Source organism: Megalops cyprinoides, chromosome 3 (assembly GCF_013368585.1).
Source record: "Megalops cyprinoides isolate fMegCyp1 chromosome 3, fMegCyp1.pri, whole genome shotgun sequence".
In the NCBI taxonomy this organism is placed as follows: Eukaryota; Metazoa; Chordata; class Actinopteri; order Elopiformes; family Megalopidae; genus Megalops; species Megalops cyprinoides.
In genome coordinates, this window is record NC_050585.1 from 47,675,935 (window position 1) to 47,808,330 (window position 132,396).

The window sequence follows — 132,396 nt, forward strand, 5'->3', positions numbered from 1 at the left end:
CTTACAAATACCCAAACATGAATTTTCTTTAAATGAAGTATAAATAACGTGTGGAGAATTTGTGCAGGAGTTTGACATACAGAGTAAAGGTGAGGCTGTCATTATGCAGTGGAATTAAATGTGTACGGTAGTAAACTTACCTCTCTGCCCAGAGCACTGTCTTCTCTGCAGTTTAGCCTACCAGTGTCCCAGATAGTACCTAAATTATCCACTGGTGGGTGTTGGAGAGCTGCCCTCATAATCAAACACTGTCATAGACTGCCATCTGGTGGCAGTACCTCCCAATTGGAAATCCCAGACCCTGAGTTCATTTCTGCATTGCTTAATCATAATCTTGTCTTTGTCTTAAAACCGATTGGCACATTGATTAGATTATTAAGGGGTAACTTGAGCATCTTAGAAAGTATGTTCTTTCACACTGGATTGATGTTACTACTGATTTCACATTCTCTTAATGGATTTATGATGGAGTCATGCATATTTCTTTAAGGTCTTTCTGCTTGTGAGAAAGAGAGAGAGAGATAGAGAGAGACAGAGAGGGATAATATATTTTAGAGATTTTTTTTTTACCTCAATCAATATATTTAAATAATTTGTTGCCATTTTTGTGTACTGCAAAATGCCAAATATTACTTTCTGCATTAATGCATAAATGTATTTAAAATGTATTTAAAACAAATGTATATATTGTATATGACATATTGTATTTGAAATATATTCCTGGGCTGAACAACATATTTCTCAATATATTATAATATACCTCATTTTCATACAGGCCTATTGCAGCTAGGCTACATCCCAGAGCTAGATGGGTCAGGTGGGGCTTGTTAGCCTGGGAAGGCAGTCCATCTAGGAGAAGGAAAACCTATGCTGCCTTGCGGCTATATCCACTCATAGAAAAGGCTTCAGGAGTAAACCTTGAGGAAGAATCCGGAGTTGGAGTCCCTAAGGCAGTTCGTCGTTGTCTATAACCTCGCTCTGGCAGCTCTTGCGATGGCGGTGGTGCCATCAGCGACGTGGAGCGGGGGGACGTGCTACATAGGCAACAGCCTGTCCTCCTTATCACATTTCATCCGACCACACTACACACCACTCACCGACAAACTTGCACCTACATCCTGGAGAGGACACGTCAGCTTTGCCTATGGCATCCACACAACACGGGGAGTAACAGTTACCGGTTATAAGTCATCCCTCAACTGGCGTAGAGCATGGCACCAGGGGTTGCTCCCGACGGTGGGAGGGATTCTCGAAGCTCATTGGACAGGTACCGCCCGCCTCAAGCTGGGCAGCCCCCAGCCAGTGAGGTGCTGTCCCGCCACGGTCTGCTATCCTCATTGGCTGCCTGGGGATGAGCAATCATCCAAACAGCAGACTGGAACCAACAACCAACGAGCCTGGCAACAAAACTACGAATTCGATGTCGTCCATCAGTTCACCTACCTCGGATCCACCATCACCGACAACCTCTCCCTGGACACAGAAATCGACAAGAGGATCGGGAAGGCAGCTAAAACACTTGTCCGCCTCACCACTCGAGTGTGGAACAACCCCAAGCTGACGGTGAAGACCAAGATGGCAGTGTACAACACCTGTGTCATCAGCACATTGCTGTATGGAAGCGAGTCATGGACTACGTATGCCAGACAGGAGAGAAGACTTAACACCTTCCACCTGACAGGCATCCGTCGTATCCTGGGCATATCCTGGCAAGACGGAGCGTCCAATGCCGAGGTCCTGTCTCGTGCTGACCCTGCCAGCATGTTCACTCTGTTCAGACAATGCAGGTTGCTCTGGCTGGGCCATGTTCACCGTATGGAGGCTGGCCGCATCCCAAAAGACATCCTCTGTGGAGAGCTGGCGTCTGGGAGGAGTACAACTGGTCGCCCCAAACTGTGTTACAACGATGTCTGCAAGAGAGCCATGAAGGCGCTCGACATTGACACTGAGTCCCGGGAGGGCCTTGTAGCCGACCGCACGAAGCGGAGAAGTACCCTTACCCAGCACCTCAAGACAGGGGAAGAGAAACTGGTGAACGCAGCAGCAGACAAGCGGGCATGCCGAAAGGAGCGCAGCAATCCCGACAGACCAGAGACCACACGCAGATGCGACCTTTGCGATAGAGACTGTCATTCCCTCGTTGGTCTCTTCAGCCACAAGAGACGCTGCTCCAGGCGAGCAGTCGGCCAGGACAACTAGGATGCATCACCCATGGTCAACAGACCGATGGTGGCCCGTACTACATCCCAGAGCTGAACCATGAATATGTAAGTTGTAAGACAGTTGTCCAAACTGAAACAACCTTTTCCAGATTGAGAAATGAGTACTCATAATTATTCATGACACTATATTATTATATTATATTATATTATATTATATTATATTATATTATATTATATTATATTATATTATATTATATTATATTATCACTTTCTATCTGTCCTGTGGTAGGCCATTAAATTACAGGTTCACTCATGAGCAGCATCTCCGTTGTCCAGCAGAGGTCACTATTTCCATATTTTCTGCCTACCTGAACCATCCTTTCCAGTCATGGATGTCCAGTCTTAGTCCTGAGAGCATAGTTCAGACTAGCACTTAATCACTTTATCCAAATAATTCCTGCCTTAATTGAACCAATTTAATTACCCTCCCCAGTTGTCTCCTAGTTGTGATATTGTTAGCCATTTAAAGATAGCTGGGGAACCTGCTGGATTGGGGCCCTCCAGGGCCTGGATTACGGTGTCTTCATGAGGGCAGGACCAAGGTTTAATGAGTGTTTAAAAACAGAAAGCACTGCATCACAGAGAACAGAAGAATGGAGAAGTGAAGCACACAGGACACCCACGGAGCAGGTCTTCTTTGTAATCAAATTTATTGATTTCAATATTACAAAACACGCTGCCAGTGCACATTGAAATGAATACAGATTTGAATGAAAAATTCTGCATGGTCACAATAGTTTGTCTGTACCATCGATTCTTATACAAAAAAAACAGGTCATGTGGTTTGAAATACACTCCTGTATTTTTCATGTATACAGACATTTCATACAATTTTCAGCCTTTAATAAAGATTTTTTTTATTCATTTATTCAAAAATTACATGAATGCTAGTCACATTTGTCACATTTCTAGTAAAAATATTACAATTAGTTTTGAATATTATATAAAACTTTTTTTACCAGTATTCAAGATAAACCTAGACATTTTTTAATCTGTTGAACCAATTCTACCCTGAGTGACCATTTGAATTCATTTGAAAAGCAGGTTGAAACACAATGTTAAAAAAGCAATCTGTATTTTAGATCTAAACACTGGAGAATTATTTTGGGTAGCTATGACCTGTTGGTTATAGCTGTACCACCATAAAAAGCCTACCTACATCAACACAGTGACCATGCAACCATGAAATATAGACCATGCACCTGGACTCTTTAAAATGTTGCTTTTGAAATGAAGAACTGACATAGAAGACCATGAGACAAGAACAAAAAAAGCTGATACAAAACACTTTCCTAATTCTATGACCTATCTATTTCCTACCTCACCTTAATTACTAAGACTAAACACCAGAATGTTTTTGTTTGCTTTAAAAAGTCAGCAGGAAAATGCCTATGTACAAATCAAACAGCATAATGGCGATTGAAATATATCAGATGTTTTATTCAGTGCAGAAAGTAGGAAGATCAAGAATACAAATACATTTGAAGCTGTAGTTATGGGCACTCAGTAAAAGAGGAGCTCTTAAAAACACAAACTCATGGGAAAAAAGGTGAGTATTCACAACCACTGTGCCATGAGCTCAGAAAGGATATTTGCCAGTACCTGTCTTTGAATGTGGTATAACAAGTAAAAATCTAACAAAAATGAAGAACTACAGGAAATAAAAATCTGCATGAATATGAGCTCAATCATTAGCGAAGATGTATATACACTGTATTCACAATGAAATATGCCTCCTCTTGGGGGGTAAGTCACACTTATATGTGATCTCTCAGTTAATGTTGAAGGGGGGCTTAATAATATTTTTGACCCTCGTTAAAGAGAAAATACATTACAAGACAAAACATTTTAGTCCATTGTCAGCAAAACTTGTTTTCACATAGTCTTTAGTAGTGACAAAACAAAGAACTTTGGTATCAGTTTCTCAGCCATCAGAAAAATCTAATGTACCACATTGTTACTTGCGCCCGTTCTAAGATGAAGTTAGCGTTAAACGGATTTGCTATTTACTGACTATTCTAAATAATGAAATAGAACAACAAGGCTCTAACTAGATAATCTTTTTTTCAGAAGACATTTGTCCCATCATTGTAAATTAATTTGGTAGATTTTGTATCTATATATACCATATATTCTATCTGTAAACTAAGTTACAATTAATTTGTAATGTGCTACAGAGGAGCAGAAAGGCTTACCAAAGCCATTCATGTAAAATTTAATGCATTGGCAGTTTGAGTTTACGTATATTATGTAATCATAATCAGAGGTCATTCTAGAACCTGAAAGACAATAAGGTGCCAATGGAAATGTGAAAAGAACCTTAGCCCTTGTGCGGTATGGTGGACTTTAGTGTTCCATTGTTTCTTACATAGCAAGTCAGAGGTGTTGCTGTTTTTTCCACAAGCGTGATGGAAATGAGCTAATGTGTGGAAAGGAAATGGGACACTCATCCTTGCGTAAAGCTGACACCAAAAAAAAAAAAAAAAACAGATGACAGGATGAATGGAGTTTTTTATTTACATATTTACCGGACCCTGTTTCTACTTGTGGATGGGATTTCTGCGCTCAGGATGCAAGCTCAGGATAATTGTAGTTGAATTTTGCCCAGAGATCATTACCCTGAACACGCTACTGTCTCATTCACTCACTGTGGGCCTCTCCCCACTCCCTCACACAGCTTTACACCAATATGTGCATTCACATTCTATATTTCATATCCCCCAGGCTGAAACACTTGTGTAAAGTGCATGTGTTGTGTGTGTGTGTGTGTGTGTGTGTGTGTAAACACTTTGTGTGTGTGTGTGTGAACACTTTTCCCTTGGGTTGAGACTGACTTTCTCAAAAAAACCCCAAAAAAAGCAGCTAATTTGCATGTCCAATTCTAATTGCTTGCTAAAAGACAGTAGTGACATAAAGTTAATCTTTCTAAGAACAGCACTAGGTGTTCTTAAAGCTGGTATACTTAAGTTTTCAGATGATTGCGTGCGCAGAGAGCCATCAGTGTACAGTACCTACTGCTGAGAAACCAGGATACCCTCAGAAGGGTATTTGTTCTGCTATACGTCAGCTGTTTGTTTTCCTGTCACAAACAGACATCACCCCGTTACAATATGTGAAGGACAAGCCGTGGCTGACTGAGAACCACTTTTGCAAGGTTGAAAATTGCTGAACGTAGAAGTTACTGGGTTTGTGGGATCTGCCGCAGTTCTTTTGGCTCAATATGCTGGCATTCCAAACAATTTAAAGGCAAGCTTCAAGTTGGGATTTTTTTTTTTTTTCATTAAAAGTGCAGCAAACATTCAGAGCTCAGCAGTTATGGTTGCATATTCTGGGCATTGGAAAGCATCACGTATAAATATTGTGCTGTACCCAAAAGACAGTTTTCTTTCCCTGAATGGAAAATGATTGCCTCTCTCATTTGACATGGGTTTGGGTGAGCAACACTTTCTCACAAATGCAAATTTGGCACAATATGTGTCATTGGAGGATGACATCACATTCTTTCATTTCGGCAATCTGCCGATTGTATGGCTGAAAAAAAAGACACACCTAGTCCCTACCTCCCTTCGTAACTGACCAAGCAGTACAGTGTGTGGAGAGCAACGCTACTCTGTGCAGGTCTTCTGTGTGCAGTTCTCCATACCTTAATGTTCATGCCTTCACCATAATTAAATAAGAAAGGCACCACTAGCTATCAGCTTTACAGTGTAATTAATTCCCGAGACATTCCTGTTTATACTGGAGATTAATGTTTACCATTGAGACAGAACGACCCCCCCCCCCCCACCAATGTTACCATGGCGACAGAGAGAACTAAATGGTGATGTGCTCATGGTTAGAATAGTAATACCATTTTTTCCCCCCTTTTTCTTTCGCTGTGTCGGCATTTTCCCTTTTCTTGTTTCCAGCAAAATGCTTTGCATTCTCCACACACACCTCACATTCAATTGACGAGTATGTTGGGATACAAGCAGGATACAGGCTTTTGTTTAATTGCCATGGCAACTTCAATAATAGCATCAAAGTTGCTTTTTTTTTTAAAGTAAGATGCAGTTATCCAGCTGCCTCCCCTTTTTAAATTCAAATTAATGAAACACCCAAGGTCATATGTCCATTATTGCCAGGAGGTGCTATTAAACTGTCAGTGTCCTGATGAAAGTGTCTGGCTGTTTATATGTTCTTCTACTCAGGGAAATGGTCATACACCCTAAATTCGGAGGGTACAAAGCTGATAATCCAAAGAAACAAGTGATGAATTCCATGATTTTTGGCCAAATATGAGCATTTTTGATGACATGAGCCGGATAAAAATCGAAAAGATGGAAGAATGGATGGATGCCGGTGAGCATGTGACACAACAACACAACACATTCCAAAAAGACAGGTATAGACAGAGCAATGCATTCGGCTTCACATGAATACAGTCCGAGAAAAGTGGAATACAACTCTTTTTAATTGCAAAAGGGATTATATTAATACATAGAAAGAAGCCACTTGTAACAGAGCAAACAGCATTAAGAGGACATCTGAGGTGATTTTCCCTGTCATTCAACCCGAACGGCAATAACAGAAAAGCAGAAACACACACAGATTAACAAAAAAAAAAAAAATCCTGCGTGATTATTTTGCTTCCTAGCGTCCCATTAAAAACAATATCTAAAGAAACAGAATGTGAAAGCTCACACTGCACAAGTTAGTCCAAAAATTCCAGACATACAAACAGCTACGAACTGTTCATAGACAGAGAGGATGGTTCGTGTTTCAGTTTGCTTTATCAAAAAAGATATCCTAAAAAAAAAGGCACCACTGGAGGTGAGTCATTCTCACTTTCCATTTACATGGTGGCGGTAGCTTGACACGAACAACTGGCATTTCCTGTTAATGTTAAGCAGTAGAAAATGTAGGGCAAAAAACATGGTACAACAAGTAAGATAAAAACATTTGAAATTTCCAAAAACTTGACAGAAATACCTTTTTACATGTTTTAAAAAAGCGACCTGCCGCTGGAATACACATTGTGCCGACATAAGAGTGCTCATGGGAAATGGGACAGGGGGGTGTAGTGGAAAGACTTGCACTGTTTGTTGCTTTTATCATTAAAAGGGCAAGAGATGTGTTCCCTAACGCATATCCATTTTGGTTCACATTATTCTTGGGGAAAGCCGACTAACATTTCTAAAAGGACCGGCTCAGTTCCTCCGTTACTCAGCTGTATATTCATAGAATCCTGTAATTAATTCAGCAGTACCATGAGATTTTAACAAAAGTACAACTATTCTTTTTTGACATTATTTCGAAATACAATCCTTAAAGGTTTTGCTCAAAAAAGATGTTGCTTTGCCATGTGTACTATTGCGATGACCTTTTTTAGATTTCCATTTTTTAATATCTGTGATTAGAGAAAATGTGTTGTCATTCCAGGTCTCTGGGGTAATGTATATTACATATGTTTATGTCTCTACTGGAGTGTTTGTTGAAAAAAAAAACCCTGTGGCTAATAACATTGCAAAAGGCTAACAACATTGTACTCTTGTGAACCAAATTAAATAAACTAATTTTGAAAAAACAATACACATACTTCCTTGTGTGTAGACTTCCTTGTGTGGTTGGCAAAAACATTGCAGATTGATGTTTTCCATGCGCCGTGGGCTAAATAGAAACTTTTGGATTGATTTTTGTTTTCTTTTTTTTTGCCTTACTACCATGTCATACAGACAATACACGCATCAAATATGCACCAGTGGTCCCCACAAGCTTGCGGACATCGAATGGGAAATAGCTACAAGAGTGACATGAGGTGTGCATGAGGTGACCTATGCTTTTAAGTCCTGCCTTAAAAACACTTGACTGTTAGTGTTTTATACCAGTTGGGATGTGATGAAAACATACAAGATTGTGTAAGACTGACAATTGTTACTACCAAACTGATACAGGTGTGTAGCCTCTTAGCTCTTATCTTGCCCAACCATTGGTTTTTAGTTTTTACTCTTGAAGTTCTATGAACAGGACTCCTGAACTCCTGAAGTTCTTCCCCACAGGCCTCTATGATAGGGTGAGTTTCAAAGTAATTAGCCACTGCGGCTGTGCTTTGCATTATATATATTATTGAATGTCCCAAGCTGGTGCTGCAGAGTGAGTTCAGCTTCAGTGTGATACCAGCTAGCACCTAATTCTCCCATAATATCTCTAAAATGTTGTAGCAACAAGAGATACCGGGACGGCATGGTGTGAACTTTGTGTGTTAGCTGGAATAATTTAATGACTATGCATTATATACACAAAACAAGCTGAGCCTTCTGAGTGGTGTCAGATTAATTTCATCACTTTTTAATAATTTTAGATAGGGCCATGGGCTGTGGACAGAAATGATAACAATATGAAATTACTAATGCAACAGCTCTTAGTCAAGTCAGACTACTACACCCCTTTAATAATATCCATTTGCTGCTTGGAATTCTACAGCTGAATGTCATGCAAAATCTGAAACAACTAAATCGGAAATAATTTGTGTTTTGCCCAATAAAAGCCTTGTAGAAAGGAATGTGTGATGACTGAATAAATATATCATTTATATGCATCCACACACGCACACACACGCGCACACACACATACATAGACACACACCTTCATCGCCTTGGAAACAGAGTAATCAATCAAAATTTTCACGTGTATGAACGGGCACGTTTTAGTGAGATGCGAATCTCTCTCACTGCCGTTCAGCATACATGCCTGGCGCATATCGCTTTAAATGATCAGAAAGTAAAGGAAAGCGAGAGTGAATTCTCAAGCAGCAAAAGACCCGAGCAGCCAGTGCTTCAGAGAGCAGGGGAGCCTTAGCGTGCGGCACGGGGGACAGAGACACGGAGGGGTCCGCTGGACGCTCGGAGTCAACCGTGGAGATGGCGAGCACCAAAGATACCTCTATGATGGACAGGTCACGCTGACGAGACAGGACGGGCTGGGGGGGGGCGGGGTGCTGGCTGGAGCAGGGAGGGGGGGAGGGGAGGGGCTCTACATGGAGTCCCCGAGGGAGTCTTCATCCTCCAGGGAGAGCGGCAGGTATAGGTCCTGTCCCGAGAGAGAGAGAGAAGGCGGAGTCATCGAGGGCACAGTCTATTTAGGGTGGCAGCGTAGCATAGTGGAAAGGACCTGGACTTGTAACCAAAGGTTGCTTGGTTCGATTCCCTGCTTGGGCACTGCTGCTGTACCCTTGAGAAAGGTACTTATCCCAGAATTGCCACAGTAAATATCCAGCTGTATAAATGGATATCGATCATCATATGTATCTGTATGTCTGTCCCTCTCTCTGTATATGCATCTATATACCTATCTATTTGTTTATCTGACCATTATATAGAGAATAAGAAGATCCACCTACTTTTTTCCAGGTAATGATGTTTTTTAGCCCTTTTCCAGATAAAAACGAAATAGTTCATTTTCAGCAATCATGCACTTCACTGTAGTTCTGCCGTGTATATTTCTGACCTGGTGCTATTTTAAAACAGGAACACACCAGGGACAGGCAAAGCACAGACTCAAAGTCATGCACACATTACTGTCCCTGCATGACATGGTGCACAGACTCAAAGTCATGCACACATTACTGTCCCTGCATGACATGGTGCACAGACTCTCCGCTGTGCATGTTGGGGTCCCTGTTGTGTCCCCTAATCTTTCATGCCCCCCCCCTTCACTGTTTACCAATGATGATGTACTTGAGTCAGTATTTTACTGACCTCTTATAGTACTTCTCCGTAACTACTCCATAGTGGTGCACTTATTTGAAAGTCGCTCTGGGTAATGCAACGTAATGCAATATAATGATGCAGCCTTGTAGTTTGGCTGCTCTCTATTGGTCAGAGCAAATAAAACCTGTCACTTAGTAACCCCTGCTGTAAACCAGTTCCAGAGAGGGCCACGTGCTGACATACATCTCTGTCGCTGTTTTTCAACAAGGGTGCGTTGAAGCAGCGTGTTTATGGATATTGTGCTTTAGTGGGGACACGTGTATGCGTGACACGCGCTGTCCCATTACAATGCATGCACTTAAGTCTGCTGCCTCTGTCCCTGATGTGCAGTAGGCTGTAGAGGAGCCCTTTAATAGTGAACTCATTTTAGGAGAGCATCCAGAAAGGTCACAGCGAGGAGGCTGTTTCTCTTCAGTGTGTAGTCAGATAAGCACAGCGGGAAAAGATATGAGTTTGACACAAACCTTCAAAGCAGAAAAACAGTGGCATTTTCCCTTACCAGAGTCTGAAAATTCAATCTTAAAAGTGTTTTGGTTGATAAAAAGCCATAAATCACTTACTGCACCAGTCCATAGTAAAGACTACCTGCTGTCATACTCAGTGCTGCTGCTGAGCAGTTCTGCTAAGTTCAGTGTCCCCAGGGCACAAAATCACATAAAGCGTGACTGAATTTACTGAATTTACTATGCATGGCAAAATCATTTCAAAAGTGAACCTTCATCAAATCATTTGTCAAAGAAATATGCTTATTCATAACACATTATCAATGCTCTTTATGTAACTTTGTAATGTAAAGTACAAAATAACATAAATCAATCATAAAGTATAAAATAATCATAAAGTATGAAATAACATTGATCAAAGCTAAACAAAGCTACCTCTTTATTTACCGCCGTCTCTTTGTTGGACCAGTCCTACTGTTCATGTAGATTTTACTTAATCAGCGGGTAAAATAAGGACTCCTGTCTTATCTACATTAATGACCCTATGAAACATGAGTGGAATGAATGGGTTTATATGACCTGCAAAACGTGTTCAACTAACCGTCCAAAAAACAATCATTGTTTTATTTGCTACCTTTGGAAAGTCATGAAACAATGGAACTCCTGCAAACACATACAAACAAACCAAGCAATGACTGAAAGTACAGGAATGCTGGCTGACAGTTTCCCCTGACATGCTTGTCTGACACAGACGCACTGCCATGGTAGGTGGCTAATTAGCATCGGGATACATGTGGCACCGCGGCACAGCAGCCATGGTGTCACTGCTGCCTCTTCCTGTCTCAGCTACGACGCTGCTTCCTGAGTGGGAATGGATCTGAGCTCTCAGAAGTACTTGTCTGCGTGTCAGGGGGGAGAGGGGGAGGGCGGGCCGGAGGGCTGGAGGGCCGCAGCGGGTACCTTGTTCTTGCGGAGACTGCCAGGGCTGGTGGGTGTAGAGATGGGGGACTGCTTTGAGATGGGGGTGGAGAGCTGGCTGCTGGATCCCGTCCCGTTGGCTGGCCGGGGGAAAAGAGAGAAAAAGAGACAGAGAGAGAGAGAGAGAGACACGGTTTGGGTTAGGCTGTGTTGACGACCTACTCCACCAGCACCTCTCACCCGGGGAGAAGGCCATTCCAGGGCTTTGCCCCCCATTTGGCGGCCGGTGTGTCTAAGCGCTTGTTCCTCTCTGCTGGAGGGCACTCGGGCGTTACTCCGCGGCACGGGCCGGTTGCTGGGGCGACCGGCGAGACTGTTTACATCAGAGAGTGGTGTGATGTGTGGCGTGGTGGCCGCGACGCAGTTTGTGTAGTAAGTGTTTTAAAGGCGGCTTTTGTCTCGGGAGACAAAGATCTCGCAGCTAAGACTATAAAACAGATGGCAGGTCTTGTTTTCCCCCAGCGTGCTTTGTAAATAAGTATGGTGGAGCAAAAACCTTTAGAGACACTGCCAGCCCTGGTGCAATTAGATTCATCTGTTTTGAAGTCTCCCACATAGTAACATTAAGTCTCAAAGGAATGTCTTTTCTCTTTCTAAAGCTATGTGCAGCCACACCTCATCAGACTACCAAAGGTTAACCTGCAGAAAATCCCTTGTCCAGCAAGACACTTTTTTTCTGAATCACACAATCATGATGGGATATAGTGGGAGTGCATGTTAAACTCTCAATCGATGTGCAAGTATCTATAGTGGATGGTGTTCAGGCATACAGAGGGAAAACTGTGAGAGGCTATACAGTACCATCCTCTGCTTCTATTTTGAGGATAATGACATACGTCAGTTGTATCAGCTTGATGTGTACATGGGATTCATTGAATCTGTAGCTGTATGTGGTCCCACTGGAGCCAGCAGCAGCCCTGGTGTGCAGGCCCTGATCTAAGCCAGTCAGACACTGCCAACTGTTAGCTGTCTGAATTCCCGTCCCGATTACAACTACCCAGTTTAAGCCCTTTACCGAAGCATCTCCTCAAAACAGCAGCTAAAAAGGAGGGGGGTTTCAGGGAGGGACAGTCAATAGAACACACTAAAATAACCCTAAATTAAACCTCTAAACCTCTAAAATAATCTAAACCTAAACTTAACCCTGCATTGATTTTAACAAGGAAAGGCTGAGAGAGAGAGAGAGAGAGAGAGAGAGAGAGAGAAAGAGAGAGGGGGAGGGAAAGTGGGAGGGAAGGAAAAAGAGAGAGAGAAAAAGAGAAAGAAAGAGAAGGGAAGAGGGAATGAATTCATCTGAGATAGACAGAGAGTAATATATTAGATTTATAAAGCAGACCACCAGTGGAACATGTAGGCTCTAAAGAGGTCAGTCAGGCTTTTACAAGAGGCAGACATTTACCACTATTCAAGACTGGTCATGCATTCTGTGCAGGAAACCTATGTTTTACCCTGTGTATTCCAATAGAATCTAGGAGTGTTCCCAAGGGCAACATGTTTCCGCTTCTCACCTACCGTGCCTATATTCAAGTTCAATTTGAAGTGACATTTAGCCATCTTAAAGTGTTATTCTCCTTCTGCTACATTTCACCATTCAATTTTCTTCTTTTGTTAGCTGCACACCTGTTTTACCTTTCTCCTTTACTACATAACAATTTCCTTTGTTCTTCATATTGCTATCTTATTCCCTTTTAATATTAATATACTGTATTATTACTCTATTATCCCTCTTTTGGCAACATATCTACCTGCCATTAATATTATACACAGCAGCATTACCTATGTTGTAATATTGTAGATAATCTAATAGATCTTACATTGAACTTTGTAATTCTGCTGACAAGTACAATTTCACACTTGTGCACAAAGCAATTACCATCACACTGAAAATAATGCTTATGATGTATGATGTCATCGCAGCTGATTACATTGGAATATTATTTTAGGCAGAGATTTCACAATCCCAAAGGCTATGTTAGAAGATCACACCTCAGAGCATTTGCCAGGAATTTATAATAATACTGCACTCAGTTCTGTTGGAGATTATAGGCACAGTTTTCACTTATCTGTCTTCACTCCATTTGGACAAAGGTGTTTCCCACTGTGCTTAAAACCCAATATACATTAGCAGTATACCCAGTATGCAGTCTGCATCCAGATGTGGCAATTTGAATACTAAAGAGTATATATTATACCACTGAGGAGAAGCAGGTTAAATGATTCAAAAGAATAAGTGCTTTTCAACTTTTTATGCCACTTAATTAGATGCATTTTATACTTGCACTTTGTCAAACGGTCTGAATAAGAGCGTCTGCTAAAAGACGAAAATGTAAACGTAATATTATGCATTCATCACTGGCTGACAATAGCCTATTGTTTTGCACTACAATATGTTTCTTCACGGTTTGATTTATCACTAACTTCAAATAGACACCGTCCATGCTGTTGAGGTACTATTGTTTTTGATGGCCCCCATCCTCCCCTGGCTAAAGAGATCTATTAAAAGACATTCCTCCAGATTTAAACAGATATTCTCCTGGCCCTCTCCGGTCAGGGCACTAATTCCCGCCCGCCTGGTTGCCGGCTGGATGGGTAGGGCAGGACCGCATTAGTCACGTCTGATGCTTTCTGTGCCATTTTGTCAAAATCGCTCACCGTCCGCTGCTCGCATCAAGGCTGGCCCTCTCTCAGGCGGACGGCGGGAGACGTGCAGACACCCGGAAGTCCGCCTGGTTAAGAGGAAGTTTAACCTCGCTGACATTTACAGAGGGTCCGTCGGAGGGAGACCATGACCGCCAGCCCATCTGCTGCTCTGAGGAAAACCGCCCTCTTGCTAAATTATTAAACATTTCAGATGGAGGGGTTCAGCACGGACTGCAGGGGCAAACTGCCCCCCTCAATTTCTCTGTGCTTCTGTTTGTGGCCTTGCTGTCATACAATGGCAGGTATACACTGGAAAGATGCTGTAAGGTGTCCCTGACTCCTGGTCCTGACTGCTGTGGTCATATCTGCCTACCTCTGCACAGAGCATGAAGATCCTTCACACTCCATTTTGCAATCGGTTGCCTCCCACGACCCTTTTAACAGGGCATCTGGTGCTCAAGGTGACTTCTCTCTTTCCACCTCACAGCCACCTGAGAGAGAGCGGGGAAGGAGCACCTCCCCCTCCTCTGTACCTCTACAGTGTGGACCCGGTACTGCTGGCCCGATTAAAGCACAGAGGTTACAGTGCCAGCACCATGACACGCCTGATAAAGTTAATGGGAGACATGCATTCAAAGACATTTTAATCTAAAGCCTTATATGCTTAAATGCTTAAAATTTGTTGCCTAGTCAAATATAAACAGTAAAGTTGATGCCTACTTATGAATTTCTTTCCAAAAATTTTTATTTTTAAACAATATTTTTTGGCTACTTTGAAGAATCTAAACTATGAGATATTTTTGATTTCTTCAACACTTTTTTGATCACTGCATAATTCTACTTGTGTCATTTCATAATTGATGTCTTTACTTTTATTGTAAAATGTGTAAAATAGTAGAAATAAAGAATAAAAGTTTTGTCTAAACTTTTGACTGGTGCTGTGTATCATGGATGACCACCTCAGATCCAAAAGAAGATACGCTGGTAGCTGAGACAATGCCACCAAAATCTTTTTTTCCTGTTTCTTTCCAAGGGTGAATCAATAGAAATCTGCTTGGGATCATTTTATAAGGCATAATCTGGGCAGATTATCCTGATCAGGCATTTAGCAAACAAAGACCGGATTGTGTGCCCTACTTTGCTGCATTAGTGGATTTCGGAGGAAGCTGTTATTATCTTTGCGGCAAGTGGAGCATGAGGCAGTCTGTGAGATAATGGAAACCGCATTGTGGTGTCGTTGTGATTCTCACAGACACTGTCTGTCGGATGACAGTAAGGTGACAGGGCGGACAGCCTTTTAAAGGGAAATGTTCTGTGTAGAACAACGGCTGGCAGATTTCAAACTGCGCAAGACGTAGGCAGAGTGTGCATTCGTATTCAATGAAAAAGGAAGGAGACGGGATATGCTCGACTATAAAAGGAACAGTAATCCTTACAGTGGAATCAAATCATAAAGCAATAAAACTAAAATAAAATGTTCACACAAATCACCTTTATCTAAAAATGGTGCACATGCCAAAAGCAAGTAGAAATAAGAAGTGTTTTGCCTGCTTTAAGATTCAGTATAGAAAATATTTGTAATTCAATAAAATACACTATATAGACAAAAGTATTTGGCCACATCTGTTTTTCAGGGTTTGGGCCAGGCCCCTTATCTCCAGTGAAGGGCAATCTTAATGCTTCATCATACCAAGACATTTTGGATAATGCTATGCTTCCAACTTTGTGGCAACAGTTTGGGGAAGGCCCTTTTCTATTTCAACATGACTGTGCCCCAGTGCACAAAGCAAGGACTATAAAGACATGGTCGGTGTGGAAGAACTTGACTGGCTCACACAGAACCCTGACCTCAACCCCATCGAGCACCTTTGGGATGAACTGGAACGAAGATTGCGAGCCAGGCCTTCTCGTCCAACATCAGTGCCTGACCTCATAAATGCTCTACAGAATGAATGGGCACAAATTCCCACAGAAACAAAATCTTGTGGAAAGCCTTCCAAGAAGAGTGGAAGCTGTTATAGCTGCAAAAGGGGGACTAACTCCATATTAAAGTATATGTATTTAAATACAATGTCATTACAGTCCCTGTTGGTGTAATAGCCAGGCGTCCGAATACTATACTGTCCATATAGTGTATGTGTCTCTGCATGCTTGGTTCCATGTGTGGCTGTGTGTGAGGAAGGACTAAATGACATATAATCACACATAATCGCAGTACAATTACAGATTGTAAATATGCGGACCAGACAGTCATCTCACTGCATTCTACATTGAAAATTTTGATGCTGGCACTGTTGAAGCCGTAATAATTCTGACCTGCTTTCTTATTGTCATTATTCTCATTCTTGATGGGGCATGGTCTAAAACATACCTTCCCATAGAAAACATATGAACACCACAGCACCCTAAGCCCCTGTTACCAACAGGAACCTCCTTGACGGAAGGTGGAAGGAAGGCGGGAGCTGAATATCTTGTCGCAATAGACTGTCTGTGGTGTAGCGGTCTTACTGGATTCGGCGGGAGACTTGCTGCGGCGCACTGGTCCTGGGCTCTTGGCAGAGCTCTTCTGGGCACTGCCTTTCGGGTTCCCCTTCATCACCCTGCATTCTGTGGAGCCACACACACACACACACACACACACCAAGAGTGTGAGAGAGATATGGGCTGCTCCTATAGCTCCTTCCACATGAATATGAATGGAAAGATTGGCCAGATAAGACAGCTCACTGATACATTACACTGAGAGAATGGACACACACTTATCTTAAACAACTTGGGTTTTTCCTGGAAGGAGTTATAATCCAACTGTATCTGGCTGTCTGTTTGTTTGCTGAAGGAAACTCATTAAAACATCCACAGTATGAAAATGAATTTTGTATGTATTATATTTCAAATTTATATAAACACTTAGACCCTGGGTTAGGGTTTCGTGGGATCATCGCAGCCACAAAAACCAAGGAGACTTGTATGGCACATGCTATGAGGAATTTCAAGGAATAAATGTTTCAAAGTTCACTATAACAGACACAGCAAGGTCATGAGGGTTGAATTTCCAGTTATTACAGTCTTAAAGAATTACACCTTCAAATATTTAACTTTAACTATGTAACTGCAGACAACTGTTAGTGTTAAGATGAACTCAGAGTTGATCTGACACTGGCAATTTTGTGGCATAATGTGATTGAGCTTGTTTCAGGACGAAAACAGGTTTCCATTTCACGTCGTGCCTTTGTGTTCTGATGTTTTCTTTCAGGACCAGTGTGCACGTGTTCTCGGTTTGACTCTCGGACCTCAGTCAGGAGAAACAGTCCGGCGGGTGCTCGTGGGAGCCCCACGCCAACCCCTCCCGACGCCCTTCGCTTCCTCCACCCCCGCTCCCAGCGCTAATTACACAGCGCCGGCCCCGCACGCTGCGACCTTCACGCAACAGGAAACCAGCGTCAGCCATTCCGCGGGCCGGCTCTCACGTGAACCGCCGGCGGGGGTGTCAAACGCACCCTTCAGGTTGAAAGAGCACGCGGAACCGCGGCTTTCCCTCACGTGTCCCTCGCTCGCAGGGACGTCCCCTCACAGCTTCATTTTGTCCACAGCCCTGGGTGTTTAGCGGGCACCTGCTGTGCCTCGATGCGGCTGTGTGTCCCCCAGGAGGGAGCGTAATGGCACGGTGCTGAAAGAGCCCGCAGATGCTCTTCCCTCTGATGCTGCGTAGGGGGGCACACAGACACTTCAAGCGAAGGCGACGGAATTAAAGAACTGCACGGACCCGTGTTTATTTAATGTAATAGTGAATGCAAATGCAATGGTTATTAAATTTACTTGGTTATTAATCTGGTTACTTAACCCTTGTAACGTGTTAGAAAGCTGCCCACATCTTTTGTGTTAGTGGGTCAAATTTGACCCATGACTTAATTCAACCCAAAATACTCAAAGAACAATGATTATCATCCAGTATTGTTTTTCACCTCATAGCTAACTTGTTATGCATTGATATCCATGTAAACAGTGTTTTAAATGTGTTTTTTTTGGCCCCATGGACCTTTCATCTTACAATGTACCACTTGTTTTCATTTAAAAAAATGTTTAAATTCACTCATTACTTTTAAATTAATGTTATTAGCATTAGCATTGTTAGCATTCTTATTTGCATTATTAGCGTTATCATTACGAGAATTATTATTATTATTGTGACACGCTGATGATCAGGGTTTTGGTTAGGTTAGCCGTGTTTGTTCTTGGGTTTTGGTTTGTGTAATGAGGTTGTTCATTTGCATCCCTGCACGTCTGATGGCCTTTTACAGACTGGTTTCCTTAATCCTGGGCTTCTTTCATTCTGTGCCATGTTCTGTTTGTTTAACCTCTCCTTTCAGTCTATCCCCATCCTTGAATTTAATTCCTTAATTCCGGAATATCTGATTCCTCCTCTCGCTCCCTCGTTGTCTCATTTATCTTGCTTCCTTTGACTATAAAACTGATCTCTTTCAGAACGAGACTGTGCTGTAAATTTTGACTGCTTTGGTTCGTCTCAGGTCATTGCATAAGTTTGTCTGGGAGTTTGGTGAATCACATGAAATGAACACAACATCTTGTATACAGAGATTAAAATATTACTGTCGAGGCATCAAATATAGCTGTTGTCAGCTTCCAATGAAAATAAAAAGGGAAAGATTCAGAATTCTGTTGGATAAACATGATTTAAATATAATATATATGTACTGGAAGACCCTTGACAGCATTCAAAGTATTTATACCCATACTAGTGGACAGCGTATTGTATTACTTACTAGAGGCTTAAGATGAACATACAAGTATATGCACAGCTCTGCTCTGGATACCTCATAATAATGCTATATGGCATGCATATCAAATTGGAGTCTAAACCCAGATTATTTTATCAGGAAAAAAGTAAAGAATATTTGATATGTGAACCCTAGGAGATGCCTGGTCCAAGCATACACTGTGTACAGCAGATGGCCCATGTACAGCAGAAATCAAGGACGTGATAGAAAACAGTGTCACATTCTGTCACAAACTAAGCCATGACAATGTCAGTTCAGTATTTGTTCTTAATATAATACTCAATTTTGACAGTTACCATGCATTGGTTTATGAAATAGAAAGCTCTGACCATGTCTGTACGTTAGGTTTTATCAAATACAATTATTTGACCATGTTAGCGCACGGCTCTTCAATCAAACACAAATCTTTGACCGTGTCAGTGCAAATGGGTTTTGGAAACAAAGGTCTCTCCTCCCCACACAGCAGATTCCTGCAGACAGGATGTCAGTGTTTAGCAGATTCCCACTGACCTTGGTTATTATAACCCCCCTGGGCAGGTTTGGATTTGGTTCCAGAGGGGATGTGTGCTGAAAGACAAGAACCAGATCATTACGGCAGCAGCAGACTGAGATTTCCTTCACACTGACAGTGTCACAGCCACAGAGAGGGCAGGTGCCAGAGCCCAAGGCTGGGACCCTCCATTAGACCGCTTTTCAGACCGCAGGCTAAGCGAGTCACTCCTCAGATCCATTACAGTGCACTCCCCACAGCATTTCACAGGCTGCAGAATTAAAACACAGCCAAAATGAGTCACGCAGAATATCGGAGGGTGTTTTTTTTTTTGTCAGAGAGTGCCATGGAGCCCAGGCAGACGCACTGTCGGCCTGCCGCAGCCTGCGCGTCTAAATGTAGGCCCTGAAACCTGCAGGGAATAGCCGGGCCCTAGAAGTAGGAGCCCACTCTCATTCTTCACACTCAGTAACAATGCAACAGTATCACCTGACCTAAACCTGTCACCATGGAGATTAATGAGAGTTCTCTCCCTCTCTTTCTCTGTGCCCCCCCACGTCCCTCCCCCTGCCTCACGACACATTTACTGATGCAGTTAAAGCAGATCTACCACTTCCTGCTGCTGGAGCCAATCAATAACAACAAACATACATGCACACATGCACGCACGCATGTCCACACACACACACACACACACACACACACACACACACGCACACACAGGCATGATGGTGCTGTTGTGGGTTTGAATCCCCTGTGCTGCCCTTCAGAAATTTAAAATGAATTGCTCCAGTAAGAATCCAGCTGTAATATCTGAATGCACATATATCATGTCGACCTGGATAAAGACTAATGCCGAATAATGTGCTATTATTTGCAAACATTAGAGGAATGCAAAAGCCCTGTGTTCTCCAAGAGAAAGAACAAATTGGACAGGATCTCAGCTTCCTCCCAGTTTAAATGTGAAAGACCTAATGAACTGTGGCTTGAAGGTAGAATCTGTGTGCCTGGTCTTCCCCACCACAGCATTAAATGAGTTAAACCCCCTCAAGGAGCCCGGATGACACTTTATCTGCATAAGTGAAAAGTGAGTTTGAATCTGATATCAGTCATCTGGAACTGTATCAAGCTCTAATTCAGAGCAGGGCAAGAAAAATACAGGTTTGCAGCACAGTAAAGCCATATTTTCTTTTCCTTTGAAAACATAACCATCTGCTGGAATGCTGAGAGCTGCATAAGATAACTCAACAAATCGTTTCTTTACACAACTAATTGCGCCCTCCAGACCACGCCTGCAGTCACTTGAGCGGAGAGTTTATGGGATTGTTTTTTTTTTATTCTTTTTTTTTTTCAATGAAAGGCCCCTCCAGTGTTTTCCTCTCTGAAGCAGAGGATGCCAAAGCTTAGAGCAGACGACTGTCTGCATGTGTGTTGAAATCTGTCTGCTGCAGGTTCATGCGTGGGTCAAGCAGACTGCAGAGACATTCAAAAACGGGCCAAAATCTTTAGCGCCACAGGGTGTACCGTGAAACAAAGCATTAACTCTCCGTCTCCGTTGCATAAGGCAGATGTGCTGCGCTGGCAATATTGCCGCTAGCAAACATCACACAGCAGCAGCCACAACAACACACTCATCATACACACCTACTTTAAAACTCCATAACTATTATTATTATTATTATTATTATATCTAAGAAATACAGAAGATAACCCTCCTAGGAACAGCAAACATTTTGCGGAGGGTGCTCCCCATTATGCGAAAGACAATCTATCCTATAGCACCCAAGGACCATCGTTTGGACCTGGTTGAATAGATGTATTACAAAATGTAAGAAAGAAAATAATAATTATAATACTGACACATCTGTTACTTTAATATATGGTTACACAATGCATGCTTTACAGTAACGTGACAGAAAGCAAAGGCAAAAGGAATGAGCTTTGACAGCCTTAACATGAGTATCATACTGTTACTAAAGCATCTAAACGCATCTTTCAGAGGACAGAAACAAGTAATACTGCCATACCTTGTCATGTGCTGTCATGTGCTGTGCTAAAAAAAACAAACACATATTATATCTGCTGGGCTAGAGTCAACGAGCTGTGAAAAGCATGTGAGCTTCAGTATGACCCAAGCGAAAAAGCCCTCGCAGATAACGAAGATCTGAGCGCAATGCAGACCAAGGTTAGCACAACACCGAAGCCTCCAAAAGATTAGAATCCTTTTCTGTCTTTTTGGAGTCAAGACATTTAGCTTGTGCTGTTTGATGAAACGCTTTATAATTTGTTCAGTGTGCTTTTACTTCACAATGAACCCAACCATCGATAAAACGGTTTTTTACTGCACTATCTGATAATATACAGTCCCAGTGTTTTAAATCCAGCTGCCAAAAGCTCTCAAATTATTTTCCACAAATCAAGTGATGGCTTCCAGGAATCCTTGCATGATTGACTCTAAACTACTTTGTTCTGTACATTTCTTGGCATACATAATTACTGGAAAGAAATTACAGAGAAATGGGTTTTTTTTTTCCAATGGTGTTGAAGCTTGAGAGCACAATATATTCAATTATAACTTCATAAAAGAAACAGCATCTGCATCCAACTGTATGCTGCTGAACTGAATTATCCATATAAAAAATGCTTTGTGGGTGTATTATTATGGTTTATTATTATCATTAATCATTAGCATTAATATCTTATAGAATAAAAACTATTGTGTTACACAATAAAACTACTAAAAAAGCTTGTTTCATGGAGTGACATTTTACTGCAAAATATTTATGTAAAGTACATTTAGTTTGGAATACCAACATCGCTGACCCACGATTAAAACTTAGGACCAATATCCAAACAGGATTAAGTCTTGCAGCTGAAACATTATCAAGTGATGTGAAAAGAGCACGAAAGAGGCTGGTGAAAAAGTCCAGACTGACCTTCACACATTTAAGCAACACAGAGGTTACTTACATCAGGATGCAATCAAAGTCACCAGATCATCATTAGGGAAAGTGCTACACAACAACAATAATGACAATAATACTCTCTTTTCCTAGGTAACCCAGTACCTTCTTACAACAAAATGTCTTCTTTCCTTAGGATAGCTTGCCAATTTTAAATGAGTCCAGGGGATATTCAATTCATTTCTCAATCAAGATGCAGTTTGTTCAGTTATTAAAATTCAACTAATATACCACAACGCCCGGGTCAGGTCTGGCTCATGTCACTTCCATGGCAACATCCTCCTTTTTTTGTTCTCAAATCCACAGCTGGTTGTTTCACTCCTTACATGAGGGATTTTGGTGATTCTACATGCTTTAGAACATGAGAATGGGAGCAGCCTCAAAAGCTCGTCTCCTTATCTCGGCAGACCCACACGACTCGGCACAGGCACCACACAGGGACCAAGGATTTCCATCAAGGAGGTAGATTAAATCACTGTGTGCTGAAGCCTGCCTTGCGACAGCCTAACACTGGCCACCTATCTATCATGGAGCATTCAGCGCAAAATGACACAGACAGATGAGGGGAGACGAAATTAAACCACTACAGTTAGGTATCCTGTATCCATTACGAATACAGCTGGTATGCTGCGGCAAAGACACACACTTGATTCACTAAGTGATACCAGTAACTGTCAGTGATCCTGATTTCATTGTTTAAAACGAGCAAGGTAATATGCAGTCAACTCCAAATGTAACCCATTTTTAAGGTTTACTACCTTTACAGCCTATGAGGCCTGACTATTAAGCAAGCACACCGCTCTGTTTGCTCTTAAAATGGTTGGTTTAGAGGGGTGCAGCGTATGTGCAAATTGCCATGGTAACTCCACTGTGTCTGATGGACCAAAGGAAAATGGGGGAATGAAATAAAATGACTGAGCACATCACATAGCAGGGCGCTTTTAAAGAGAGTGCAGTGGTGCAGCAGTGACTACGTCTGACATTTCATCTGTGCAAAGTCATGTTAATAATTTTGCATCAATGCCATAAGGCTGTTACAGTGCATTCATAAAATGAGCTGAGCGTGCATTTTGCCTTTTAAACCTAAACGGTGGTTTTGAGTGATTGGATCTGCAAACCGTTCTTTGACAATGTACTTTTAAGGTAGTCTTGTTAGCTATGGAAACCCTGTGGTTACAGAGAAGCGTTGTTTATAGTAACAGAGAATGAGCTCTTTATGGGAAGGGGGCCGGTCACTGTTCCAGTAAGAATTTAAATCCACTTTTCATCACTGCAGATGAGACACACTATAACCATGAATCTCCACAGCCCTATCACAGGAGATATCCCACCCATTTTCCCGACACTATTTAGGTTTATAGGCCGGTAATTCCCAAAACTGCGACACAACAACAGCCAGACAGTGAATCTAAAAATATTCATCAAAGGAGGTATGTATTACAGCTGTAAATCATGATAGCAGACACATTGCTGGACCGAGATCAGTAAAGTATAATGTTCAAACAAATGGAAGTAAAAATAGTACTGGCTATGAACAAGGTGAGTCACCAAGGGCTGGTGGTTGGCTGTCACTGGCGCGAGCTGGTGTGTTTGTCAAAGATGTACACAGAGGTTGGACTCACCGTTCTCGTCCAGGGAGAAGTCGTCTTGAGCATAGCGGAATTTCTCTGGGCCGCAGGCGATGAAGACATCATCGTCCCCGAAAAAATCCTGAAGACATGTGACCTGTAGGTCGAAGACAACGGAAGGACTTGTGAGGGCAGTCAAGTCACCCTGAGGAGGCTGGGAAAAGAAATCTTGGAAGCTGTCCTACAAGTGCGTGCTCTACCACCCACATGCCACAGCGATGCTGAACTGCATTGAGCAGTACCAGGATACAGTTCAGATTAGACACTTTTTTGCTTTCCTTTTTGTGCTCTACATGCAAGAAACATTACTGTACATTGCTAAGACATGGCATTGTCACCAACACAAGTTTATCACATTGTTGTAACATGATAGTAACATTATGGATCAGGTTATTACAAACCTGACCAATGCCTGGCATGCACAGTATCCCTCTGTAGCAGAACCAGGGAAACAACACTGGGGGCAGCTATGTTCTCTTACAGGGTTCACAGGGCTCACAGGGTAAAATTACATTCCTGTCCCCGAGTTGGATTGGAATCCATGCTAACCTGAAAGAATGCATGTCCCTTGCAGTTGGTGGTTTTCAGTGTGTTTTGGATTAAGGGCATCAGCGAATATGTTTAAAAATTAGGCTGATAATTATAACAGGTTTGTAATTAATGATCAGAGGGAGAGCCAATATTTGGCTGTACTTCTTGTGTTCAGTGTAATACCCCTTGATTAAACTATGAAAAAGTGCCTGCCCATAAATTCCTTTGAACCTGGCACACTGATTTAGTTTTGAAATGAGAAACGTTGCAGGTCTTTATAATTAACTTGCACATTAAAAAGAGATGAAAATCACAGCCATTATTTCCCAGCTTCGGGAATTGTAGTCAATTCTCATATTTAATTTGGAAGATTTAATCCATTATAAATGGTCTTCTGTATAAATGTGTACTCATTCTGTCCTACAGAGCCAAAGATAAAACACTGTACATTCATACCAGTGGTGAACACCATGAACATTACAGGAAATAGCATCTACAGTATTGCTGTCGCTATGCTAGGCTTGTCCAAAGACTTCTAATGGAAAAATTAGCTTTACTCACATATGGAATGAGTACACGGTATACTTATAATGTTAATGTATTTACTAATAACTTATTACTTTATACTGCAGAAAGGAGGAGTTCATCCAGTCTGACCGAAGAAGGTGTAATCCCATCTCTACCAGTTGTTCCCGGGCCATTAGCGGCTTTGTGGACAGAAATACGTGATCATGCCCCCACTGGAATGAGATTCACTTTATTAGTAATCCCCTTGTTGGCAGCCTTGGCAACAATAAAGAGGAAACATAAAGTTCGAGGTCTCCTGGCTCTCTGGTCTGCCAATACGGACTAAGGAGGTGTACACCCTGGGGTCAATATCAGACACTTGCGAGTTATATTTTTAGGCTTCCAGCCCAGCCTAATACAGGCCCACCCAGCCCAACAGCTGCCATTTTGTAGTGCTCAGGCGAGGAATGACTGCCACAAGAAGAGAGGGGAACCGTCACCACGGCGTCTGCCAGCTGTGCCCGTTCTCTGCCCCCTGGATGCCAGGAGGGTCGGGGGGCGGGGTACAGTTTTGTCAAACTTACACCGACAGAATCAGCCAACGTAATGTCATCATAAACACAGTCTACCTTTTAAGCAGCTGAAAAACATTCCGCTACATGAAACATAACTGCCAGTGCAAAGTACAGAAGTGTGAATGACAATAGGCAAATGGACAGGTATTAAATGTTAAATGTCCATATAAGTGGACATTTAAATACGAATAATGGCTAAGTGGCTATTATTATGCAATGATTCACTGCATCTTAATAGGCACTTCCAGTTCAGAAAAACCTAAAATATCTGCCCCTGTAATTAACAGAGAGGTGTTAAGCGCTGGTACAAAAAGGTTACACTTTAACGGCGCTACTGCCTCTTACATGTGTGACGGACAGCAGGGGCCAAACCCCCCCCCCGGCAGGCCTCCCCTTTGCTGCCCCGCCCCCCAGCAGTGCGGATGGAGATGAGATGTAAATGGTGGTCTCAGGGGGGGAGGCTCCGTGTGTCGGGCTCACTAATAAAAACACCTCATCAAAGATTCACCAAAGTCCCCCTATAGGTTCCGACCTATAAAAGCATTCAGGGCAGGCAGGCCAGGCTGGTGTTTGGGGGGGGGGGGGGGGGTGGGGGGTGCATGATAATGAAGGGGAGCTTTACACACAAGCAGGAGCAGTGTATTTAGCTTATGCCTGCATCAACTCCCTGCGAAATCACTGCATTTTCACACCGCCACACCCTAGCAAGACATCTGATGACAAATACATTCATAGCTAGGAAGTCCCCTTCCTGTCTTCAACTGGTCACAGCTCCCAAGCAGCATCACAGGGGGAAATGTGTGACCACGCCCTGCCCACTGGCACGTGGGTGACTCCATTACCCGTTCCCCTGTTTGCTGACCTAGCACAAAAAGGGGAAACATAAACTCAGTTTTCCTACCTCTCTGGCCTGGTGACATAGCCCTGAAGGTATTTCTCACTAAATTTAAACACAAGCATGCTTACAATCAAAGCACTCTTGCATTTGTCACAAATCATTCATGCTGATAAGACAATCTCAGTTATGAGGGAACGTAAAGACATTTTAAAACAACCACTTTGAATTCCATAAACTGAAAGATGTTTGGCAAGCAGACAAAGGCCTTTTGAAATGTTTCGGCGAGTTAAGGTGTTTAAGAATGGATTCAGAGTTCCAGGGTTACTGCAGCAACGGGATGAAAATACTTTCATCCCCCGCACGCATCCATTTGGATCAATATTTTTGAAGGCCTGTTCTGTTTGCTCCAGTGAGCACCAAAAGGGGGATCAATAAACCTACTACTACTAACAGCTACATGTTGGAAACAAAATTTTGTGTAATATTCTCCCCAGGGTACAGTGTCTTTATATTTCATTAGTTTGTTAGCGCATAGCGCAGCATGACCCACACAATTACACTATGCTAAATGCGTAAACGTGCATACAGTGTTGGTCATTCCTATGTACAGGGGGCCAGCAAAGCAATGATAAGATTTACCAAAATGCACCACATAACACCTTCCACTGTCCTTTTGCCGCAGATGTTAGCAGAACTAAACAAACGGATCTGCCTTGTCCCATTTGTCTGGACATATACTGTCCCATGTGACTAGCTGAAAGGTGTATGTCAGGTCGGGTGGCGACTCTGATTGGAGAACAGTGTCACTTTGACGAGCTCCCACTGCCAGTGAGGGGGTGACTAAATGCATACGGACACAGGACACCCAGGAGCTCTGAGGCTCCGGTAGAGTGGTCGTGCTGAGTTAGCCTCCATGCCGCCCCCCCACCTTCTACTCGACACCCATCAATTGAAAGCTCGTTTCACGTCCTCTCCCATGGTGCTGCGGCCAGGGAGGGGGGGGGGGGGGGGGCACTAACCCTCATCTGTCCGCTCTCATCACCGTTCAGTTAGGGAGCGTCAGCAAACTTCAGCGCAGCACTTACCCGTGTCCCCCCTGGCACAGAGAGAGACCAGGGGAGGTCTGTAAGGCCCATCCTCACAAATAAAAGTGCTGATTACAAAAGGAGATTGATTTACTGGCAGAGGGACGTCAGCCACACTTTGGTTTGATCTGGGGTCCAGCTCCGCTGTCTTTCAGCAGTGACAGGCTCACATCAACCAATCGATGAACCTTGATTTAATTTGATATATTTAGCAAAGCGAATCATAGAGAACAATGATGTCCGAATTTAGTTCATTGATTACACTAGGGGGAAAAAATAAGCTCTGTCAATCTCTATTAATATAACACAACAATTCCCGTACAACAGTCACACAAATGCAGGCATACAGTCTGCAGACAGTTTGTGTTGTGACAGATGCAATGTTTCAAGGGTGAAAACCAGGAGGGAGCTCAGAAGCTCATCAGCTGTGAAACCCTGAGTGCTGTACTGCGTGAGGATGGATAGGGCTATGCGGTGGAACAGGAATCAGAGCAGAGCTGGACCCTCTAGCGCCCCATTCTGGGCACCCCAGGGTAAACTGCACCCCTTTCACCCAGTGCCCCTATGTGGATGATGACCACACCACCCGGGACAGCTGAGCATAGGAGGAGCAGATCTAGCTATGAAATACCACTTGAAAATAGACTAACCAATGCTTAAGGACATGCATATACAATTACAAACATTACATTACATTATATTACATGCATTTAGCGGGCGCTCTTATCCAGAGCAACTTCCAATTACCATACTTCCAGTACAGTGCTTACAACATAAGTGTATCCTTTCAATTTAAATAAGCAACAGTGTCAGACCAGGCTAACGACACTCCCAGAACAAGTGAGTGTGAGCATAACACTATTCGAGCCCTACCACAAGTTCCCTTGCGCAATCTGACGGAAGCCAAGTATACTACGGTACAACAGTCTCGTACCGGGGGCTGTCTCTCCGGGAAATGTTATGGCAAATGACAATGGATGGTAGACACAGGCGATGAGATTCACTTTGACCTGAGTGTGCCTGTGAATATAACTCTCTCCAGGCAGCTGACCTTCAGAAGGTAGGGGACAGGGGGGAGACGGTGTCAGTGGGGCATGTTGAAGATTATGTTGGCTACCAGGACACCCCAAAGAAAGCAGATACACAAATGCTAACCCAATGCTCAGCATTGTGCTATGCAAAGTTTGTGGGGATGGGGGGGGGGGGGGGGGGGGCTGGGAATGGGGTTGTTAAATACATGGTGGCCAGTCATGTTTGCACAGCCTTACATTGATATTGACTTGAAAGGTCATGGCAAGAGCTAGAGGATCAATTACTGCAAGTGGGTCAGGTCACTGCCCTGATAGGAGCAGATCCAGAGCAGTCAACGCTGACACCATCACTGGTGCTAGTGTGGTTTTGAATTTGGTTTAGAAGCCTAAAAGCAGACTGATTCTGTGCAGGGGCACTTAAAGGGTTAATTTCCTGGTCTGCACTGAAGATGATTGAACTCTACACCAAACTGATTGGACCCGCCACAGCTGTGCTGAGTATTTGAAAAAGGGTTAGTCTCCTGGTGTTGGTTCTGTGTAGGTCTGATTAAGCACAAGGCCAATCTCATTGAGACCACCTCCACAAGAGGACCACCCCTGAAAAAAGCACGCTACATCGATCCAACCGAAATGCAAATCCATTCGCCGTGCAACGCAGCCAGAAAAGGGCAATAATTGCTGACTGAATCCATCTTACTGTAGGCCTTTGTCCTTTCCCTGCCATTAGAACACTTCAGCACCGAACAAAGCAGGCTAATGAAAACACCGCGATAATAAACCCATCCAGACGCCTCCTCAAGACCCGCTCGAGCTTCGGGAGAGTGTCGGCCCCCCCTCCCCTCCCTCCCGCCTCGGCTCGGCTCGGCCCGGAGATACGGATCTCATTCAAATTCAGCCCACGTCCGCCTCAGGTTCCAGAGCAGGCAGATTGCTGCTGGAGTTTTTCCCAGATGCATCTCCTGGGAATGAAGCAGACATGAGTGCGCTACCCTGGCTCTCTGTTTGGGGTTGGGCTGGGGGGTTGGCTGGGTGGGTGGGGGTGGGGGGGGGGGGGGGGGGGTGGTGCACTGCGTTAAACTGGATTTCTTGCACGAGTGTCTCTCCGGACAGGTGTGCGCCCTTCTCAAGGTCACCCCCTTTACCAAGCGTCAGAAAACACTTTGGCAGGGAGGGAACGCTGGCAAACAGTTGCATGGCACGCAATCCGAATGATGTCATCCAATCTGTTTTCCCCCCCTCTGAAAGATGCCGCAAATGGCCATGTCTGTGTAATCCCATTACAGGCTAATCCCAACTCATTGTGTTTGTTAATGAGGGCTTTTTTTTTTGCTCTACCTCCCTAAGTTTGTTCACCTTGCTGAAGTACTGCAGGTACAAAGGAGGGGAAGGTGGGGGGGGGGGGGGTTACTGCAGGGTAAGTGGAGAGTGGGGGTGGAGTGGGGTGGGGGGGGGGGGGTAATGAGGTGGTGGTTAGGGACCATGAAAGGGAGGGTGCAAAATTGGGATAGCATAATCAAGCTGTACTGACACAATTACTCCGGGCACGTTAGCTGGATAACAAATCGCTTTTCACCCATCCAAAATGTGTGTAATCCTGACATTAGCCTTCATTATCACCGCGCTGAAAAAAAAGGGGTCTTTTCAACTAATCGCATTGCAGCATGACCAGAGCCAGCCTCCGCTGAGGTCGCGGATCAACAGAGGTCACACAAATGCACTGTATAAAGATGTGCCGCTCCTGTTTCACCACCTCTTAATTTAGTTGGCCACAGTCAAGCAAACAGAATAACCGGAATGGCTCTATCCATTAAAAGCTACAGCCCAATGCACCGTGTGCAAGTTTGATAGGACCAAATACAAATCGTTGTTGAAATTCTGATGCAATTTCCTTTATAAAATAGTGTCATCCCACCATAGAAAATGCATTGTCGAGTGATAATTACCTATGCATTCTGGATACCATTTTAGACACGTCAATGTAGCATAACCACACAGTACCTCAAATACTGCCCTTATACACTGCAGCCAATCCAATAATTTTATAGTGTATATGGCCACAGTTAATGAGGGCTGAAAATTCTGCATCTGTTGTCATGGAGACAGATGAGATACAATATAGATTTGAGACTTTTTTGCTGTTAGTTGTGAGTCCATTCATGTTACTTAAAAAAAAATCACTGTTAGGAGCAGCTTTTCTGAAGATTACATTAAATTCATTTAGCGGACCCTCCCATCTAGACTGACTTACAGCACAATACAACATAAGTGTATTCATTCAAGTTGAATGAGCAACTGTGTCAGAACAGGCTAACAACACTCCCAGACCAGTGAGTGTGAGCATAACACTGTTCAAGCCCCACCACAAGTTACCTTGTGCAACCTGACTAGACAAGGGAAGCCAAATGTGCTATCATACATCAGTAACCAGGCATCTGTTTATAGTTGCATGCAATTAAAATGGGATTTTAGTTAGACTAGTTTAGTTAGACTTCAATTAAGAATGATATTGTGTATCTATACCCACAGAAGGATCAATACTGCATGTAGGGTCTGTTCCTATTATATAGGTGCCATAGTTTGAAATCATGAACCGTGAAGAACGGATCTGACAGATTTGTCCCTCTGGGCTATGAAAAATCAATAGAGTGAATCTACATTACTGATGCCTTAAACACCTGTCAGTCACCTTTAGACAGAGATATTCTGCATTGAATGCCAAGATAAAGACACTTATCGATTAAGAATGATTAATATCATACCTTACATCACAAGATGAAATATACATGAAGATAATTTTTCTCCAATTAACAACATTAGAAGCCTTCGTTGAATAAATCCTTTCTGTATCTGGATCAGAATTTAACATGGTATTTTGTATTCCACTATAAGATATTCTTCATGTTTAACTGTGGGTGTGGTGAATCTGCAAAGACAGCGTCACAAACAGCAGGTGCATAAATGAATGTGGACAATTTTCAGAGAAACACTGGTCAGAGAAATAATTAGTTTCCAGGAGAGCTGGTCTGGTTTGGCCTAAGTGTTCTAATCACTGCGGCGCGAACACCCACACTTTCTGTCACTATGTGAGAAAGGAAGCCTCACTGAGTACAGTCAACTAACAGCATAAATGCACTGGACCTCTTCACAGACAACCGAGCCGCCTGTGGAGAAAGACAATGAGGGCCCCATTAGGGACAGCAAGGCAACACCACAGAGACGCTCAAACAGTCATTGCAGCTTAGCATCAAAGACACTGCTCATTGTGTTGCTGTGATTTTTCAAATAGAATGCTAATTTTATGACCAGAAAAACAACTGGGGTGTCAGACATGGCAGCTTTCAATGCACAAATAATGCCTTGCACTAGGGGGGTTCAATTAACACAATGTTAGCGTGACCTATACAAGGATCTGATGAAGGCTGTGAACTCGAAACTGAAGAAGGTTATGAAACTGAAAAAAGTTATTATCCGACAAAATTAAACCTTTTTCAGTTCAGCTCATCCAGTTTCTGACACGATTGGAGCTTTTATGGAAACACTTTTTCTGAGCCGGCCTTTTGTGAACATTCGTGAGCAAGCCGGCTGCCGATGTTTTCTGAATGTCGGTTTGTTAGCAGAGAGCAGCAGCATGGCTCCGTGGCTGTCTCCAATAATCCTGAAGGGTTTTTTTTTTTTTACCTGACAAGCAGGCGAAATGATTAATCCTTCTTTATTAGCTGTCAGGCAAATTCAGGGATGCAAGGAGAGACTGACACATATGCAAAAATCCCATCCTTATCTGCCCCCACTCTCAGTGGCTCCACACCGTCATTTCCATAAATCCAGAATAGGAAGGAGCCGGCAGAGCCAACGCCCCCTGTTTTCACTTGGCTATAGATTAGCGTTCCCTCCCAACCGGGTTCTTCTGCACTTAAGTCTTCCTAAACACCACACCAAAAGGCACATTAGCATAATTAAACCCCCACGGCTTACGGAGTGTGTGTATTTTTGTGTTTGTGTGTCTGTGTGTCTCCGGGGGGGTGGTTATAGTTTTTTTTGTCGTTTGCCCCATATGACTTCCTTCCTCTTTGTAACTCTTTTTCAGATGCGAGTCCCACATGAGTTGCTATACCTATGGGGAGGGGGCGTAGAGATCTGGAAAACAAATGCTCTAATGGCTAGGGAAGGAATGCCAACAGAAAGAGGGGGAAAGAAAGAGGTGCTGAGAGTGAGAGCTCCGTGTGTCCCACAGAGAACAGTCAGAAACACATCAAAATCAAACCTGCCAGCTTGTCTTCCTCTGGTTTTACACCCACGGGCTTTGAAGTGTGAGGAATAGTGGGACAGAGAGCTCTGTGTGGGACAGCACCATTCAGAAATACATACCTCAAAATAAGCAATCATATGAACGCTTTGTACTTCATATGTCTGCATACTGTATGCATAATTTGGTACATAAATACATGCATGGTAGAAATACGTAGTGTTTTTTTAATAGGTGAGAGCAGAAGGCTTTCTGTGGAATGTCTTTCATGCACATCAAAAAAAAAAACATAAAAGATCAGGACTGCTCAAAGAAATGCTCATGGTGATATAAAGGGCACAATGTCTTGGGAACCATCCTTATCAGAAACGATGCTCACTGAGCTCCTCCTCTGAAAAGGTCAGTTCACCTATTCATGAAGTCACCTAGCAACAGCATCCACACACATTACCATAGGACCAACACACTGTATATAATGTTGCTTGGGCTTTTCTGTGTGCTTCATATTGTACTGGAAGAGCAACTAAAGACCCAATGCTGCTAGTCTGTGCAGGAATTACTGAGTCTGAGCTAAAAAGACAAACATTGTCTCAGAATTTAATTGTTTGTGTCCTGCTGGGAGCCTGTCCCTTCCCCTTGTCCCGCACCCCAGAGACCACCCCCTAATCTCTGCCCCACCAGCTGTCCAGGCCACATGGCCCCCCAGGAACAGCAGCTAAGCACAGAACCTGTCATTATGACTACTGAATTATTTAAAGTCTTATCTTACCACACACTTACACCCCTTTATGACTTACATCCAGAAATAATCAAACCTGACTGATTCAATGGTTGATTTGAGAATGATATCCTAGTAAAATATTGCAGTGACAGTCCACACTTCTGTAGTTGAGACATCACTAAAATGCAATTAAGAAATGGATTCACAAAGAGCAGTGTATTATACAATACGTCACATCCATACAGCTTTATGTTTATGTTCAGAGACAGAAGATAAAGAGAGGGGAGAAGGACACAATGTGATACAGATAGTGGAGGAGACAGATATAGGAAAGAGAGAGAAAGGGTATTCCTTAGGGACTATGGGGCTCCATTATATAGGACCACTCTTGTAAGGAGCTTCCATCTTTAGCACCTGCAAGAAGCTGAAAAGAAGTACAGCTGCTGAAAAGAGTGCTCATTCAACAGAAATCACTATCCAAACTATTGTCCTAAATATCCTGAAGCTGAAACTCAATCTAGCACGTTGCTGAAGGTGTTGACAAGTTTTCAGATCAGCTCAGTACAAAGCATGATGTAAATGTGTCTGTTCTAACAACAGCTGACAAATTTCATTGCAGTGTGGTATTTAATTACTTGTTTTTTAACCAGTATGATGTATTAATTGAAGCAGAATAAACAAAGATATATAATCCAGCTATTTATCAGCTCAGGCCAGTAAAGACAGCAGCTCAATTCAAACTAAAATAAAAGGTGTCTCAGTTTACCTCCTCTCTGTGCCTGAGGCAAGATTTTCCACCAGGAACTGAACCAAAGTAACATTCAGCAAAATAAAGACACGCATAAAGATTCAGACACATCGTAATGTTTATCCTTAAGAATGTTTAACATAAGAATACCTTTTCTAGTGTTACTATGAGAGCAAAAAAAAAAAAAGATTTTGTGTTGGGTAAAAGGCAAATATGATACCAATAAAAAGATTAATAGTCCTTAGATTCAGGCCTTGTCGTTCCTCCAAATATCAACTGAGGGAGCATGCCTCTCTCCCTCCTCCCCCTCTCTCTCTATTTCTTTCAGGCTTCGGGGCACATGGTCCTCTTTTAGGAGTGCACTTATTCAGATATTAATTTGGTCGGAAAATGAATTAACAAAATACAAACCTCGAAGCCATTAGCATCGTTTCTTGTCCCATGCATCTCTGGGTAGCAACAATGTTCAGTATGTCCCTGGGCGGCCATGTTAATTAATCTCTGTGCACTATTAAAGCAGGGCAATTACCAGTCTTTAGAGCAGGGGGGCTCGTGACTGTCTTACTTGGAAGAACGAAGGATCTTACTTACATATCTAAAATCAGGTAGCAAGGACAGGGTAGCCAGACCAGGTGATGAGCTGGATGTCTGAATAATAATGCACTTAGAGATTTAGTTATTATAATAAGAAAGATTAGTGATGCACTGAAGAAGCATTCTTTTTTCTAGTCATGAGATGTGAATGGAATCCACATTTTTCTTTTTTTTTTTCTCTCATTCCTGTCAACATAATGTAAATAAAATATATTTGGATGCAATACAATACACAACTCTAACAGTAGGATCTTTCTGCTTTAACAGATGAACAAAGCTCATTCTACTTTTCCATCTTTATGATTAGGAAATGGCAGGACTCCACAGTGGAAACCAAGACCTGAGAAGCAGCAGTTCTGTGAGCTGCTGATTCAGCACAGCCCAATACACCTCATCAATAGACACTCTAGAGTAAGATAGATTTCCACTGATGCTTCCACTCAGATCTATTGGCCTCTGTGGTCCAGGGGCTTTAGTGAATGCTGTACTGTACTGATTCCAGAACACTCCAGAACTGCCACCTCAGCGAATCAGAGATAGACTGGCAATCTACTGATGATCAAATAAAAGACCTCGGGCCTGCTGAGCTGAACAGCACTGTTAAATCATTCTGGAATCATTCAAAATTGCTCTGCATGGCTAAATCACTGTGTCACAATACAGTTCCGGATTGTGGTGACGGACAGATTTGCAGAATCCCAAATTTGTCCGCTTCCTTAAACAGTGGGTGTGACAGAATGAAACGAAACAACTGTAAGTGAAACAGATCAGTCCCAGAGCACAACTCAAGTGCACGCCGCTGTGTATTTCCACAACATCTGCCCTGCTCAGAGACCTTGAGAGCGGAGCCGGCGGAGAGATTATTTCATCGTCTGTCTGGGGAGCAGCGGAGCAGGAGGGGAAGGAGAAGCCACAGTTACGGCAGGCAGAAGTCTGCTCAGCCCTGCGCTTACGTGGGGGGTAGTAGAGGTGCCGACCCTCGTCCCTGCATGGGTAAATCTGGGGGTATTAAACATTTTGTTTTAAAAAGCATCAAAGCATTAAATAACATCATCTGAAGGCCAACAGCAGCCCATTATACTATAGATGGACAGAATGCAATGTGATATCCGTCAATACCCCGCAGCTAATCCAGAATGCAGCTGCACGACTTGTCTACAATCTCCCTAAACATAGTCAAGTCACACCCTTCCTCACCTCACTTTACCAGTTTCCTATTATCACTTGAATCAAGCTCAAAGCCATGGTGCTGGCATTCAGGACATTGAATGGGACAGCCCCCCTCATATCTACAATTGGTGTTTAAACTGCACGTACTGCCAAGATCACTACCCTCTGCAACCATGGCCAACTGACTGTCCCATCCGGACACGATCCCTGTCTGTACTGGTCCCTCAGTGGTGGAATGAACTCCCCACAGGGGTCAGGAAAGACGAATCACTGGCAATCTTCCGATGCAGACTGAAGACCAACCTATTCAGACTGCATCTCAGTTCCACGTGAATCCTGTTCTTTTGCGTTGGAAGTCACTCTGGATAAGAGCATCTGCTAAATGAATGTAATGCAATTTCCAGTGTAATTTCCAGTGCTTATGCTTATAGCACAGTATAGCTCATTCACATTCTACAATCACGAAACACTTTTAGATGCAGGAATTCCGTTATCTTTTGGGAAAATACAAATCAGCTGAAATGTAAGTAATTTCGTTACTGGTTTGAGAAACCCCTGTTTATGAATAAAGTGAATTATATGTTACCCACAGTCTAGGAATATGAGTATAAGGACAATAGTGTTTCAACTTTACACACATGTCAAAAATGTGTGATTCGCACATACCTATTGAGGTGTACCGAGATAAGAAGACTGTTCCCAGTATAGACATGGATGAATCAATCCACTGCAGTACATTCTGAAAGACTCTGAAAGTGACAGGAACTATTTTCCATCCCATTTCCTGTTATATTTCCTGTCTCTACAGTGCTGAAGAGACCGGCTCCCAGATTCATGGCCAGTTTCCAGCTCCTCTTTAATTATCCAATTAAAGTCTTGTAGTGCAACATTACAGAACCAATGGCCACTAAAACGTTTTCACTCTTCAATAAAAGGAAGAGTACCAACATTTCTCTCTCACACGCACACACACACACACACACACGCATTCTTTACTACGGTGTTTAATGTGAGCACAAAGCTCACTGGCAGTAAAATAGCTTCCCACAATGCCTTCCCACAAAGACAGGCAGTTTCACTGTCATCACAGAGCATCCCTGATCGATATCGCTAGAGGACTGTGCACGTGCATGTAAAATCCCAATCGATGATCAGTAATGACAAGCCCTTTTTGCACATGTCACATTTAACGACATCAGTCAATCAATCACATTTGACTTAATGCTCTTAATAATGGAATTTAGGACATATGGCTCGGCAGAACACGCTGCAGAGAAGCCATGCAAATTATAAGGAGGGCAAAGGTCGCACGGCTGTAGAAGCAGGCCCAGACTGAGGCCTGACTGACGGATGGCCCAAGCATCAGGGCCCCCGCACACACTCTGACCGCTCTCATCAGTTGCATGTGTTGTGGGTCTCGCGTTCTAATGGTGTGAGCTCACACATCCTGTCCCCAGCTCTCTTCCAGAACACTTGTAACATTCCCAACTGCGTTGCCATGACACCATGGTGATACTGTGATGTTCTCACATGTGTTACATAAACACAGTGAGAACAGTGGTGGTGTTGCCCACAGAGAACACTGTCTAATGCGCCGCTACAACAGATATGGTTCCGTCCTGAGTAGCCTTGTGTCTCTGGGAGCCCATAGAGATGACGGTGGGGCAGCTGACAGAAGTGCTGATTTGCCTAGTAGTGGTTCCTAATAACCTGATTCTCATTCAGTGGACTACATGCTAACCAATTCCACTATTTCTGATCTGATTCATCTGATTCATCTGATTCGCTTGCAACTGCATACTCCTTTATTAATCCATTTTCAGCGTCAGAGCCGCGACTGGAAAAATGCACCGAAAGAGAGATTATCTCAAATTACAGCGCATCAGCACTCTGTCTGGCAACCTCGGTTATCCAAATACCCCATTATACAGAGTCAGCTCTGAGGCAGCTAGAAAGTAAAACTCACATTTTCCCCAGTGTTAACTCCCCGGTCAGACATGTCAGCAGGTGATAGAAGCCGATAAACGCCTATAGGAATCATTATTCAACACTTTTTGCACAAAGAACCCCTGCTACTGTTCACGAACAAAGTCAGAACTCCCCCCAAAAAAGCCTCGGAGAGCCCAATCGTGTGGAGGGAGAACAAATATTCTACAGCCACAGCCTGACACTGAGGTAAATACAGTTATGTATGAGAATATTCACCACTTTTCATGAGATTTCTACAGCTGTTTGGTCAGAGGACACATTCACTGTAGAGTGATATACATGTTTTAGCTTTTTATTTCCACATCACGTTTACACTAACACTACTTATTTGATGATTCAAATTCTTTACCACTTTATGCCCTTATCAGTACAGTACAACACAAGCTGTGACTAATTTTTAGTAGCCTGACTGAGGTATAGCAACAGCATCCCTGGATCTTCGGACTCCCCGGACGCCTTCAAGAAAAAACTTAAATCTCATCTGTTCAAGCTGTATCTGCAGCCTACCTTCCTCCCTATCTATGTCTATCTATCCGATCGATTGCTATTTCCATTAAAAAAAAACCTCTACACTAGCCAAGCACTTAACTTTGCATCTTACTGACCTCTTGTAATACCTTCCGATAACTTTCCTAGCACAGTGATGCACTTATTTGTAAGTCATTCTGGGTAACAGTGTCTGCTCAATGAAGTAATGTAATGTAATGTTATGGATCTTGAGCCACCCGCTCTGCTCCAGTGCTGTCCTAGAAGTGACTGGTCCCCAAATGACCCTATCTTGTCTTTCAGTCACCAGTCTCTGTTTATGAGGAGCCGGAAACAGGCTCCAGTGATATTCTATTGCTGCTGCCGCTTGTGCTTTGACTACAGACAGCAGCTGCACCGCGTTACCTTGCCGGGCTTACAGATGATGTGCTGTCACGAAAGAGAGGATTTAATGTGCTTTAAAGACCTCATAATAAGTAATGCGCACATCACTCAGTACGCAGCTTCTTCAGGCGTCATTTGCTTCTTACGTGTTTGAGCATTTGCAAAAATACCTTGACATCAACCCCGTTTCCCACAGACTGGCAGTGTACCACACACTGGATCATGGCACCTGGGGGGAAAAACACGCCATCCCTTTTCAAACGAGGAGGTAGCGAGGAAGTTTTATTTAAGCCACCTTTTGTGCCCGAGATAAAATATGATCAGAAGCTAAGGTTGTGAAGACAACGGGCGTTTGATCCAGCTTGATGTGGTAAGTGGGTTTGCCTCCTCTGTTGAGTGCATCTTAATTGACTCGACTTAAGAAAGACTGCAGTGAATGGAAACTGTTTTGGCGTTAGGGTTACTGAAAAATACACTGAGGTACAAACATAATGGGAACCACAGGAAAGAATTCACATCAGGCATTGTAGCATGTTTACTCTGGGATTAAAGGAAGACATGAAAATGATGGGTTAGAAAAAAAGAGCTTCAGTACTTCATCCAGCTACATCCAGCTCACCATAGATTTGTGTACAGAGAACTGCCAACAGAGGATAATTTCCTACAGTCTTTTTTGTAAGGGATCATGAGGTTATTTGTAAGGCTAGAATCAGTAGCCTACAGGATGTTTGTTCATTAATTGTTGTGTCTTGCAATGTGACTTTAGTGTTGCATGAAATTAGCACTCATGCTGCGGTCTGCAATTATGACATTTGGGAAACTGGAAACTGAATCACCACAAAGCAAAACACTAACATCCCCAACACAAAGACACGCATATGCCTACAGACAAACACACACACATGCACGCAGACATACACACACAAACACACACACACAAACATTTGTGCGCACACTCAAAAAATACTTTGCACACATTCACACATACATATTTGAAATGCACACTCACATGCAGAGAAGTACATATGCACAGCTACACACACACACACACACACACACACAAGCGTGCACACACACACATGCACACACACACACACACGCTCACACACAGGAGTGTAGGAGTGGATATTCTTGTGCTTTCTCTCCTTTCCTCCCATGTCTAAAGGCTTATAAACAGATTGGGGTCTGTGAAGAGGCTGCAGCATTTGTGACAGAATTACCATGATTCCCATTTCCGGCAGCTAAAGGGAGGTAGTTCAGCTGCCAGGAGGCCAGGTAAGGGTCAGCGCTACTGACGCCGAACGCCGACTCCACTCCCAGCCAGCTTCTCCGTGTTGCTATGGTTACGCTCTCTACCCTGGCCTGCTCCCAGAGACAGGAGCGCTCCAATAATTGAGACCTTCAGCAACAGAAAGCTCAATGCGGCATCAGAAAATAAAAGATTTATGAAGTTTATGAAGGCTTGTCTCTATGGAGATCATTATGACATTCTTGCTTACATCCATTTCCGTGAGTCTGAATATGTTTACCTCAAAAGACACATCACAATGAAGCCTTTCATTTCTTGCTGGAAATGTCCAGGAAATCCCTGACAGCATGCAGTTTTGTCCAATTAATGTGCTACTTGTATGCTTAAAGCAAGATGGTAAGTAATTCACCACATATTGCTTACTGGGTCATGTTTCCCAGTTTAAATTAATGTGGCCTGCTTTTTCTGTTTCTTAGTCTCATCTTCCTATTATGTGCAATAGCACTGAGCATATTTGAGGTCAGCAATACACATGAACCTGTACATTTAGATGTTCTATGTATGTACTTAAAATAGACCTTCAACCATTATCATCATCATTACTATTGCCTATGTTCTTTGCTGTGTGTTTGGATGCTGTGCCGAAAGATGGAAGGGACTCTTCCCAGAAGTGAGACCAAGCAGATTAAAGAATTAAAAGATGAGGTCATTCATGCCCTTGTCCTGGTGGAATCAGACCTCTGATCCTGCAGTTTGTATGCAAGATTAAGGCCTTGTCACAAGACAGGGAAATAAAAAAAAACCTTAACTAGGCTTTTAAGGGACACTCAAGCTATTCAGGAATTAGAAATAATAACCTTCCTTCATTTGGTTATGAACTTCTGTAAGGACTAGAAAAATGGCTAGGATTACAGAAAACGTTAGGGAAGTCTTATAAACATGACATGCAATGCAGGAATATCGATTATCTGGGTTATATTTTGCAAATTTTTTTTTAGCACTAGCCAGCTATTGATTATGCAAAAATAGTACATCTTTTTCACAGTAAGTAAGAATGACTGAACTATGAGAATCGAATTATATAAGATATGCACGGCGACTTGTGGAGTCGGTGGGGCCAGCTGGCTCATGATGTGTCTGTGCCCCCAGGGGGGATTGCAGGAGGGGGCTGCCTGTCCGTGATGCGCTCCAAATGGTCTGCGGCTCCACCACTCTGCCATCGCCACGGAAACAGCCAGCCCACATTACTCTGATTGATGGCGCTGGCTGGAGATGGGGATTCTGGTCGCCCCCCCCCCAGCTCTCTGTCACTTGTTGACAGGTCTCTCGCAGGGGTGGGGCCCAGCTGATGGCGTTTGCCGTGTTTGGGCTAGCGCGCGAGCCCCGCAGAATGTGTTCCGCCAGGGTTCGCCCCATCGTTTCATTTCCTGCACCAGCAGGGCGAGCAGCTGAGGAAAGCCGGGGGGGGGGCGGGGGGGGGGGGGGTTGGTGGATCCCTGCCGTCCTTGAAATTGAGGGTGTGTCTTTGTTCTGGTTCCGCCTGGGAAACTGGGATATTGCAGGGGGTGCTCTGTGCGCCAGTATCCCTCAGCACAGAGGACAATGTAAAGAGCCCACTCAGCACACTCGCACAATGCTATTGTCAGGGAAACTGACTCCGTTGCTGCGGACCGCATTGCCATAGCAACTGTCTCCACTGCAGGCCCCTAACTCCAGACTGCAGGTTCTGTGAAGCCCCCGCAGCAGCTAAACCAATGGCCATTTACAGCATGTGAATCATGAGAAAAAAGGACGATTTTACCTCAGACTGAGCATACAATTTCCTCATTCTTGTGCAGTTTTCTTCAATCTGATCCAATTGAAAATCTTTTTGCTGCTAATGTCAACTGCTCTACAACGCACGTCTTAAGTGAACGTGTGTATGAGTATACCCTGAGTGACACGCATATTTAAAATCATGACTCGCGCGCACACACACAGGAACAGAGGCATTATGAAGACTACTCTTCCTTAGGAACCAGGAATTGCCACCTTTTTTCCTCCACTTATTGGCACTCATCAGTACACAGGAGCAGGGACAAAATGGCTGCTGGTGGAAAGCTCTCCTCTCATGAGCAGCCTGTGTGGCCTGGAAGCCGTGAAGGGATTCTCTAATGTTTAGGTGAAGGGAATAAATGCTGCTTGTAATGGTCTGGAGTACAGATCTCACTTTGCTTCCTTTTAAATTGGGTAGGGAGCCCAATCACCCGCCACCGCTCTTCCCCTCCCCTTTTCTGTCTGAGCACACAGGCAGTTGAAAAGAAAATGAGTGTTATTTGCTCACAGTGAAGGACAGACAGGCGCGGCTTCCTTTGCCAAAATTTTTTTGAACTTAGGAACAAAGACATGCACATTCACTGTCAGACAAACTTAGACTAATGCACAACCACTGCAAGGAGTCACCCTGGATAATGAATAATCATAGCAGTAATAACAGCAAGCACACAGGCACACAGACATACTCACAGACACACACAAACATAGTAACACAGAGATACTAAAAGACACACACGCACCACACTTAAACACAGGCGGACACACACTGCCACACACACACACGCACACTCCTCAGGATCCGGTGACTGACAGACCAGTCCACTCCAGCTGGGCTCTCTTTGTGCTGTGGATGCGGTCGCCTAGCAACCAGTCACACCAGCTGTCAGGGAGGAATGGGGAGATGAGGAGCAGTGCAGAATTAGGGAGGGGAGGGTACTGCATCAAGGCTCACTCTACCATATCACCACGTTCACGCCTACAAATGGCTCCAGACAAAGACGCCAATTGGTAGCGCTGAGATAATATATAGTTAACGTTGCATAAATCCCTGTTTTATTGTATAGCTGTGAGATAGACCATCCGTGTCTGTGCCAGGCTATAAATTTTATGCTAGGAGACATTGCCTTGAGGGGTTCTAACAATTATTGGGGGAAGGAATGCTGAATGTTAAACAACGTCTATCTAATCAGAGTAAAATCATGCCAAAAGTGGCCCTCATTGCCTTTATAGACTCCTAAAACTCCTAAACCTAAGCCTTTGCCTTAGAACCCATCTGTAACTCTTACTACCGAGCTGTGGTGACATATGTGGCACATATGGGATATGCGACTCAATGCTAACAGAGCCAATGGCAGATCAAAAGGCAATATGTGAGATTGTCAGAGATGACTTCTATCTATACCACAAATTAATGTACAACAATGAAAGATATCAAGAGGCATACAGACGAGGCAGCAATTGTTATTTGCTTGAAAAGAAAAAAAACATCCCCTGTTCTTTGGAAGAATGAAATTGGAGATTTGCCAGCTTAACTAGTCTAATAATGAAGCATTGCTTCTGGCCCCACCTTGTTTCTTTTTTTAAATACGCTGCTGCCGTTTGAAGTGGTTGGGAGACAAAGTGATAGCTCGTGCCCAGATTGAACACAGACACAGACTGAGGTCATGCCACGGTCAGCGTCTTGCTGGTACCCTCACAAAATTGGACCGGATCAACGCCATGCTGCATGTCTGACCAGGGGGTCAAATGGAAATCTGTCTGACTGGTGGAGAGGAGGAGCAATGACACATCCGGGGGGGGAGAGGGCACTTAGCTAAAGTCATTCGTACTCCCCATGCCTGATTTTGGACACACGGATGTAGCCTCCCATGCTGACCAGAGGTCATTTCCCATGTTCCATAGGCCCCGGCTTTGAGTGTACGCATTGGGGAGATGATTTAAGAGGCGACAGCTCTCTAGCAGAATGTCCCCATCTGTTTCCTTGGTTTTTACATGATGACTTTGATGCGAACGTCACGATGCATCAGGGAGAGCGGTATATCAGACAGGCCCCTGAACCCCACTAACGCTGTGCATCGTCGGGGGAATAGCCCTGCGGAGGAGGTGAGCGTGGCATTTCAGACGCGTGCTAGATCAACTCATTGAGTGGTCCCTGTTAGCTTCCATCTGCCAGTCCCATAAACTGCTTTCTCCTTCTGGGCCTGACCACAGTCCCCTGGGTTGGTCAAGTTGTGATCCAGCCAGAGATTATCTCTGTAGAGCACTTGAAGCTTGCAGCTGTAATTCTGAGGCAAATTAAAAGCCTCCAGATATAACTGCCTCCTCATCTTTCTAATGACCATTCTTCTCAAGCATACTCCAGCCAGAATAGTGTCCACTGCCCTGCATGTACAACTGTTGATCTTCATTACTGCACAACAAAACTAGACAAAGAAAATATGTACATTTTGCAAAAATGAACACATGATTCATCCACAATGGGTCTATAATACAGACTGACTAAGTGATTTCACTCCTTTAAACTCTTCTTTTTATCACACTTTAAATTAGGCTAACTAAAAATTTGTAAGCAACAAAAAATGTAACACTGAATTTGTTTATGAAAATTATGCTTGCATTTTACAGTTGCATTTTACACTCAAAATAATGCCACTATGTCATTAATCAAAACATCAGATGACAACAGTATCATACTTCACTTCACAAACATAATAACCATCGCTAGCGTGTAAATTAAAGACATCATGTTTCAAGATGTGTATCGGTGAACAATTGTCTTGAACGATTACAGCTGCATTCCTATAAGGGTGTCATTCTTAAAGCTTTTGAGATTTTGTCCTGCTTGAGGTGGTAATGCTGGCAATGCTGTTGTATTCAGGTCATTCAGACAATGGTCCACCTTTCAGAACACAGGGGTAAACAGATCCTCACCTGAGGCACACCTGTGACCTGCAGCTTATCCCAGCCTTGTGTGGGGAACCCTCCCACCTCCGCTGATCGATCAAAGAGTTTCCTTTGTGAACCCAGCTCACGAGTATCGGGGGAAACCAGGCGCACATTCAGACCTTATGTAAGAAGAATCAATCCTCTGACTGATTGATCACCGTGGGTGTTTCCGCTGTGAGCCCGGTTCGCCAGCATCAGAAGAAGCTTTGATCCACATCCTGTGCCTCTTGCTGGATGAAATGTCCCACAGCAGGGTGGCGTGATTGGTCGTGGGGTGTGCGGGCGTGGGGGAGTGGGCGCCTCTGATTAATCATCTCCTTTCCCGTGGGGACTCAGCCCACTTCCTGCAGCAGCTGTGGCAGTAAGCTGGTGCTCTGTAGCTTCCCCCAAAACTACAGCGCAATAACATGGACTATCATCCTTACAGGCCTGTCTCACTGCACAGACCAGATTACAAAGTGATTTTTAATGCTCAGGGTCATGCTGACCCCAGGCTGCTTATAAGCCATGGAGAGAGGGAGGAGATGACATAGGTAGCTGAAGACCCACTTCTATACTGTGTATGTGCGTGTGTGTGTGTGTGTGTGTGTGTGTGTGCGTGTGTATGCGTTTGTGCTACAAAAAAGTGCCATTTTATATAAACTTATTAAAAGGATCACGTTTCATTTGTCAAGGTAATGAAGGATTGAAATGAAAACCCAACCACATCTATTGCAACCCTGTTGTGCTTTTTCTGCAATGACTGGTTTTTATTAAAGCGTGAACCACAAAAGCTGGTGTGTTCCGCACTTGCTGTGGTGGTCTTTGGCAAGCACAGGCTGCCACCTGTCAGGTCCTGTGGCCAGCTGCTGCTGATGTCATCCCCACTGGTCATTTCTGCCCAGTCAGAGCTGTAGAGCAGGGAGAAAACCTCCCTCTTGGATCAGGCTTGGAGTAAATCTGAGGAATTCGCTTTACATCTTATCGAGCCTTTTCACTACTGGGTTAAGGTAACTTTATGGGTCAGAGGTGTTCCTGTAAAATCTCCAGTTATGCTCTCTCTGCACAATCATCAATGACATTGAAAGTCCATATGGAACCATTTGGGCTTCAAAACTCATAAACCATTCCCCTTGCTCATGCCTCTGCATAATGATCATCATCTTTAAAAAAAAAAAAAAAAAAAAAACTTTTTAAAAAGCATTTAAGGAGATTGAACCATTTTTCTCAAGATATTTAATAACATGGAATAATGTTGCTCTCCAATGACAAAAGGAGACACTTTCTATGAGCTAATTCTGGACATCTTTGGAAACACTCCTTGGAAAGACCTTGCTAACATTAAGTGCTGGTGATGTCACAGTAATCTCCTTTGGATTCCTACAAGTAGCAAAAGCTACAGCACTTGAAAAAGTTATGATTACAGAGGGGCAAGATTTCTTTGAAAGTGTATTAATAAAAAAGTCCTCTGGACCGGTGCATCTCTGAGCGCTGCAGACTGCAGAAGAAGTGAAACTGTTGGCTCCTCAGAAATAGAGCAGCCAAGTGGGACATTACTGCCCTACATTCAGAAAACTCAGACACCACTGGTGTCAAAAACACAACTTCAGGAATGACCTCAAACTGTGAACAACAAGCAAATGTAGTTTCTATTTCTTCTCCAATGTGCTATCAAGTGGTATCACTGCTAAAGTTATCTTGACCTCAAAGAGTCACTCTATGAGTTGTACATCTATTGCAATTCAGTTGTATCGCTATAACAAAAAAAAAATGGCAGCTTCACGGTTACAGGATGAATGTAAAGTGATTTCCAACAGTCTAAATTATTGCCTTCAAACTACCTGAATGCAACATTGTCTAACGTAGAATAATTATGTTAAGTATTTTGTCTGTTTTGTGTCACTGTAAATAAGGTATTAATAGACTTCAGCCTTACCCTCCACCACCCCCGGAAATAAAAAAACAGTGATTCATCAATATGCACCTTAAAATGAATAGGATGAAAAGCAGAATGAAATGCTTTGGTCTGTGATCACCCAGCAGATGCCGACCTGAAAATAAATCCTTTCCAGCGTGACTCCTCACTTTTGTTGAACGTCTCACAAACGAAAACCCGCAGGGTGTTTTCTCCGATTGCACTCGTTACTGTAACTTTGATCTGCAGCGAGTGATCTGCAGCGAGTGTCATTTACACTGTAACAGACAATTCAGTCAGATTTTGCCATCAGAGCTGGCAAAATCGGAGCTGAAGATGGAATGATGGACAATTTACAAGCTCAGAGAGAGAGAGAGGGGCCAATTTGATTGGCGGCATGACATAATAATTAGAGAACTAGATTTGTAGCCAATAGGTTGCAGGTTTGAGTACTATGACACTGCTGGTGTATCACTGGGTAAGGCACTCAACCTAAATCACTAAATATGGAGTAATGTCAGCTTTGTAAGATACCATGGGCGAGGGGGGAAATAAATAAAGCAAGTCAATGATTACAAGAATTATGCAATACCTTTTGCAGGGTAAAGAACAGCAGTGAAATGAGCAGACATCTCTGACCCTGTAACTAGAATCACATACTGTGATTGCTTCCCCTGAGATATGTCAATGCAACTGACACTCTGATAGCTTGACAGCACTCGCAAATTCAGGAGTGGAACCATAGTTGCCATTGCGACAGAGTTCACACCTGCAAACATCCTGTCAGCTACCCAGGAGACACTCCTGAATGTCATAGCCAGTCTGGCAAGGTACATTAGAACTACTTGAAGCATTTCTGAAGTATATGATGTGTAAGTGTAAGTGTAAAAGTGCTTTTACAGAGTGTAAAAGTGTTCACAGCAGTTTCACCTACGGTTTCCTAATGACCCTTTCCCTGCCCTCCCTGAGATCTAAAAGGAGCATCAGCACCACACCTGTCCATGATGTCAGATTACATTACATCTCAACAAAGGCCTGTCACTTGCATTGTAGAAACAGATTTTAGAAAAGTGGTACAACTCATTTATGGAATGACAATGCAATCTATTCAAGTCAAGGTACACAATGCAGCTGAATGGTGCCTTGTTCAAAACTAATACTGCCCTTGCGGATCAAATGACCCTGATCATTTCCATAGGTTTCAGTCAGAGCAGCTGTGTACACTTCCTACAGATCTTTAAATACCTTTGAGAAGAGGTGTTAGAACAGTATGTTTTGTGCTCTGCACAATCCTTTCTTTGTGACTTTTCCACACATGTATCAATTGCCGTGATCAGTTTTGCATGTTTCTTGGAAACAAAGCCTGCCAAACTTCACCTTTAGGCAAATTTCTCATAGTGATTTGGTTCTGGTAATCTAATCATAGCACATTGTGTAGGTGTGTGGAAGCACTGGGACATACTTCACATTCTCGTTGCAGGGTGCAATTCTTCAGAAAACAGATAGTTTAGTCCAGTTTACAGCTAATTCATGGGATTATGGACAGCGTCTGCTGTGACACTAAATCGTTATGGCTTCAATCCTCAGCCAAATCATCAAAAAAAAGACTTGGGACTCATTGCCCCTCTGCTTGGCACTCACAGACAGAGATAGCTTGTGCTAATGGCCCTGCAATGCGCTAGCTTCCTCTCCAGCATGAGGATCACTATAGCAAGCCAGTTAACACCACAGTCATTGCAGGAGAATATGCTCCTGTGAGCCAAAATGGAAATGGAACCAAGACTTCCAATGCTCACCAGTAACAAGTAACAAGTGCTTAGTAAAGGTCTTGAAGCATATATTAACTTTAACAGAATAGTAGTCATATTCCTGGGGTCACATTTGAACAAGCTCATCAGGGTCATGGTTAACGTACCAACATTAATATAAATGTAGCTGGCAAGATATAGTAGCCATCTTGTGCCTTCCATATTGGGAATTAATATCATTAAGGTATAATATGCAGTATCATTTGGATCAGCCAACATATTCGTTCTTTGTGATTGGTAATGGTAAATGACTTAACTGAAAATTACTTGTACTATCGAATTGGTCTCATTATTTCCTGAGCCAGAGAACCAGACTTTATGCAGAACCGCTGCTCGAACTCGGACAAAGACTGCACTGCTGACCATTCTCAAACCATTTTTAAAACTCTGCTGCAACATTGCAGCAACACTGCCATGTGTTGAGATGTGACACATTGACGGGGGTTCTAATGGGGCGGAGCAGCCAAGATGACTGACAGATGGTCTCCGTGAGGCCGGGGAGGCATACCTGCTTGCCGTCAAGCGTGTAGATCCTCTTGACCACGCCGCTCTCCAGCTTGATGGCCTCGGTGATGTCGGTGAGGACCTGCTCGAAGGAGTGGGCCGTCTTCTTGTTGAGCAGCACCCGCACGGCCTTGCGCGGCTTCACCCCGCTGCGCATCACTGTCACCAGCTTGGGACGCACAAAGTCCTTGCTCTCCCGCACCTCATTGGCCGCCTTGCTGCTGGCCAGGGACTGCAGGTTCCTCTGGCTCGCCGAGGCCTTGACGTTCACGGACCAGTTGGGGTTGACGTTCTTCGTGTAGTCCACCTTCTTGTAGTAGTTCTCTGACGCGCAGACATAGCTCTCTCCTTCGGGGGGGGGGGGGGGGGGGGGGGGAGGAGGGGAGAAGAAGAAATGAATTTTGCATTTCATTGATGCTGACAGGCTTTCCAGACCTCAATAATTCACCACCATGGTCCAGATCTCTTTGAAAAAAAAGTCAGGTTGCACAGCACTGCGTTATTCATGATACAGTCTGAGGGATATCAGAGGAGAGGGGGGCAGGGTTCATGACCTGAAAGCTACAGGTTCAAATATCCAGCAGGACCTGATGAATCACAATAAAAGAAGGACCTCTTCGCATGTGAACAGTTTTACAATTCACTTGTCCTTGCAACGGACTGGATGACTCATTTCACCATAATAAGAAGTGTGATTAGAATAGTGTGTCCTGGCCACAAGAGAAACAAGTAGGGAGAATTTATCTGCAGCTAGATGAATTTCAGTCATCCCAAAATATCCCCCAAGCAAGGATCCACTGTGAAGTCCTGGTAAGGCCTCAGGCTCTCCCTGTGTGAAGCCTGTTCCACTGACAGCTCACGACTTTTTCTTCTTCTTTTTAAAGAGTCAATATTAAGCCAAGACAGCACTTTACTGTCAGCGGTTTGTCTCCATTACAGAATTATCAGCATACGAAACGTAAAAATGCCAGGGCTTGAGCAATCAGCAATTAACATGTCAATTCACGCTCTGATTAGTATTGACAGGCACCCAAATGACCACTTTTTCCATCATCAGAGCGCGCAGCACCAGCTGCCTGTCAGCTCACCCTCTTTGACCGCAGCTGTGCGTGCGCAGAGGAAGCATGTATGATTTAAAGGCCTCCAGACAGTTAAAGGAAACCCGGCTCGTGTCACAGACAGAGGCCGCATCCCTCGAGATCTCAGCCAGGAATTTATGTGAATGATTCCGCATAAGGGGCTTTACCTCTCCGCTGTAATCAGTTCAACTTTTAAAACTCAGCTCTCCAGTTCCAAAACACTGACATTATGATGCGCATAGAGTTTCATTTTTTAACATAAAATGTGTCCTACTTACAATGCTAAAAATATTTTGTCAAGTCACGGCCTGCCAAACATATATGCATCCCAGTGGCATTCGGAGGAAAAGAGATGGAGCACATTTTGCATGGTCTGCTGCTCCGTTACACATATTGGTGAGAGGCGGCTGATACCGATTTCTGGATTTCAGGGAGTCATGTATCACCCTCTGTTGAGTGTCAAGGATGTCCGCTGTGAGGATCTCGATATGTGAGGGCTAAGATGCAAAGAGCCAGCAGAGAGGTAATAAACCCAGTTTACAGAAGCTTTGCCTCGACACTCGTGCAGACTGCTGAGCTTTATCGGAAATCTTTCTTCCAGACACCACAGGCTTCAGAGCCTCTCCCCAACACCAAGTTAAATCTTGAAGGTCAAAGCAAAGTAATATTGCTAAATGCTAACTTCACATAAATGAGAAAAGGGCTGTTTTTAACGTGATTTAAGAGGCACTCTCCAGGTTTCCTCGTCTGTTCCGAGACTAATACCGTGCCAGGGATTTTATCACCAGTGGGCTGGTGTTTGAGGTTTGAGCCTCCACGTGAAGGCAGAGTGTGAACACCTTGGATGCTGCGCTTCCCCATCCACCCATTACATTATATTATTGCCATTTGGCAAACGCTCTTATCCAGAGCGACTTACACGGGTTACAATTTTTTGTACATGTTACCCCATTTATACAGCCAGATAATTACTGAGGCAATTCTGGGATAAGTACCTTGCCTAAGGGTACAACAGCAGTGCCCTTGTGGGGAATCGAACCAGCAGCCTTTCAGTTACGAGTCCTGCTCCTTACCATTCTGCTGCACTTCCACCCCATCCACCCTACTCCATTCTGTCTACCCTCCCTGCTACAAGGGGCCAGTGCACCTCTCACACAGCGGAGGGAGCAGTCACAGGCTGAATAAACCAGAAGACATTAATCAACTCTGTGCTCTCTGTGCCCCGGCCCAGACAAAAGCTGATGGGATAATGCAGAGAGGAGTTAATTATCCCCACACTGAGGAGGAGCAGCTGAGAGCCCAAGACCCCCCCCCCCCCCCCCCCCCCCCTTACCCCCCCACCCCCTCAACACCCCACGCCACCACCCCTCCCACCAAGCCTCACCCCCGGCCCCCCTTCTGTAAGAAGCTCAAATGGAGGAGATGATCACCTCATTCTGATCAAATTAAGCTGTGGTTTAACTCTTTGTTGCATTTACATAATCCTCCCCATCCCCTCAAAGACCCCCCCCCCCCCCCCGCCTCCCCATCCCCATCCCCATCCCCATCCCTATCCCTGGGGCTTGATGCTTTCTGGAAAGCATTTTATGACACTCTGATCCATTTCATGAATGAGCAGTTATTGTTTTTGTTGTTGTTGTTGTTGTTTTTTTGTACACTGAATAAAACAGGAGCACAAAAAAAAGACATCAGACAAGGAGCTGACCTATCACAGGGAGGGGGTGGAGCAGAAGTGAGGACAAGGACCAATTAGGAGGGGTGTTGAGGGTAATTGATAAGCAATGACACGTGGACAGATGGTGTGGAGGAAGTGTAAACAGGCATAGGAAATACTGCACACACAGGTCACACAGGTCAAGAGGGAGACTGAAACAATGGCATTACAAAGCAGCACATACCACGTTTTCAGTCCTCCTGTGAAGGGTGTGGCTGGATTGCACTAATATGGAGGGGAGTGCTGACAAGCTGTGATGAAACCACTCCTTTTTACTAATGAAAAGATTAATCAACCTAATTGAAACAGTACTTGTTTTTCATCTATGTCTCCTCTTTCACTTCAGTCATGTCTGATTGCTGGGAAACCGGTTTGCATACCCCCTTTTGCACCTGCCCGTGACGTCACTCAAAAGCTTGCAGTCGCATTTATTTTGAGTGTAAACTAAACCCTGCCCCTCTCTTGTTTCACGCCACTTTCACTTCCTGCTCCCAGGATCCAGGTGAGGAAGCCATCTCTGGCTCTGAGCCAAAAAAAACCCCACAACAGCCCTGAGAATCTGATCACCACAAACACAATTGCTGGAATACCTACAGTCCACTGACGACGAGATTAATTGTTTCATTTCCATCCAAAATGCTCGTTGGGAGGCAGAAAGTGGGGTACTGAGCAAGAGCGGTGTTTATCTGTATGTGGGCCGAAAGCAGCCGGTGTCACAGGAAACGAGTCCGTTGCCTGGTTTCCGCATTTTGCTGCAGAACAGATTCATTTCCACCGCCCCCCTGCCTCTGAGATGGGATTTTGTCATGCTCACTCATACATCCATGGGGCTTCCATGATCTGTTTCACAATTCAGATAAGGTGACTGCTTCCAGACATGAAAAATAACAGTTTTTTTTTTTTTTTCTTGCGGAGGAGGCACATTAATATTTAAAGTGAGGGAGCAACACGGCAGTGGAACTGGCCTTGGTAAAACCACAAATCCATAAAATCTGCCTTCGCGCAGTGGGTAAGTATCTGTGCTCGGCTCGTGTGTGGGTGAGAAGTGAAGGAGACCCTCAGACATGGCTTATTCCTCACACAACTCTAACATTTCGCAAGTGCCTTCAACAGAATGGGAATACCAAAGGTGAAATTTAATGCTAATGAAGATGTAACATGTAGCTCCCGCAGACAAAATGGAATCATGTCATTGCATTGTAAAGCATTCCTGAGACCAATATGGATCATTCCATTGGAATGACAGGGACCATCGAGGCTCTGTTTTCTAATGCCTGGCTACAATCACGGTGATTAAGGGCTGCTTTCAATGAGTGTTGCCAGCCGTGCCCTAAATGATAGCTTTCCTCTTGCTCAGGGTCCGTTCCAGACTTGCCCTTGCCAGTGGGTTTTACTGGAAAAATACAGCTTTGGTTTTTACGGTAATGTTGGTTGAACTCTCCATAACTGTAACATGCACAACACAAGCTTACTACGCCTCACATTATTGACCGTGTGACAAAGTTAAACCCTCCACTGATTCAGCTGCGGCCCCTGGATTACACAGTGCCAGAGAGGATTTCGTACATGGTTTTGTATAGGTTTACGATGCCCTGAAAGTGCATGAGTGGGGCCTGAGTCAGTACTGGGTTTGTGTCATAGCCAGGACTTTTCACTTGTGGTTTACGTAGAGCTGAGTGCTTTAAAAAAGCCAAGTGAATTACTAAGGATAAACAGAATCACCAGGAGCTCTGGTTCACGCAAACTGTCGAAATAAGGAGAAAGCCCCAGAGAGGAAATCTTCTGAGGTGTGCTGTGTTCACTTTCAAACCTTACATGACAGGCCCCAACACCCTCGGGGGTGAGAGCAGCTTTTGTGATACAGAAATGTGCCGAAGCCAATCAGAGGCTTAACAGCAAGACTCAATCTGAACCTGTGAATTCTCACAGCAATCCTATTGCAAGTTTATAATGGACTCTCCTGAGAACTGCTTTTCCCCCTCCAACCTGCCCGTGCCCATGGGAGTTTAAGAGACTAGGAACAGGTGATAGTGATATACATGCTATAGTGTAGAAATGATCTTCATCTCCGGTCCAGAAAATCTGCCACCTAACCACTGTTTTCACATCAGCTGTTGCTACGGTTCGCAAAGGCACTGACAGGCTGAAGGCAGTAGAGCAGAAACAGAGGTGAGGGATGAACTGACCCAGGGACAGTGGAAGAGGAGAGCTGACCACAAGCGAGGGTGAGAGATGAGATGACCCAGGAACAGCGACAGAGATGAGCTGACCCAGATATAAGAGTAGACATGAGCTGATCCAGGAACAGTAAGAGGGATGAGCTGACCCAGGTACAATATAAGCGGAGACCTGACCCAGGGTCAGTGAGAGAGGACAGCTGGTCAGGCAGTGTGTTGTCTGGTACCGTTGGCATGTTACCAGCTGCAGTTAGAAGGGACCGAGGGCCCAAGCCACCCCTTTCTAATCCCCCATACAGGCTGGCAGAGGCCAAGGATGGGCAGCTGCTCTGTAATTAAATCACTGACCTTTGTGTTGGGAAAGAAAGCCACACTGTGCAGATCACCTGGTGTGCCCCTCCTCCTACGAGTGCGGCACTCCTTAGAGTGTACTTTCCTAACAAACTAGCTGATAACTAACTAATAACTCGTAAGACTAACTAATATTGTAGTTTTGTGATGTATTTTGATTCTGTGTTCTAGGGACTGTTGTATCGAGTATACTTGGCTTCTGTCAGCACAAGTTAACTTGTGGTAGGGCTTGAATAGTGTTATGCTCACTCTCATTGGTCTGGGAGTGTTGTTAGCCTGGACTGACACTGTTGCTTGTTTAAATTGAATGGATATACTTGTGTTTTATTGTGCTGGGAGTTACTCTGGATAGGAGCATCCACTAAATGCATGTAATGTAATATGTAATTTAACTGAGAAAAGCTCAGGGAAATTAGTTCATACCTCAGATATGACTGATTAGTATTTGATGTATTGTAAGCTAGCTACATGTTGGAGTGGATATGTTATATAGAATTAAATCTTAGGCAGTGTATCAACAAGCTTGACCAGGAAGGCACTGTGTTAGTGAATAAATCCTATTGGTTTGTATGCCAAAAGAGATAAAGCACACCGTCCTGAGCCCATAATCACACAGAGAGAGCCCTGGGGTGTCCTCTGACCATGCTCACAAATGGGGGAGACTTTGAGTAGCATAGCAAGCCTGTGATTTCCCTTCAGCCCTCTCCCCGCCGGGGGGTGCAGACACACTCGAGCTCACCTTCCTCCAGCTCGTCCATGGAGGTGATCTTGCGCGAGCCGTCGATGGTGAAGATGAAGCGCACGCCCTGCGGCAGGTTGATGTGGTCGGAGAGGGAGCGCGTCAGGTCGGCCAGCAGCGCGTCGAAGGTGCGGAAGCGGTCGGTGGCCACGGCGTAGACGATGCCCTTGAAGTAGCGGTCGCCGTTGCGGTAGAAGCGCACCTTCTTGGCCTTCTTCTCGTTGGTGAGGGCCTGGAGAGTGCGCGTGCGGTAGAAGCTGCAGTGGGCGCTGTGAGTGGGGCTGGGCAGCCCGTTCATCCGCCCCCCCTTCGGGGTCCGGGACGTCTTGTCTCGCTCGTCAAAATGGCCGAAGTCCAGCTCCATGGTGGCAAGGAGGATACAGGGATGTCTGTAACAGCAGGGCCGGCTGGTGGTGGTGGTGGTGGTGGTGGAGTTCTAGAGTGTTGAAGAAATCTGCCGGGGCGAGATGAAATATGACACAATGGAAAACACAAGGAGCTGTGGCCGCGATATTACTGACAGCATTATGCACACTGTGTACACAAGGAGACAAACAACTCAAATATTTTCACATCGTTTTGGAAACTATTTATGTAGCTGGGTTTTTCCACACAGACGAGCAATGTGAAGCGCCCTGCCAAGTGATACAACTGCAATTGTTCCTTTCGTCCCCACAAATTCCTGCTCACCGAGTGCATAAACTTAATTATCTGTTGCCGTGGTAATTTATGTAACACTCGACACTACTGTGCAGTGATGGGTGTGGACACACAGAAGGCCAAGTCACCTGTCCACTGTCTCTCAAGAGGGACTGATATAGGTCAGTGATGTCCAGACCATTTCCTGATCAAACACGACCCTCAGAATATATTAAATGAGAGTGAATAGAATGTTCTAGCAGGACCTCCTTGCTGTGTCATCTGTCTGTCTCTCCATTTACTAAATAGGCAGAGAATGTCAAGGGGTTCATTCAAACGTTATCTTATCATGTCACTTCCTGCGGCCTCTGATTATTCGCCACACACTCCTCTGCCTCCACTGGCTTTCTGCCCCCTTCTAGAGGAGCATAGTTTTGGCTGCCCCCTGCCCTAAGGCTTTCATTGAGTTGAAAGTATCTGCTGGACAGATATGCATTTGGATTGGCTGAGTCCCCCCAAAGGGAGGGACCACTGCCAAACAGCTGCATATAGCCAGTATCTCCAAGCCTCATATAAGAGTTTGCTTAAAGGAGTTTCCTGTTGAAAGTACATGTTACTGTATATTAATGTATCCTACTGCCCGTAAATATGTTCCTCTGCATACTGTCTGCAGAGAAAAGGATGGATAAATGAACCTCTATCATATGAAGAATATTCTCCAAATGTTTTCTAACACACTTTCTGATTACATTTAATCCACTGTGCAATCAAAACGTGATGAAAGCACTTTCGAAGATACGTAAAAAGATAAAGTACGCCACAAAAAGTAACATCCAAAAGGAAAGTCAGCTTACTGACGTTAGCCTGTCTTGTATCTCTGTTACCTCGGCTTAGTAATCGCCCTACATTCATTACACCCCTTAGAGAGGAAGCATCAGCCTTTCGTTACTATTATTAAAACAATCTTTATCACTTCAAAGTGTTAAGGAAAATGTAAGGCCTGTATTCTGCAGTCTGTGTCGCTTGCCTTTCAGTGCTATGCAAGGGAGGGCTCTTTCCCCCCAACTAGGTCAGTTTGAAGTGGGTGTGTTTGTGTACTTTTAAAAAGCTGTTTGTTTCTTTTCAACTCATTGCTCATTGAGATGCTTTTCTTTCACAGGGTTACAGTTATTGTAATACTGCACACCTGTGGTATTGACTGGAGAAAAAGCACAAAAATGTAGATGGATTTGAGGGGTAAAGCATGAAGTGGCTCCGTCTAGGCAAAAAGGAAAAGCAACAATGGAGTGTGAATATACCCTTTCATAACCCATGGCCTGCATGAACACCAACATTTGTAATTGACATTTTCTTAGTTCCAAATTCACAAAGTGGCCTGGCTTCGAGGGGATGGCATTGCAGTTATGTCAGCAGCAAGCTATAGCATTTTTCCATCAAGCGCAGCAGCCGATATAGTGCCATTCCTGACAGCTGATTCTAAATATACTCCACATTCACTTTAGCCGCATCAGCAACAGATTTTGCACAGGACTGAAATGAAGCCCTCCTCATTCTGAATCACTATTATGCACAGAAAACAGCATGTAATCATCTTTCTGTCGACATCCTTAAATGGGCCCCTCATCCAAGGAGTATTAAGCATTAAAATTGTTGGCCGTGTACTGTAAACACAGTCAGGTCTTTGAAGTAAAAGCCCTTACCCCTGAGATGAGAAAAACAGCCACAGACAGTCTGCTGCTGTTTTAGACATATTTGCATACCATTTGCAAATTTAAAAAAGGCCTAAAATTATAATACACAAAATGTAAAGTCATGCACAAGAAGGCACAAAGTTAAAATCTCTTTCTCACCAGTGTTGCTGCACCCTGCACTTACAAATCAGGCATGACTAATAATAATACACTGAGAAGCAGACACAAATCAAAAAAAGTGAATGCGATTATCTGTGCTGAAAAGGTTGTCAGTGCTTATTTGGCTGGTTTTAATTTGTCATCACTTGAAGGGTGAAATGAGGGAAATAAAGAAGGATGATACATGCACTGCATGGAGATTCGATTTTTCTTTTGTCTCATATTGTTCCAAGACTGCAAGGGAGTTTTTTTTTTCAGTGGAGTTCAGCTTTCAGTGTGACACTGCGTGGGGTGAAAAGTACTGCTCACCCGTGCCAAACTCTCTCTCCACAAACATCTGCTCCTTTTAAACACAAACAGGTCTTTTCCAAAATGTGTCTGTTGAGCATGCGTGCCCCTGTTTTGTCTGAAAGCCTGCTCTAACTGTAACTTTGAGCCAGCAGTTGGAATAATCAAGGGATTAATTGAATAAAAGAATGAAAGCACCCAGAAACGTTGCGTGTGTATTTGTGTGTGTGTGTGTGTGTGTGTGTTTGGTTTTGTTTTTTTTTTTCTGTTGTTCCCTGACCTATTTCAACTCTAGATTTGAAATGCTTTTTTGTGCAGAGTCAGACATCTGAACACTTGTGACAGCGCAGATGAAGGGGCTCAGCTATATCATACCTGGCTCATGTGGGCTCAGGAAGACCAGAACCAGATGGAAAACCCATGAGGCACAGGCACCGCATCATTTATTTATGTGGATCTGACCATTCAGGAGTTCTCTATAGCTCAGTGCCTGAGGCATAGCTATGTCTCGCTTATTTTAAAATACGTTCGATACTTTAAAAACAAAAACCTAGACACAGCTGATTCTGCATTTTGTGTGGCATTTTAATGACTCAGAGTATTTTTGTAGAAAATGGTGGATGATTCTATGCCATCTCATTCATTGACCTGTGCATTCCAGATTCACAGCATTGAAGAGTATCTCCTCATCTCAATCTGTGTCAAATCCATCATGTGGCAGATACACAGTGGTGTCAGCCTGGGGATCTGTGCAGTCTAACCTCGGTGCTATTTCATTTTTATCAGATGTTACCACATCAAATCACGGCAAACACCAAACAAAGGGAAACAGTAAAGGTGTGGTATCAGGAGACATCCGAGCAGTCTCCTCTGACAGTTACAACTGACGGATACATTTGTTGTTTGGTGAAGTGTTTGAATGTACAGCACACCTGGGTAAAGCGTGTCATTGTAATGTTTAGATTTCCACGGTATACACTGACATCTGGTCTTTTAGGTTTCAACCTGTTTGCCAAAGGCACTAATTCACTGTGGGGTGCTGATACTCATGACAAAGACAACCACAGTGCTTGGAGTCCCAGATGCAGCCCCCTTTGTGATAAATTGTTCCTGCGGTACTCAGATATGTTTAGTTCCTGATCTACCAGTAGAGTGGTATTGTTGATATGTGCATTTGACCAAAAATCCTAATGAAAACCTGCCACAGATCCTTATTGATACCCAAAAACATACTTATTTTGTATCCAATTCCCCGCCCACTTGATCAATATCCTGATCTTTCCCAATCCCCCATCCTGCCCTATCCCAATCCTGGCCTTTTCCAACGCCTGATCAATACCCTGCCCCCTTCGGTGATTCTCCACTGTTGTCCCAGACAGGGGGGGTGGGGCAGTTGTCCATTTTATTTCTCTTCACTGGACAGGAAGGGAGGAGCTGAAGTGAGGTCACTACATCACCACATGGCGTACCGGTGTGGAGAAGCTCTGTCTGGGAGCCCTGCTCTTACCCCCCCCCCCACGATATCCCCCGTGTGTAATGTCCTGGGCAATCGGACGCCAAAGGAAACTAACAACATAATCCCCCCCCCCCCCCCCCCCCCCCCCTTTCCGAATTAACACAGACCAGCGCACACAACCTGACACTGGGTAAAACCATTTCATGTGGCCTCACGCAGACCCTGAACAAACCCCCCGAAAAAAAACATGTGATCCCAGGGAGCGCACACAGTGTGAACGCCCCCCCAGGCGCTTTGATATGCTGTAAAGAGTGGGATTTGTCTGCTGAATACTTAATGCAACGTTTGCATTGTGCAGTGTAGTTTCACGCGGCACTACCAGACCTGTGCAAAATGGATTAGAAATAAGAAAGGTTGCTGATTGTAAAATGACACATTTGGGGGTGGGGGTGGGCGTGGGGGGGGGGAGAGATGGGGGTTCATATCTGTCACTTTAATTGCCTCCTGATGAGCATCTCCAGATTTTTTTTTTCCATTAGATTACAAATCGTTAAGTGGCGCCATAAGGTAAAACTAGATTGCAAGAGCAATCATGTACTGTAAGTTAATGACATGAATAACTTTGTCTATTCATGAAGACTAACAACATCAGAGTAATCAATTAGCCGTGAGGCTTGGCTCAGCATATAAAGCATTGTGCCACAGCTCGGAGGAAAATGATCACTATTGTTGCCCTAGTGCAAACGGTGCTCAGCTTGTTACGTTGTGGCCTGCTTTATTTTGGTTGAGAGTGAAGATTATGACCCACGGCCAGTTGAAGCTGACATTTTTACAGGCAAAAGTGAGACAGTTTTATTTTTTGGTGATGTTCCCATTTCAAGGGGAAGCAGAGGCCGCAAGTCCTCACTTAACTACAAAACTCTGATTAAATCAACATTTTTATTACTGTACTACTGCAATTTCTTTACAGACTGCTAGCATAATGGGCCTGTAATATCAGAGCTGTTAAAGTTAGGGTTTGGGTCAAAGGGGTGTTATATTGTAAGGAGAATTACTTTATCTCTCTCCCCCATCCTACTGCACCTCCTGAAATGAGCTTTCAGTAAATCACCTCTTAGGAGAGCAACCTACATTCAGGTCCAAAATAATTGGATTTTTAACTCGTTGTCAACTGAATTGAATGAACAGCTCATATCATCAGTCTAGCATGAATGCATGCTGCTCTGAAATACTACAACCCATTGGTCTTAGCTGAAGAGAAATCAAGTTTCCATCTAGTGCAATAACAGAGTATCGAGAGTGGAAGAGGTGACATATATTTAGTTGACTGGACATTGCTGCAGCTGGTTGTACTATGGGAAGCACAAACCACAGAAATAAAAAACTGACTTTGACAAATAGCTTGAGTTATAATGTTAAGCTTTCTTCCATGCTCATACAGCAGTAGAATTATTTTTTTTGTTGGCTCCTGTCTGCGAAATTTAAACGTCTCAAGTGAAGGATGGGACGTGGTCCAGGGCCATGGCTGAAGGTTTGCAGCGGCTTCTCAGTTAAAAACCTGCCCTTTTCCTCAAGATCTTCACCTTCCACTGCATCCAGAGGCCAACAAACAAAGAAAAAAACTCAGCTGAACTTTGCGGACTCTCCCCACACAGAATGAGAATGCTGGCTTGATTTGAATCTACAGCCAAACCAATCCAAGAGAGGACTTAAGGCTTAACTGCCCCGGTAAAAACAGGCTGAATACGCCTGAATATGCCATTCTCCTGTGTGTTCTCATGAAATACAGCATTTAACCATCGTGGAAGATGCCTAATTTATTTATTTTTTATCTTCAACAGCCTCCTTCAGCACCACCCCATACACACACATACCACACCCAGGCCCACTGCCAGTCCCCCCCGTGTTCATTGTTACTACTCCTTTGCGTATGTGAGGAGAATTTTATGACAGGCTGTGAGGAAGGGGGAGTGGTCCCCAGCTGACAGAGGGCAGGCTCGGGGTCCATCTGCTCCTCTCAGGACAGAGGTAAATCACTGACTCTCCCCCCTTGGTCATCGCCCAGGATGTCCTATTGTCTCAGACAGAAGGTCTGGCGTAACCCCGCCAAATCAGTCACGAACCTCCACGCGGAAATCTCGGCAAAAGTAAGAGGCCCCGAACGATGGGCACCGTAAAAAGAGCAAGCTGCAGAAGAGAGACGGAGCAGGTTACTCGGGGGGTGTGTGCCGAAGCGGCCGCCTGTTCCTTTGTGTCACGGTGACACCGCCTCTGTGCTACAGCATTTTTTGAGGCAGGGTCTGTGGAACAGCCCCAGGCAGCACAATGGAAACCCACTCCTCTCAGTCAGCCAACAACCCGACTCCCTATGTCTCACACCCAATCAGCCCACCCTAAGAGCCCCTTACTGTGCAGGTATCTCTCTGTCTTCTGATAATTAAAGCAGCTCATGCAGTATTTGTGAAAGAAAAAAAAAGTTTCAAAGCGCTGCTTTTTTCTAACTGGAGAGCAAGAAAATGACATATAGAGACAGACCGAAAGTAATCACAGGTATAGCCACCACACATGTGCTCTATTGAAGTTAAAGAGATATACTCGCATCCGCAGGATCCCAACCACCTGCTTCTTTTGCCAATAGCCCTCATTCACAAAAGTCTGATATTCTAACATCATTTCACTATGACACAACATACAGTCAAGGTTATTTAAAGTGAGCTATCGAATATTGCCATAAGCGTTTTTCGCAGTGATTGTCTTTCGCCCAAACGCAATCTGTTTCCCCGGTACTCACCGGCGTACGCACGATCTGGAAGGGTGGGTGTGGATGCTGCAGGATAGCGAGACGGTCTCTCTCTGCCTTTGTCTGCGCTTCAGTCCACGAGCTCTGCCTACTCGTCAGCCGCGGCCGCTGGGTCCTAAAGCCGATCTTTCAATCGCGAACGATGACGGAATACACATAGCACATGCATTTCAGAAAATTAGCGAAGTCTTCGTATTATCACGTGCAGAACATTCTAGTCATATCTCTGTCATATCTCACAAATCTGCTAGTTTTTCTGTCTGAATCAGAATAATTATAAACATTTGATCCCGTTTTATTGTCTAATATGTAGTGCACAGACAAACATTTTATGTTAGCATCAAATTTCAATATGTTACGCTACAAGACAGTTGCTGTGAATATTACACTACTAAAATATTAATTATGAAATATTTTATACTGTGTCCCTTCAAGGCACAAGATATATGGCAAAGTTAAAAATTCACTCTACTTCATTATTAATGGATTGGTGATAAAGGGGGAAGCACCAGTACAGAATTGCTGAATAGAAGCATTACTGAAATTTAATACTAATTTCACAAAAAAATTATAAGGTGCATAAATTCTCACCAAATGTCAATGCAGTATTCATGGAGACAACTTTTGCATACTTTTAGAAGACTGGAAGTTTGATTTGTACAGTTTTACTCTCCTACTGCATAAGTGATTTCATACTGTAGAAGCTCACAACAAAAAACAATTAGGAAACAATATTATATATAAATGACTTTTTAATATGCAACATAATACTGTTGTGGCTTGTGCAGGAAAACCCTTCGAGAGGTACAGAAATATTTAATTTTACACCCGTCTAGTTCATTCAGTGTGATTGAAAAATGATACACATTACTCACCCATAAACAGCACCCACGTGGTGAAAGATACACCACCCGCCATAAAATACTGTGCTTACAGGTATCAAAGGAGAAGTAACAATGAGGGACTGGGGCTTTGTGTGTGTGTGTGTGTGTGTGTGTGTGTGTGTGTGTGTGTGTGTGCGCGCGCACGCTGGCTCCGTTTAAGCCCATTTATGCGCGCAGCCAAGGACAAGGGAAAGCGCCATCAAATAACTGATGTCCTTCCTGATAAGAGCCAGTTGGCAGGCCTGCCTTTCCTGGACAGGGAAGTGGCACAGTCTCTCGACTGGCTTATTAACAACTATCATCTAACTCATGCCTGCAGATTTCCACTCTTCTAAACGTGGTGTTTCACCCTACTTGGCATGGCATGGGATGATTCTGCTGGTTCTGCTTTCTGAGGAACGAAATGACCAGACAGCATATAGCCTTTTAAAGGGATACCCTCACACCGAGTCCACTGAACAGACACAACATTAGCTGTCTGAGACTAATCACTTCCAATTAGCATGTGATTCCCACCTCCTTCTGGGAGGAGATGAAAGACTTATCCTGTCGCTACCATTCTACTGTTGGCATTTCCCCTCCCTATTCTCCAGCGAGGAGACACCTAGGAGTGGGCCTTTTGCGTCTACCTATTTGATTTATGGGCATTATTCAAAATCAAGAGCCATATTTCATGTGAGATAAACCTCATTTCCTGATCAGTATAGAAATAGTAAGGCACGGCTACATATAGCGGGAAACCTATGCCTGTTGATTAAAAAAAGGAATATTGAATTTGATTTTGAAGACAATTAAAAAGCATTTGTAATAAAATATTTGTTTTCCGGCACTTCTATATTTTTTCTTTTTTCCTACAGTAAATCAACAACTGACCCAAGGACAAGCATCTTTGATTTTAGTCTGAATGTTGTAAATTATTAGTGAGCAGTAAAATCTGTTCAGATATTGAGAAACAGGAGTAAATGCACTGGTTTTATATGCAACGTCAGTGCCAATTACCCACTGGAGAGCTGACCTGCTCGACAACACAGAACACTAGCAGTATCTTGGAATCCAGTTTGCCCTGGTTCTCATGACTCTGAATGGCAAAAGTGTGTCACCAGAAACTGTGATGGGGAAACAATGACAGGACAATACTGGTTCCCTGTGCAGGTGCAGCAGACACCTGCTTGACTTTTGTTTGTTCCCTGGAGACCTAGGGATGGGATGGTCAGTGCTGTGGGATCTTTCCCCAGGTGGCTTTAGAGAGGAGGAGTTGAGTTAGAGGTTAATGACTCTTAACCTATAAACCAATGTGGGACACTGTGCTACACACACACACAACTGCCAGGGAAAATGTCATATTGTTATGTTGACCAAAGAAAAACATATTTCTGTTTCATACAATGAATATGCTCATTTTTCCTCCTCTGACCAAATCATCTACTATGTGTTGACAGCATTTTAAACGGGCAGCACTTCTTGGCTTACTGAGCCAGAAAGCCACAGGTTACTGTTTCAGAGTTCAGTTGACTTTACATTTATAGGAGTCAGTAACTACTGTTCTCTCTGATGTGGCCAGAAAGCAGTTGGTGCTCAGATGTATTCTCACTTTGAGTTCTGGTTGCACATATCTCTGGTATGTGGTTGGCCAGATCTCTGCCGAATAATTGCTGTCATGAATCAGGCTGTCCAATTCGTGTAGAACGCTGAGCTGGGGGTCCATCCCAATTCAATTCACTCAGTTCAGGAAATGAACATTCAATTAATTTGCTGGGAAACCTTCATAGAAAACGGCGGGCAATTTATCACTAATTTGACTAATTAAACACATTTCAGTTCATTCCCTGAAATGACTGAACTGAAAGGATATTGACCCCATCGTTTGATAGAACAGCAGTGCTCATTAACTATGTTGTGGGGATTTCTGCCCCCCAAAGAAAGACTGCGCCGTGAGACCATTTGAAAGGGCAGCTGCTGCGGCATTCTGCGGTTTTCTGCGGCACATATTGCGCATAACTCTAATTCGCTCTGACCGCTGTCTCTACACACCCCCTCAACCCCCACCCCCCCCACCCCCCAGCTGTCAGATTCGGCAGAGAGAGAGGGACCCGGCGCGGGGCGGCGACCAGCAGGGGGGCAGATTTCGGCTATAACAGGCTCACAGGAGTGCTGCGTGACTCAGAGCATCTTCAAATAGTTCATGCATGAGCCCCGCTGAAGAAGCTACATCGGCTTACTGTTGCTAGAGCTCCACCAACTCATTCGCTTGAATTAGCAGGCCTGTGTGGCACCCGGTCTGACTTATCTGGTTTATATGCATTTGTCATAACATATCTTGCTTGTCATACCTGTGTTGAAAGGGCAAGGATCACAGTTTAAGTACTCCACATGCAGCTAAAATACAGTGCATCATATATCACTGTATACTGTATAATACAGAGTATATCTAGTTTAGTCACCAGTGTTGACTAGTAGGTCGTCATCTCAGAGTCAACATTTTTCTTCAATACTTATGCTTGGATTACACATCCCTGTTGCTTTGCACATTTTAAACACCGTAGGCAGTGTGACAGGGGTTTAAGCAAAAGAGCAGTCAATTGTGTACCAAGACAGAAATAAACAGTGTGTATGTTGAGGCATGCATATTATGACACCACTGTCTTAAGACTTAATCGCTCCTTAATAGAAAGCAGTACAACAGGTGTATATGATGTGGAGCGCACTGCCGGTGCTTCCACAAACTCAGGGAGGGCATGTAGGTGGTAGACAGACACCGTTGCCGTGGCGACGGTTAGAGGAGCGTGTACACAGGCACGCCAGGGTTGTGAGAGGTGAGAGCGTATGAATAAACGCACAAAGCGGCGGCGTGATGGGGGGGGGCAGGGAAGGAGAGGGGAGGGGGCGTGTCGCCCCGCACGGGCAGTCACTCTCCGGAATGCGAAGGCAGAGGGGTCCAGCTGGGCCGCCCTGACGATGACTGGTGGGCTGTCGGCTCCCATTTGTCGCCCCGCAAAGAGTGCTGAATCACTTTCCCGGCAGAGGCAGAGCTCCTCTGACATCCCAGTGTCACTTATGTCCCAGTTAGCAGGTGTTAGAGTCAGAGCAAAATGAGCTGCGTCTTCTGTGGCTTTGCTAAGTTATGATCACCTGTTACGTCTGTAGCCTGACCTATTTTTCACACCACTCAATGTTAATGTTTTCACATGGAGCTGTGGTCTACAGATAGACTTTCCCATCCCTGCATTTGTTCATTTCTAAGTCTGTAGCTTGTTGTCTGACTCCCCAGAACTGGAAGGAACTGCCCACAAATGTGATTTAGATTTATTTAAATATAACAGGCACCCTTTCCCTGGACAGGAAACAGAGCATTTAAAGACAACAGTGCAAAATTACAAGCAAAAACAAGTATAGTCAACATCACAATTCACATCTTTCTAAATATCCTAAGGCTAGACAGACCAAAAGTAATGAATTCAGTTACATCTGCATGGTTGTTTATTATCTTTCAAGCTCATCTGTAGATACATTTCATGTTGCCCACTCTCAAATTAATCTGCCATTATTGCCCCATCTAGGATCTTTTGTTATAAATTATTTTCCTCTCAGCAGTTAGTATCTCTCAGCTTGTTTTTTGTCTGAACTGTGTTGCTATCGTACTGCCAAAAAGCTCAAGGCCATTAAAGTGCTGTGTGTGAAATTCGGTATCAGAGAAGTGTGTGTGTGTGCGTGTGTGCGTGTGTGTGTGTGTGTGTGTGTGTGTGTGTGCGTGTGCGTGTGTGTGTGTGTGTGTGTGTGTGTTTGAGATTGAGGATGGGGTGTAGTAAAGATGTAGTAGACAGCTGTAGTAAAGCACCAAGCTTTACTCTGTATCAACTGAAATCTTCTCAAGGGCTTGATTGTACATATTGTTTCTATTATAACCAATACTAGCTTTATATTATATGCCGCACTTGATACAGAGATAAAAATGAATTATTCATGAGACAGGAATGAGGAAAGGAAAAAGAAAACGCACCTTAAAATGCATTAGATTGCCTGTGTGTGCAGGAAAACATGAGAAACGGTCCTACTGTATTGTGTGAGTCAATGTCTGCGACTATTGAAAAATACCTCGGGCATTTAATACATCATCCATGGCTCTGGAGAAGGATGTCTTGTAATTGACAATGAGAGGAAGGAGGAGCAGAGACAGAAGGGAAAGGGAGTAGGAGGAGGAGACTGCATCTGAGCAGACACCATACAGTCTGACAGAAAACAGCATGAATTCACTAAAATGGCCACAGAGGAAGCTGAGCCTTGATTCAACAACACTGCTCTAATGTTCCCCATTAACCTTTTGCCCTCCTGGTGCAATACTGGGCACAGGTTTTCAGAGAGTGATTAACGCAGATTTTTGTCCCCCCCATGTCAAAGTAAATTTTCTTTTTTTTTTTTTTACCATTGACCAGAATGATAGCAGTGCTGAATTTCTCAAACAGTTGGATTTGATTTGACAGGAGAACCTCTAGGTTTTTCCTCTGGGTTTTTGGGCTCTGCTTTGTGCTGTTGATTATAACATAATCATCATCAATCAAGCATTTGTTACCAAAAAAAGTAGGCGGTGATTATAAAATGTCATATTATTTACCTTCCAGCATTTTCCATTTCCGGTGTGTTAGTCTTGAACTGTCACAGGAACCTAATATTTTAAACATTTGTTCCAACCAATAAATGGAAAGAATAACTCATTCTCTGCCAATTTTGATTGATAATACTGTATGTTTTGGGGGGTTAACACAATGATTGAAAATTGATTTCAGCCCAGTTCTGTAATCAATGAAAATCTAAAGGTCAGCTTGTCTTTTTTTTCCAGAAAACCTCAGTGGCTCTCCCATGAATTAATGCCGTGATTTAGACCTGTGAGTCAGGCTGTGACCACCACCCACACCGGTGCTGAATGGTCTAAGGAAGGGGAAGGAATGAATCACCTTGCCACTGAGGAGCAGGACTGACCACAGCATCACTTAACTAATGGGCCCTCCTGTCCACTTCTGTGCCCCCCCAGTACGAGCTGCTGGGAACCCGCAGAAATCACTCTCAGCTACAGGAGGAGGCGGGACCATTGGTGATTCACCTGCAACTGACTCACACAGGCTTGGATCGATGACGCGCCTTTGATTGTGATGTCAATCCAGGGGTAGCTTGCTCTCCACCCCCTTAGTACAGACCACTGAGCTGAGCAGAGCTGGGTGTGTTTGGGGGGGAGTGAGGGGGAGGGAGTGTTAATCATTTTGCCTTTGCACTGGCCCATCTTTTATCTCTAGGGTAAACTAACTTGCATCCTGCTCTTTTCATTGGCAGCAATGAGAGGGATGAACACCTCTATAAAGTTAGGAGATTGACCCTTTTATTCTGTGAGTGCAGATGTGTGTGTGTGTGTGTGTGTGTGTGTGTGTGTTTGTGTGTGTGTGTGTGTGGTGGGGGGGGCTTAACTGAATGATGGGAAAAACTAAAAAATCAATGCATTTAATGATTGAATGTGCAGTTTTGGACAAATAAAAGGAAAAAAGGATACTGCACACCAAGGTGACGCAATGCACAGACAACATGAACATGGCGGGACAAGGGCAATGGGGTGCCCTTCTGCATTGCCGACGAATGCACATTTCTGCAGCGACCCGGCGCTTGGCATTGTGTGGAAGTGGAGTAGAAACATGTTTGTGATATTGGCCTCCTTTGTTCGAGCCGCCACGCTCTGCGCAGGCGCAAACGGGAGCAGGGCGCAGCCCCTCTCCCGCCTGCAGGATCCGAGCAGCACGCCATCGATGCCAGACGCCCAGGGAGGTGGATCCGCAGGCGGGAACCAGGGCACGGCCCCCGTCTGCCTGCCGGAGCTGGGTTCATTATGGGTTCATTCTTCAGACTCTCTCACAGTGACTCCCGAGAAGACAGAGTGAGAGAGAGAGAGAGAGAGAGAGAGAGAGAGACAGACAGAGAGAGACTCCTCTGTCCCCTTGAGGTTCATTCCAGCTTTTTCTTCCTCCTCCCAGTATAAACATCTGTCTCTACGCCCTGCGCGTCTCTCTGTCTGTAATTACACCCCAAGCTTTCCAGACACTTACTGCATTCGGTGCCTGAGATGCAAAAACCCCAGCTCTCTCTGCCACTGTTTCGACACACAGACAATAATAACGGACTGCACCCTTGCTGGTGTTTCTTCGCTGCCTTTTCCCCCGATTTCACATTTCACAGCTTCTGCAGCCTGCCTCGAAATGGTCACAGGTCAGAATGTGCGACATCAAAGGGAATTTCCGATTTAATTTGGCATCTACTCCTTCACCATCCTGCCATCCAGTGCGTGCTCCCTGCAAAAAATGAAGGTGCATGTTTGCATTCCTACCTAACAGCACCGCAGACACACCACGCCTCGAGAACCGTCTCGTTATAAACGTACGGCGTGATTGAAATTAGGGGAGGAAACAAAGAAGACCTGACCTGGATTTCCTTTATCCTCCCTCCCATCACTATGGTTACCGCCGACGGTTACCTTTTGTGCCGGTGCACAAGTAGCCCTGTTTCCTCGGCGAAGTTCTAATGAAGGGGCTGGGAGAGGGATGACAGCACACAGCACACGGACACAAGGGGGTGTTAAGGAGAAACGAGTAATGGTGGGGGGGGGGGGGGGGTTTCCACGACAGTGGCTTAGATTTGAGCGCCTGACCGCCGTGCTGGGAGCTTGGCATCCGAGCCAGGGCTTCACCCTGTTCGTTATTTCACTTGGTGAATGCCACCCCACTGAAAGCTTCTAATTTGCAGCAAAAAACAGGATTTCAGGAGGATTAACCCTCATTAATTGGGCACAAAAAAAAATCCAAGTGTTCGAAGGTCGCCCGAAATTGTTTCGGTAAACGGATTCGCAAAACCTCTGCGTTCTGGTTTGCTTATCCAAATGTCCTTGTGGAAATACGGGAAGATGATTATCCAAATAAGCAAATGGTGCTGTCTGTGGTGTCAGTGGCCAGCTGGTGTCAACATGTAGAGATGCAAATATCTGCAGGCAAGACCTTCGAAAGGTCATTTTTCCTCCTTGGTCGCTCATCAGCCACTATGCTAAGCCACGTGTGGGGGGATCCATTGTCCAAGCAGTAGAATGAGGCAAAATGGACACTCTCCCTTGCATTCAGTCATCCATTTGCCCTGAACACTTGCTTACACATAAATGCAACTCTTACCTTTTGTCAGTACAAACACAATCATTTTCTTTCAGCCATTCTGAGGATTGCTACACTGAACTCACTGAACTGTGTCAGCCAAGTAAAAAAAATACGCTTGCAACTAATTGTTTGTAAAAGGGGCAAGTGTGTTGAGTTTAGAATATCCACCGGGTTCAATCAATTCTGCCAAGAGAATTGCCAAATTAATTCTGCAAGAGGAAGTTTTATTCAATTAAAAAACCCTCCGAGACTATTGCAGTGCTGTATTACAGCAACAAGTGACATTTTCTCTTAAAATGGATCAGGGTGTGGACTGAATCCAGGGTTTACTTCATTGTAATACGGTGGCACATTAATCAGAAGTTTGTGTTGTTGTTGTTGCTGTTGTTGTCACTGTTCTTGTTTTTGGTGGTTGTAATTCTTGTTTTAAGGCCTTGGTGGTTTTGTTTGTTTGTTTTAAACCACCAGACGGATGTTTTTCTTTCATAAATGGGCATAAACTGATTATGAACACTACAGCAGTGAAGCCCCTAGTGCCTGCACAAGTATGCCGAAAGCCATGTTATCTTTACTGTGATCCCTCTCAGCACACACAGTACCCGGGAAAGAGCCAGAGAGGCCCAAAATGCAGCCATAGCTGCACCGACTACATCAAGTGTAATTGTAATCAGTGAAATAAGTGTATACGTTTTCCATGTATGTCATACAATACTCTTGTTGTTTGTTGTTCTACTACTGTTGGATGGTATTTGTTGTTGTCACCTTGACATTGAAAAAAAGCACTATGAGAGACATTGGAACCGGAGTCAAATTTCTTGTATGTGTAAAAGCATACCTGGCGAATAAAGTCTGATTCTGATTCCGATTCTGATTAAACGGTAAGCGGAGCGAGGCCCGCTCACTGTTTAATCGCGGTTTCCTGCTGTCACAATGTATCGAGCACCACCTACCCAGCCCCCCACCCCTCCCCCACCCAAACCCCCCCCCCCCACACACACACACACACACACACCGCCGCACACTGGCACTCAGGACCGTCAGCACATTCTATCACTTCAGTCAGAGCTGCTTGTGATTTGACGGGGCACGGGCCGAGGGGTCTGCAGCAGCACAGGATGTGGACACCCCCCCCCCCCATTAACAATATCTGCAGCACTTCAAATGGGGGGGGGGGGGGGGGGCACAGCCTTCACCAAATAATTGGGCTAGTTACGCATCGTCCTATTTTCAGACTTGCCGTTGTCTCACTTCTGTGCCAGACTGTGGATACTGTGATAGGCATGGCCGCAACTACTTAGACCACACCTCTGTCACAATCATGAACCAAATGAATCTAGAGCATTTCTTCTCACTGTACACCCACTAGCACTGATGGAATGAAATATATCAGCCAGGATTGGTGGGTACAAGTTCCAATAATAATATTAACCTGCTTGTCCCCTGAAATCCTGGATTTTAAGACTTCAAAACACCTTAAATTTGTCTGTTATGCTTTTACGAAGACATTATCAGCATTATTAATAGTTTTGAAATGTGGTGACCATGTGACAGAAAACAATGCATTTTCTAGAAGAGGTCATCTTTGCTATGTGAAAGAAAACTATGTATTCTCTCCATCCTTCATTCATGGACAAAAACATCAAGCCAATCATCCACCTCTCTAAGCACAGACAATATTTCATCTTGCCAAAGCATGGATCACTCTGCATTGTATATTTCTATTAATACCCAATTTAGCAAAAAAGTTATCTTTGCCATGGTAACCAATCTGAGTGCTCCACAAGTGCTCTGTTCATTCCACAGTTAAATTTGGAATGATTAAAGATTGGGGCAGAACCTCTTAACCTCCCACACTGTCCCCACAACAAAAGCATTACACTATATTAGCAGCTGCTCCAACTACTACAGTAGAGAAGCATGGCACCAAACTACACTTTGAATGCAACTTCACTGGAAATAATGCTGGATTCACTGGCATATAAGAAAATTGAGGAGAATAAAAAGGAAGTGTGGATTAGTGTGGTTATCAAGTGAAAATGGGTTTCATGGTTCATATGACGTCTTGTACCACATCTTGTATTCCCCAAATTTAAGCACTGGAATGAAATAAACCTCATAAAAATCTCATTAATTGGCATAAAATATGCATGATTACACAATTAATAGCAGTCTCGCTCACTAAGCAAGTGGCGTTTGATTTAAATGAATTCAATAAGTTTATAACAGAGCATGAAATAAGTTCAGGCAGGGTATGGCTATGGCTTGTCCAAGCACAAGTCAATGTCATTGTGACTGTGTCATTCTTGTCATATCCTTCAGTGACCTGTATGTGAGCTAAGATCACACCTTGTATGTGGGCATGCAGGAGAGCAAAAATAAAACAGCATGCACAGGACACAGAACACAGAACAAGGTTACCTTTGTCGGCCAAAGGTGTTCAACCAACACCCAGCCTGACCCAGTTAATAGTTTTGTGGACGCTGAAGAAAACACAAGTTGAATGAGGAAAAGATCCTTTCAGCACACGTTCAAGGACACTGTTCAATGGAGAAGAGTAAAGCTGGAGAAAATCTTTCCTTAGATGTACCAAGAATTAATCGAATAGCCCCGTGTGACACACGGGACTTCCCTGCCTTTGCAGTGACGCTCTTTGTTTATGTGAATGTGTCACAGATGGTGACATCACGCGTTTGGTTTAGGACAAGAGTTTGCCCCCAAGGTAAGTTAGCTAGGTCTCTTGCGCAACAGGCTGGTCGTGTCCCTTGTATCACAGGGTTGGGAGGGTCACAGGTTTGTTTGTTTGTTTCTTTTTGACAATAGAGGTTACACCCAAAATAACCAGGTTACACCTGTCCGGAAGAGTTGCCTGGCAGACACCTGTTCAAAATGCATAATTTAAGCAAAAAAATGTGAGACAAGATCCGTGCATATACTTACTAAAACGTCTGCTTACAATTATTTAATGAACCCATACTTTTTTGTTATTTCAATGTAGTCTGTGTCTTATACAGAGTAAATACTGATGGGTATTTCGGAAAATGTACACAGTAGTCAGTAAATATGGAGACCATACAAATTAATTGGACCACTAAAGTCAAAAGTTTAAAAAACATAACACACATAAGTCCTCCAGGAATTGAACTCTTCACGCCTGATCAAAGTCAGGCAGATATTGTATTCCACTAGTGCTGGGAGAGAATTCATCCCCTCAAAACTATTCAGGAGAACATATTCAAAAAGAATCCCAACAGCTTCTTCCTACATCTCAGACTGCAGGAATTCATCTATGTGATGCACATCGCCTGTGGTGGAGAGGAATCTTTTCTGCACTGTCTGAAGCATGGGGAGGAATTGTGGGAAATTAAACTCAGCTTGCTCACGAGTCTATTTTCTCAGCAGAAATGGACGGAAGGGGCTTCACTTGGAACTGAGATAACTGAGCTATATGGGTTGCTTCGCCTTTGCGTCTGGAAGTTGGAGCACGAGTTAAACCAGGTGCATAATAATGATTTTCCAAAGCAAATAAACCCATTAGTAATGGCTATTGCTTGACATAATTGCATGACCAGTGGGCCATCTTGTGGTCAACCGGAGAACTTGCATCAGCATCATATCTGCGAGTGCTCTTGAAATCATGTGCAATGATGTGCAAATGATTTAGCAAATGTTTGAACTTTTAAGCTCAAATGTATCCTATTTGCCCCTTTCAGACCCACCATTATATGTGTCTCTGCCCAGGGGAAAAGCCTTGGTTGGAGATAAATGTGTGTTTTCTCATTTTTGTAAAGGGGGGGGGGGGTACAGCATGCACATTACCATAGGGATTTTCTCTTTGCTTCGACACCAGTCTGGCCTACCATTGAGGCCGTGATAATTACAGCCAAGACCTGTCGCCATTTCGACAGTATGACTCATTGCTCGGGGCCCGAAACATTCCCTTACTTCATTAACCCGGCTCACACATAAGGTTCCCTCAACACTTCTGTAGTGCCATAGCAACGGTTCACTGTAACATGACAGAAACGGTGCAAGCACTTTGTGGGCTATCTGGTCGCAGTTCTGCTCTGCTCGTCTCCGCAAATCTCATCTTGTGCACTCTGCCTCCAGGCCACTATCTCTCCATCCCTCGTGCTCGGGAAATGAACAGCAGGGTGGCTGGGGAAAGCTACTCAGCTGGAGAGGACTATTCAAGTGCTCTTGGTGCTGCAGACCCCCATTCAAGTGGCATTGCTTTGCATCACGTAATCAATACGAGCTCTCCTTTCAGGCTGACTTCTGAAACAGCGAGGACACTACAGACACATCCCATCCACCCACTCTGTTGCCCGGCAGGACGCAGTATGGCTTCTGTCCCTTGAATCCAGATGAAATGGTTCCAGATAAAATATCGATTTCTCTTTTTTTTCTCCAAACAAGGAAAAAAAGACAAGAAAATAACCACAATGGGTCATTTCAAAGTCCGGCTTTCTCAAGCATGTCTCACTTGGTTCAATGGAAAAGTTGAAAGTGCTTTGTTTGACCTCAGTGGCTTCCAGCAGTATGATCTCAACTACGGTCAGCCAAAGTTGTTTCAAATATAAGCGCACCAACTTCCCTGGGCACTTTCCATGAAAAATACAAACCATTTCATGGTGTGACCTTCAAAAAGGTCAAAAAATAATTCCAATGGAATACTTGACATCTGTATGGATGTCCTGCTTAGTGGAAGTTGATTCCATACTCCTGAACGGAGAGTTTACATTTCACCACCCCAGTATTAAATAAACAGAGCATATTATTTGTAAAGCTGTAAATACATTTTTTTAAAATCCGGGGATCGACTGAGGACCAAGGATTTCAACTTATTTCTTATTTTCTCTTCACAGATAATGGTGACTAGTGGATTCACTTCCACCAGCAGTTACTCAGCTTTGAGTGAACTCTACCACTGTTAACAACAATTCCACTAAATCCCCTGTGGGTTCTGGCATTGTAGTTTGGGTTGTGTCAGCATTGCCAAGATGTTAGATGCCAAGGACAACCAAAAGGATTATATGGCAGTTTCGTTTTAGCTCAGATCGGACCCAAGGATTCTCAAAAGGGGGTTTTACTATGGAGAACTAGAACCATGAAAAAACACCACCACATTGTTCTTCCTGGCGCTTCATCATCTTTTCTACTGGGAATAACAAGAATCTGTGGGATGATGTCACTTCAATCGATGATACTTGTCATAACCATCACAAGCCACTATGAGGTAAATGTGAGAGGTATTTAAAAAAATAAAACAATTACCACAAGTTATGAAACACTTTCCACAAGCTGGTTTTTGGAGAAAAAAAACAAATTTTTATATTCGATGTATCAACTAACTAGCCTGCTCAAACATGCTGTGACGACCTTGGTTGACAACACTGTCTTCTAGTCTCTCTGTCAATGTTCAAACTGTCTCGGCTTGCCCTGGCAGAAAGATAAGTGCTTTTGCCATTTCTGGCAAAGCTCAGAGCCAACTTGCCGGAGCAAAAGAGCTGCTTAGCCAGCATTCAGTTTGAGGCTGGGGAGAGAGCCCAGTGACAGTCATCGCAAACTGCTATTCTGGCAAGCTATGGCCATGTATTCAGTTGGCTGAACAGTGGACATAAAGATGATTTGTGTTGTTAGTAGCCTCAGAGAAGACATTTCTCCAATAAACATAATTTACTGTATGCCTATACTCTTATGTTCTCTGCCAGCAAAGTGGCTGCCATTTTGTTGCAAAAGTGTCACACCTCTCAGTCTCCCGTGATTGGCTAGCCCTGGCAGTGGGCGGGAGCTGCCAGAAAGAGCGAGAGGAAGTGCATTTGAAATATGGGCTGGAGGCTGTTTCAGTTTTTTATGCGTACCTGTCATTGGTGACTCAGGCTTTCTCTGGCTCTGGTTCTGCTAACTGAAAAGCCTTTAAAGGGCTTTAAGCCAGGTGACTACAATGGACACAAATGCCCTCAAACCATTCCTTTCTTCTTCTCCCTCCTATTTCTCCAAATTTTCTTCCCTATACTAATCTCATGGAAGTCTTCAAACCAACTCTGCCATTCAAGTCAGAGAGCACTTCTGTGTATGCAGTACAATGTAAAACACAATGTAAAAAAGAAATTATTGTTTATATTCCTGATTATATATGAAATATATATCTTTCAAACCATTGTAACGTGATACATTCGTTGAGTGGCCCGTACATGCAAGGGCTATGAGTGTGAGATCTGTATCACCACTGGGAGTATCATTGAATGCTCGCATGATTCATTGCTACGTGTCCCAACCACTCGGCTCTTGCTAAGAAGGGATATGGAGGTTCACATCACGGGAGGACATCCAATCTCACGACAGTGTGCCCTCCTTGCTTTTCATGTTGCTGAGAGCACTGACAGGGCCTTTGTTCATCCACATTTAGGCTTCATTCATTAGGCATTTAAGCTTCATTCATGAATTTCTCCTATATCACACTGAGCAGACTTTAACATCAGTTTAGTGCCCCTTCTGTATACCTGTGCATTTCATTACTGAGAATTTGAATGCAAGCTTTGACATGGGGTTGACATTGCTTAACCCTGTGTACTTTGCCCATCAGATCAGCTCATTGGCATGGGCAGCTCACCCACAAGGGCATAGCATTCACCTGTGTCCTATTCATGTGGCGCTGTTTGATAATGTCCATTTGCAATGTCTTTTTGCACCTTTTGCTCTCCTGGAGGCAGCTTTAAATTCTGCACCTGATGGTTGTCGGTTCCAAACCCAGTTTTGGCACAAACAACTGTTTAAACAGGATGACATGATGTGTAAGATGTAATTAGACTTACATAAGCAAGAAATTTTGGTCTCTGCTCCCATGTTGAAGTTTACAAAGATTACTCAGGGGAATATGTTCTGTTCTGTAATTGATACCTGACCCAGCAAATCTTTAAACTGGAATATGGAACAAATTCTACAGTTCTTGACGTGATGTGTATGTGTGCCATCATCGTCATGAATCGTCCATATCACCCCCACAATCATCATTATCCTCCAAATCACCCCCGCCACAACCACAACCATCATCATCACCAAATCTTTCTTCCTCCAATTCCTACTGTGCAGAACAAAGGTGATCCAGTACAATACAGCATATTAGCAGAGTATGGGGTGTAGTCAATAAGAACCGTGCGCACATTAAATCGTGTATTGAAATGTACTGACGTATGTGTAGCTAATCTTATAAGGACTACCTGTGCATACACCTAAACAATTAGTGTATCCCTCTTTCATTTACCTTGCATACAATTATACAGTTTCATTACTTGTCTTTAACAGTTGTAGTCGGTGCTCTTATTTCACGATTGTACTTAAGCGATATCATGGAAAATATGGGCTATCACAGTAAGTATATCATGGAAACGCACATAAAAAAGATTTCCTTGAACAAAATCTCAAAAATATGTGATATTTAATTGAATAAATTCGTACAACATGTTTAACATAACTTACCAAAATAATCTAAGGTGTCCAGATAAACACTCAACGTCCGTTACACTGTTCTATGATGAGTTGGCAATACTGACATTAATTTGAAGACACTTCTTAAAAATTAATTCATTAAGGATCATTGTGTAAACTGAAATCATAAATTATTCAATTACTTGATTATGAAAGTTAAGACTTTTATATGGAAGTACTTTAATGCAGTAGCATGCCGAGTATCAATGTTAATTTTTCGTTACATTACAAAGTACAAAGCTCCACTTCGGGAAACATCTCTGTCTGACCCGCGGTCTCCACGTCCGAGGGCAGGGGGGCAATGGTGTGTTTCATCCGGTACAGCATCACTATTATCAAGGCGAGTAAAAACAAGAGTAAACACACAAAAAGTCCGAGGTACGCGGAGAGATTGGGCAGTTTTGTGTCCGCGCGTCCCATCTGAGCAACAGTGGTTGTCAAAATGTCATCATCGGTGGGCGCGTTTGTAAAGACCTTGGGATGTGTGAAAGGCGTCGGAGTGAAGAAGTTCCTCCAGACAATCCAATCGTTTAACATGATGAAAGAATCCTCGAGGTGTCGTCTCATCCAGCTGTGGCCCACGCGGCTGTATTTGAAAATGGGAGCGAATAAATTCTGTGTGACGGTGTCCAGCTGTCACCAACTGCAAATCAAACTTCGACAGCTAAGAAAATCCTTGAACTTGCTGCTGCCTTTTGTCCATAAATCCGAGCAATCCAAGATGAGTGATCAGGAGGGTGTTGTCCATACCGCGAGCGATGGTATGTTGCTCCTTGTCACGCAAGCGTAAGCGCTGCTCTGGCGTCGATATCTTCATAACAGTCTCCAACGGCGCGTCGTTAACCCCAATTCCCTTCAGTGAAAGGTAAAGATAACTGCGAGAGGTTCGTTGTTCTTGGAAATCAAAACCTTTATAAAGCGTGTTTCTAACAAGATGCTAAAAACGAAGATAACCCATCCCACGTCTGTGCTGCCGTCGTCGTGGTCCCGTCTAGTAGCGCTCACCCTACAGTGTTTAAACAATTCATGAATGAAGGACGCTATTTTTGAGATAAGGCATCACCATATTTAAAGTTACATTCCGGAAAAAATACAACCGTTGACCTTGAATCTTGAGAATACTTGCCTCGGTGTAAACCGTCACAGCCTGAACACATACGGTTTACTGTGCCGTTTGGAGAATGTACATTTTATCTTGTAAAAGTAGATGATCAATCATTTCGTGATTAATTTCCCATATAATAATTTAAAATAATGCTTGCAGTGCTTCGGTTTCTGGTGTGACTAAAACTTCCAGATACAACACTGCATTTTATTCATCTTTTTCACCGTGAAAGATTTTATTAGGATTTGTGTCATTATTCGTTCTTAAATGATAAGCATGTAATTGCGTAAGATTCGAAAAAAAAAAGAAATTAAATGGTTGTCAGCCATTTTTATACGGATTTCGTTTTACTCTCTGCTTATCTGCAACGCCTCACCTTATTCTTGAATTGTTCTCAACTGTACATTTTTCTGATGTTGAATATATTATTAAGCATTATTGCTATTGGTATTGCAATATAAATAACGAAAACAGCACAGTGAGTCCAGTGCAAGTTACGTTGTGAATTATATAGATTCAAATAAAAACCATAACGTGTGGCTACGTTTGACGTGTGAGCGGTTCGCAATGTTATCCATTTCGATGTGCTATAAGTTAATATAACGGATGTACGTATGCAAGGATGGTTCGTACGGACTCGGTCTGTATATCTTCTGTGCGCTGAAAGAGCCTGACATAAAAGTAGGCCACTCCATCAGAGAGCTATATCCGTATTACATTATTTATTTCCTTACCTAGCAGACATCCTTATCCGGGGCAAATTGCATGGTTAACATTTTAGAAAAAATACATTCATTAAGCCGGATACAGTCTAAAAGTAATATGGGGAAAGTGGCGTGCGTAAAAGAACAACCACAGTGCCTGACACATTCCCGACAAGACCCAAAACCAATAACGCGCCTTTCACAGAACTTAGGGTGAAGGACTGCAGTGATTAGTGACACTGTATATACTTTAAACACCTTTAGTATAACACCCCCAACATTACAGCGCATTACATTTTTACACTGTGTCATTTAGCAGACACTAATCCTGCGCAGCTTACATAAAGTAAGTATGAGGTGCACCTAATATAGAGCTGCATGAAAAAAGGTTCACATGAGACACAACTGGCCACGTTCAAACATGTGTCAGCCCCTGACCCAGTGCTGAGATAGCTGGTGCATACTGGTGCAAACATGCTTCAATACATACATGCTGTATTCAGTACAATACTTCAATAGTCTTACTACAGAATCTTGCAAGAATACAACATACCCTACAATAAAACTCCCTACCCTTTCCCCCTTTTGTGTAGTTTTACCTCACCACCACATCACATAACAAATATCTCTAAGCTGATGGTGTATGTTTTGAAAACAACTAACATGACCAAGATGATTCTGTGTGTGTTTTGACAAGAGGAAATGAGGACTAAACTGTTGGATGGTACCATACTCTTCCTTGCATTTTCTCCAGAACACATACAGGGTGTGTACCTCTGACTGAACTTGTGTTTCTGCCATCATGTGGCAATCACGCATCATTGCAGATGATCAGTGCTGAGGGCATGGAACACAATGAACAGAAGGTGTTACTCACAGTATCCTGTGCCCAACGCAATTTGCCACATTTTAAAATGAGATCCCAGATCAGTGAGATACTGTCTTTAGTTTTGAGGATAGAGTTAATCAAGTAGAGTGTAGCATTTTTTTAAAACTTATAACACAAGTGACTGTCTGTCTGCCTGTCTGTGTGCAAAATATAAAGCAATCATGGTGGACACCCTGGTTTTTACCCTAGAGTTAGACTGTCCTGTCTAACCTGGGTAAAAACCACAGCAACTAACCTGTAGAACATTGGTGCAATTGTTCGGTAAACGGACCTGTCCAACAGGACAAACACCGGGACTCAGTGCCCTGCCGGGTCCAACAATGCAACAGTATACACCACACCCCTCTGCGAGACTATCGGCCCCTGTGCACAGACAGAGAGAGACGCAGTCTGCTGGATGGCTCTCAGGTTCTTTGTTCAGAGATAGATTGTGGCATCTGTGTCATTATTTCACACTCTGCTTTCAACCCCGGCACCACTCCGTGCATGAATAACAGACCCTCCAGAGCTCCGCAGTAAATCAGGCCGGAACAGAACTTCTCTGTCCTCAGCAAGCGCTTTCCTCTCTGTGACTTCTTTATCACGACCCCTTTATTTAATGTCAGAACACCTGCCCATGCTTTTACTGTGAGAGGAGAGGGAGAGGGCAGGGAGACCACATCACATTGTGTTTCAGTGAGGCAATAACACACCCAAATGGAAAATGGAAAATCAGAGCAGGGTGTGTGTGTGTGCGTGTGTGTGTGTGCGTGTGTGTGTGCGCACACATGTGTTTGTGTGTGTGTGTGCGTATGTGTGCATGTGTATGTGTGTGTGCGTGTGTGTGCGTGTGTGTTTGTGTGTGTGTGTGCGTGTATGTGTGTGTGTGTGTGTGTGTGTGTGTGTGTGTGTGTGTGTGCGTGTTTGTGTGTGTGTGTGTGTGTGTGTGTGTGTGTGCGCACGTGTGTGTGTATGTGTGTGTGTGTGCGTGTGTGTGTGTGCGCGTGTGTGTGTTTGACAATAGCAGCAGCTGGCCACGTGGACAATGTATAATGCTTCTGCTTTTGTTGTCCTCTCCGTATTGTGAAGGAACAAAGTGTTGTGAGAGGCATTGTATGGCACACTGATCCCTTGTCAGTTAATCTAGTTAACCCAGTTAACCTATGAAAATCAAAAAAAAAAAATATATATATATATATATATATATATTTTTTTTTTTTTTTTTTTTTTTTTTTTTAAATGAAGCCTCATAGACCCTATTACTATTGCACAGGGACTTTTGTGCATTGCTTTCTGATAGATTATCTGTAGATGTATATAATGTGTTAGCATATATGTGCTCCCTAACATCTGGGAGCAACTTACCTTCATCATACTAACATATGCATAGAGCCTAATAATAATAATTACCATAGCATAGTTTGCTTGCATTGTGTCAAATAATGGGCCATTAGATTAGCATTATCTTCCACCAAACTATTACATTTCATTTGGAAGATGCTCTTACTCTTCATTTATTTACAAGGCACGGGCATGCCAATGATCTGAAAGCCACACTACACTGGGCAATATCAGATTTCAGCCACAGTGATCTGATATCAAGGATCAGAACTCATCCAGGTTGTGATCCTGGGTATGAACTGAGGGAGGGGGTGTTTTTATATTTAACCTGCCTAAGAAGGTCAAATGAGGAAAATGTGAGTATTGAATGTACAACCACACATTCTGGTAAATGGAGAGCTTGTGTAGGGGTGTAAGGTCTGGTGATTGATTGAAGTGAAGGGAGGAGCTGCCCAGTAGGCTAGAGCAAGGGTATGCAATTTAATGTGAGCTACAACAGGATGTCAGTGAAGGGAGGCAAGGAGAGGCAAAATGGGAGTACGCACTGGGATGTTGAAGTCTAGTACATTTACATTTATTAATTTGGCAGATGCTTTTATCCAAAGGGACTTACAAGTGAGGCAGAGTACAACACAAGCAAACAGTCATATAAGGAATCAAGAATATTAGAAGCACTGCATGACCAAGTTTCAGTAGTTGGCCACATAAGGTAGAAGCTAGATAGCAGAGATACAAGTGCATGAAACTATAGAGGTAGCAGTGTTCTGACATGTTCTGGTGGAACAGGCAAGAAGGCAGACCTAAATTTAAGTGCAGTAGTCTGGGTGGAATAGTACAAGGGACTCAACCGGGATCTGGGAAGGAGATGTTCTTCTCATACTGTTGAGGAAGACAGTAAGCAGTATGCAATCTCAAACATTTCTTTTGTAATATGTAGAGTGCCTGGACACAGTGTGGCCTTGATGTGTACCATTCGCACGTGAGAGAAGTTTTAGCCAGGGTTTTAAATAGTTAAATGCCTTATTAGAGTTATTAGACATATGTCTCATAGCGCGTCTGGGGCTGAGTTCACCAAACTTAATAGCACTACTTTAAAACTTAAAAAAAAAAAAATCAAGCATTCAGAAAGTAGTCACTGTTTGTTTGTGATGCTTGTGTGAACCCATCACCCCCTGTTGGAAGCATTGTGACTCATCTCCTTTGTGCTTTACCCCCTGCCTGAAAGAGTTCTTTTCCCTGGAGGGAATGCAGCAGAGACCCAGAAAGGATCGAGAATGTTACATGCGGCGCGTGGCTTGGAATCGCAATCTCCCGGTGTAAATTACCGCGGATAGAGCAGGAGGTGTCCCGATGATGAGATGATTTCATAAGACGACAAGATCGTTGGCGTCAGAGCTCGTTCTGATTTTTTGGCGGCTGTCGACGAACAGCCACACCCCTACCTGGGCAGGTGGCTGATCGGTCACAAGGGCCATTACCTCGTCCAATTCACAGCACCAATCAGAGGGACAATGGCTTTTGCGGAGGGGTTGCACAGACAACATTAGAGAATCAGTGTGGCTGTTCTGGCCAAGCCCACAGAAGCATAGCTGGAAACATGTTTGAAAGGAGAAATGGAGCCCCTGTCATGCCCACTTCAATCTCAACACCAGTGTTGTCCTTATGGCTTTTCTATGCTCCTCCTGTGATGTGGTCATATCGGGGCCATGCAAAGCTTTCACTGCCTCCTCTGTGCTTGTTCCTTCTTTTCATTTTTTCCACCTACGCAAGGAAGCCCACTGTGAATTTATTTTTAACATTTAAGTGGTTCAAACACACAAGGGCAGAGCCACAGGATCAGAGGGGAACATGTGAACAAGGTGGACTGGAATTAAAGCCCTGAGACTAACTTTTCATCATACACAGAGATAATTGGTTTCTTTACTTGCTGGAAATAGCCACTTTATTCTTGTGTGTTGTAGACCATACACCCAGACATTGGCAATAATAATAAAAAGTAATGGTTGGTTGTAGATTTATATGCAACATTTTTATGTTTGCACCAATGCCTTTGTTCTTTGCTATCTATTTATAAACAATTTGGGTCTTTGCGTCTTGAAATTTATTTTATTGCTTCTTTTAATGTCTGTAATCAGTCTGTATAAGATGGGTCTGTGGTTGCGGGAAGGCATGCAGGTTAGGACTGTGGCGTCCCCAAACCTGGTGCGAGAGGTGTGTTGTGTCTGCAGATTTATGCATGTCGTATGTGCCCTTCAGCAAGGTACTTGAACCGAATTGCCCTAATAATGTCCCTGCTAAATAATGACCTCAAGAGTAGTCTAAAAATACCACCATCGTGCGGCAGGGCAGTACATCTGAGGGATTGTTGGTGCTAAAAAGTGTTCTTTTTTTCTTTTCTTTTTTTTTCCAAACAAGAATTGGTTTTAACTGTTTGTGCGTGTTAATCTATGTTGCAGATTTGTGGTTTGCTTTTCATGGGAGAACGGGAGCGAACTCGAATAATATTATTACCAGCGGTAATAATGAGTCACTGGGGGGACTTGCTCTTTCCCTTATGTGTCAATTGACCAGTTGGCGGCGCACAGAAACTAATGTGCTTAGTGCGCAATCACTGGAACGCGAACAAGTCTCCTTGTCTCCGCGAGTCTGTAGTCGAGTTGAACTTTCATTGTGCAGGGGCGCCGGAATTCATCTTAACATTTCTTCAAATTCGTAACTAGCGAGCGCAAGCCGATTTGATGTGAAAATATGTCTCTAAATGAAGTCAGCGTGTTCCGACCATTCAAATTGATAGCCGTACTTTGTGTGTTTCTTGCCTTGTGTTTGGACGTAGTGGCTTTGCTGAGCCCAGCTTGGGTTACAGCGGAGCGCTACGCTTTGTCGCTATGGGAATCTTGCAGGCAAGTCGAAGGCAGTGTCTGGCAGTGCGTCTCGACTCTCGGCTCTGGTAAGCGTTTACGCTTTTCAAGTTGTTTTTTTTTCTGTAGGTCAAAACTCTTTCATTATGCTGTCACCAACTTATCATCACGTAAGCTTCCAAGTCTGCATCGTCAGTTTTTTTTTATGTGAGTTATAAACTGCCTCGGTTAGCGTGCATCGTACCGTATGACAAGTGAGGTATATATTCACACTTGTAAACACCGCTTTCGGCACTTGGCACAGGTTTTACAGGGGGTAGAAGGAATTTACGGTCACTCGGCTTCTGGGTGCATCACTCGTTAGGTAACGAGATCAAACAATCGAGCTACTTTTTAGGTAGATCAACAGCTGCAGTTACAGCTATATCTACCGTTGCGCGAGCTTCTACTGTAGTGTTTGCCTTCCGGACTTCATCTCTACTAGTTTCTCATGCAAATATGCGAAAATGATGTAGCGATTTTGTCTCCTCCGCTTTTTCATTGATTTGCCTTAGTGCAGAGGCAATTATTTGTGGCACTGAAGAAGCGCGTGCATGCTTCCTGCTGTTTCCTTACATCTATTGATTAATACGTACTGTAGTCATTTTTGTGTTCATTGGCTATTAAGTGTGACGTGACATGTCATCAGGGAGCTCGCTAATCATTGTGAACGCTGGTCCGTGGATTCCACAGAAGAAGAGACCCTCCTGGTTTTGGTTTAGCTCTAGAGGTGTCATATATTCATTTGTGTGTGCATCTGTGTGTGCGAGCGTGTCTCAATTCGTTATTTTTTGTTACGATTCGTATACTAATGAAGTAAAATAAAATAATGTAACTTGTCTTGTTGGTCCACAGCAGGACACAAGATCATAGCACAGCACACTATTAAACAGCATACATTATTTGTCAATAAATACATAAATAGTTTCAGAAAGATGAGAGATAGAAGATGGAGGACGGATGAGGAAGATGACACTTTCTGTGGGTGGCATTCCCACTTGTTGGACAATAATAGGCAGGTCAGGAGAACAAGCAGGCCAGGTTCTGGCGGGGGGGGGGGGGGGGGGGGGAGGTGACCTGTGTGGGCAGGGCAAAACTAAACTTTCACCTGACCTCAGCAAGCGTTTGTAACCACAGCAACATTTTCTGTCCGTCTCTTAATGGCAATTTGGCCTTCCCGAAGTGCCAGCTGCCCCCTTAATTAAGGGTGCTGGAACGGACCCTGTGAACAAGTGAGCCCTGAGCTAATAAGTTTCAGTGTGGTGAGCCGCTCGCTTTGGTAAATGTTTAATAGGTCCACAATGCCGAGGTCTATTAATTTTACTTGCTTTCTCAGGCTCATGCTTGATAGCCCATTGAACCACACAAAGCAAATGAAGGACTCATTGTGTGACGCTGGTAAACACTGGCATATTCAGCCTTAGAAAAACTGAATTTTGACACCGTTTTCCTTTTCAATCTGTTTTATAGGTTTTTATATTTGTTTTTTGTTTTTTTTTACTTTGTCTTTATGCATTTTTCATCCCTGTTTTGAATGGCTAAGTTGCACATTAGGCTCATGTCACTGTGACCTCATACTGTACTCCTGCTGCCCTAAGTGACTGCCATTTCCCGATACATTCGCATCACCATTGGTGACTGTTTTTAACACTGTGAGTGCCATAGTGCGCTACATCAAAGCATTGCACCGATTGGAGGATAGGTGCGGCTCCACTGATGTCATCAGAGAGGCTCATGGGTGCCTGATGAATAGCAAAATGCCTGAGAGTGACAAGAAAAAGAAACACATCCAACCAGCCGACCAACCCCTACCTTTATGGGATGCTGGTCATTGTGGGCAGATGACGCAGCTGGTTTCAAACCCAGGGCCACGGTGTTCACCCTAAACTCAAGAGCAAGCACCTTGCCTGCTGAGCCATTCCAGAGCCCTATCTGGGTGTTGTCTCACCAGTTGTATAGGCTGTGAATATGAGCGACCTGTGCTCTGTGATCCTTTAATCCGGTTTATTGTTTATTCTTATTGTGAGGAAAATCCCTTTTGAAAAAACACCCAAAAGCAGCTTGTGTTCCTCATACATCCTGAATGTCTCCCTCAAGGCTGTGCAATGCCTTGTATCAGTACAACGATAACGGTGAGACAGAGAGACAACCTGTTGGGACTGCCGAGAACACCATCTGAAAGGCCCTTTATGGCTTTAAGTTTCGTATCCCATCAAACAGCAGATCGTTAGTCCATTTTGTAAGATAGGGGTTGATATCCGCTTGGTTGTAGGGTAAATGCCACGATCTGTGGCTGCACAGATTTAAAAGGAAACAGGCTTTAAGTAATGCCGTGATGTACGTGTGGTTTCAGAAACCGGCGAATACGTTTTGTTTCATAGAGAATTTTTTCACAGCGTTGTCTGCGTCCCTTTTCAACCAGCACACTGCAGACAAACAAACAGATCTATAAAAACCTTATTGCTTAAAGTGCCCTTAATTATATGTTCACTTCAGCTAAATGGAGGTAAGTGCCACTGGCCTGCAGTCATTATAGTCACATGGGTTTTGCACTTTTGGTACAGGTTCTTGCAGCAATTTACAAGAAACTGTGCAACAATATTGTGACCAGTTAGGAACATACTGGCCTATTGGGGATAGTCTTTTACAACAGAGATCCCATCTGGAACCTTGTTACCGTCTTACTGGTTTTGACTGCACATAGGGACTTTTCCACAGTATCTCTGAAAACTGATTTCTGCCTCTGTAATTTTTCTGTTATTTTTCCTTGAAAGATTTTTTTTCCCTCTCTCTTTCTGTGAACTGAAGCACAGTCATAAAAGATACTCAATTTTTTGCCATTTGATTTCTTCTGACAGGAGTAATCAAAGATGGCTGCTTGCTGTGTCCAGGCATAGATCTCATTCCCTGCCATGCTCTTTTGGGATCGTCACAGATGAAACGGCCTTTAATTTGGCCTTCATATTGCTTTTTTGCTATGCTGCATAAGTTTGTTGCCTTCTTTTTGAAGTTTCTCATTTTCTTTTGGAAAGCATGGTGCTTGGTTTTCATTAATGGCCGCGCCTCCTTTGAGATCCAGGGTTTATTGTTTGAATTCATTTTAATCACTGCTTTGGCACCAGCGAGCTTTCGCAGGATTGCTTCTGTGGCATCGTTTAATGAATTGTGAGAGGTGAAGACCTCCCAGTCTGTACATTTAAAGCATGCTTTAAGGGTATCTGTGGGATCCATGAACCAATTCTTAACTATTTTGACCTCTGGTATAATGCATCTGGTTTGTATTTTGGACAGAGAGTGTGCCGTATTTTTTTTAGTCAAGTGGTTCCAAAGCTGCTGTCCTCCATCATGATTTGCAAGCACTGGGGTGTTACCATGGCATTTATGGAGTGTATGTCTCCCTGTGTTTTGCAGGTGAATATATATTCAGGGTAATGAATGAACAACAGTCTGCGTGAATTCAAATCACCAAGGACTAGTGCATCAGGCATCTAAGTTCTTGGTGTGGCTTGGTGCACGCCGGGGGGATGAGCAGCTGTATTGAGTATAACTGGAAGAGTTGATGTTCAGTGATAGATGGTATTGATATAAGTCAACAGCCAAAATCCCTGTGCCCCTTGTGCATATGCAGCATTTGTTGTTGGTATAGATGCAAAACCCTCAGTGGCTTTATTTCCCAAATCATTCATCCTGTCCTTTAATTTATTTGAAATAATATCTATCTTGTCATTACAGTGGTGGAATCAACTGCCTGAAACCATCATAGCTAAGTTTCCAACGATGTTGGTTCTCAGCACAAGGACTGATATACACTGAGCAGTACCCTGTACCGTGAATTCTGTGTATTAGTGTATTAGATCATTGCCACAGTGTGCATATTAATGTGGCATAAATGTTATGTTGCACTTTGGGTGGCTTTTGTGGCTTCTCATGCATAGCTCTTAGGGTCACGTTTCCCTTTATGGTCATTTTTAAGTATTATGTACTATGCTTATTACAGCTGTGGTTGTGTATGTTTTGTGCAGTGGTTTTCAGCTTTATGCTGCAACACTGATGTGATTCTCATCGTTCTGTATCTTCAGTGTAAGCCGTTTCTCTTGCAGCTCTTCCGACATGCACCGCACTGTAGGTATCGTGGCACCATGGCCTTGTAAGGCATTCTGGACAGGAGTGTCTGCCGAATGCATGAATAATAAATAATCAGAGGAGGTATCTGGGCTGTGTCTCGGACAGATGAGGGGGTGGCAGCGGGAGGGTTAATGTACTGGAACGCTGTGTTTAGGGTAGACGGTGGAGCTGGGAAGTGTGGGAATAAGCTGAGACGGAAATTCAGCATTTCTCAGGGGCAAACCGAGCACTGAGCGAAGAGGACTGACGTAAAAAAAAAAAAAAAAAGGAGCAGAGTTCTCCCAGCACCAGGCCCCTACAGTGTGAACTGGAGGCCGTGGAAGGCAGGGGGCTCTTGTGGAAAAGCAGAGAGATGCAGGCCTCTGTAAGTGGTAGATGTGATAGGCCTTGTTCCTGGTGGCCAGTACAATGTAGAGCTCAAGACTCAGACAGATTCGCCTCAGAAAATGAAGCCATATCAGTAGGGGAAATAACTGAATGCATGCTCAAGAGAATCTGTTTGAATGTGTTCCATGTGCCATAATTTAATTCGCAAATCAAAGGCGAGAAGGTAACACCTGCAGTGGGGGCATAAAGGCTTTCAGGTCCTCACACAAATGAGCTGATGAAAAGATCACAGGTCGTTAATTTCATTAAGCATGACAGCATTGTGGCCTGGCGTCTCGCCTTAGTGGGGGGTGTACCCTGTGCACGCAGGCAGTTTGAGGATGGAGGCGTAACCGTCTCTTCTTCTCCCCTTGCTTCTCAGACTGGCAGATTGCCACCCTGGCGCTGCTGCTGTCCGGCGCAGCCGTGACGCTGGTGGCCTTCCTCATCGCCCTCATCTCACACTGCAAGGGGACGCAGAGGAAGCACTACCGCACGGTGGCCATCTTCCTCTTCACCGCAGGTAAGAGTTCGCTGGCACAAAGACTCCAGGCCTCCTGTTCAAACATCCGCTTCGGCTCACGGCACCCTGGCCCAAACCCGTCCCATGTTCCTTCATTCATGCTCACGGTGACACAGACTCTACCACCCCCCCCTTTCTGCCCCAAACAAGCCAATCCCCTTTCCCTTATAAATTCAGGACACCCACAATGACAAACATCCTCTGCCTACTCCCTCCGGACACATCTTTGTTGTTCAGCTGTATTGAGTTACCTCACTGACATCTCACACCGGCACTACACGCTGCCCGGCCTGAATCAGTACTAGTAAAGCAATTCGTGTGGAACAGTAGCCACCTGTTCTGAGCAGAGAGAGAGGGAGAGAGAGAGAGAAAGGCAGAGAGAGAATGTTATTATGAAATTCCCTGGAAACAAAGCAGACCTATTCAATATGAAAGACTGGAAGTTTGATGCACTGCAGTGCAATCTGTAGGCATAGAGGCAGGAATGTTTTTTTTTTTTTTTTTAAAGAAAAGAAACGGAAGGGCTCGCAGTTTATGTAGGAGTTGTTTTTCTAGCACGGCGGGCCTCTGGGGGGGGGGGGGGGGGGGTTCACAGTCGTGAGCACAGACGGAGCCACGCTGAGGGAACCCGAAAACCCGACAGCAACCGACAACGAAATGAGGAAAGGGGCCGAAGCCGTTTTTATGAGAAGCAGTCTGCGGCGGAATCCGCAAGCGGAAAGAGTGCCGTGTGCCCAGAAAAAGGCAGCCACAGAAACCAGGCAGTTTCCTAATGAAGGGAGGAATGTTATTCCCTCATGGATAATATTCCTTGGTAACGCTGTGTTCTCTCTGCCCACAGTGCTGCCGTTGCGGGCTCTTCCTCCTTTGCATTGTTAAAGCAGGTTAAAGTAGCCTGGAATAACACTCCTGAGAGATGTTTTGTGCAAATAAATGTGCGTGAACCTAATCAAAAGGGAAAGCCTTAACCGTGCTGTGGGTGGGTTTAGCTGCATTATTATTATTTTTGGGAGCAGTTTTCTTCCGACATCAAGAGGTTTTGGGATTCTCGTGTCTCGTTTTTACCCATAGCAACGGGATGATGTTACTTGTACCCTTACCATCTGTGACAAAATTAAACCAGTCTCTTGGTTTCATTTCAGATGTAACAAAATATAATTGAACTACTCAGCCCTAGAGGCTTGTTTTGAAATAAAACATGATCGTGTTAGAAAAACAGCTCTGGGAACGTGTAATTATTAAAAAAAAAAAAATCTCGAGCAAACGCAGACGTTGTTAATGGTGTTGGAATGTACACTATGTGTTTAAATACAGGATTTATTTTTACATTTTTCATTTCACTTTTCACTTTCACTTAAAAAGGTGTCAGTGCCACCTCATTGCCAAATATAACAGCTTAAGCTAATAATGTTTTAAATGTCAACACAGAATTAGACTGAAATGCTTTGAGATTTAGGTAGGTTTTTCCTACCTCTGGACTTAAGCCAAATGACGAACCCGTCACGATTTTGGAACTGCAAAGTCAATACGTACAGCAAGCCCTCCTGCCTTCCAAAATGCAAACAAATCTATTTTCTTTGTAATTTTCTAATGTTCCTCTTACTCCCAAGTGTGAAGTCTAGGAATTTGGCTTTCCTCTCCCTGGCAGGGGACCAATGCTTTGCTTTTTCATTCCCCATTCAGTCTAACTGCAGTGCTTGTGCTTAATTTTGTGTAAACGAAGTTTTGTTTTCATTCGTTTCGCGTTAATTTCAGTGGCAGTCAAACTCATGCTGTGAAAGTGGTGAACTGCACCGAGCAAAGGGGTGGACAGATAAAAATACAAGTCCCGTGATAAATAAAGTCCCAAATGGTCCAGCGTGTTCTGTGCTGAACGAGACAAAGGATGCATCCCGTTAGGTGATCACCCCTAACTGCTGGTAACACATTTTGCTTCCTTTCATTTCCACTTCCTTACCACAGAAACAGCATGGGTTGTGTTATCAGGGCCCCTAGTGATAGAACATGGAACCCAGGCAGTTAATTTTGATGGTGAAGAAGCACCCATAGAGCTGTGATCGTCTTGATTAACGATGATTACAAAGACACCATTGAGAGGCTGTTTTCACAGATTTGTGAGCAGATGAATGAGTGAGGCAGGGAGGAAGTGAATGAGTGAGGGGCGGAGGGAGGGAGAGTGAGTGAGTGAAGAAGTGAGGGAGAGAGAGAGGGAGACAACTGTTTCTAGGGCAATTTCAAGATTCAAGATTCAAGATTCTTTATAGCCATGTGTAACAAGTACAATGGAATGCTTACTCCCCACTCACTTACGCAGTATCACTTCTAAACATAAATTCTAAACAGTAAGTAAGTACGTAATTTCCTCCAGTCACCTCTGAAAAATAACTCCTCTGTTAATTTTGAAAATTTGAATTAGTCTTTTAAATAAGTATTTTCAGTCTTCCATCAGATTATGTACACCTCATAGTTTATAAGGGGGGGATCGTTAGTGAAAATAATTCCACCCAGTCGGGGTATGGAGAATGTGTAGAGCCCAGAGGCATATCTGGCCATCCCCGTCTGCATTGTGTCAACATTGAACTGTCCCAAATTACTCTGCCAGAGTTTCCCCCCACTGACTTCGAACATAAAGCAAATACTTGGAGCGTCATGCAGTCCTGCAGCACCCGCTCTTTGTTAAGCTTATTACATCACAGTAGTTACATCCTAACAGATGCTGGAGCCTGCCTTGTCTGTTGCCTTGACACTGCCGCTGACGAGAGGTAAATGGCTAATGAAAAGGAATCGCTTTGTATAATCCATTGTAAAACCAAATACCAATTCATTGCATTGTCTGTATTGTTAGGAAGGCTTTGAATACCAAGGCTTTGGAATATAAAAAAAAAGTCCAACATGGAATTAATTTACTGTCCTCCTCCCATGATTGTTATGGATCGAAACCGACCCGTGAAACAAGACAAGTGTGTGTGTGCATGTGTGTGTGTGCGTGCATGTGGCTTTGTGTGTGTGTGTGTATATATCTGTGTGGGTTTCTGTGTGGGTGTACGTGTGTGATTTCATACAGCGCATCGTGAATTTGGCTCACTGTAGATGTGGAACATGAGGCGGTGTGGCCGTGGCCATAACCTGTGTGTAGACCGCTGTCAGCGGTAATGAGTCTCTGAGTGAGGATCAGGGAAAGTGTGAGGGGACCCCCCGGGGATGGCGCACACTCCACCCCCTGCACCCCACATGCCACACAAGCCTACCACAGCCTCGCCACTCTGTTGTCCCGCTGGGAGAGCTCTCGTCAGTGTTGTAGGGGAGTGGCGCTTCATGTTCAAAGAGGTCTCTCTGCTATGTGGCTGGCTGTGTGGTGGAAGTTCATCTTCAGAATTCTGAGCATGGTATTCTTTACATTACGTTACATTACATTATTGGCATTTAGCAGACACTCTTATCCAGAGCGACTTACATCAATTACATGCTTTTTTACAATGCTATCCATTTATACAGCTGGATATTTCCTGAGGCGATTGTGAGATAAGTACCTTGCCTAAGGGTACATCAGCAGTGCCCCTGCCAGGCATCAAACTGGCAACCTTTGGGTTACAAGTTCTGCTCCTTAACCTTTCTCTCTCGTTTTACAGTGGTCATCCAGGCTTGTGCGCTGGTCCTCTACCCAATCAAGTTTATCGACAGCACGGTGCTGCAGACCTACCATGAGTTCAACTGGGGCTACGGCCTGGGCTGGGGGGCCACCATCTTCATGCTGGGGGGAGGCGTACTGCTCTGCCTCCGAACAGACATGTATGAGGACAGCATGTACTGAAAGCACGCTCACACGCTCACACACATGCGCAAGCACGCGCACGCATTCACACAATTATACACACACACACACACACACACATGCATACACGCACACATGCCCACAAGTGTGCTCACACACACACAAATATACATAATCACGCAAAACACACTCTTTCTCACCCACCCACACACACAGACACAGACACACACACACACACACAAAGTGTGCACACATATACATGGAGGCCATGGCTATAAATAGACTCAGTGGAGGGGCCTATTCTTAGCTAGGGCTGCTGGTCGCCCTGCAGGAGCAATGAAGTATGTAGAACAGCTGAGTGGAGGGACCTGGCATTTCTTGCAAGCACTCCAAAGCCCACTCATGTGACTGGTAGCCATGTTAAAGGACTGAAGTATCGGCCATTCTCTACTGTCTCCCCCTGGATTTCCATTCAAGCTCAACCATTATGCTTTTTTTTTTTGCTTTGAGATTTCTTTCAATGTCCTCTTAATGTGTTGTATATTTTTTTCTGAATGACAAAATGTAGTGTTTTTTTTAATAATAGACCATGTAGTATCATTGACCCCATCTGTTTCGGTCTTGGGGCCCTGTTTAGGCAGTGTAAGGGCAGCTTTCCCATGCAGTTGCAAGGTGCAAATGCAAAAAAGTGTGTCCAAATAAAATTTTGTTATTTAAATTGTGCTGTAGTATGAGACGGAAGTGGCAAGTGGGCTGTGAGTAGGTTATAATTAGATGGTGTGACAAAGGTGTGACTGTGCACTGCCCAATCAGAATGCCTTACAACACTGTCCTTACAAAGGTATAAAGTACTGTATAGCTATTTAATAAATAAAAGATTGTCCATTTTAACTTCAATAATGGGTAAAAAAAAAACTACCTAAAAGCAAGTCAAAAATAACATGGATCACATGGTCCTTAACTGCAGTGTCTCACATGCTCTTAAGTAATACTTAAGTGCTGACGAAAGCTAGCCCTGTTTTGGTTAATTATTGGATCCATTTGAACTGAAAGTGTTAAATATAACCATAGGTAATTAAACATGGACTGAAAACCTGCAGGAGCCACAGCCAGGAACTAAATGACATTAAATTGTAAATGATGATTGTAAATGAATACTGTATGGTGAGTTTATTGTTATAATTGTCAGATTTATTGTAATGAATTCATAATAATGATTTCAGATTAATGATGCATTTTCATATTAAATTGCCACTTATGTTGTGGGCTTACTTATTACTAATGTTATTTTTTATCCTTCCCTCAATAATGCAGTGTAGCCTATTAATGATGAGCTAGACATATCTCTCCTTCGAAACAAGGAATGTCTGTATATGAGAGACCCATACATAATACCAAGTATAAAAACAAATAGAATGCTGGACCCATTCACGCAAGAAAGCATAAAATGATTGAATTCTGCACTTGAATCATAATCATTATTCAGAAGGAGTTTGCCTCCTTTTAGTTTTATTTAGTTACTTGCATTTTTAAAAGTATGTACACTCATTTTGGTCAAATGTATTAGATTTTTTTATGATGTCATGTCATTTTACAAACTTGCACAGAGATTAAAATGCATGAAGGATTTTTTAAAGTCAATAAAGTTCACTCATTTCCCATCAAAAGTGTTACATTTGGAGCATTCTCTTTATTCATTTAATAACACAATGTGCCACTGATATTGGTGGATTGAAGGCTTACTATCAACAGTATATCGGCTATATCTTTTAATGGATATCTTGACAATGGCTCATTCAGTTAGGCTTCCCTCTGAAAGGCAGTAGACAGTTTAGTGTTGACTAGGATGAAGGACGTATGGGCAGACCTAGGATCGCTGTGTTATGTGGCATTTTGCATTGCAAACCACCTTGTACATAGGAAGAATGGACCCCTTATGGTTCACAGAAATGGCAATACGACACAGCTGGACGTGGGTGCAGTCAGTGGCACTTGGGGACATTAAGAAGTGTATCCTTTTCCGGAAGTGTCTGCTTAATTTGCCTGGTGGGTGTTGTAGGAAATTTAAAGTACGTGGGAGCTTCCTGAGCCAAACATGACTTGGCATGATGTACAGAACTGACAGCCGTTTGGGTGTTGTCCATAAGCAACCCTATGATGTGCAGGAATAGGCCAGTGGCAAAAGGTGAAAGGCCAACTCATGCTGAGGGAGGTGCAGCTTTATATTGGCTTATATATTCACAATGGGTTTGTAAAGCTATGTCTTCATATGTAGATAACACCAGTCCGAAACAGTATCATTTGAACTGGGAGACTGATGGACTACATTGATCGCGCTATTTGCCTTGCGTGTGAGAGTACACTGTGTTTGCGCCAGTCCGTGCCCCAAAATAAATGGTCACATCCCTGTCACGCCCACTCAGAGCAAATGCCATGAAAAGGAAGGTGGAAAACAACAACTTTGGCTCTACTGTCATTTTTTCACTGCTTGAGCTGTCCAACAATGCCAACATTTTGCTTACGCTGTGCATTCTAGGATCGCTGCAGTTTTTTTTGTGCTCTAAACAGGGCTTTTGATGCTCATACACACATATTTTGCTTTGTATGTATTATTCTGTTGATGAACACTGAACATGTTTGCAGAATTTTTATAGTGAGGGTAGTCTGTATGTAGTTCAAAAAATGTGTCTCCATGATTTACTGTACTTTAAAAATAAATAGATAAAATGTTTTAAGATTAGTGATTTTTAATATTGTTTCTGAAACATACCATTTCTGAAAAACAGAGAGGGCAGTGAGATGGATTTCCACTTTTGTAAGCATGCATGGGTCCTCTGTAGTTCATATTCTTCTGGTCACATTATCTTTAATAATTTCTCTTTGTTACACAATGACTCTTTGCCCATTTTCCCAGTCAGGTATAGGACACAGAGCACCTGAAATCTTAAAACATTACACCTATGAGCTTTGACATTCAGTGACCCAGTCAATACACGTTATCTAATAATAGCTAAAATGCAACACACTTGCATATGCCAGTCTAACTGGAAAATACTTGCAAGGGTTTTCTTTATAAGGCTACGGGTTCATTCTTACTTCACTGGCTGGGGTCATTTTCCATGTTTGGTCACGTTATTTTTTCCAGAGGACTCAGCTCAGTTTGAATAGCAAGAAGAAGGGAGGTCATCTTGTTATGGGCTGATTGGTAAGTGCTGGAAAAGCTGACCGTTCAAGAAAAAAAAAAGCCCTTGGTACTCCAAGAACTGGAATGCAGACCTAAAATACCTTCAGAGAGCTATGGCAGGAATGTCCCACACACAGGAGGAGAGGAAGGGTGTAATTATAGCTGCCCTATACGTGAAGGAGGTGACATTATGGAGACTTTGCGAGAGCTTGCCACACCGCTGTATCTTCTGGAATGACCGCAGTGCAAACGCAGAGGCTTTTTACAGCCAAAATAAAAAAACAACTGCTATACAGCTTTAGCTTGCAGCTTGGGTTTTGGACTTAAATTGGAACTGGTGGTGAAACTGCTGGACTGCAGTGAGGTTTCCAAGTCTGGTCTGCTGGGATATTAGTGGCCTCAGGGGTAGACACAGAGACATTGTTTCTGTGGACAGGATGAGATTGGACAGAGCAGCAGGGCTGTCACTTCCTAAATGGTTATTTAAGTCTAGGATTCTAGCTCTTCTGCTTATTCACAAACCCGGTACAAATTGTGCATTTTTTACATTTTAAGGGGTGAAAACTGTACAGCATCACAAATGAATCATCTTTTAGTTGTGAATTCCTATCTTGTGAACAGCATGTGGGTTGGAGTAAGGACTCCCTGTTTGGGGGCCCCGAAGAGGATTGTTTGCTGATTATCATGGAGAAGTTGTGATCTTGGTTAGGCTATAATATTGTTTATTAAAGATTTATTTCAGCAGTCTTAGAGACCTCTGCTCTCAGGTTTGCATAGCTTAGTGTTTTTGGGTTTCATAGTATGAAGTTGTGTTTAATACTACATAACTTGATTTTAAATGTATTTCCATATTTCTATCCTATTTAATAAACAATATATATTTAACTATTGTATTTCTTTTCTTAAACAAACCCACACACCCACGCACACAAAATGTACTTAAATGTCAGACATGTAGACAGTGTGGACTTACTCTTTTCTGTGAAAACAGCAAAGAGGACACATCAACGATGCCTTGTGGCATCTGCGTTTGTGAGACAACTCTTGGAAAACAAACTCCATGAAACCTGCAGTTCTCAAAGGAGGTCCCGAGGGGCTCAGTTGGCAAGGCGTTTACTTTAAGCGCATGCTGAACCCTACAGTCTGAGTTTTTAACCAGGTGTGTCATTTGCCAATAATGATATATGACTCAAATTGATAAAAATTGGCTTAATTCTGCCCGGGACAAGGGTGGGTAGGTCGGCCAGGGTGTCCCTGTCTCACTACTCCTAGGCGCCCTGCAATTAATGAAGCATCATGCATCACCTGCGAATTGCTCAGATGACATCGGTGGAGTAGCGCCTATCCTCTAATGATCTCCCACTCCACCGCAGTGCACTGTGTGACTTGTAGTGCTAAAAATAGCCATTGGCTGTGTGTGAGTGTGTTGGAGGACTGCGTTTGTCTCGTGTCATCACTCCTGTATGAGTGCAAAGGTTGTCCTGGTGAGACAAACCTAATATATGTAATTCATGATTATAAGACAATGATTACATGATTACAAGGCCAAGAAAACTGCCCACTTAAGGTTATTCAAAGTTGTCTTATGTGGAATGTTACCATCATAAAAATGTGTACGTCAGGAGAATAAGAGTGACCTTTGAAAAATTTAACGTGACTCCAGGTTATTTTCAGACCATGCAGTTGCTAATCAGCCTTAAAATTGTTGTCACTTTATGTTACATTATGGAAATATTTCTACAGAAAGCATGTAAAGTGTGTCTGACTGTTGTCAGGCTCCAGTATTTTTAATGTTGTATTGAGTGATTGAGTAATTTTTCTATACTAACAGTGTATAGGTCTGGCAGGAAAAACGAAGAAGGTGACCTCAGATTCTCTGAAACTTGATGTGTTCAAGCACAAATGGCTGATCATACCACACATTTAATAATCGGGCATAAAAATGCTATTACTGTATCCTGTATGTCTGACAAAATATTTCCTTGCAGTTACATTTTCAAATGCTAATAACATAATTCCAAGCTTCAATTAAGCATTATAATGTCAGAATAAAGTGAAGGAGTACTGCTATAAGAGGATAAAGCGTTGGACCCTTTCAGAGAACATGGGCCGAAACCCTTACAGTGATACGGAAAAGTTTAATTAACAGTTCTCCCTTTAGAGATGAGTGTCTGCATAGTGTTTACTGTGATTTTCTTTCTCCTCTTTTTTGCTAAAAGGACATATTGTTCTTGTTCATATGTAAATTCAAACAGGAATCAGTTCATTTCAGTCCAAATGCTTCTAAGTGCTGTGATAAAATTACCCTGTATGTATAAGAGAAAACAAACATGGGTGGCATGCTCAGTTCAGCGAGGTTTCACAGAAAACTGTCAGCTCATTTTCTGCCTAGTAGCACCTAATGCTGCTGAGAACGACAGAAAAAGTCACTTCCAGGGGCCAACTCAGTTCCACCAGTGAGCCTCTTCTCTCCGCTCAAACTGAAAGAGGCATCAGCAGGGCCTCATAGCCCTGGAGAACTTGGGTCACTCAGAGTCCACTGCAACTGACTTTCATTTTCTAAGCATTTTCTATGCAGACTTCATTTTCTATGCAGTCTCCTCTTAGGGTTTGTCCCCAGCTTTTCATAACTACCAGCAAAACCAAGTACCTCTGTTCTTTCCCTCACATGGGAGGCAGACACAGGAATTTCTGCACTGGGAATTCAGTAATGGTGATTGCTAGCTGTCTAACGGCCAGGGGCGTGAATCAATGCTTTTTGTATTTCAAGTGGCGGCACTCCAAGTATCCAGAGAACCGAATGTGTTGCGAGAAGAGTCCTTCTGACATATGATAACGTGTCATGGCCTTTCTCGTAATGACAAGAATGTGAAGAAGGCATGCCAAACGCTGGAAAAAGTCTCACACTGTACAGCCAACAGCTGGCCATACGCTGTGTCATGATGGACAAACCAAAACTGTGTTTGAAAGTCAAAAGGAAAGATGTGGGGGGTTTTTTTGGTGCTGGCCAGAGGAAAAATACATTGTGTTATCTTCCCCAAGAAGTTATAGTTACAGTGCTTATTGTATTTGGGCCCATTGAATTCACTAATAATAAAATACAGTACCAACCTCTTACAAGTAGCAGTTGTTTTGTTTAAAATACTCTGTTCCTGAAACAGACAAATGCATGCATTTGTTATTTGTTAAAGGTTTGATTGACTTCCTGCATCTTTACTGAAAAAAAAAAAAACTTGGCTTAAGGCTCCAGAATTTCAATCACTAAAATAGAAAAAAAAAAAAAACACTTTTTTTTCAGTCACAGGTCTGAAAAGTAAAAGGGATCAAATACATCTCACTTTCACACGCCGGTCAGTCCTGACCCCTGACCTCCTGATCCTTCAGCAGCTGTAGTGGGAGGGGCATCATGCCCTCTGTCCTATAACATAAGACCCAGCTGTGAACCAATCAACAATGATGACTGAACACAAGCATCTGGCTCTTACATTCATCCAGTATTACTTGCTACAATGAAAAAAGAAGAAAAAAAACTTTTATATTTTGATTTAACTTTCAGTCGTACCATTGACATATTTTAACTTTGCTTTTCTTGCTTAATTAGTAATAAATTATTAATTTTGTGCTTGTAGCTGATCTGCCTATAGCAAGAAACATAAAAGAGATATTTGTTTTAAGAAATCTACACCTTATTCTAAATGACACCCACATACAAAGATCCCAAGGGAGGCTAATGCAGGATGTAAAAAGTAGTTTGAGGTGTTATCTTCTATGAACGTCACTCTTCTACTGCATCAGGCAGGACCGAACAATGCATTAAATATTACCACCTCTGTTAATTCATCCGCATTTGTATTCATTTAGGTGTTTATTATCACCTGCCTTGATGACATTTTCTGAAGCATTATAAAGACTAATGTTTGACTGCACAGCCATAAAGCAGAATCTATCAAATTAACTGTGTATCACAAAATTAATACAGTTCATTATGTTTTTAGTTATGTCATTAGTTTTGCAGTAGATGTTTTCACGAAGAAGGACATTTTGTTATTCTACATCTTCCCTCACAGTCATCTAAAAACTTATATTTCTGTGGAAAAATGTAAAAATGGTCATCTTGCTCCACCTAGTGGAGAAAATTAGAAAGAGAAAAAAATCCATTTATTGTGTAACGGTTCACTTGGCCCTGGATTTCGTTCATTTTAGGCGGGGTTGTGAATTTTTGTGCAGAGCGTGACAGAACAGAGTGTTGAATGGCCCCTCGATACAGGATGAGAACATATTCACTGTGACATTTCCCCCCTGAAAGTGGGAACCAGATCAGATTCGGCAGGCCTTAACATGTTTACACCTGGACATTTGCCATTGTCAAAACAAATGCTTCACCCGAAGAGACAATGGAAACAGAACCGCTGGCAAAAACAATCAAAGAGCGGAGGAGGAACTGGTTGAGGCATATTACCACACCAGACGGTGGGAGCCTAGATGGACACAGGATGGAGCTTAAAAAGCGGGCGCAGCTGAAAGTAATTCTGAGAACGATGGTTGTGGTAGAAATTCAGGACTGCAGCCACACCCGGTGTACACATCCAATGGTGATATAATGTGGCGTTAGAGATCTCTCAAACTTTGTATGTCCACAGGCACCGCAAGACTTTATCAAGGAAGTAAATGACTGACAATCCTAAGGGTAATAAGCAGGATTCAACAATCGTAGCAAAATCACTGGATTGACTACAACAGGCCCTGTAAATTGTGCACCGTGGATTACATTATTGTCATTCAGCAGATAGTCTCATCCAGAGCGATTTACATAGGTTACAATTTTATCCATTTATACAGCTGGATATTTACTGAGTGCCTTGCCCAAGGGTACAACAGCAGTGTCCCAGTGGGGAACTGAACCAGCAATCCTTCAGTCACGAGCTCCTTGCCCCCACTTTCAAACACAAATTAACGGTTAATCCCAGGCAAATCCCTCCCTTTGGTTACAGGCAGGAGAAAAGCAACAATTCCAAAAAGGTGAAGAAGTTGCATGCTCCTGTTGCCCTGTCAAGAAATACTGTATCATTTCAACATATCAGCTGGGTAATGCATATACTATGTGTGCACCTAAAAATAAATACTTGGTGTGGAGCAAATGCCACACTGCAGTTAATGGAAAACAATGCAGTTAATCACAGGCACACTGTGTAAGATCAAGTCCACGTTCATGGTGACATCCCACAGGATCCATATTCTGAAAGAGTGAAGATAGCAGTTCTCCCTGGAAGTGCAGGGTACGGGCTCTGAGAGTGCAGACTGTCTCCAGGGGGGCAGTAACAGGACTTCCCCTGCTCTGTGGATCTCTGCAGGGACAGATTCCAGTTACTGACCCCTGAAGACAGAAAGTGGGCCGGGACAAGCCGCGGCGAAATGGGACAATCCATCAGTCACACTCAGTACCATCAGGGAGGTGGTTCATAGATGCACCAACAGCTGTTACAAAGCAATTTCACACCAAGTAATTGAATGTAATGAAACATAAGCCAGGTCAACATAAGCAGTCAAGATAAACAAATGCAGCAAAAGTTCATTCTCCAAGAACGGCCTTTGGACTGTTACATATTTAGCAAATTTTAAACATTAGAATGAAGTTTAAGACATAAATAATGAGAGCGCTTTGGAGCTAAGCTCCTCAGCCCGAACACAAGGTTAAATAAAATGGGCAAAGTACATCACCGTGGCGACGTGGCCCGACAGCCTGTGAAGCTCAGATGTGTAAGACCCTGGGTGTATGTGTGCCTCTCTCTATGCACTCAGCCCACGACATGAACAAGGGGTTCCCTGTCCGTCCATGTGCAAATGCCCTCCCTCATAATGTCAAACATTAACCTAAGGGTTAGAAGGGAGCCCAGCACCACTGGCCACTTTGAAGACCACACTTTTGGCTTGCTCTCAGGGGGTCTCAGGCCTGGGAACAATGTAAAGCTGCTTTGTGACAACTTGTGTTGTAAAAAGCGCTATACAAATAAAAATGAATTGAATTGAATTGAAGACCGTGTTTCAGCCTGGGGGGGATCAAAGAGGGAAAACCTGCTGGGACTTTCTCAGGGAGTGCGTGAACCCAGCTGCATCACCATCTCAGGGCCTCCACCCCCCCCCCCCTCCTCCTGGGGTTTTCATTGCGTCTAAACCATGGGTAACTCTTCCAAGGTTTTAAACGCCTCGTCAGTGGGCTATTGTTTAATCATAAAACGACTTCCTTGGGGAACTTGTGCGGTCATAGCACTATTTGAATTGTTGGGTCATATACAAGCATACATATTTCAAGTCAACAGATTTCAGTATCACACAATGAGGACAACATGAACTTCAGAGTGACTTTCTTTTTCTTCTCCCATCATGGATAGTCACTTAATTGGCAGAATCTGCCTTTTCCTTGTTTGAATACTTTCTTATAATGTGAAAATACAGAAGAGTTGCTGCACTGAAGCCCTCTGGAGACCCAGTGGTGTGAAAAGAACCTCGTTCTCCATCTCTTCTCTGATAATGTGCGTGCTCTACAAACAGAGTGGCCTTGTCCTCATCTCTTTATCTGTTCTTTCCATTGGCTGCATGCCCCTGCGGTCCATGAGAGCTCCACACCTGTCTCTTTGGCCTTGTGTCTAACAGGGCTACTGTGGAGAATGGAGATACCAGTGTAAACACTGCCCCAGTAATAAACTATGAAGAGTTAAAAGGCCCAGCTCTTTGGAGCAAGTTCAAGCATGCACCTCTTAATTGTTGCAGGTACTGCACTGAGCACAGGAGACATATTTCAAGAATTATCATTAGCATTTGTACCAGTAGTAATAGGATTGTTGCTGGCGTAATTAATACCAATGTTAATTAATTGAATGTTAACTGTAATTTTTTTCCTATGAACTTTGGTAAGTCCCTCCGCATAAGAGCATCCGCTTAATGACTAAGCAATTGTAAATGTAATTGACATCACAATCATCATCATCACCATCATCATCACCTCATTGCGGGTGTTTGTTATTCCTCAGGTGCCTACACTGGGACCGCTGAACCACTTCAGAGAACATTGTCCAGTTTCTTTTTCCCCATTTAGAAGCGCTGGCACACACATTGCCCTGTACTCCTCCTGCCCATTAAACACTAGAGCCTGCTGTCACAGCAAAATGGCACACCAAAGCCACGGCAAAAACAAAAAATCTTTCTTCCTATTCCTTCTCAAAAGAATTACTCGAAAGAAAATAAGGTGGCAAAGCAATGCACAGTTGTTGATTCTTCAAAAGGGAATATGGATCTTTGTCACATCGGAGGTTACGGGCGGCCCTGTGGGCGGCAGTGTAGCATAGTGGTTAAGGAGCAGGACTTGTAACCGAAAGGTTGCCGGTTCGATCCCCGCTGGGATACTGCTGCTGTACCCTTGGGCAAGGTACTTCACCCACAGTTGCCTCAGTAAATATCCAGCTGTGTAAATGGATAACATTGTAAAGAACTGTAACCTATGTAAGTTGCTTTGGATAAAAGCGTCTGCCAAATGAATAAATGTAAATGTTACTTTGGTCCATGTGCTCTTGAGGTGGGGGGGTTTGTAGCTTATGCAAGCTGACTTCTTCGCAGCCACACCCTCCGCAGCCTGTTTGACTGTGGAAAAGTTCCCCTTTCACATTTTCTACATCTGCCACATTGTAGTTTTTAGTGTGGGTGGGATCTTTGTCACAACTGGCCCGATTCTTTGTTCAGGATGCAACCGTGTGCCAGATATATTGTAAACAGAGAAGGGAAAGAGGATGGCTTTCTCTGGAGCCAGCTAACTATCTGATCAGCATGCAGGAGTCGGCCAGAGAGGCCGACAGAGAGCAAGAGAGAAAGAGCCACAGTATTCAGTACATCTCTGCTTGTTTCAAACTGAGAAACAGTCGGTGACCCCAGCATGGCAGTAAATGTTTTATTTCAGTTAGACAGAGAGGGAGAGAAAGAGAGAGCAAGAGAGGGAGCTTGGCAGTTAGGTTACAATCTGCTTCGCCCCATCTCGCCCCTTCACCAGACATGACACTACTTAGGTTGGTTGACCTACATTAAACACTGGCTTCACTCCAGCATCACTATCAATTTCATCTCTGTGATCAACCAAAACACGTACACAAGCTAATGCATGAATGGGACCAATAGCTACATCAGAACGCCATCTTTATCTCGGCTCATAAAGCATAACTGATGTGTCATGAGAATTGAACCGATCTGGCTATTTTTTACAGCCAAAATATGAATTACATGCATTTTACATAGACACAGATATATTTACGAGTGATAATTGATGGATGACTGCCTCTGCTGTGAAAACACAGCTGTGTAAACCCCCCTGTTCCTTTTAATTTTGTTCAGCGAAACACAAACATTGCCTTCAGTAAGAGATTGAGATCACATGATTTTCCATTATATCTTGAAGTTGCATTGGACTTGGTGCCTCCAGGCCTTTATTTTTTTACGCTGTTTTTATACTTTTTTTGGTTAATGTTATCGGTGTAAGCAATGACAGATGCTATCTATACAATCATGGAAAGTCTCATTTTCATCCGGCTGTTAACAGCAATCCTTGTAAAAACTCCCCATAGAGTGCAATGAGATGACCTGACTTTGTTCACTAAGCGCAGATCCCTTTTTGCGTGGCAAAGACAGGTGCTTCATTCATTGCTTTTCCTTCTGTTGGAGCCCAGATTTCATATAAAATACCCATAAGTTCAGTTAAGAGGAAGGGCATTATGACTACAGAACAACAGCTGCAGTGGGCAACCTTCTTCATTAATATAAATGCCATTCACGTACTCATTATTTGTTCATTTACGTCTGATGATTTAGAATGACATACTGTATGAATGTCAGTGAAACACCTTTAACTGTTCATTTCAAATGTGAGGTTGCACAGAGACGAATTTCAGCAAGGACATAAGTGCTTGGGGGGGCTGGACATGTACCCAAAAGGCTGCATGTTTTACATTCACATGGAGAATGAGACCAAAGAGGGACTACAACAGACTGGGATCTAAAAGAGGAGAAGAGGAGCCTTCACCTATGCTATAGAATAACTGTACTTACATTTAAAAATGTGACAAAATTGTGAGTAGCATGCTAAGTGTTTGTGGCCATTGCATTCACAGTCAACATCACAATTTTATATTTGCTATGACTTCCATGCATTAAATTAGATATTACCAACCATGGTAGTCATCGGTATCTCATTGCTATCTTATTCCTTATTTACGCATTCAGAGAGATGTCTGGATTTACACCACTATTGGATTTAGACCAATTTATATATTTTACTTATTTTACTATAATACTAATGCATTATTTACATTTACATTGCTTGCACATTAAATTTAATAACATCTATTTCAAGATGAAATTAGTATCATCTCTGTTCTTAGTCTAACCTTCTTGTATGCGCTTTTGTACATCTTTCTGCATAAGACCAACTATTAAATAATTAAATGTAAATGTAAATATTACACAATCTGTGCATGTTATGCAACTATATGAGGTAATGTTAAGGCGATTCAGGTCAAACACATTGCTCAAAGACATAATAGCATTTTTATACTCAATACAAAAAATATACACCGATGAGCCAAAACATTATGACCACTCACAGGTACACTGAATAACATTGATCATCTCCAAACAAGGGCACATGTTAAGGTCTGGGTAGATTAGATGGTAAGCGAACAATCAATTCTTGTAGTCAATGTGTTGGATGCAGGAGAAATGGGCAGGAATAAAGACCCGAGCGACTTTGACAAGGGCCAAATTGTTATGGCCAGACAACTCGATCAGAGCATCTTTGAAACAGCAAGGCTGGTGGGGTGCTCCTGGTCAACAGTGGTGAGTACCTACCGACAGTAGTCCGACAAGGGACAAACCACAAACTGGCGACTGCCCATGATGACCCCTGTCCACTGTCGAAAGTGCCTACAATGGGCACACAAGCCTCAGAACTGGACCTTGGGGAGCAGTGGAAGAAGGTCGCCTGGACCGATGAGTCCCATTTTCTTTTAGATCACGTGGATGGCCGTGTAGGTGTGCGCCATTTACCTGGAGAACTGATGGCACCAGGATGCACTGTGGGAAGACGACAAGTCGGTGGAGGGAGTGTGATGCTCTGGGCAATGTTCTGCTGGGAAACCCTGGGTCTAGCCATTCATGTGGACGTCAACTTGACACGTGCCACCTACCTAAACATTGTTGCAGACCAAGTACACCCCTTCATGGCAATGGTATTCCCTGATGGCAGTGGCCTCTTTCAGCAGGATAATGCGCCCTGCCAGACTGCACATTGTTCGGGAATGGTTTGAGGAACGTGATGAAGTGTTCAAGGTGTTGCCCTGGCCTCCAAATTCTCCAGATCTCAATCTGATTGAGCATCTATGGGATGTGCTGGACTGACAAGTCTGATCCACGGCGGCTCCACCTCGCAACTTACAGGACATGAAGGATCTGCTGCTAATGTTTTGGTGCCAGATACTACAGGACACCTTCAGGGGTCTTGTAGAGTCCATGTCTCAGTGGGTCAGCACTGTTTTGGCAGCACACGGAGGACCAACAGCATATTAGGCAGGTGGTCATAATGTTTTGGCTCATATAGAGAATATATTTTAGAGAATATACATATTTTAGCTCAATAAATATACTTAAAATATGTAAATTATTCCCATTTTGGTACACTGCAATATATTTCTGATATAGTGATTTTGATTTGCAATATATTTCCCAGCATATTCTCGGGCTGAGCAACATATTTCTCAGTATATTACAATACATTCCATTTCTGTATGAGACACCTACAAACCTCCGGTCAGAACACCACCTTCAGCACTTCCCAACAGCAGTGCTTAAATAAGTCAGAAACTGAAGGCACCAAACCGAAGTCTCTTACCAGCATGCAGAGGATAAGAAGTTCAGTGAACATTCCCAACATCCAAAAGTACAATTTGGCAACATCATTTTTATCTATAATTGTGCAGGAGACAGATGGATTATAATTCACGGCAAGAAAAATTACAGAATATAAAATGTGGTGGATAGCAAAAATGGACAAATAACGTATCTACCTGTACATCTTATCAATGACATAGAAGAAAAACAGTTTTACTGGAAATCCTGCATATTATATAATATATAATACCATAAAATGTAAGACATTCACTGTTATCATCTTCTAAAGACCTCACAACTGGGTGGTATTCTGTGAATGTTACATCCAAAGGCAACTCTGACACTGGCAATGAATGTCTCACATGAGAAGTCCTAATGCCCACTAGTACACTGATTTTATGAGTAACCTTTGCCCTTTACTGTATAATAAATGTTACAGAACACTACAATAGTGTTAGCTGGATAGCTATATGCTGAAACCTCAAACTCCTTTAAGACCTGTTGCAATATCAGTTTGTAACTTTGAAAAACAAATCTGTATTACTCTATCGATCACTGAAGTAATTCAAACATGTTGAGAAAAACCTAACCCTTGCTAAAAAGTTTTGTTCAAAATCTAAGACAAGCCACTTAGCTGTTAGCCTGAAACAAGCCCTCGTTTGGTAAACATAAGGAGGATGGAGAATGTGAGACGCAGAAACTATAAAAAATGAACCAAGCTGGAGTCCTCTCGCTAGGCACCGTGGGATACTGCCTGAAGAGAGGTCCTCACCTAGTCTGACAGCTACAGCATCTTTCACATCATCCATCAAGCACACAGGACACAGCGAACTCTGCGCCCCAGAAAACGCTGGAGTCTGGAGAGCACTGGTGGTGTACAGCACAAACACGCACACGGGTTATACGCCAAAAACTCGTCCCGTCTTCCTCTCCTGTGGGAGACGCCGTCCTCTGCGAAGGGGACCGCTCGTGACTCTGCCGATTCCCAGGTGCTCGTCCTAGACAGTCACAGTGCCCCTCTCACTCTGCCTGGAGTCTTCACTGAGAGCCAGTGACTGAATAATTGCTCATGTTAGTGCTCAGTCACAGCACAGCACAGTCCGGCGACAAAGCCACCACGATCCCAGGAACTGCACATGACCACACGTGTCTGCCCCAGTCACCATCAGGCCATTGGTTCTGCTGTGGATCTGCAGGGGTGGGAGGAGTCTTTTGTCTCCGAAGCATTTGCTTCTGAAATGAACAGAGAAGTAAGGTACATACTTCGATGAAAGCTCCTAGCACCTCTGAAACTACATCAATCCCTTCTTTCAAATGTGGCAAACTTTAGCATCTTCTGCTATTACGTAATTATCCCCTTATCCCTTATTTGTCTCATGCTGATTGTTCACTGCCATTCCTTTCCACTTTATGATTCTGTATGATCTTGTCTTTTGTCAAAAAAATAAATACATAAAAAGATTAGAGCTATAACTTAAAAGCAATTAGAAATACCTCAGCTCCAAAAAAAATTGTTAACTTTTGTTATAGTGAACTGAGATCAGGCACCTTGCAAAAGTGCATTTCCATATTCATATCACTTTTTAAAATCTTTGTTGTCATCTTCGTTTATTGATCTGACATAAATTGTGACCAACGCACCCGTCTGATGTACTGTCTTTAGAAGGAAGACCAGTTGAATGCCTTTGAGTGAACTTAATTTCATACATTTTAATCTAATTTAACCAAAGGCAACTTCTGGATCCTGCATCAAAACAGACTGTTGGATCCTCAACTCAACCAACACGTTATCTGTGCCACAGAAAGCACATGACAAATTAAAATAAATATCGTGGTTACTGTTCGAAGAATTACCACAATAAGCAAGACGAACGAAAGAGTGATCATGTCCATCTGTGATCTGCTAAAGGTATTGTAAGTCAGGTCTATGTTATTTAAAGATGGTTTACATCCTCTAATGACGTTCAAACTTAACGCGTTTATTTGCATCAGCATGATAATGTCCTCGCATATCCATCGCATATTCATATGTTTGACATGAAGGCAGCTTTCATATGCAAGCAAAAATAATAAAACTCAATTTATCTCCAGTCATCTGTGTTGGGGCGTTCGGGGTGACATATTTGACCTTCTGAACGCTACCTTAATCTTCCTTGAAGTGACCACCAGCAGTGTAATTACAATCGACAGTCGATTATGCATAGTAAAACTCAGTTCTGTATAGCCAACATACAATGTCTGCTGTTTCAAGCATTAAGTCGTTGGAAGACGAAACAGCAATTGATTACACAAAGTCATGAACACATTTCTAGAGTATTCAACAAGTACGTGCTGCATTGATCCTTTGGACTTAATGTATACATTTAAGTTAGGTGAAAAAAATAAAATATTCCCATTGTCTATCAGCTGCAACAATGCGTGTTAAGTCGGAAAATAAACGAACTGTACCAGTTTTCTTACCTTAGCTTTAACAGATTTATAGCCTCGATCCACAATCCCTAAATGTAATCGTTGTCGACGTCCCTGCAAATATACCAGAGGATGACATAGAGAATGAGCAGTATGGCGAATAGAAATAGGGCGATAAATATTGCTTTGGTGACCGGTGAGACCAAGGACTGCATGGCAAAGAGGACAGCGGAGAAGCCTGATGTGACGAGACAAATCGTTCCCCATCTGCATGCTGGTCGTGTTCCCCCGGCGCGCTTTTGCGCCAGACAGCCAGTCCACGAACCACGCGAGCTCGTCGCAGTGAGAATTAGAATTATGCGGTTTACCGTTCACCGATCTTCGAGCACATACAATTTGAATTAACTTAATTTCTAGGCTCTGACATCGATTCGTTACATAGCATGCCACTGTAATAAGGGGTCATATTCATTTGCGTAGCCTAATCAATGTTACTATAGGCCCTAACTGTATCAGTAACGAGTGTTTTTAGGTCGTAGTAGGCAGTAGTCGCATTAGTCTCATCATGTCTATCAATCTTGTAGAGATTTGAAAGTGCCTGTCTGGCGCAAGTATGCAGGTGTTACATTATATGTTTATTTATTTTGTACTTTAGGTGTGATTATTATTGCTGTCGCTTTGCATGAAGTTGGAATTGTTGCCCTTTTGGTCGTGTACAGTATCCTTGGTGCGGAAAAGACAAATAGATGAGAAAGTATTAGGTTTTTTTTCTTATAAATAATGTTCCATGTATTCTAAATACTCTAATTAAACAGCGTTGAAAGTCCGTGATATTCTCCTTCTATTTCCAATTCTTCAGCAGAACTAGAAGAGATGGCAGTTGGGAAACGTTGTGTGTCAATCTTTAAATGGTGAGGTAAAATGAAAAACAAAATAGGCTACAAACGGGAAAAAAACTAAGAGCAAAAACACGGCAGTGGAAATCCATGGTATTTCCGTTTGCCATCACTGTGCAATGTAAAATAAAGCAAAATGGAAATTCCCTAATTTGCATTCTATTTGTTGTCCTCCTCTGTAACGAATCAAATGTCACATGATGTAATAGTAGGGCCTACCATATGAAAATAGATTAAAAAAAAAAACATATCGTCACTGAGTTTTCGTATGCTTCGTACGCTGTCTTACGAAAATAAATAAAACACTTTAGACGAGGGCCTGGGCCTATATTTGAATACCTTCAACATATTTATTGCGCAGAATGCAATCTTATCGATTAAAAAAACTTCTTTAAGAATAATAACTGTTTCGTTTGCTTTTGGTCTTTCTACTTAACTTGTGACCTAGTGAACATTCACATGAAAAAATGTTAAACCTGGGCTTGATATTTGGGCAAAAGGTGGCAGTGAGCAATTGTTTTGGACTTGCAGAGAAGTTAAACTACTACGAACATTTTTTAATATTCAATACGGGAAGGATTCCATGTGTGGCACACTGATGAATATAACTGTCATTTGTAAATCTGTTTTGACTAATGATTTCACTGATAATGGACTTAAAACCCCTGGATAAAAGGTAAAACAGAAATAGAGAAACATGTATTGACTGATTTTATTCCCCATAAAAATTAATGGGCATCCATTTGACATCCATGTCTTTGTCAATAAAGGCAGCTTCTAATTCATAACATTAAACTTACTTTGGCAAATACTGCATATAAAAATGACTGATATTGCCCATATTTATTGTACAGCTGTTCAGTTCTTCTGATGCAGTTCTATATCTAGAAATAGATCCGCTAAATAAGCAAATACCTCAGTGGCGAGTTAATGAATTTTTTTTTTTTTTCAAGACAACTATAACAACTATTTACACTATTTCAGTGATAACCAGGAAGCATGTCCAAATAAGGTCAATGACCAGTTTAACAGGCAGTTGCTGCTTACAGTAAATCTTTAAATGAAAAAAAGTAATAATTGGCAAAGCACCTGATCTTACTTTCTCATCCTCATAAAGTCTCTGGGTGAGCAGCCAAGGTATTACTAGGGATCATAAATTTTAATAAACTTTGCCAGCAGAGTTGTCCAAATGTCACGCATCCTCATGAAATCTCTGGGTGAGTGACCTTACCCTCTGACCTATACATGATCAATATGAAATGATATCTAGTTTCGGGCGTAGCATTGCCACAAGGAGGCCCAGACCATGACATCATGACAAACCAATCACTCAGACTATTCAAATCGCCAAAAACAGTTAATAAATTGAGCAGAGTCATAACGCAGTCATTTTTACTAACAGCTGCAAAATGAAGCGGCTTTTCAAAGAATTCCAAGAGCCTGTTGAGGCAGAAATGAGAAAAAATCCTTAAAGCATTGCACATTCAACTCAGTAGCTTAACCTGCATGGATGCATTCAAAGAGTCTTAAATCAGTACAACACCCTCCTGGACTATTGTTTACCTTCTGAAAAACAAATGACTCTCTGTGGTTAGACAAATTTCCAAGGAACTTTCTGATCACAGCACAAATCAAGTGTTTAACTTTCTTGGCCAAGGTTTTACCAATGATCATAAACTTTGCCGGCAGAATTGTCCAAATGTCACTCATCCTCATGAAATCTCTGGATGAGTGACCTTACTCTCTGATCTATACATGATCAATATGAAATTATATCTAGTTTCAAGCAAAATTTTGCAACAGGGAGGCCGAGACCATGACATCACGACAAACCAATCACTCAGAAAATTTAAACCTAACAATTATTTTTCCCATCAAAGACATAAAAAGGAGTAAGACATTGGACATACATTTGTGTTGGTGTTCTATCCAGGGAGATTTAGCAGAAGGATGTTTTAGATATTATTTATGTAAATAGCTAGGTACCTACAAAGGCAATTCAAATTTAAGTACTATATCATACCCAAGGTTACAAAAGCCTACCTGGGACTTCAACCTGTTAACCCCAGTTCCCTTGCCACTATGCCAAACTGCCATCAAAATTGCATATAATTGTGTATTGTTATGCTGTGTCAACTTTTGCAAAGGTGAATCTTCATTATACTGTAGCTTAGTATCTTCTCCACCCTAGCACTTTTGTCTTTAAGGTTTACTTATCTTAATGTGAATCCTTTCCATAGACAAATAGTTGGCTTGCTGGGTGAAGGTAAACTGATTATAGGTTGGGAACTATATATTGTAGCAAGGAAAGTTACACATTTCCATGGACCCGCTAGAGGAACAAGCACTCCTCGCCTGCATAATATTTTGAAAGGGTTTAATCAAAGGAGGAGGTCAAGCAATACTTAAATTACTTAACTTGTGGTGTCTGTAAATCTGGAGGTCAGTTCCAGTCAGGAATGTTAGTTTTTGAACTGAAAAGAACTGAAACAAGACCTGGCAAACATAAAGTCTCAATATTATTACAAAAGATAAACTTGCTGTCTTAATCTGTTTTGATAGTGATCAGGGAAAAGTACACTATAAATTTGTCATTTAGCAGGCTTTCCTAGAACTGACATGAAAATCATTTTTGCTAAGATATTGTCCTACTTTGAGGAAGCTGTCAAATGTGATGGCACTCATTACAGATGGAGCTAAAGTAATGATAAGAGCAAAGATATTGCCAGGGCTCACCAAAGTGCAACCTAATGTTTTTCCATATTCATTGTTGCTGTCTTGATTTTCCAATGCATAAACAGTCATTTTTTTAACAGCTACAAAATGAAGCATCTTTTCAAAGAATTCCCAGAGCCTGTTGAAGCAGACACAAGAAAAATCCTTATAAACCATTGTATGGTCAACTCAGTAGCTTAGCCTGCACGGATAGGTTCAAGGTCTTAAATCAGTATGAAATCCTCCTTCGCCATTTTTCATCTGCTGAAAGCCAAATGACTCTCTGGTTAAACAAATTTCCAAGGAACTGTCCAATCACAGCACAATGTGTTTTGTTTTTCTTGGGCAGGGTATTACCAGTGACCGTAAACTTTAATAAACTTTGCCAGCAGAATTGTCCAAATGTCACTTATCCTCATAGAGACTCTGGGTGAGTGGCCTTACTCTCTGATCTCTCTCTCTCTCTCTCTATATATATATATATATATGTATGTATATATATATATATATATATATATATATATATATATATATATATATAGTTTCAAGCATAACATTGCCACAGGGAGGCTGAGACCATGACATCATGACAAACCAATTACCCTAAAAGTCCCCATCAAAGACCTAAAAAGGTATAGGACATTAGACCTTTCTTATCTTCTGTGAAGGAGAGCCTTCACCACCTCTCCCTAGAAACCAATTGTCAATTGTGTGTCAATCATTTGTTAATTGTGTGCACATGTTGGGAATTTGTTTGGGGAACCAGCCTATTGGCTAACATGCCTCACCTGACTAATTGAACGCTGGTTAACTGCAGGTGTGGCTGGAGAGCAGAAGAGAGACTGGTTTTTGTCCCGGCTAGTTGTTAGTTGGTGTTGGCTGGCTTCTTTGTTTTGGCTGATTGTATTTTAAAATAAATTTGTTTTCTTTTAACCTTTGCTTTTTCTGGCTCATTTATGGGAGAAGTGCCGGCCAGCCGCTCTGCATCTTCAGAAAAAGACTGTGCGGTTAAACAAACTTCCAGTTCTTACCTCAACACAGAGTGTTTTCTTTTTCTTAGCCAATAAACGTTGCCAGCAGAATTATCCAAATGTCACTCACCCAGAGATTTCACGAGGATGAGTGATGACACTCACTGCTGCATGATGAATGTAGCTGTACAAATCTGATAGTACTGTGTCCTCAAACAGACCTTGCTCTCAGCTGAGAACTGTCTCATTGTGGAACTGTACACATCCTGTCCCCGTACTTTCACTATACTTACTGTATGCACTTTTGTACGTCGCTTTGGATAAAAGCGTCTGCTAAATAAATAAATGTAAATGTAACTGTCTTAAGGTGCTGAAAGCAGTCATGGCATATCTCACTGTGCACTCTTTTATCTCAAAGCGGAGGAGCTAACACAGCTTGATTTCACAGGTTAAACCCCTGCTGTAGTATTTTGTTTTTCTTGGTGCCATTGACAGTGTTTACTCATTCAGTTTGATTTTGGTGTTCCAGTGCCTCTTCATCAGTTAGATTGAAGATTGAGAGAATCAATATGGCTGAACAGTGACACACACAAAGTGTCTTTGGTATCGGCAAATAAACTACAATAGCAAAGCTTTTAGATTAGTTCACTTAACAGTTTTTCAGGGTCTGAGGCAACAGGGACAATGCTATATTTACACATGTATGTTTTTGACCAACTCAGTTTTATGAGCGATGAATTTGTGCTATTGTACTACTGACCACCAATTAAAAAATACTATTTATCTTGAGGAGGTTGTTTGTAAACTTATTTAAGAAGGATAGGTTATAGGTCTGAAATTGCTGAGCATGGAGCTGTCAAGATGGTTTTTCTTAAGAGTTTTACTAATGCAGTTATAAGGGCATTTGGAAAATTGTTACCAGAGAGCAGTTTACTATGTCAAGCACGATTTGTGATAAACTCTCAAAAAGATGAACTCTCGACCTGAAACGTGCCAGCGGCTCACACAGCGGACAACCAGCTGGAGCTCACCCTGACACGCAACTGTAAGATAACCTCCTTGTCACTCCACAGCATGCATCTGATCACTACTTTGTTCAGTTCATGTTGTGTCTCCTTCCATGTCCATCATCCTCTCCTCCTGTTTCCTTGCACCACAACCTCCGTTCCCTCTCTCCCACTCGCATTTCCTCTCTGATCTCTGCCTCTCTCCCCCCACCCAACCACTTCTCACTTGATGTAGATGATGCCACTAACACTCTCTGTTCCATCCCAGGACTGGACTACTGCAATGGTCTCTTGGCTGGCCTACCTGCATGCACTATTAAGCCACTGCAGTTGATACAGAATGCGGCTGCACGTCTGGTTTTCTACCAACCAAAGCTGGCTCACATTACACCTCTCTTGGTCTCGCTCCACTGGCTCCCTGTAGCTGCCCGCATCATCTTCAAGGCCTTGATGTACAGCAACAGGATGACTAAGAAAACTGCACCTGCCTACCTGAACTCACTACTACAACCCTATTTTCCCTCCTGACTGCTATGCTCTGCCACTGAATGGTGTCTGGTGGTCCTGTTGCATCGCGGCGCAAAATCACTATCCAGAACTTTCTCCACCGTTGTCCCCCAATGGAGGACTGAACTTCCACACCTCATCCATTCTGTTGAGTCTTCAAGAAACATCTGAGGGCACAGCTCTTCTGCTCTCGCCTGAGCACCTGAATAAGTACCACCTAAAGGAATTTCCCATTTCTCAAACCTGTTTCCTTGGTTTAACACACTCATTATCTCTACCAGTTAGCTTGTACCTTGTCTGGCCAACCATTGAAACCTGGTCATGCAGCCCTTCTAATATTGTTGACTTATGGTTTTTTGCTTGTGTTGTACTCTCACTTGTAAGTCCCTTTGGATAAAAGCATCTGCCAAATGAATAAATGTAAATGTAAAACCTTGAGAAAGCATGTTGGAATTGGATCGAGATGCAAAAGTGTCATTTCATAAACATGTTGTGGCTGGCATGTGTCAGCTGCTGGACAGCTGTTGTGATGAAATTTACTGTTTCAGGTCAACAGACGCCTCAATTTCCCACTTTTCCATGCACCCTGTGCTGAGAACTGGCATGTAAAGTAGTGGATGACGCTGAATCCGCTCATTTGAAGTTATTACAGTAGTTTATGAAAAACTGCTTACGGAAGTACTGCAATGAAATTTGCATTTCCTTATGCAGCTCACTGTCCTGTGCTCAGGTAAGAGGAGAAAAAAGGGAAGATCACAACGGCAGTGCAGCTGTATTCTTGCCTCAGTGCATGAGACACAAGAAGGAATGACCTGAGATAAAACAAGTCACGACAGGAGGTATCAAAGAAGAATTATTTCTGATAATGACAGGTTCCTAGGAATCTATTCAATAAGCACAACCACAACTGTACAAAAGTCACAACATCACCATCAAACATCTATTTAGTCAAATTGTTCGAGAAATGATGACAGGGTAGTCTGCAACATATTCAAATGCGGTAAATGTAGAGTACTCATAGGAGCACATAATGGTTGTCTGGCATGAGTATTGCATTAGTTTGGGTATTTGAATTTGTTTATATTGGTTTTGTTCCAATTTATTATAAATGCACTTCTGGAATTTTCAACTGGAAAAAAAACATGTTATAATGAGATGTTATGCCATGTACCAAAACTGCAATGATGTTATTTAGCTTGAATTATTAAACTGACAAATCTGGCACAAAAGTGAGGTTGTGTACTTATGAGCGGCTTTTACCTGGAGTCAAGTTTGGGTTATGACTAGACTTTTGCCCTTGGTCACAATCTCTTGAGAAGAAAAAAAAAAGCAATTTTGAAAAACTGTCACTGTCAACCTTTAATTTTTCCATTTGTTTATTTTTCCAATTAGAAGCCCTTCATTCCATTAAGACCTCCTGGGTTCTTGCAACCAAGTAAAGAATATGCAAATTTGCAAATTTTACTGTATGCAAACATCAGAGGTCAAGTTTTATACAAAAAGTTAACATAATCCAGCACACTATGAAATGGCCCTAATTACATTATGTCTCTCATATCTCTCTTGAAAGCATACCTCTTGCCAATGTTTGCTTTTTGTTTTCGCAGAATAAAGTTTCCCTGGATCAATAAGTTCCTGAGACTCAATGATCCTGTGAAGTTCACAAGGGTTCCAACATCTAGCCACTTCCTCATTGGAAATCATTTAGTGCTGTAACATAAACACAGAACTAGGTCACTGGCTTTATTTTATACAATTTCAGAGTTTTCTGAAATTGGACCCAGAAGTGCTGGCTAAAGACAGGGGAAGAATATTTAACAGAGCTCATTATATTGGCTTGAACCACATACTTTCTCATTTCTTTGAGTGCCTTTAGGTCGACAAACTGCTACTCCTTTGCACTGGCTGGTTGTGAAGGCCCACAAGCCAGTCAAGCTCTAATCAGTGGCTTCCAGTGAAGGGGATCATTTATGAGGCTGACTTCAGAAGTGTGGTATTTTGCAGAATCTTCTCTCTCTCTCAAAGAAGTTCGGTAATTTTTTCCATCTCAAATCTTTTTTTTTTTATGGAGGGACATCTCTGCTCTGCTTATCATGATTTATGCATCTGGGAAACACACAGCAGTGGCACAAGCATTGTAAATAAGCGGTTGTGGAGCATACCAAGTGTATTTCTTAGTTTTGTCTTCTTTTATAATTGTTCCATACAAATGCACACCCAGGAGAAAAGAGAGATTGACCTTGCCTTTTTATCTGTGAAATGTTTATCAAGCATTAAAGAACAGCAAATTAAAAGGAATTCTTAGAACAGATTCTTCTTTGTCACATTTGACACTCAATGGAACTGGATGGAATGGAATTAGGTCTTGGATGTCTTGGACTCTTGGACTCAATTTGTATGTAGGGCATAACTGCTCCAATGCACATTTGCTTTTGAGTTTTGAAATGTTATTGTGATTAAAGAAAAAGGTTGTATTTATTTTTTTTTACTTCAAAGCTTTGCAAATGCATGAATATATGAAGATGAAATACACAAACTTCATTGCACAGATGATGAAAGTACATTTATACGCACAAATCAGGCCAGAAATCATTTTGCTAGGTGATGAAAATTTGCATTTAAAAACAAACAATCAGGCTGGTAAAAAATTGTGTAACGTGTGTGTGTTGTTTTATTTATTTTCTCTGTGCCTCACCCCCTTTTCACCCTTTTGGAATCATCAATAGCATATTCAGTGAACTTTCATACAGTCAAAGCATGAAGGCTGTGCTTTGTGGTTGTGGCGGTTTTTTAATCTGGCCTGGAGTCTGGGTAAGGAATTGCACCGGGTCGTGGGCTAAGGTTGTTGACCTCTCGTGTGGACATCATACACAGGAAAAGAGCGGGGGAGATGGGGTGGAGGAGGGATGCCGTGAACAGCTGACATGGAAAAGAAGAGGTTAGTGGGATTTTTATACTGCAGCTGTGGACAGGACCACTTCGTCAAGGTTTGGTTAATTGTGCAGGGATTGTCACACGTGCCCCCTAGTGCGCGTGCAAGAGTATCCTTCTTTTAAAAAAAAATGCTGCAACTCTATTTAGTATGCTGGTAGTGTGTGATGTACTGTGTGTGAACCACACTGTGTCATCGGAACACAATCAGTGATCTGCGTTGAGGATGTAGGCCTTATCTTTGCATCTGTTCCGGATGCATCTGTGAGTCATGTTGTCCTGTGACACATTGGTGTGTTCCATTTTTGACCAACATAACCATGCAAACTAATATGGTTTAGACATGTCTCTTCCACATACTGTAACATCTTCCCTATCTCACATCAGAGACTCCTAATATGGATGGACTGCACAAAGGGCGGGCCAGAAATTTGGAGCCGTTGATTGTGAGATCATGACCAGGGAACAGCCTGTGCTGTTTGTAAGACAAAGTTTATTTCCCAGAAGCCCCAAAGGGTCCACAAATCCTACCTGCTGACTCTCCAATTGGCTCAGTGGTTCAAACATTTTTGCAGACAGCAAACCAGGATTAAACATGCCCAGCCAGGGGGACACTGCCATTATTTGTTATGAGATTTCCTTGGAAGCCTTTAATCCTGTATGCACTGGCGTAACAAGTGAGCTTGCCAAGGATCTCTCTATTTGCATGATGGCACATTATGTCCACTCCCAAACACCCAGGCCACAGAATTTGGTGAAAAGGTGAAATGATAATATGACAGAATGAATATGAATATAAAACAATTAGAATCTGAATTCAATCTAAAAGACTCCTAAAAACCAACCATCAACAACAGACCTTTCAAAGAATGAATGAATCAATAAATGATAAATCGTTTTGAGATGCTATTTATATACCAAGCAAGATGTTATAAAAATAGAATTTACATGTTAAGCTGATATGACATTTCAAAAGAGAATACAACGTGCATTATGCAGAGTTACATAAAACATTTCACGTCATGAGAGATGGAGTCCAGAGGTAGCGGTTGTGAATGATTAATCAGACCCTGGACTACACTTCCTATCAGATCATCTTCGACAATTTATTCCCAATAACTTCAATCCTGAGACACGGGACCTTGAGGTAAATGGGACCTCTCCAGTTTACCCCAACACATACACATATTCAAGGCACTGCTGCCGTACTCTCAAGCACGTAATGTAACATTGAAGTTAACATGAAGTGAATACACATATAGCACCTGTGCACAAATGCAGTTTTGAAAATGGGTCATGTGTTGAGTGTGAGCCCATGTCACCCAGTTTAAAGCCACCTACTAAGCAAATAAATAACGCAATGTGTGTGTGCCACAAGCGGTCTGCTAATTTCAAGAGAGAAACAGTGAATCCCTGTATGGTCACCTTGAAATATATACGCCTGATCAGGGCCAAGTCCTCTTGTGCAAAACTGAATTAGATAAATAGGAAAACTATTTTTGTATGGCAAGACCTTTGGCAAATAATGCACAGTATCCTACTTAAAGGTTTTTGTTTTCGAGTGCCACATTTTGGCGTAAACAACGTATACTGCATTGAACGAATACTGCACTGAGCTGCCAACGCTCAAAGAAAGAATTTTGGTGAGCTGGTTTGTCCCCGAGGCATGAGAGGTTGGGATTCAGTGTCATTCCAGCGTACAGCATGCAGCATCCTGCATGTGATTACACAGGAAAGCCCAGGGAAGCTCCCCGGTGTTTCACTGCAGCTGCTACACCCGAATGTTCCCTGTATTTTATATATAAATTTCAAATGAACTTCATTAACATACCGCAACAGACAGAACAGCATTGAATGTCTAGAAGAGATAGCGACTGTTTCCGCACAAGTTGGGGGGAAAAAAAAAACTGAACAGTTTATTTCTAAGCGTAGACTGCATTTGCGTCCATAGAAGGACTGGTGAAATCTCCCTTTGGTCCATAGGGAAAGAAGAACACACCCTTCTTCCCTTTGTGGATCTTCAGCCTAGAACAAAGAGAAAGGAAGAGAGGACTTAGTTTCTTTGTAGAGATCCAGCGCGAAGTGGAGGTGTGTGTGTGTGGGGGGGGGGGGGGGGGGGGGGGTATCTGCAATGGAGGGGGAGCACATCAGGGAATTTGAGGTTCACTTACGTTCTCCTGACGTTCCAGAGACAGAGAGAGAGGGTGAAGACCGCAATCACAGAGATGGCCAGCGTGCACAGCAGGATGGTCTCCTTTGTGGGATTGTATGCCTCCTCCACTTCTATGAGAGAGACGGAGGCGTGCAGGGCATCCGTGGCTGTTTGGCTTCGCCGCGTTGTACCTGACAGGCAGGATGGCTGGCTCCACTCACTCCAGAAGCTGCTGTCAGCACAGAACTGGTGCACTCTGGATCTGACCCGGAAGCAGTGAGTCCTGCCCTGATCCATGCTGAGGGAGGTCAAGGTCGTCTCCCTGGTGATATTCCTCTGCTGAGGGAAAAGAGCAGGGTCGACTCAAAAGCGATGATACACTTTTTTGGAAGCGTCGTTTCAGAATCATGGTCATTACCTTTCACTGAAATGTAAAACCAAGCAACAAGTGATCATGTAATAGCTGTTGAATATAGATAATTGTCTTCAGATAAGACTGAAAACTGTTATTCTGTATGGAAAACTATTAAGTCAAGGAATGAACCTTTTCCAAACCCCAAGATCTTGGCTCAAACACTTGAGTAAAATTCCGTAATACTTTTTTGGCAAAGAGCAAATGTACAGCATAGCGTAGGTTGAGACAGTATGCTATTGAATGCTTTAATACTCTATCTACTGTGTAATGCAGAAAAACAGGTCACAAAGAGCATACCAGTAATTCCCCAAATAAGCCCTTGTGCCTGGACTCCACCTCATACTCCAAGCAGATGTCGGAGATTTTTCCTGCGGACAAGGTCCATTCCAAGTGGAGGTATCCACTGGGCAGAGCCTCCAGGCTCAGAGTCTTAATGGCTGCTGGCTTAACTGTAGATACAAAGAAGTGTGTGAAATTGTGAGGGAACAGCATTCTCCAGTGCAAACACGGTGCAAGTAGGAGGATCAGCTAAATGTGACCAGTGACCATTGAACTTGCACCCCAAAACTCACATTTGACTGTTTGTGATTGTGCTGTGTTATTAACATTACATTGACACTACTAGCATTTAGCTGACACTCCTATCCGGAGTGACTTACATCAGTTAAAATTTTCACTAAGTTATCAATTCATGCAGCTGGATATTTACTGAGGCAATTGTGGGTTAGGTACCTTGCCCAAGGGTGCAGCAGCAGTGTCCCAGCCGGCAAATGAGCCAGCAGCTTTTCGGGTGTGAGTCTTGCTCCATAACAACTATGCTACACTGTTGCCCCGCCCAAGTGTCACCCACGCCAGTGTTTATCATGGACACTATGAGAGTGTGGGTGCTTGTTGTGACAATTTAAGAGTAAGGCTGTATGTTGTGGGGCCGAAGGCAGACATTGTCAGAGGTGGTTTTTTACCGTGATCTTGTATCTGCAGGGTGAAGTAGGCCGGCCTGACAGGGCCGTGCGAAGAGGAGCCATTGACACAGATGTTGAAGTCTGTGAACTCCATGAGCGAATCCCAGGGGAAGCTGCAGCCAGTCCGGGCTCCGTGTAAGTACATATACCCTGGACACTCCATCGCCTGCTGCATTCCCCTGTGCCTAGAGAGAGAGAGAGAGAGCGAGAGAGAGAGAGAGAGAGAGAGAGAGAGAGAGAGAGAGAGAGAGAGAGAGAGAGAGAGAGAGGGAGAAAGAGAGAGGGAGAGAGAGGGAGAGAGAGAGAGAGAGGGAGAGAGAGAGAGAGAGAGAGCGAGAGAGAAAGAGAGAGGGAGAGAGAGAGAGAGAGAGAGAAAGAGAGAGGGAGAGGGAGAGGGAGAGAGAGAGAGAGGGAGAGAGAGAGAAAAAGAGAGAGGGAGAGGGAGAGGGAGAGAGAGAGAGAAAAAGAGAGAGGGAGAGGGAGAGGGAGAGAGAGAGCGAGAGAGAGAGCGAGAGCGAGAGAGAAAGAGAGAGGGAGAGAGAGAGAGAGAGAGGGAGAGAGAGAGAGGGAGAGCGAGAGAGAGAGAGAGGGAGAGGGAGAGAGAGAGAAAAAGAGAGAGGGAGAGAGAGAGAGGGAAGGAGAGGGAGAGAGAGAGAGAGAGAGAACTCACAAACACTGAAAAAGGCGGAAAGCGTACAGGCAGAGGAAATGTACCACTGAGCTCTTCGGGCACAGGCGATAAGCAATCCTACCAGTAGAACAGGCGGTACTGGGGATGGGGAAGCTCCTTGTCCCCCTTTTCCCAGGTGCATTCCATGTACTCCTTCTGGTAAAAGATACAGCTGAGACCTTTGACTTTTGAGCCCATTGGCCCTGTGGGGGTTCAGTAAAAATGCATCATCAACTGTAGTTCCCTTCTACTTATTCTTATCATATAGCATATACATACATCATCTGTCATACACACCGCAACTCTTGCATATTTGCGGCTTTTCAGTAACAGTAACTGCAACAGGAGAGCAATCTGTATGGGAATACTGAAATGGCAGCCAAAGAAACTCGTGGTCCTGTAGCTGTCTTTGACAGATGCATCCATTTGGCAGTGTAAACTACCATGGGCCTGCTCATCAAACAACTATATGACTACACAGCACTGCTGCCAATGGAAAATCCATGACAGCTGAGCAATTGTATGCAGATTAATTCAATTTTAAAAGCTTAAAGGAACATGAAAACTGTTCTTTTTGCTGAAATGCTCTTGCACTTTTCAAAAGTTATTCGTAAAGACTTTTTCCCTCCCACGGCTTCATGTATCACGGCTACTATGCGAATGGGTCTTTTCTCTAACTTCTTTGTTTCGTGAAATTGAGTCAGTTCAAACAATCCCACCCCAACGTGATGTAAACCACGTTCACATCATGAATAAATACTTTGTTGGTAAATTCCCAGTGAACAAGATTCTGTACAAGCTTAACCAGCTACAATCAAATATGGCTGTGGTAACAGTGGTAACCCTCTGTCTGGGGAAAGAATCATAAATCACAAAGCTGTTCATAACCTTGGATAGATTCATCTGGTGAGTGGTCCTATTACATTCTTTTTTGAAAAACGACAGCACTGATGTTTTGAGTGTGTGGGTGGGGAGGCTGTAGTGGATCATATTAACATTAGGCTTTAAAAATACTGCAGATTGATATTGTGCAGTCCCGATCATGTTTAACAGGAGTTTGTACATGCTGTCTGTGAGATTTTTGACTGTTTTAAGATAATTACTAACTAATTAAAAATTCATGCAAATGATTGAAGGGAAAGCCTATTGAGTATTGTTTGAGGTGAGAGAATGCAGCAGTTAACAGTTCTGAAAATGACTGCAAGTTTGGCATGATTTTAATATTTAGCTATATGAAAAAATGATTCCTTGAGATGCATGTATGGCTTGAAACTATGACTAGCTTTATGACTAGGTTGTGTTTGACACATATCTATAATGAACCAATTTCTCATTTTGTCACAATTTGATAATTATGGAATAACCATTACAGCTAACCATTAAGTCCATTAAATTATGGAATGGTGTTGTGTGAGTAGGGCTGCAGTGATATCACTTGTAGGAATTAAATTAGTTTGTCAGATAATTTACTCCAATGGCCAACCATTGAAACCTGGTCATGCAGTGGTTCTAATATTGTTGACTCCTTATGTCTTTTGTTTGTATTGTAGTCTACCTTACTTGTCAGTCACTTTAGATAAAAGAATCTGCCAAATGAATAAATGTAAATGTAATGCAATAACCTCATTTAACATAAACAGTGGAGGATGTTGTTATCAAACGATTCATTTATCCATTTTAGACTCAGGGATTCAGTGAGCCAACATATCACTTCATATCACTTCAGCCCAACACCTATCATAGCCCACGCTGACTTCCTGCTTTGGCACAGCAGTGTGGCATAGTGGTAAGCAACAGGGCTTGTAACCGAAAGGTTGCTGGTTCGATTCCCCGCCGGGGACACTGCTGCCGTACCCTTGGGCAAGGTACTCAACCCAGAATTGCCTCCGTAAATACCCAGCTGAATAAATTGATAACATGTAAAACCGCAACCTGTGTAAGTGACTCGTGGATAAGAGTGTCTGCTGAATGACAATAATGTAATGGTAATGTAAACCCTTGCTTCCTTCCAGTGTCAGTATCCTACCTTTGCGATGGGGCTTCAGGACCGCCTCCACTGGTAAGCTCTGGACCTCTGAGCCATTGACACAAGGCCCTCTCAGCAAGGTGCTGACTCTAACATGTGCATCCTTCTCCAGGTCAAACTGGGCGCTGTAGCTCAGCTGCGTGGTCCTAATTATCTGTCAATGTGCAGAAAAACGCGCATCAGACAGGACATTCACATTTACATTCATTTGCGAGGCATATAAATATGCACTCCAGGAATCACAGAGATAATGCCGCCAGTGCAGTGCAAACAGCAGCTTTTGTTTCAGAAATGGATGATGACCAAACCAAAGGGTAACAAAAGAGAGATACAGTGGGGAAAAAAAAAACCCAGAAGAAATTAAGGAGCATATTTTGGCACAGGGGCATTTATGAGCTGAGTGGAATCGTATTTTGGAATTGAAGATATTCTTTCTAAAAGACCTCTCAAATTGTCTTTTGAAGGCCAAATGCCAATGCGTAGGCATATGCTATCAATAATATTAGCATATACCATTGCATAGTTTGTAATCAGATTTTTTTAAGGTGTTATTAAGGTTTCAAGTTTGGATTTGGATTTACTTGTACAATGAAGAAACAAATTCCTAGAAAAGCATTGATCCATTTACAAGTGAATAATTGTATAAAAATTGTCCTTCTTAGCATTTCACACTGAGAGAAGGGCTTCTATGCCAACTGCAGCGTCTTTCATCTGAAAGTGATTTATCACAACCCCTTGTAGCCATAATCCAAAGGAAAACCACCCAACTACACACCCACACATCAACATGCATCTGGGAGTAGAACCATGAAGGCACCCTTGGAGTTCCGTTGCCATGTCAGCACTATCTGTGTTTTGTGTGCAACCTTTTCGCGGTTGTATCTGTGCCAGGCCTGGTGCCAGGAGAAAATACAGAGGGGTGCAATTAGGGTGACCAGGTATCCCATTTTGCGTTGTACTGCACAGCATTTTGACCCTTTATCCCAAATCCCGCATATGGAGATAATGTCCTGCATTTTCATTGGTCATTTGGTTTTTAATTGTCAGAAATAAGAACACACGGATGCGTTCTTTTACCCGCCCGACACATGAGCGGCTTATGCCGTTGCGGCATAGTTTCTACTCTATTTAATAGCACTATGTCAAAAGCAGCAACCTGGCTCATACAAATGCAACCTAGCTTTTCTAAAAGCCTGGCTTTCATCCAATGGCTGAGAAGAGAGCGGTGAAGGCGGTCATCAAGAGGCTGTGACGGCTGTCAATCAAACTGTGCAGACGTGTGGGCCAGTGACATGTTATGTTGCGAAATTAGTGTGCTTTTGGGATGACAAACAGCACTGTGCTCATCATATCTTTCTTATAGCAAAAGCTGTAGCCTGTATCTTTTATGGCCTAACTGGTGTGCTGTGGAATTGACTAGAGGACAAAGTATAGGTGTTTACGAGCCGAAAGTGCCAAAGCCAACTGGGGGTGCACTGAAGTCTGTCTGAGGTCCTGGCGCCAGGCCTGATCTGCGCTCAAAGTGGGTCATCAAGCAGTTGAGTACACTCACTGTACTTACTGTACTCTTTGTATACCAAAAGTGTGAAACATGAAGCCTGGAGGGCTCTATGTATGCTAAGACATGTTCCAATCTCTGCTTGCACTTAGCTGGAAGAATTCAGCTGATTATCTTTTGTTGTTCTACATTTTTTTTTTTTTTTTGGGATATGATTCAACACGTCATGAAACACAACTGTCAGCATTCCCTATTCTTGAGAAATGTGAGTGGAGAATTGCCCATATGTAAATGTTTATGAGTAACTGTTTAGCTGGAACAGTTAAGTCAGGAAACCTTGCTGGAAACAAATCTAACAGGACCAGGGCCCTCCAGAAATTGAGTTTGTTTACCAAAACATTGACATTTTCATCAGGGCGTGACATTGTCTCAGTGTCATTTATTATGTTAATGGCAATGTTAGTGGCAAAGTTGTTACTGAAACATAAGGCTTCGGCCAGGTTGCTCTTACCGCCCATGTATCTTCATAAGTGTTGAAGTACTGGAGCTGGAATCGTACTAAACAATCAGTCAGATTCTCCAGGCTTGCTGGAAGTGTCCAGTGTATATGAAGCTGACCGAGGTGTCCAGGGTCTGTCACCTCTAAATTAACAGGAGGATTGACTGCAAGACAATGAAGTACATTTATACTACTGCCATTAGCTGTTCAGGGCCCATCCAGCAGAGGATACTGTAATGAGAGCATCACCATGACATTTTCTTCCATTCGTTAACTGCTGGACACAAAAGCAAAACTTTTTTTTTCTTTGTCTGATGCCTTTTTCCCATTTAACCACAAACCACGCTCAGTTTTGTTAATTACAAATGGTAGGGACATGATATGCTTAAACCTGAATATCCTGTATTGTTCGTTATTATTTTTTCAGTAATGATATTAGGAAATATAAGACTTTTCAGACACATTTCAGTTTTGAGACTGGGCCAGCTTCTAATGTGTAGCAACACACTCATTGCATTTAGGGAACACAGATCTTAATAACCATGAGTCATTTGAGCTTTGACATAAAGCGATACAAATAGGAAAACACACATTATGATGGGTTCAATTACATCTTTCTCTACACTGTATGGCTATGTCAAAACATAGCCATATCGGTATACATCACATCATACACTATATGGACGGCAGTATTTGGCCACACCTGTTTTTCAGGGTTTGGGCTAGGCCCCTTATCTCCAGTTAAGGGAAATGCTTCAGCATACCAAGACATTTTGGACAATGGTATGCTTCCAACTTTGTGGCAACAGTTTGGGGAAGGCCCTTTTCTATTCCAACATGACTGTGCCCCAGTGCACAAAGTAAGGACTATAAAGACATGGTTTGATGAGCTCGGTGTGGAAGAATTTGACTGGCCCGCACAGGACCCTAACCTCAACCCCATCGAGCACCTTTGGGATGAACTGGAACGGAGATTGCGAGCCAGGCCTTCTCGTCCAACATCAGTGCCTGACCTCATAAATGCTCTACAGAATGAATGGGCACAAATTCCCACAGAAACACTCCAAAATCTTGTGGAAAGCCTTCCAAGAAGAGTGGAAGCTGGGGGACCAATTCCATATTAAAGTAGATGTATTTGAATACAATGTCATTACAACGTAGTCAATGGTCAGGCGTCCGAATACTTTTGTTCATATAGTGTATATGTATATATAGACACACACACGCATACAACTACGTCACGTACGTCACTACTCACCTGTGATTCCATAAGAAGCGATGAACTGACTCCAGGTCAGTAGGAGTGGTAACATTGCTGAAAGTTCCATCATGCCCTCATACTTCATCGTCCTGATTACTGGCCTGTTTTTTTGGAGCCCACACAACAATTGGTGTAAGGATGTGCTGTTATAAATGTTTGATAGAATTTGCAGCATTTTATGCTATGACAGTTTCCCCTCCTTTTCATGCAGACAATTTTTACATTCAGGTGCTGTACAGATTTAACTTCCTCAGATGACACAAAACACTGACCTGATCTCTTGTTTTCTGTTTACAGGGAAATGTTCAGGATGACAATTATAAAAACTCATTTTGCCTTCAGGATAACAATGGTATGAGCCAACATTCCACCTCTACTTCTATATCCGCTGCTTTGGCAGTAACTCCTGGCTTGTGAAAATGAGTAATTACATTAATTTCTGAAGATACCACAGCACTGTGAAAACACAGGGCACGAAAAAGCTTTTCTTCTATTTTGGTTTGTGTGTTTTGAGCGACAAGGAATTACTAGTTTTCTCTCTGGAACTAATCAGGCTATTTATTTTATTTACCTGTTGTTTTGTATCAGTCTGTCATTTTATTGGCATTCTATTTTAAAAATACTGTTTGTACCTGCCTATCAGAATGACGTGTTTCTTGTTACATTACATTATTGTCATTTATCAGACGTTCTCATCCAGAGCAACGTGCATAGGTTACAACGTTACATGGTACCCGTTTATACAGCTGGATATTTCAAAGGCAGTTCTGGGTTAGGTACCTTGCTTAAGGGTACAGTAGCAGTGCCAGAGCAGGGAATCAAACCAGCAACCTCTTGGTTATGAGCCCTGCTCCTTGCCACTATGCCACACTGCTGCGTGCAGTTCATAAGATGTTTTGAAAGATGGTACATTGACATGGTAACAAACAGTTATTCTTTCACAAATTATATTTTACACCGAGGGAGTAGCAGTGTGGTGTTGTGGTAATGAGCAGGGCCAGCAATTGAAAGTTTCCTGGTTTGGTTCCCTGCTAGGGAACTGTCCTTGTACCTTTGTACTTAACCCACAATTGCCTTAGTAAATATCTGTGAGGTTCTGGGTGAGAGCATCTGCTAATTGACAATAATGTAAGGATTACGTTTTTGAAATGCATTATAAATGTGATCATGACTGGGGCATCAGTAATGAACCAATTGTTCAGGCATATGGCTCATAATTAGTCCCCATGGGTTTGGAACCTGCATAGGAAGTCATTGAATTGGTCTTGTCAATATTCATATTGCCATTTATAGGTAATGTTAAAATTGATAGCAATATCACCCCTGTTAACGGTTGCTGGTGAGGTTGGGAAAAAAAAAGGTTGACAATGTTGCATGAAAATATCACCCTAACCCCTGCGGTGCCTACAGAGTCATCAGGTTTAAGACATGTGGACAAAGTACATGTGTCTGCCATTTAAGGCCAAACCTAACCCAGAAAACCAAATACTCCAAATCAGTCCCTGAATGATACCATAGCACGCCTGTTCCTATTCTTGTTTTCGCCACATCTGAGCCTCATCTGAGATCATTTAGAGATCTGAAGCGTTTTATGATTCTCATGATGTTAATATTTCTTCTCATTCTGCTGCAAATGACTCAAGTGCAGGGATGTTCTGTTCTTTGCGTGTCAACTAAGTGTCAAAGCCACCTAAAAGCACCTTGCCAAAAGAAAATGGCATTTAAAATAACCACATTTGTTTTAAATCTTTAAGTCTTTTCTAAGACTTGAGTCAGATCTTTAAATCTGAACATATGCTTTCCTGACCACAGATACCATTCCCTTTAGATACAGCAAGAATAAAGAAGTACGGATGTCACTTTTCTTCACAGAGTACGTTTGAACAGGAGCTTAATAATGGGCAATACCACTGTAAGAAGCAAATATGCTGTTGTGCATCACGGCACTCTCTTGATTCAAACCTGCAGTTCTTAACAGCTGGGGCACAGTCTTACAGGTTAGTACCCTATCAACCACCTGGTATACCTGCTCCCAAACAACGAAAAATGGAAATGTAATATTAACTGTAATATTTGGAGTGGAAATTTCAGGAGTATCTCGCACACTCTAGAGGATGATTGCAATAAGAATGGCAGTCAGTCCAGACCTGATCTATGAGGCTGAATCTCAGGTAGGACACATCAATTGTACACTGGAAATTTTGCTTAAAGTTCTGATTTCTGGTGGAGCTGTGAGTATTAATCTACAGAGATTATACATGTACATGACAGTAAAGGGTATTCAGAGTCCAGGATGCATGTGTACGTGTGTGTGTGCGTGTGGGGGGGGGGGGGGAGTTGTTATTGATTTCCGGCCAGCGCTGAGTCACAAGCCTAAACTTGAAATCAAAGACAATACCCAGGGTAGTTTATCGTAAGAGCTAGCCAATACCCACATCACTGAACAAAATCATTAAGGAAGGCTAGCTGAACATGTATTAGAGTGAAAATAAATTATTTAAAAGTCATTTATAAAATAAATGATAATTATATTTAATAACTACATTTGCTTTGTCCCCGACTACATTTTGTGATTTCAAAATAACAAATGAAAATTGTAGTTTCACAATTGTAAATTCACTGGCAGTGTAAGGAAGTGACTGAAGGCTGTACAAGGTAAAACCAAAAGCTAAGAGTCTAGGGCAATAGTGCAGCATAGTGGTAAGGAGCAGAGCTTGTAACCAAACGGTTGCTGGTTCTATTCCCAACTGGAGCACTGCTCTTGTATCCTTGGGCAAGGTACTTAATCTACAACTATTTCAGTAGATATTCAGCTGTATAAGTGGATTGTAACAAAAACTGTAATTGTAAAAATATGTAAGATAATTATAACAGTTTCTGCTAAATGGCAATACTGTAATACACAATCCAAATACAAAAGCAGCCTTTAAATGGGAAGTGCAAACATCAAAATATTATTTCAATAAAATATACAAAACAGCTTTGATGTGACAAGCTAATATTTTACAGTTGAGGGAATTTTTTTATTCCACAATAAGCCTCTCAAAAGAGGTTAGAAATTAGCAATACATGTCTTCTCCTTTTATTAATATCCTTATGATTGACAGAAAAATGAGCTACTGTACTGTGAACGATGAAATGTCAACTTACCCAGTAATGATGAAGCCAACACGTGTGAGTAAAGATGTCCAGAGCTCTTCGAGTTGTTTTAACGAGAAGTTCCCTACCGAGGCTGACTCCAGAACAGTCTAAATACACTAAAAGAAATGACGGCGGGTTTTGTGCTTTTGTGCTTCCAGGGAGTCCAGGTATGGTACTACAGCGCAACCCTGTGGCAAAATATGATGCAACAGTAGGAATTTCCTCTGGCAAACAGAGTTGACTGAGGTGAAATCAAGGCTTTCAGAGGAGACTGTGCTGTAGATGTACTCAATCATACAGTTTTGTCCCTGACTGTACACCACCTCAGGCTCTTGATACTCCAACACAAGGCAGCATTTGTCTTGCTGCTGTGACACCATGACACCATTAGGGGCTGTCCAGGTCTCCCTCTGTCTGTCTGTCTGTCTCTCTCTCTCTCTCTCTCTTCTTTTTCCTAACACGGTTGATCCTTATTATGTACTGTATGCCTTTTAAAGGGCTACTATGTGCATTATTTTTTCAAAGCTCGTTTTTGTGTGTCCTGTCTTTACATTAAGTCATAATGGTGACAGTGAATACCACCGTGCCACAGATATGATTCTATTAATACACTTGCATGTGAATGCTGTTGATGAGACATTGACATACACACATCCTGGTAATTACAGTAAGTGACTGCTGGTCATTCACTCATTATGTATCCTAAGGCCCTTAAATGTTCAAAACAAAAGTAAAGCCTTGAAAATAACCCCCAATCTTGCTTCAAAAGCCTTATGATTGGCTCTGGAGTATCTCATTGGTTTCGCTTTGAGCCCATGCTGAACCCTACAGCTCAGGTTTGATGCCAGCCGTGTCATCGGCT

General features: G+C 43.0%; 3 protein-coding genes across 4 annotated transcripts; 1 reads left to right on the top strand and 2 right to left on the bottom strand.

Moving 5' to 3' along the window:
* Positions 1 to 6,058: 6,058 nt before the first annotated feature.
* LOC118775227 (neuronal migration protein doublecortin-like) lies at positions 6,059 to 63,025 on the bottom strand. 2 transcript variants are annotated; one of them, XM_036525036.1, is made up of 9 exons: positions 62,995 to 63,025; positions 62,111 to 62,245; positions 55,087 to 55,540; positions 49,031 to 49,374; positions 23,903 to 24,005; positions 19,338 to 19,394; positions 16,540 to 16,638; positions 11,374 to 11,471; positions 6,059 to 9,290 (listed from the first exon to the last, which is right to left on the bottom strand). In XM_036525036.1, exons 3-9 carry the CDS (start codon positions 55,448 to 55,450, stop codon positions 9,234 to 9,236), a joined length of 1,122 nt encoding a protein of 373 aa, XP_036380929.1. In that variant the 5' UTR covers positions 55,451 to 55,540; positions 62,111 to 62,245; positions 62,995 to 63,025; the 3' UTR covers positions 6,059 to 9,233. The 2 variants fall into 2 exon arrangements, with proteins under 2 accessions (XP_036380929.1, XP_036380930.1); XM_036525037.1 differs by lacking the exon at positions 19,338 to 19,394.
* A 21,296-nt stretch (positions 63,026 to 84,321) lies between these two features.
* On the top strand, positions 84,322 to 93,516 carry LOC118775662 (transmembrane protein 47-like). The gene is made up of 3 exons (XM_036525681.1): positions 84,322 to 84,631; positions 89,455 to 89,595; positions 93,225 to 93,516. The coding sequence occupies exons 1-3, from the start codon at positions 84,433 to 84,435 to the stop codon at positions 93,404 to 93,406; spliced, it is 522 nt and encodes a 173-aa protein (XP_036381574.1). The 5' UTR covers positions 84,322 to 84,432; the 3' UTR covers positions 93,407 to 93,516.
* Positions 93,517 to 120,805: 27,289 nt separating this feature from the next.
* Positions 120,806 to 131,571, bottom strand: LOC118775574 (interleukin-13 receptor subunit alpha-2-like). The gene is made up of 9 exons (XM_036525555.1): positions 131,544 to 131,571; positions 128,391 to 128,494; positions 127,145 to 127,296; positions 125,136 to 125,289; positions 123,192 to 123,312; positions 122,440 to 122,624; positions 121,775 to 121,926; positions 121,082 to 121,398; positions 120,806 to 120,935 (listed from the first exon to the last, which is right to left on the bottom strand). The coding sequence occupies exons 2-9, from the start codon at positions 128,476 to 128,478 to the stop codon at positions 120,833 to 120,835; spliced, it is 1,272 nt and encodes a 423-aa protein (XP_036381448.1). The 5' UTR covers positions 128,479 to 128,494; positions 131,544 to 131,571; the 3' UTR covers positions 120,806 to 120,832.
* Positions 131,572 to 132,396: the final 825 nt, after the last annotated feature.

What these genes read in the sequence shown, in the direction of transcription:
- LOC118775227 (XM_036525036.1), bottom strand. Translation starts at nt 55,450, where the DNA reads ATGGAGCTGGACTTCGGCCATTTTGACGAGCGAGACAAGACGTCCCGG. An exon ending in ACACGCTTGACGGCAAGCAG is followed by an intron (nt 24,006 to 49,030) that starts GTATGCCTCCCC and finishes TTCGACCTACAG; the next exon opens with GTCACATGTCTTCAGGATTT. An exon ending in GGGGGGTTATAATAACCAAG is followed by an intron (nt 16,639 to 19,337) that starts GTCAGTGGGAAT and finishes GTGGCTCCACAG; the next exon opens with AATGCAGGGTGATGAAGGGG.
- LOC118775662 (XM_036525681.1), top strand. Translation starts at nt 84,433, where the DNA reads ATGTCTCTAAATGAAGTCAGCGTGTTCCGACCATTCAAATTGATAGCC. An exon ending in CGTCTCGACTCTCGGCTCTG is followed by an intron (nt 84,632 to 89,454) that starts GTAAGCGTTTAC and finishes CTTGCTTCTCAG; the next exon opens with ACTGGCAGATTGCCACCCTG. An exon ending in CATCTTCCTCTTCACCGCAG is followed by an intron (nt 89,596 to 93,224) that starts GTAAGAGTTCGC and finishes CTCGTTTTACAG; the next exon opens with TGGTCATCCAGGCTTGTGCG.
- LOC118775574 (XM_036525555.1), bottom strand. Translation starts at nt 128,478, where the DNA reads ATGAAGTATGAGGGCATGATGGAACTTTCAGCAATGTTACCACTCCTA. An exon ending in CCTGCAGATACAAGATCACG is followed by an intron (nt 121,927 to 122,439) that starts GTAAAAAACCAC and finishes TTGTATCTACAG; the next exon opens with TTAAGCCAGCAGCCATTAAG. An exon ending in GCTTATTTGGGGAATTACTG is followed by an intron (nt 121,399 to 121,774) that starts GTATGCTCTTTG and finishes TTCCCTCAGCAG; the next exon opens with AGGAATATCACCAGGGAGAC.